The following is a 144,179-nucleotide window of genomic DNA, read 5'->3' as shown; positions in this document are numbered from 1 at the left end:
GAGGCTATTGTCTTCCTAATTATGTTTCAAATTGGAAATGGCAGCTTGTTTTCTTCCTCACATAATAGTTCTCTAAATAAATTGTCTTCTCCCTCTGTCTGCTGTTCTCTTGAGGATTTGGTTATATAGGGATAAAGAACTTCTGGTTGTGAAAAGTCTAGGTTATGAGCCAGCTAGCTTCCTATGCCAAGAGAGAAAGTGGGAATGAATGCTGAGGTTATGACATGTTGTAAACCTGACATGTTTAGCAGTTCCATTTGTTGTGATTTGGGTACTACAGAAGACTTTTGTAAATTGTATGTCTTCTCTGATGGTTAGAATATTGACATAGTGTACTGCAACGAATAGCTTTGCTTCCTGAAAATCACATATGGACTATTTGATAATACCCCTATCTTAAATTGCCTTGGTATTTCTTCAAACTAAGAATGTATCTGATGGAGATTTAAGAGAATAATGTTCATTAGTATTAGTTAATTCATACCATCAATTTGTTTTGTCTTTCTCCATCATATTTTACAAAAAAAAAATTCTTAACTTTAAAATTTGATACTAAAATATTTTTCTGTTTTGCTTAATGACTTTCTTTAATTATGAATTTCTTCCATTTTTGTGAATATTACTGGGTTTAAGCTTTGCCAGTGAAATACCATCTCAATTGTAAGGTAAAAAATTTAGATAATTGTCATCAAATATCTGGGGTTGGATTTTGCATGACTAATCTCTCCCAAGCTTGTTTGTTTATTTTTAGTATTTTATTTCTATATTCACAGAATTTGCTTTTATTCTTCAAAGTGGCAATTAACTGTTATTTTATATGATTAGGCTTATAATATTAATCATTATTTTGGTTGTAGCTAATTTCTGTCCAACTAAGCACCTTTCTAAATTGTTTCTAATTTCCTAGGAATGTAATTTTTAATATTTGTTGATGTATAGATATGTCCTTAGGAAGGTTTGTTTTTGTGGTCTAAATGGTCTTATAAATCTTTATATCAAAAACAAATGGGAGATGATCCTTGGTAGATTTTTATCTTCAAAATACCCTGTCTTTCAGTATGAATAATGACAAATGTGATGTTTTGACAAAGTGAAATTACAAAAACTAAAGACATATCATAAAATACTAAGAAGCAAAAGCTTGAGACACCTTTAAATGAAAGTTACAGAAGCTTAATTCTCAAGGAAGTTGACTCCATCAATGTCATTTTCCTGAGAGGTAACTGTAGCATGGAATATATTGTGATAAATGAAGTAACTGATCTAACATGGTACTATCAAAATGGAATACAAATAGTAAGTATGTCATTAGTTGAAACTCTTTTCTAATTATTTTGATATTTTTTAAAATCTATTTTTTTTTTTAAGTATTGCTAACTTTCACTCTCGATTGATCACAAGGACACTTGCCTGGGCTCCGTTCATGTTGAAACAGGCTTCCATGTGAAAGTGTAAATGCGCCTAATACATCTTTATGCTGGAAGATAGAAGTCTATGTGTTAGAAATACTTATTTTCTATATGTATACAATCAGAGAAGAAGACAAAACTGCACTGGTTTAGCTGTGTGATTCTGTTCAATGGCTTTGCCATTGGGGTCTGCAGAAAGGAAATAAATTGAGAATAATAATGATCATCTTCAGCAATCTTGTTATCTTTCCTCATTTAAATTTTAGCCAGATTAGAGTGAAGCCTTCCCAGGGAGACAGAGCATTAGCTATAGTTTTTGCACAAATAGACTATAGCTACAGAGAAGAAAAGAAAAGAGAGCTCATCAAATGCTAGACATGAATTTGGTTTAGTACTTTGAAGACTCTGAAGCGAAAATGATCTAATCAATAACCTCAGGGTTATTAAGAATTAGCACGATCTTTCATTTTCTTCCCCCTCTTTCCCACTTGTGGTTTTATCTTAGAATCTGGACTCGCTTCCTCAAACTTAGGCATTTCTTTTCTTGATGGACCATGTCTAACATGGTGCCCATATATCTTCAAATTCAGAGTGAAGATTTGGGTTTCTGAGCAATCTGTGACATTTTTTAAAAATTTCTTTTTAAATTATACTTTAAGTTCTGGGGTAAATGTGCAGAACGTGCAGGTTTGTTACATAGGTATACATGTGCCACGGTGGTTTGCTGCACCCATCAACCTGTCACCTACATTAGGTATTTCTCCTAATGCTATCCCTCCCCCAAACTGCCACCCCACCCCCCCACCCCCCGCCAAGAGGCCCCAGTATGTGATATTCCCCTCTGTGACACTTTTTATAAGGTAAAATTATCTAGATTCAATTAATGATTCATGAAGCACATAACTTGTTAAAGATCAATGGCAAGAATGACTATTGGTTTTGAATTTGACATGATAAAACTGCAACTGATCAGGTAGAAAGTAAAGAATAGTGTGGAGGCACACCATTTTTGCCCATAGGTGTTCCTACTGTTCTAGAACAAGCCATACTACATTCACAAATGGGGTGGAATACCTGAGAACACCTGATTGGTTAGTGATGGGCAATAGAGATGAAGTTCTCTTTCCACTCATTAAACCCCAGCTGGGATAAACAGAATATCCCATGCTCCCCCAGTAAGTATGTAAGAGTATGTAATTACTAATGTAGATGAGGCATGACATTTTCATCTGAGATTTTTTATCATCTTCGTAACTGGCTAAATCTTTTCAGATATCATGTCAGGTTCCCCTACAATAAGAACAAAACAAATGAGCACACTCTTTCCTTGTTAGATCAAGTGTAATGAAACTCATTTGCCTAAAAGTTGGAATGGGGCTGTGTTAGGAACTAGAGTAATATCTAAATTTTAATAACAATGGATAAAATATAAACAGGGCTAATATCATCTCTGTTAGTTGTTGGCAACTAATTAATGCCTCTTGAATTTTCCTGTAGCCTGATCTAATTCAGATAGGCTAATATATAAATTTTCTTCTGTCTTATACGTATAGATAAGGCCAAATACTCATGAAAACGATTAGAAAACTAATGATGGGGTTTAAATAATAATGCCCCATAAACGGAATGTGCCTTGAGGGTCTCAGTAATTAACTATTGCATTTTGTACAGTTGAAACAAGTTTTTAACCTTCATCTAAAACAGGTCCAGTGAATTAATGCTAGATTTAGCTCTAGTAGAGAATGTACAAATTCACGTAAATGGATTAGACAGTGTTCAACTCTTTATTAAAATATTCTTTCGTAGCATTTGAAAACATCAAGGTAAACTCATGTGGCACATTTTTCTGGTTTTCTTTACAATGTAGTAGTGTGATAGGTACGAGAACTTCCAATAAAAACGCAGGAATCGTAAACCTTTTTGCTCACTAACCCTGACTATCAGCTATCCAGTTATTCCGGAGTCACAAGCCTTGACTGTGCTGGAGATTTTCTTTCAGATGTACTTTGAGACGAATAATGTTTTGTGTGATGGATCTGCTGTTTGTATTTTGAAAATGGTTATCTGGGCAAAGGGTTTTTCGATAGAAAGCAGTGGTGGTGATGAATCCAGATAAACTGAAAACTGCTAAGCTTTTTTTGCAACTGACAGTCAGAGTGGTTTTTGATCTTTAGCTTTGTATAAAAGGGATCTTTTCCCAGAGATATTCCTTAATAAAATTAGCTAATTATATGTATACCTGTGTGTGGATGTGTGTGTGTGTGTGCATATGACAGAGGCAGACGTGAAGAGTGTTATACTCTCAATAGTGAGTTATGGAATAAATGTCAAATTTGCTTCATGTTCAGAATATGAAAAAACATGGGAGAGATCAGACTACGGCTTACACAGGGTCACATATGCTACATGTTAGTGATCAACTGTTAGTCACTAACTAACAGAGTTTGAAAACTGAAGCAATAGTTTGTGTACTTGATGTTATGTTGGATAGATCCTCAGATTTTCATGGATGCATTCACAAGCTTCATATTCACATTTTATTTCAGAAGAGAGCATTGCAATGTTTTTGTCTTTTTTTTTTTTTTTTTTTGGTCAAATCAACCCAGATTTGCAAGGAGTTTGTGTAGAACACAGTCTGTAGTTTAACTGGAAAATACATTCCAGTTTTTCAGATAAGTTATAAATTAATCAAGATTTGAAGAATTTCTATTAGTTTGCATTTTTATAAACTACACTGGGAAATGATATATAGTGTTTGAAGCATGTTCTGCATCAGTTGTGATATAAAACTAATAAGATGGAAAATTACTTTGAGAAGAAAGCGAGTTCTGTATTAGATAATTGGCCCTTTTTATTGAAAATTATTCAATAAGTGAATGACATTTGGGAAATTCAACATTTATGATGCTGAAATAATATCTCTTTATACAGAAATTTTTAATTTAAAGAGGTTTTTTTTGTTTTTTACTATGTAAGTGGAATATATTATATGGAAGCAAAAATCATAAACTTATCTCAGAATTTCTCAAAGTAAGCTCTATGAGGCACTGCATACTCAGAATTCACAACATTTTAACTTTTATTATCATTATTTTTCTTCCCAGGTTTATGGAAAATAAGATTTTCTTCCCTTTAATTTTCTCCAACACTAATTTTATCCTGAAATGTTAACAAGTTTCAGAAAGATAGAAGTTTCGAAATGTTTAGACAAATATGATATTATTTTAGAAAATGTGGTATTCATTGATGTGTTAATTTTGTCCCACCCTAAAACAATTAAGTTAAATTGCTAATAAATTTATGAATTCTACATATGTTATATGCATATCCATATGGAATTTTTATTCAACCCAATATCTGCACAGTAAGTTGTCAATAAATTTTCATGAAGAATGGGTTGCACTAAGATTATAGTAGAATCTAGTACCTAGAAAATTTGGTCACAAGCATGAAAAGCCCCCTCCTCTTTTTTACTGTCTTTCACCCCAATGTGGTCTTGCTGGTTAGTTGGTGACAACTTTCTGATGATGCTGCTATTAATGTCTTCTTGCTTTTGTTAGCTGAGGTTTGTTTTTCCTGACCAACCTACTTATTTTGTATTTCATTTATCTCCCCAAATATCCTTAGATCTCTGCTAATTATTTTTCTTCATTTCTCTTCTATCCCACCTCTTCTTCAGAATTGACCTCAGTTCACTTTAACCTGAAATACAAATGTGTAAACCAGTATCTTCTGCCTCATTTTCTTTCCTCTGAAATATATTTATCAGTCAATACATATTCCAGTTATCCACCTCTGAGTGTAAAGAACTTCCACTGTCCCTCCCAGATGCTGTGAGTATAGGAATTCACAAATACCAGTGGGTGCTAGAATCCTAATAATGGTAATAATAAAACAGTTAATATATATTGAGCACTTACTATGCCAAATCTGGACTAAGTGATTTATACAGATTTGCTCATATGATTCTTCCAACCATATCATAAAATAACTGCTATGTTTATCTCCAATTTATAGCCTAGGAAACTAAAACTTAACATGATCCACCCAGGTAAGAATTGGCAGAGGTAATGTTTGAATCAGGGTTACTGGTCTCTAGAAACCACATACCTCTGTAGGAAGCACCCATGTCCCACAGAGAGGCAGGATATCTGACTAGTTTAAAAAATAATAAATATGGCCTTCAGACTTATTGCCTATAGGGATCCTCACTCAATAACCACATACAAATTCATACTTTATTAAGTAAATATTTTATTATTTATTTAATAAATATGTCTTAAGTACTATTGAAAGTATTAAGGTGAGTCATAAACAAAATTGATAAAGTCATGAATATCATGCAGCTTTCATTCTAATGGACAGGACAGATGGTAACTGCAAATATAATATATGCATTATGCCTGGTAGAAGTAAGTTCTATTAATAAAAATTAAGCAGGATAAAGGGAAATAGAATTGTGCAGGGGACTAACATTCTCTCCATTTATTCTCTGATACGGTGCCATTTGAATAGAGAACAAAATAAACTGAGGGGGTGAGCCATGAAAATATCTAGGGGAAGAGACTACCAGGTAGAAAGAGTGGTAGGTATAAAGACCTTGATACATAAGCACACTCTGCCTGGTGCTTCAGATAAATAATGAGGACCTTGCGGCTGCATTAAAATGAGCCAGAGGAAGTACAGCACAAGAGGTCAGAGGAAGAGAGGGGAGCTAGATCATATAGAGTCTTGTGGGTCATAGCAAGCTCATTAGAATTTACCTGGAAAGAGCTGAGAAGCCCCGTAAATCTGAGGCTTTTGACCAGATTTATTATCTGACTGCTGTATGGAGAGTCAACTCTAAGGAGACAAGAATCTGCCGAAAACCATTGCAATAATTCAAGTGAAAGATACACGTGGCTTAGAATAAAGTAGTGATGGGCCAGGTGCGGTGGCTCACACCTGTAATCCCAGCACTTTTAGAGGCCAAGGCAGATGGATCATGAGGTCAAGAGATTGAGACCATCCTGGCCAACATGGTGAAACCCTGTCTCTACTAAAAATGCAAAAATTCGCTGGGTGTGGTGACACACACCTGTAGTCCCAGCTACTTGGGAGGCTGGGGCCAGAGAATTGCTTGAACCTGGGAGGCAGGGGTTGCAGCGAGCCAAAATCGTGCTACTGTACTCCAGCCTGGTGACAGAGCGAGACTCCATCTCAAAAAAAAAAAAAAAAAAAAAAGAATAAAGTAGTGGTGCAAGTGATTAATACATATACACAATACACACACATTTGCATACATACATAAATATAAATTTTTTGTTGAAATGAAATGCATGTATACAAAGCACACATCATAGGCATACAATTGGATGAATTTTTTTCTGTTGGGAATACTAGTGTAACTAGCTCTCACATTAAGAAACAGAACATTATAGCCCTAGAAACTCCCACACGCTAAATTGTAGTCATTACATAGGCCACCTTTGGCAAAGATAAGCAGTGTTCTTACTTATTATGACAAATTCTTTAGTAAAGGACCAGAGAGTACATTTTTAGGCTTTATGGACCACATGTGGCTTCTGTCACAGTATTCTTTTCAGTTATTTTGATAGTTTTTCTATGTGTACAATTATATGTTAGAAATCATTTATGCCATCAGAAATTTGAGAACCTTGCTCTTCACTCTTCTACCTTCCAGAAAAATAGACAATTTTGAGCCCCAAATCTTTCATTTCCAACTTGTAAGCCCTAATATGAGGCAGCTTTTGATCCAGAGACTTGAGATTTTGTTTCCAAAAAGAAAAGTTATCTGCCCCATTCTCCTTCCAAGACATATGTGGACTCTGTTACTCAGTTTTGTCTTCACTGAATTATCCTAGCTATCAATAATGAATTGATCAAAACAATGAATGATAAAGTCATTACAATCCAAATGCTATTCAAATACTGCTCTCCTTTTAGAAAATAAAGCAATAGCTTCACTCAGTTCATATTGCTCAGAGTCTGCAGCAGTCACTTGTAGAATCAGATGTTGGAAATTCCAGAAGCCTGTCCAACACCATGATAGTCTTGATCTAATCCAGAAGTACACTTTCCTCAGAATCAATATTTTAAAATATTATATTATCTGAAACTTAAATGTTAGACCTAAAACCATAAAAACCCTAGAAGAAAACCTAGGGAATACCATTCAGGACATAGGCATGGGCAAGAACTTCATGTCTAAAACACCAATAGCAACGGCAACAAAAGCCAAAATTGACAAATGGGATCTAATTAAACAGCTTCTGCACAGCAAAAGAAACTACCATCAGAGGGAACAGGCAACCTACAGAATGGGAGAAAATGTTTGCAATCTACTCATCTGACAAAGGGCTAATATCCAGAACCTACGAAGAACTCAAACAAATTTACAAGAAAAAAACAAACAGCCCCCATCAAAAAGTGGACAAAGGATATGAACAGACACTTCTCAAAAGAAGACATGCATACAGCCAACAGACACATGAAAAAATGCTGATCATCCCTCGCCATCAGAGAAATGCAACTCAAAACCACAATGAGATACCATCTCATACCAGTTAGAATGGCAATCATTAAAAAATCAGGAAATAACAGGTGCTGTAGAGGATGTGGAGAAATAGGAATACTTTTACACTGTTGGTGGCACTGTAAACTAGTTCAACCATTGTGGAAGACAGTGCGGCGATTCCTCAAGGATCTAGAACTAGAAATACCATTTGACCCAGCCATGCCATTACTGGGTATATACCCAAAGGATTATAAATCATGCTGCTATAAAGACACATGCACACATATGTTTATTGCAGTACTATTCACAATAGCAAAGACTTGGAATCAACCCAAATGTCCATCAGTGACAGACTGGATTAAGAAAATGTGGCACATATACACCATGGAATACTATGCAGCCATAAAAAAGGATGAGTTCGTGTCCTTTGTAGGGACATGGATGCAGCTGGAAACCATCATTCTGAGCAAACTATCACAAGAACAGAAAACCAAACACCACATGTTCTCACTCATAGGTGGGAATTGAACAATGAGATCACTTGGACACAGGAAGGAGAACATCACACACCAGGTCCTATTGTGGGGAGGCGGGAGGGGGAGGGATAGCATTAGGAAATACACCTAATGTAAATGATGAGTTAATGGGTGCAGCGCACCAACATGGCACATGTATACATATGTAACAAACCTGCACGTTGTGCACATGTACCCTAGAACTTAAAGTATAATAATAAAAGAAAAATAAATAAATAAAATATTACATTATCTAAGAAAAGGAATACCTGACTACCAAGACAGTTTTAGATACTTAGAAGGGTTCCCTAGGATGCTCATTACTACTTCACTAGGGATAGAGTAATCATACCTAGACAATACACTTGCTGCAATTCCCATCAAAATACCACCGTCATTCTTCACAGAGCTAGAAAAAATCCTAAAATTCATATGGAACTCAAAAAGAGCCTGCATATCCAAAGCAAGACTAAGCAAAAGGATCAAATCTGGAGGCATTATATTACCTGACTTTAAACTATACTATAAAGCCATAGTCACCAAAACAGCATAGGACTGGTATAAAAATAGGCATATAGACCAATGGAACAGAATAGAGAACCCAGAAATAACACCAAATACAGTCAATTGATCTTCAACAAAGCAACCAAAAACATAAAGCTGGGAAAGGACACCCTATTCAATAAATGGTGCTGGAATAATTGGCAAGCCACACATAAAAGAATGAACCTGGGTTATCATCTCTTACCCTATACAAAAATCAACTCAAGATAGATCCAAGACTTAAATCTCAGACCTGAAACCATAAAAATTCTAGAAGACAACATTGGAAAAACCCTTCTAGACATTGGCTGAGGCAAAGACTTCATGACCAGGAAACTAAAAGCAAATGCAATAAAAACAAAGATAAATAGATGGGACTTAATTAAACTAAAAAGCTTCTGCGCAGCAGAATTATTACTGAGTTTCAAGAATGTGTGAGGCCAATACCCTTGTCAAAAGGGATCCCTAAGTTAACCCTCAGGTTCAGTGATTTGCTAGAACTCAAAGAACTCAGAAAATCTGTTTTACTAATGGTTATGGCTGATTATAGTGAAAGAGAACAGACTAAAATCATCTAAGGTCAAAGGCTGATAGAGCAGAATCCAGGAAAGACTAAGTTCAAGCTTCTATTAATAGTTGTTCTCTCCTAGTAGAGTCCCACAGACAGCACCTAATTCTTCCAGCAACAATCTGTAACAACACAAACGGGGTGTTGTCAACAAGGTAAGCTCATCTGAGACTTGGTGTCCAGGATTTTATTGGAGCTTGGTCAAATAGGCATGGCATGCCCATGAGGCTGACCTTAGTTTCTCAGCCTTCAGCCCTTCCAGAGGTCAAACTGATATTATGTGGCCCAAGGCCCCAACCATAACTTAACATTGTTAGCATAAACTGCCTCACATGGCCGAAGGCTCCAGGTAAACAGACACTCTTATGAGGTACCATATTCTAAAGGCTTAGATGCTCCTAGTAGCCATTCCGGGTCCCATCCTTCCTTTGGAATGGGCAAGGTTTAGACACCTCAGACCTGCTGAGTCAACCTGTCCCTGCACAAGCGTATTTTATCGCTCAAATTTAGGAGATGCAGCCTTTATACAAGATCTCTTTCCATAAATTTCCCAAGCAGAATAACTCCAATTTGAGACCACAATTTTATCCCACATATGAAAGAGCTGTCTTTCCCTCTTCTGGTTGAAATTCACTTATCTCCTGTCTACCTCCACCAGATTATAGCATGTTTTATTCTATGAAATGTTTTGCTATTGCTATATTATTCAACATTTGAAGGCTCTGAAGAACTGACTCAGTCAGATATTGCTATGCAACACACAACCACAAATATCTCCGTGGCAAACAATACTAAGCATTTATGTCTCGCCCTGGCACCTGTGAAGTGGCTATAATTATTTTGCATCTGTGAGAATCAACTCTGTTCCATTTGTCTCATTTAGAGTTCCCAACTGGAAGCGTAATATCTACCTGGGGTTCATTTTTCTCATGGCTTTAACAGAAGCACAAGATGACAAGCATAAGGGCTTAACCATATTTCAAGCCTCTACTCATGTCACACCTGTTAATATCCATTGGCCAAACTAGTCATATTGCCAATGCCAAAGTCTAGGGACAGAGAATTACATGTCACCAACCGTGTAGGCCATGGCAAAGGAATGGATGAATAATAATTCCACAGGTAAGTGAAGAATTGAGAAGATTATTTTACATACCTCCGAGGACATAGTGCAATGGAAAAATTTAGGAAGTTTTTCAAATCCTGGTTTGGCTACTTGTTCACATACATAGATGCAGTTACTCAGCATTTTCATTACTTGGTTTTCTCATCTGTAAAAAAGAAATAAAATAATTATTCAGAATTTTGTTGTGATGATTACAGATGTTATATATGAAGTGCCTAGCACAGAGTCCTGATAATAGGTACACAATTAATGATAACATTTATTATTATAATGAAGATGTCTCAGAGCTTCCTCCTCAGAAGCACTAATGAGGATAATAACAGCTGATATTTATTGAGTATCTACTGTATACTCAATATTATCCTAAGAATGTAACAGGTAGAAATTCTTTCATATGATTTTTTTGTGTGTGTGTGAACAAAAGAAGGTGAGAAAAGCTAAGAAACATGCCTAAAGTTAGCTTTCATTGTATCTCAAACTATCTCAAAACTAAGTGGCTTAATATAACAATTGTTTATTTTGTTTATGACTTTATGGGCCAGCAATGAGGACTGGACTCACCTAGGTTGCTTTTCTGGACTCATCTGGATGCAGGCATGTATCTGCAGTCAGCTGCTTGGTTGGCAAAAGCTATCTATTCTAGAATGGCCTCGGCTGTTATGGCTCATTAGTGTTCCAGTGACCTCTCATCGTCCAGCACAAGAGCCTCGGCTTATTTACCTGATGGCTGGGAAGGGTTCCAAGACAGCAAGTGGGAAAGTTTGCTTGAGGCCTTGGCTTCTGATGTGTCATCACGTTTACCTCTTTCTATTAACCAGAACAAGTTACAAGACCAGTCCAGACAGAAGGCAACGGAGAACAGAATCCATCTCTTAATGAGAAAAGTGGCAAGGTCACATTACAAAGAGCATGGAGGCAAGAAGGAATAAAGGATTATGAGCCAATTTTCTAGTTTACTACAATCTGCCTCTGGCCACAATTTTCACCTTTCTACCCATGTACAACATCCTCTTCCTTCTCATAGGATCCCTAAAATTCTCATGGAACTATGACATCAGGCTTGAATTCTAGAATTCAATTATCCATTTAAAGTTGAGAGGAAGCCCATTAAATGTAAATGTTTTTGATCCAGAGAGTCATGAAATTTTAAAAAATATATGTCCCATAAACATCCAACCTGCAATATTAATACAGGGATAAGGTAACTGATAAATACTGCCATTCTGAAAGAAAAAAATGGGAGGTACATAGCAATTACTGGTCCATTGGAAATTTAAAATCTAGGTAGAAAAATGTTGTTAGGCTCCCCTACCTGGGAGGAGTAACTATTCGTTAAGGCAAGGTGCTGTTTTTTGGGGGTGGTTTCCCAGTTTTTTGTTTTTCATGACTATTGGATCTTGACTCTGCTGTCTAGAACATTCTCTCTTTTTAATTTCCTTCCTTAGCCTTTTGAAAAACGTTCTCAGTCAGCTTCTGGATCATAGAAAGTTGCACCCACAGAGACCTTTTTGCAATTTAAGTAAAATCATTCTTTCAAAATTCAGGTTGATGGCACTTTTATAAATTCAGTTTCTTCCAAATCATGGTGGACTTACTATGAGTTTAATTTATGTGCATGTCATTTGTTAGAAAGCCATACCCTGACTGTTTTCAAGACATGCCTCTCTGTATAGACTTATTTACTCTGGGATTGGGCTTCTGTGAGACCATACTCTTACAAAGTTGAGGAGCTGTATTTTTTAGTTTGAGAGCGAACTAGACAACATATAAATTCTTTCAGATTTCTTAACAAAGGATTGCGGAGCTACACCCTTGAATTGATTTTTTTTTCTTCTTGATGCCTCATTTTACTTTGAGAATTTTTACTGGATGGAAAGACAGAAGATACGAAACAATTATATTTTCCCACCCAGAAAATTCTGTCCCCTCTGTGTTCCCTCAGAATTCTCCTTGCAAGCTGGCCATGTCTTTATTTAGACCATTTCTTTCTTCTTGTACCTATATGTAGCTAGGACCAACCATCTGACATTTCAACATTCTGTGGAGGTCTCTTTAGCCAAAATCAAAAGTTCATTATATATACTGGCCATCTTTCAAGTTTCCATAGGCAACACTTTTGACAATTATTTTATTCTCAAAAATACAGATCACCATTTTTTTCCTAACCTCCAATAACAATTTGATTTTTTTTCTCCGCATTTGCTAAGAGTTTGTTTGCCATTTTTCCATCCTCTGCTCAGTGCTTACTGCCAATGGCACTTATTTTAGATTTTTGTTATGGCAGCACCTCAATTCTAGGAACCAATTATTTCTGCATCAGTTAGCTTTTGCCATGTTAAAAAAATCACACAACTTCGCAGCTTAAAACAACCATTTCTTTTATTTTTCAGCACATAATTCTGCTGGTCATTAATATGGACTGGGCTCAGCTGAGCTTGTGTTTGCAGTCAGCTGCCAGGTCAGCTAGGGACTAGAGGTCTAGAATGGCCTCAGCTGGGGCTGCTTCCCTTGGTTCTGTGTTTTCTCATCATCCTGCAGGATAGCCTGGGCTTGTTCTCATGGTGACTGGTCAGAGTTTCACGAGAATGAAGAGAGGCAAGCTAAGATTTTTGGGGCCTAGACTTAGAGCTAGCACACCATCACTTATGCTGCATTTTATTGACCAGAACAAGTTACAGGGCCAGCCAAAATATAGGAGAATGGCAAATGGACTCTAGATGTTACATTGTAAAGGATATAGATATTCAGAGTACAGAAGAATTAGGGATCCTCTTCCAATATACCATACCTCTCACTATTAGTAAATTTTGTTACCCTTACTGTTTTCTCAAAAACACTATTACATTGGTATTATTCCATGGAAAAGCATGACTGTGGCTTCACCAAAACTTTTCTGCTTCCTTGAGCACAGACACTAATTTTCTGACCACACAACCTGCCTATATATGTATTAGTATCCTACTCCCAAGCCTTCTCACTGGTCTACTTGTTTCAGTAGGCAGTTCCCAATCTGACTTTTGCCTACCTGCCTCTCTCCATCTTTGTACAATTCTAACTGGTTGAATCCAGGCCTGTAGATTTGCTTGTCTTTGGGTGGCTTCTGGTCTTCAACCACCTTATAAGCAACAGCAGCACCAATCAGTCCGTTGTTTGAAGGAAGGCCTACTTACGTAACTCCTGCATGCCCCACCTCAGTGATGATCATGTTCCATAGTCCCCTCTTCCATTATGCACCTTCTTCTGATCACCTCCACTACTGGGCTTTTCTCATGAGTTATAAATTATCTAAAAAAATTGATGTGTCAAATATGTAATTTTATTTTCTTAATCTTATTGTAATCTATAGAGGACACGTCTAATTTGATTTTCTTGTATTTTATCATAAAAATTTCTTTTTATATTTTTGCTTAGAAGGTATATGGGTAGGACTGAATAAATAGGTGATAGGGCTTATTATATAACAGAAATTAATAATTGATTTGCCTCATGGTCAATTAATTAATTTGTTAATAATTACCTAATTATTGGTCAATTTTCTCAACATTCTACAGAAAAGAGAATCATATTGATTTTGTACAGAAGTAGAAGATTTTGCCAGAATGAAAATCTGCTTCATCAATCATCCCGTGATTTAAAGGGTGCAACCATCTAAATATAAAAATATTGGAAGAGTTGCTTACAGTTCTTTAGAGAAGCACCCTGAGCTGAGTGAGTCACCCTACATTTAAGCTCTGATTGGATTGGCTTGACACCCCCAAAAGTCAGAGCTCTACTGGGCAGAGTTCATGAGTATTATCTCAGAGGGGACTTATATTCATAAATGCTTACATATGACTTTTACAGTAGCCTCTGGCCTAATCCTCTGTGGCTAGGATGGCATCTATTTTAACACCACATATATGCTCTATTGTGTAATGTGAAAGAGCTAGTAAAAGTAGGAAAAATTTGTTGAAAATATGTTCTTCAAAAACTAGCTATGCAGAGAAGAGAAATACAGCTCCTACCAGTTCAATGGTGTTAACTCCATGAGTTAGGCCCAAATCCTCTTTTCAAGTCCAGAAATTGTTATAAACGAGATGGGAGGCTTGGCTACTTCTTTGACTTTCAAGTCTCCAATCTTTATTAACTTTGATTTTCATCCTTTTATTTGTGTTTTTATGGATAGTTCTATAAAGGAAATATGAAACCTACTTAAGAACATTCAAAGAAAAAGGTGAAGATACAGAATTACACCAAAAGGCCACATGTTCATTAGGATGGAGAATAAAATCACAATGTGTCTCAAGATCTATTTAAAACTCCATTTATGAATATTTGCTTTTTCTCTGATTTTTTTCTGAGAGCATAAAATAATTTTGAGATGATTCTGAATGTTTTAAGTTAAAGAAAGTTTGCGCATTAAGGGCACAAGAATCCTTTATAGTTCACATAAGCACACACGCACACATACACACATACTAACACACATTTATTCCTCTTTCTAATCTACATTTGTTGGCCAACAGTATAGATGATGAAAAGGATATCCTCCCTCATTATATCAAATAGCACCACCAGCTTGGCTATGAATTTTACCCTGAAATAAGCAACATACACACACACATGCACACATGCATACATCTTTCTTTAAGTAGAAAATAGCCCTAACTCTGATTCAATTCAATAACATATACTGTTACAAAATTAAGACATAATTGAGCAGCATTTTTGAGAGTTGATAATGCAAAATTGATATGTTATACTTTTCTTACTGCCCTTGATGTAATATTTAGCAAACCAGTATTTATTATGGGAATAATGGTAACACAATTGACAACCCACTGGGATAAATGGATATGTTTAGTTATATAAGTTATGGGAATTGCCTGTCATACTAGTACACCCATTTTAATTTGAGCTCTAGTGGAAAAATCAATGCTTAGAAAATGCAAGAGGGAAACAATGACTACAACATTTTTTTAAATGTCTAAGATATTACATGGTTTTTTTTTGGTAAGCAAAACTGAATAAGGATAGCTTTGTTTCCTAGAAAAAGCTAGATATAGTCCTAAAATAAAGTTGCACATGATTTTAAAGTAGATTTTCATTCATCTGTATTCTCTGGCCTTTATTAACATTAAGTAAAATATGTAATAATTTGAAAGTAAAAATTGAAGAAGAGTTCAACTTCAAAATGAAAATACCTCGAAATAAACTCCTTTATCCCCATGAAACATTTATTTTGCTTCATGCATGTTAGTTCATAGGCTTTCCCCCTTGAGTCCCCAGTGTAACATTAAAGAGAATTTAAACATTTCTTTCTCAGCATGGAAGCTTACGAGCTAAATAAGATGGTAACATGAGCAGAGACTCACAAGGTAGGCCTCCCTTCCCACCTCAGACCAACTTGCAGATTGGCATTCTCCTATATCAGACCTCAGGACGATATCTAGTTAAAATCTTTACTTGTCCAAGAAATTGTGTCATCCAAGAAATAAACATACCCTCTAATCTCTTCGCTGTAAAGTAAATGAGCTTTCAGAACAATTAGGATTATACAGAGTTAAACTGAAATGCCTTAATGTGTACAACAAAGTTAGTTTAGAGATAGTGCCAAAGGTTGATATGTGAAAGTCAATATGGCTCTTGTCCTTTGGTGAAGACATGGAACACAGGGTTTCAGGAACAGAATTAAGCTTCCATTTCTGGACGTATGATGGAAGCTATGTCTTATTCATGGAGGTCATAAACAAACCCAGGAAACAAAATCAATAACTTTTGGAATTCTCTAAGCCATGAAGCAATACACTTCTGACCAAGAAGAATCACCTGCTGTGGAGATTTGGTCTGGGCCTGATACGTTTGCACTGAAGTCTTCTCTACTCAGATCAGGAAAAAATGTTTGAATGGGGGTGATTCAATTCAGAGGGAAACACAGAGAAGCAGTTTGAGAATTCTCTCATTTTGGCCTGCTATATATGATATATAAATTTTTGGGTTTTTAGGAGTCTGTTTAGGAAAGATATATAGAATGTAGCATGCTATAAAAATAACTGGATTAATTGGTACATTTTGTTACTCCACTTATTGAGAAAATGGAATCCAGATTCTAATTTTATTGACAATTACGGCATTCCAGTAAAATTTTATAGTTGATTGATATACCTATGTAGATTTATGTAACCAATATTTGCCCTAATTTTATGGTATGCAGTGGATCTCATGTGAGGAAAAAAAAAAATCTACCTTAAAACTGCTCTTTGTAGCTTACTAAGAGATCTATTTTCTCCCAAATTTACATAAGCACAGAGAAGGAAACTATTCTAGTGTGACTAATTGTAACAGTAATCTGTCCTGTTTTTGGAGCATGCTTTTGTTTGTCAGATATACCATATAATATTACAGCTAGCCATCTCCCCCGACTCTCCACTCCCTAGAACAAGCAGCAGGTTACAAATAAATTTGACCTGAATAAGAATCCAAATATAAAAAAGGAATATTAGCAATTTATTTATAAAGTACAAGTTTATTATAATAGTGATATTTTGATAAACTTCTTGTATCAAGAAGAATTATGGGCTGGGCATGGTGGCTCATGCCTATAATCCCAACACTTTGGGAGGCCAAAGAAGGTGGTTTGCTTGAGCTCATGAATTTGAGGCCAGCTTGGGCAACATGCTGAAACCCTGTTTCTACAAAAAAAATAGAAAAATTAGCTGGGCGTGCTGGTGTGTGCCTGTCATCCCAGCTACTTGCGAGATTGAGATGAGAGGATCGTTTGAGCCTGGGAGGCAGAGGTTGCAGTGAGCCCAGATTGGGCCACTGAACTGCAGCCTGGGTGACAGAGCCAGACCTTGTCTCAGAAAAAATACCAAAAACCAAAAAACAGAAGAATTATGAACTTAGTCATATTTCTACAATTATATTTAGTCTTAAACCAGGAATGTTTTATGAATAGATTTAAAACACTTGAAAATGCATTGTTTGGCATTTTAGAATGTGTCTGTACTAGTGTATTAGTGGTTGATAAAGTGCACATAGGCAAGTTTATTTTTCGTGTAGCTAAACATGATTACTACAAATGAGGAAAAAATCTCAATTCTTTCATTGGACTTCATGATTCATTGAGTAGCATGCAATGAATAGCACCAATTTTTACTGGCAATATCTTTCTAATATCTTTATATAATGAAACAAGTAGCTCCAACAAAGTGTTTTTAAAAATAATATATGTGACTATAGACATCTCTAGTTTATTTTAATAAACTTAGAGCAGATATTTACAACTGCTCTATTATGAATGTTGGTTAATATGGAGGAATTTGCATAAAATAGTATATTCTTTAGATCTGTTGAATTTTGTTTTTTAGAATAATATACCACTTTGTCTTTATAGTAATTTGATGCTGTTGAAATAAAAAGAAATCCTGTTGAAATTTTTAAAAAAAGTTTGGATCTGTCCATCCCAACATTAAGAAAATATAGAGTGAATAAATCTCATAATATGTCTAACTTTTGCATGTAAATGGCTTCCATTGAGAACATATAAATTAAAAGATTCTTAGATTTTATAGGAAAAATAATCCTAATTTCTTACTAGAAAGGATATGTAGAGAGAGGCAAGTCTGTGAACCAGAAGGAGCGCAGGGCTTGTTGTCAGTCTTGATTATTGCCTTGATTCCATGTTGAAATTTATTTAATATGGGTTATTATATTTAATTATTAATGCTTAATATGTGCTTACTATGGATCAATCACTTTATAAAAATTTACCTCTCATAATAAACCTCAAACCTATACTACCAAAAGTGTATTAAAATGAAACTTTTTACTTTCCTTTTGTCTTATTAGATAAGATTAGCACTTATCTAATATAAAAGATAAGTACCCACCATTGCAAAGTGAAAGTGAAGCACCAGATGACCTTGGGAGGACAGTCCAAAAAAGTGACTTTGCATAAGGTTCACAGTTCTCAAGCATCACCCACCTTTAGGCTATAGAAATGAAGGCTAAGGATTCAACCAGAGGGTGTAGACATTAAAGGCATGCATTATTTGAAGAGAATGTGTAGGCATTTCCTCCTGGGGCTCTCTGACTGGGTGAAGAGGATGTGAGGATGCCACATAGCAAGCAACCACCTTTCCCTGAGAGTAGGACAAAGAGACGCTTCTATGAATTCAGGTAGGCTATACGTATTAGTGTTTTATGCTGCATATGAAATTTCCACAAACACAGAGGCTTAAAACAATGTCATTTATTATCTTCAAGTTCTGTAGATCAGAAGTCCAGCTGGTTTTTGTCGCTTTTCTGCTCTGTGTCTTACATAGTCGAAGTCAAAGTATGGGCCACAGGTTCTGATCTGCAGTTTCTGGGAAAGATCCTACTCCCAAGCTCGTCTAGGTTATTGGCAAAATTCATTTCCTTGTTTTAACAGGACTGAGGTCCCCATTTTCTTGCTGGTTATCCTGGAGACCATTTTCAGCTCTTACAGGCTACTCTCAGGTCCTTGCCCTGTAGGTACCCACATCTCAGCAACAGAGAACTTTCACATGGAATTCCTCTCTTGTTTCAAATTTCTGACTACTGCTTCTCTAATCAGCCAGGATAAACTCTGTTTCTAAATGGGTCATGTGATTGGAATGAGTCTACCTGGAAAATCTCTCTAACTCGAAGTCAACTGATTAGTAATCTTAATTACATCTATAAAATCCTCTGTTCTTGTAATGTAATATACTCATGGGTATGATGTCTGATGATAGTCACAGCCCAGAGATTAGGGGAGGAAATCTTGGACCATTTCAGAATTCTGTCTACCTGTGGGAGGAAGCTGGTCAGGGATGAGGCAACCCCAGCAAAAAGAGGCTGCAGTTTTAACACTGGGTGTTCTAGATAATTAATGAATATACCTATTTGCTTGATAAAATAATATGCATATATTCTCTAGTTCCTGGAGTTGGAATAAACAGTTGCGTATATACTGATCATTTTTGTAGACTATGCTTAAGTCATTTATATGCTTTGATACACACTGTTAAATTGCTAGTAGAAGCGTGTCTTAATCAGGATAAGCTTAGTTATGCTGTGAAAACAAATAACCTCACACTCTTAGGTACTTAAAACTGGAAAGGTATATTTCTTGATTACACTGCAAGATACTTCTCAGAGCAGCAGGGGAGGTGGACTCCTTCATGTTGTTCTCATTAAATGACCAAGATCACCGAGCAGGCACTATTGGAACATTTTATTTCACTGAGGTGGGGGGTAGGCAAGTTGTAATAGAATATGTAGCATGTTATTTCTAACATTTTGTTGGTTAAAGTAAGTCACACGGCCATGCCCAATTTCAGTGAGGAAGGAAAGTGCAATCCAAACAGAACCATAGTCTTGCTAAAAACTCTAATGACTGTCTCAAAGACAATTTGGAAAACTCACTCAAAAATTAAATATATGTAGCTCTTGACCTAGTGATTTCTAAATGAAATGAAGTCACTGGTTCAAATTACATTTATATTATGGCACAAGCATGTTTCTGTGTTATCTGTAATAGCAAAAGGTAAGAAAATACTCAAGTTGTAGAAAGTTATATTAGATCCATTCAATGGGATACCTTGCAGCCTTTCAAAAGTAAGATGTATCTGGATTAACATGAAACTATTCCAAGATCATACTATTGAATAATAATCAAAGTGTATGTGTGTGAGAAGGTCGTGGTGATTATGGTGGGTGGTGGCGGGGCCAGGGATAATACATACAAAGCACTTAAAATAGCGCATGCAAAAATAATAGTAGTTAACACTCACATGCAATTTACTATGTGTAAAGTGCTCTTCTAAATGTTGTACATTCTTTAAGTCATTTGATACTCATAACAGTCATTTGAGGTGGTATTATCTCAATTTTCAAATGAGGAAATTCACAACAGAATATATTCATGAATAATTTCTAGAATAATATTTAAGAGAATGTCTGTAAAGAAAATGTATCTCTGGGGAGTGGGACTGAGAGATATAATGGGGCTATTTTATGATTTACTATGTTGCTTTCTGTTGCTCTTAGAGTTTTTATCATGATGACATGTTACTTTCATAGTAAAACTCAAACTCTGGTAGTAAAAATATGATGACAATGAGCCAATGGGAGTTGTTCCACTCCTGCTAGAGTGTATTTGTGCCTTTGCACCCTGACAAGGGAGAATTTTTTCCTATGGAGAGAGAATATATAAGACATAAACATTCAACTCCAAATCTTCCCTTTTTCCTAATGAAGGAAAGTCTGAGTTTGTCACTCTTTAGTCCAGATTGTCTCTTTGGGTGTGATGATCCATGGTAGGTTCTGTTACTGTCCAATATCTCCCCCTCTTGTGGGATGCTACATCACTTGTCTATGATAGCAGGCTTGGCTGAGTCCTGGCTTTGGAAGTGACGTGTACTGCTTTCAAACAGAGGCTTTAAGAGTCACTGTAAGACTCTACTCCTGCTCTTTTCTGTTTGCCATGGGAAGAGCAATATAGAGACGGGGGCTACTTCTTTAGCCTGGATCTTGGAGAGACAAGAACATAATTGCAGCTGTAGGAATATGTAACATGGGTGAGAAATTAGAGATAAATTTTTCTTCTAGAAAGCCACTGATACTGAGCCATTTGCTACCATAATATAAACTGGTGAAAGCTAATACAAGATCTCATAGAAATAATAGGTATGCAGAAGTAGAGAAAATATACCTTCTGGACATCTTCTGGAATGCAGGCTCTGGGACATTTCAGCATTTTGTGCTTTTTGTTATTTTTGTGTTATAGCATTTTGCTCTTGGATCTTCAATACCTGACAATCTCTATTTTGTTCTTCTGAAAGAAGAAAAATGTGTATTGTCCTACTGCTTTAATATTGGCAGGCTAGTAGTGGAAGACTTGTTACACAATTTCAATGTGATTTCTCTTTCTGATTGTAGAAGATTTACTTGTTCTACACATCCTGTTATTGAAAAAAGTGGCAATATTACGGCAGTATAAATAGTTGCAGTTGTATTTCCTTTTCAATAGCTCATTTCTCTAAGTTTCTCACTTAATTGCAAAATGTTGCAATCACTTTAACTTTATTTTTTTATTATCTAAATTAAATCATAGGTAAAATTATCAAGGTTTTTCCCTAGACATTCTATTATTTCATTTCACACAAAATATTTTATGTAAATAAGAACTTGCAACTTTGTAGTTTGATGTTAACTCTAAAGAATGTCCTGCTTTAATGATTGAATTGTAAGCTAATACCCAAGGAGTCATGCTATAAGTTAATTTTTCCACTAAGTATAATTTTCAACTAATATAAAAAATTTTCTAAGTTTTTTAGACTTTCACTCATTAATAAGAACAATTTTATTTTCTCTTAATGGAGTTTAAATAGTTGTTTATATCTTATCAAAATAAGGATAATAACCTATTTTATGTCTCTATTCCAAAGGTCCATTTAGACACCAATTTTTTAGCTTAAAGTGATACACTGATTTCTGTTGGTTTGTTTATTTCTGTAGTTACGCTATCCATTGCAGCACTATTAAAAACACTTCTGGGATGAAGAGTATTTGGAGGATTGTCCTTGTCCCTAATCGTACACAAGGCAGCACTTTAGAAGAATTGTTGACTGAGAAGGAGGAGGCAACTCTGCTCCAATATTCAAAAAAAAAAAACCACAAAAAACAAAAACAAGCTATCTAGGGAAAATATCCTTTATTACAATCAATCAGCAATTAAGTCCCGACCCCACTGCACAACCTGGTGAGAAGACTGCCCTTCTCTTCCACATTTTATACGGGCTCTAAGCCCGTCTGTGGGGCAACTGTTTAAAGACTAATCCTTTTATCCTGATTTGCAAATACAGTTTCAGTAGGAGGGCTGCCTGAGAACGCCATGTGCTCTGGTTTGAATATAGTATGTCCCTGTCAAAATACACATAGGAGCCCTAACCCTAGTATGGCAATTTTGGGAAGCAGAGTCTTTAAGAGGCGAGGCCTGTTGGGAGGTGTTTGGGTCATGGGGTGGATCCCTTGTGAATGGCTTGGTGCTGAGTGAGTTCTCACTTTGGGAGACTGGATTAGTTCTTGCTGGAATGGATTAGCTCCTTTGCGAGTGGCTTGTTTATAAAGCCAGCCTCTCAGGTTTTGCACCTTCACACATGTCTGCTTTCCATTTGACCTTCCACCTTGTTGTGAAGCAGCACCAGAAGCTGAACAGTTACTGGTGCAATATCCCTGGAATTTTCCAGCCCGAAGGACTGCAAGCTAAATAAATCTCTCTTTTTTATGAATTATCCAGTCTTAAATATTCTGTTATAGGAACAAAACAAAGATATCATGTGATTTATGCTATGCTTTACAAAGTCTAGAAGGTATTCTAATGGCCACACATCAAACTACATTGGAGGACCTAGGAGGCTTCAAGGATAATCCTATCTCCCTTCTTTTGCCTTCCAAAGCCAGTAATAAAGAATTCAATAGCATTCTAGGGAAGCTCTGTGGGCTCTCTAAAGGTAACAGGGAGTTAGATGGCCTATAGGAGTGGTTTTTGTTGTTGTTGTTGTTGTTGTTGCTGTTTTAACAAATAATTTATGGCCAGAACTTCAATTTCAATCTAAAGTATATGTGTTTTAGTTAATATCAAAAATATATTATAGAGGAAAAATAAGATCTTTGGTGGTTAATATATAACATGAGTTATTCTACTTTGCACATTTAAGAAATATTTTTAGGATATACATATGAAAACAGAAAAGAGTTTCTATGATGAAGATACACGTTGATTTAAAACATTTTTAATCTCAATGACTGGAATAATTATGTTTCAAGGAATGGGGCATTCAATTATGAATCAAATTTGTTATTGCTTAATGTGATTCTGAATGTGGTATTCCTGGATTACTTTTTGTAGATTTTATGTTAATAATAATTTTAATTTGTACAACACTTTGACATGAGAATCATTCAATGTATAGTTGTAATTCTTAAATTTATTAGTAATATATTTAATGTCAGGTAGATTTCATGCCAAAGACACAAGAACAGACTCGAATGGAAATAATATAGTATCTTGGGGGATGGCTTTTGAGTCTAAGTCCTCAGGGAAAATCTGAGTAAAAAGAGGAATGTAGTTGCTGAAAGAGCTGTAGGAATCCATTTTCTGACATAAATTTTCTATAATAATGTATAAATTCAGGAAAAATAATATAGGAAAAATAAAATATTAAAATATTCAATTTAGTTGTAACATGTTTTTAACTATTTTGGGGCCTATAGCAAGCAAACTCTCTCATGGCCTCTAATAATTTCCAACTTCTGGTATTTTTTTTTTTTTTTTTTTTTTTGAGACAGTGTCTCACTCCATCACTCAGGCTGGAGTGCAGTGGTGCGATCTCGGCTCACTACAAGCTCTGCCTCCTGGGTTCACGCCATTCTCCTGCCTCAGCCTCCCAAGTAGCTGTGACTACAGGTGCCCGCCACCACGCCCGGCTGAGTTTTTGTATTTTTAGTAGAGACGGGGTTTCACCGTCTTAGCCAGGATGGTCTCGATCTCCTGACCACATGATCCACCTGCCTCAGCCTCCCAAAGTGCTGGGATTACAGGCGTGAGCCACCTCACCCAGCCGTCCTGGTATTTTTACTCTTGTGTAATCCCCTCCCCTCAAGTGTGGGCTAGCTCAATGACTTGCTTCTAATCAATAGAAAAGAGTGAGATGGGATAGAATAGAATGGGATTTCTCTTCTGTGATTAGTTTATAAGAAACTAACTTTCATCTTAATAGCTATAGTCTATAGTTAATAGCTTGATAGTCTATAAAAGATTATTCTTTATCCTGGCTGTCATATTTACCAAAAAGGGTAAATATCTTGCCACGTGGCAAGAAAATGAGGCTTCTGGCCAGTAGCCTCCTAGGAACTGAGGCCCTTGGTCCCAGAGCCCTTGAGGAAATGAAGTTTTGCAGACTTCATTTAAGTAAGCACAAAGTGGATATTTACCCAGTTGAGCCTTCAGATAAGCCCCAGTCCTGGCTAATACTCTGATTGCAGCCTTGTGAGAGACCTTGAAACAAAGGATGCAGTGGTGCGATCCTGGCTCACTGTAATCTCCACCTCCCAGGTTCAAGCAGTTCTGCCTCAGCCTCCCAAGTGCAGGCATGTGCCACCACACCCAGCTAATTTTGTATTTTTACTAGAGATAGGGTTTCATTATGTTGGTCAGGCAGGTCTCAAACTCCTGACCTGCTGATTTTTGCACAAATGCCTGATGCACAGAAACTGTGGAATAAATGTTTTAAGCTGCTAAGTTTGCACTAATTTATTACACAAAAATAGATAACTGATACAGGTCTTTTAATTTTAATTTTATCATTCATCTTGTAATTAATTTCTTCAGTATGGCATGGTTCAAAAAATGTATATTGTGTGCTGTATATTTAAGCAAAATTCAGTGTAGAAGAGGAATTGAGATAGAGCAGTAGTTCTCAAAATGTCATGTGCATCAGAATCACTTGAAAGACTTGTTAAAATGGTTTTTTGCTCCTTTCCTCTAGGTTTTTGATTCATCAAGTCTTGAGTAGTTCCTGGGAATTCACAGTTCTAAAAAGTTCACAGGCGTATTAGTTTCCTATTGCTGCCCTGACAAATTATCTAAAATTAGGTGATTAAAACAATACAAATTTATTATTCTATGATTCTGGAGATCAGAAGTCAGAAACAGGTCTGCCTGGACTAAAATCAAGGTGTTCTCTTTCTGGGTGCTCTAGGAGAGACGTTGTCTCTGTATTAGTCCACTTTCACACTGCTGATAAAGACATACCCAAGACTGGGCAATTTACGAAAGAAAGAGGTTTAATTGGACTTACAGTTTAATTGGACTTACCACATGGCTGGAGAAGCCTCACAATCATGAGCAAAGGCAAGAAAGAGCAACTCATCTCTTATATGAATGGCAACAGGCAAAGAGAGAGCTTGTGCAAGGGAACTTCTCTTTTTAAAACCATCAGATCGTATGAGACCTATGCACCATCACAAGAACAGCATGAGAAAGACTTGCTGCTGTGATTCAATTACCTCCCACCAGGTCCCTTCCACAACACGTGGGAATTCCAGAAGAGATTTGGGTATGGACGTAGCCGAACCATATCAGTCTCCATGCCTCTTCCAGCTTCTAGACACTGTCTGCATTCTTTGGCTCATGCTTCCTTCCTTCGTCTTCAAAGTGTCTTCATCAAAGTAGCATCTTCAAATATTAATATCTTTCTGACTCTGACCCGTGACTCTCCTGCATCTGTCTTTCACTTATAACAACTCTTGTGCTTACAATGGACCCATCTGGATAATTCAAGATGCTCTTTCCCTCTCAAGACCTTTAATTTAATCACATCTGCAAAGTTCTGTTTGCCATGTAAGGTAACATATTCACAAGTTTCCAGGAATCGATTGTGGATATTTTTGTGGAGCCATTAGTCTGCCTGCCACACCAGGCAATGTTAATGCTACTGGCCCAGAGACCACCCTGTGCATATCACCAGTTATAGATCACTGTAAAGACCAAGCTCCCTCTGCCTTGGATTCTGTTTGCCTCACCATGCCATCCCCTTAGCCTTATCATCCAAAGATTCTACAGAAGTGATTCTCTGTGTGTGGACTGGAAGCCCCTTTCCTTGGTACTCATGTATATCCCACAAGCAGTTTCACTTGAATATAGGAAATTTTGTGCTGTGTCGAAGGCAGCTGAAATGCTAATCTATCAGACCACTTGTTATGGTTTTTAATTTTATCTATGTTTTACCACAGCAAAAATCTTTTCTTTGATTATATGATATTTTGCTTTTTTCTGAGTTAGACAAATTCCAAAATAGGTTTTGAAGCTCTCTAAAGTGTTTCCAGGATTAAATGAGTTTCAAAGATCACACCACTTAAAGCAGGAATGATAATATGCTAGAATTATCTACTATAAACACTTTGCTCACATTTTTATCTTTTATTTTCCTAAAAGACTTTGATTATTTTTTCTTCTAGTGTGTATATGTGAATGTGGGTATTTATTCTGGCATTTAAATATGCCTTGACTGTAAAAAAAAATCATTGCTTTCCTATTAATGATTCTAAGAGAGGTATAATTGTTGTTCATCAGTTAAGCTGATTAAAACTGAAGGTTTAAAAATAAATATATTATCTGGCCTCTTATGTCACCTTATGTAATAGCACAATTTTAGACTCTATGGTATATGTGTGTCTATGTCCATATCACAACATATCCCCTATCTGAAAGGGCAGGAAATACGTCTTTAAATTTAATGTCTACCTATTTTCCCTCCTTAGCATGCTCAGAAGCTATTGTGGTTTTAACCTTTATTATGAATTCTTTCTCAATTGACTCACACATGGTATGGTTAAAAATTTCAGGGAGTTTGCCACATTTTGTCTGGGAGAACTAGGGATGTTAAGGGTTAAAAAGGACTCTAGAATCTTAATACATGCCATAATGTATTACTGTTTTATAATCAGCTGTTACATGTAGTTATGGAGTTAAAGTTTCACACTTTGTTAAGTGAGCCCTTTGGTAATCTTCTATCAGTCTTTATATTCCAGAATATTTAGAATCCCTTTGGATATAAACACTTTATTCATTTCTTCCTCTGAGTCATGCTCCCATACCAATACAGCAGCAGATGTCCGGGACAGTGTGGTCTCATTTGCACCCCTGTGTTCAACACTGGTAGTGGTTGCTATCTGGAAAAAAAAAAAAAATTAGCCACATTTTACTCTCAACTTGTATCAGTAATTTGGGTTTTCATGAGTTTGGTGTGTTGGTTCTTTATGCATGGCATAAAAATAAAAAGTACAAGTCTTTTCTATTTTTTCCAAATGAAAGATAAATTGGATTTAGAAGCTCATGCCTGACTAAATGCTTTTGTCCACAGAGCTGTTAACAATGGAAAATACCTAACTATGGAAGGAAAATAAAAGTAAATGAACCCCATTAAAACTTCTGAGGGATACCTCTGGCTATTTGACTTCCTCCCATACAGGGGGGTAAAGTTCAAAAAGTAAGGAAAGTCCCAGGCTGTTGTCAACAAGACATTTTTGAAGGATTTTAGGTTTGTCATGTCTGAATTAACTTTTGAATGAAAAATAAATTTGTGTTAACTTTATTTAAACAGAAAATTGTTAATAAATCTGCAAAATCAATCATTCACAGTATAAGACTTCAGAGGAGAAAGCGTTATGGGTGTGTATAAAATCTCTCTTATTTTTTAACAAATATTTTTGCTAAATTTATCTATGTTGCTCTGTGAATTCATTGATTCTATTGCTATTTTTCAAATGAGTTAGTATATGTGATTTTAGATTGTTTTCAGTTGTTAAAAAAATACATTTTAGGGAAGTTTCCCATCTTGTGAAGTTGTAGATGTTACTGTGGAATAGTTGTCATTTTCTGTTGCTAAAACTAATATCATCAGTATGTTTACTTTAAAAATCAATGTTTTTATGAAATGCCAGAATTATAGATGTGCTTATATATTGAAACATTAGTAAAAGAGACTCAGTAATGTGCATTTATTACCCTCTTTCTATTACATTCAAAGCAGATATTTTCTGAATATTTTTTAGATTTAAAGACACTTGCTCCTCCTGAATTATTTTAGTCCATCTCCAGGGAGTTCTTCTGTTGCCGACTTATCGGATGTGAGACAATTTACATGCTATAAAAATAAGTGAAAGTAATGTGATGTGTCAGATTTCTAGTGGCGTATGAGTCATCATCCTGTTGGCATGGCATGAAGTTTCATAGAAAAACAATCTTATATTATTGCTGAAAATTAATTAAAATTAAAGCCTTTTTTATAAAAGAAAAAACATGATAGATTTAATTCCTAACTAAAAATGAAAAGCTTCTTTTGTCTCTTAGTATGCTTCTATATGAAAATTGTTCTTCCTCTCTCTATTACTTATTAGTTAATATATATTTATTAAGCACTTGCTATGGATAAGATTGGGCACTCGGTAATGAAATCGCAAGGAGTAATAGATAACCAAGAATCTATAGATTGTAATTTATCATTGACAGAAGAATGATATGCATACAAAGAGTGCTAAGAAAGTTGAAGGAAAAAGGAGTTAATATCCAACTAGGGTTTAGAAGGAAAGCTTAAAAAGATTCCAGCAAAGAAACCACCACTTGAATGTAATATAATAATACAAAAACAGGCAGAGAACAAAAAAATTGCACAGCTAATATTTACCCTACTTCTACTATGGGCATTAAGCCACATTAGGAGACTAAAGAAAATGTTATCTATTTATATTGATACATTTTCTTCCAAAAAGTTAAAATTATCAATAAGTCCACTTAAATTATGGATTCATATTTAATATTGTTAATGATAACCCTTTCTTTTAACTGTAAATTATGCCTTTTGCTTTGAATTAATGATAATATCCAGATATCAGTAAGACAAATTTTTAAATTTAATCTTATCTCAATTTTCCAAATGTATATTGTAGTGTGTTATTTGAAATATTTATGTATAAATTATATTTAGATTATGATGAGTATAAATACTTAGAAATAAGTAAATATGCATATATTAGCATGTGTGTGCTAAAAAATACTTTGCTGATAAATGGAGAATGATCACTATAATTTGGTTCTTTTTCCAAAGCAAAAGATGTGCTTCTTTTCCTAACATCAGTCAAACCTCTCTTATCATTCAGCTCTTTCAGAAAGCTCGAACTTCTTAATCCCTTGCTAGATTACAAGTGAACAGAATTGATTGCTGTCTATCACCATTTCCTAGGACATATGAGGTGTTCTTTAAGCCATGGCTCCTAAAGCCCTTCTCCCTAAAATGTTCGTGACCTTAATCGGCCTACAGATAACTGATATATTATGTTAATTATTTATTCGTGCTGTCTTATATCCTCGAAAGGTCTGTCCTCATACCTACCAATTCAGTCTGTAAAATGTTAGAGATGAAGAGCTGAGTCACTGGAGCTTTGTGGACAGTTATAGTTAATGAGAATTCAGCAACACATGCACATTTTAATACCCATGGAGCTCTATAGAGTTTGTTTCCTGCACAAGTCATTGCTTTCTCCTGTACAAATGCACAACTTTTCAGTTAGGGGGCATTTTACAGAGGGAAGGGATCAACATGTGATGCGTGTGGTAGAAACCACAGTGCTATCATTTCCTGATGATCTATTTTATGTAACATAGTTAATAATGACAGCAAAATCCAAAATATCCCTTTTTACTATGTGCAAGGATGGATCTTCGTATCCATGTATTTTGTGTGTTTAAAAGGACATGTGAACAGTGTTTCCAGGAGAATGAGGCAGAAGCTGCACCAGGGTAGTAGATCCCTCAGCTTGACGTGGAAAATGTAAAAATATCAGGCACCACACCATATCTCCTGAACCAGAACCTCAAGAAGTAGGGCCCAGGAATCTGCATTTCAACAAGCTCTCAGATGATTCTTATGTAAAAGAAATAGTGATTTAGGTTGCCTCTTCAGAATAGATGTGAAATTTTTCCAAATTCTCCGGGAAAGTATGTCAAAGGGTTCCTATGAGCCTCCATGACTCACTGATGCATTTTAAAGCTGAAAATGAGTTATTCACATAATATTTCACAGCAGTGAAGAATGACATTGTGATTTCTCAAATTGGTGGCAAATAAATCCAAATCAAACTGTATTTTGTGGAAATATATTTGATGAACAAATAAAATACAAAAATGGTTAATGTGACCCATGAAGAAAAGCAGATTAGTCTGTACTAATTACCACAACTATGATAAAATAATGGACTGGACAGTGATGCTTAACTAAAGTCACTTACGCTTTTGTTTTTCTCTCAAAGAAGAAAACCGTACCTCTTCTGAGAAAGGTGAGTCTAGATACCAGATATAGGAGGGACAAGAGGGCCTTAGTAATGAGACGTCTAAAAGTTAAATCAATAGGAGTTAAATATTTTCAAAACTAATTTTGTCAGTACTGTTCATAAAACTACAGGCCCAAGCTTGTTTACATGTGAATCAGGTTTAGCTTGTTAATTGGTATTTGGCATTTGTTTCTTCTTGAAACAGTAAGATGCCTAGACAAGGCTGTATGAGAGAGAGCAAGAGACAGAGGAGAGAAACAGCAGTGCTTAACCGCTTACTAACACTGATCCTATTTACTATGTGTCAGTTTGTCATCCTTGGTTGAACAGGGAAAATATGCCATATAGAAACTGATAGCCTCTTTCCCTGAATTAAGCATGTTTGTGTACAACCATTTATATTTTCAGCAGGGAATGGCAAAATTTATGCCACTTATTATGTATTGTATCTAATTCAGACTCTAGCAATCTAAGGGCTGTTTATAGTTTTATGAAAATAAATATTGCCCAATGTGAGAAATAAGATTAGCTATCCTCTCATAGCACAGCTGCCCTAGTTGACCATGCAGCTTAATGTAGTAGATGGAAATCAGGAAACTGGTTCTACCCCCAGCTGTACCTTTAACTTCTCACTTAACCTCTCAGAGTTTTATTTTTTCCGATACTTAAAACTAAGGTATTAAATGATTGCTAAAAATGCTATAATTCTATAAACACTGACAGTGATCACTTTTGGGGCACAATGACAGGGAGGCCTGGCCAGGAAGGATCTAATTTAGATCTAAGTGCAAGAGAAATTCAAAATCCAAAATTTAATCATTTATCAGATGAAAATTATTCAGGAACATAATGCTAAATTCTGATTTAGAATTTCTTCTAAATCATACTCAACAGTGGAAAATTGAAAGTTTTCCCTCTTAGATCTGGTAAGAAAAGGATGCCCACTCTTGCCCTGCTATTCAACATAGTACTGAAAGTCGAAGACACAGCAATGAGGTAAGAGAAAGAAATCATAGTCATCCAAATTGGAAAGTAAGAAGTTAAATTTTCCCTGTTTGCAGTTAGCATAATCTTATAGGTAGAAAACTCCAAAGATTCCACTAAAATACTGTTAGAACTGATAAATTCAATAAAAGTACAGAATACAAAATCAACATACAAAAATCAGTAGCCTTTCTACAAATTAACAACAAACTATCCAAAAAGGAAATTAAGAAAACAATTCCATTTACAATAGCTACAAAACTATTAGGAATAAATCTAACCAAGGAGGTAAAACACTTATACAGTGAAAACTGTAAAATATTGAAGAAGGAAAATTAAAAAGACATAAATGAATAGAATAATATCCTGTGTTCATTGATTAGAAAAGTTAATATTGTCAAAATATCCATATTACCCAAAGCACTCTACAGATTCAATGCAATCCTTGTCAGAATTTTAAAGACATTTATTACAGAAATAGAAAAAACAATCCCAAAATTAATATGGAGCCAAAAAAAGACCCCAAATAACCAAAGCAATCTTGAGCAAAAAGAACAAAGCTGGAGTTGTCACATTATCTGACTTTAAAATATACTACAAAGCTATTCAATTAATTTTTTACAAAGGTGCCCCAAACACAAAGCAGGAGGAACAGTCTCTTCAATAAATGATGTTGGAAAAACTGGCTATTCATATGGAAAAGAACAGCATTAAAACCTTGTCTCACGATGTATACAAAAAATCAACTTAAAATGGATTCAAAACTTAAATGTAAGACCTAAAGCTATAAAATTACTAGAAGAAAACATAGTAGAAAGGCTCCATGACATTGACCTAGGCAATAACTTTTTTAATATGGCCCCCAAAGCCCAAAATAGACACAATTGTTGCCCAAAAGGCAACAAAAGCAAAAATAGACAAATGGGATTACATCAAACTAAAAACACTTCTACACAGCAAAGAAAACAACACAGCAAAGAGAAAACTTATAGAATGGGAGAATATATTTGCAAACCATACGTCTGATCAGGGGTAAGTTAATATCCAAAATATGTAAGGAATTCAAGCAACTTAATAGCAAGAAAACAACCCAATTTAAAAATTAACAAAGGAGCTGAATAGACATTTTCCAAGAGAAGACTTACAAATGGGCAGCAGATATATTTTTAAAATGCTTGTTACTAGTCATCAAAGAAATGCAAACCAAAACCACAATGAGATATCATCTCACACCTCTCAGAATGGCTAGCATCAAAAAGATAAAAGATAAGTTTTGGCAAGGATGTGGGGAAAAGGAAATCTTTGTATACATCAGGTGAGTATGTAAATTAGTACAGCCATCATGAAAAAGAGTATAGAGACTCTTCAAAAAATTAGAACTACCATATGATCCAGAAATCTCACTATTGAGTATATACCCAAAGGATATAAAATCAGTATATCAAAGAGATATCTGCACTCACTTGTTCATTCCAGCGTTATTCACATTAGCCAAGATATGAAATCAACCTAAATGTTTATCAATAAATGAATAGATAACAATATTTGGTATATATCCAGCCATTAAGAAGAAAATCCTGTCATTTGAGACGACACGGATGAACATCAGGATCAATACACTAAGTAAAGTAAGCCAAGCACAGAAAGATAAATACCCCAGGTCTCACTTATACATGAGATCTAAAAAAGTTGAACTCATAGTAGAGAGTAGAATGGTGGTTACCAGAGGCTGGTGGCAGAGATAGAAGGTTGAGGAGATGTTGGTCAAAGGATACAAAATTTTAGTTAGATAGGAGGAATAAATTCAAACCTATTGTACAACACAGTGACTCACCTTTTACTTATTTCTTAGCTATTCCTCCTCCAGGTTATCAGACTCGGTCACAGAATTCTGGTGTTTGAGTTCCCAAGCCAAGTGCGTCCACTGTCCGTCCTGCACACTGACTGGGGAATACCAGATTTTAGATGGGGGTGGGGGTGGAGTAGAAAAGAGCAGCAGTCTTCATGATTTTCCTGAATTTCTTTCTTTTGCCACCTAAGCTCAGCTATTTCCTTTCAAGGCAGTTTTTCTATTAATATAATAGTATACTTTCATTTTAATTCCATTTGTAAACTTATCTAAATCTTACCCAGTAATACTAAAAAAAATTTTTTTAACATAACTGGTATATTATTGAAAGTCAATTAACCCTGTATATGTGGGTTTATTTTTGGACTACATTCAGTGATTCCTGTTTTATAAACCTCCTATTTTTATTTATTTATTTATTTATTCTAAAAACAAACAAAAAACAAATGGGATACATGTGAGAACGTGCAGGTTTGTTACATAGGTATACGTGTGCCATGGTGGTTTGCTGCACCTATTGACCCATCCTCTAAGTTCCCTCCCCTCACTCCCACCACCCAACAGGCCCTGTCATGTTGCTCCCCTCTCTGTGTCCATGTGTTCTCAATGTTTGACTCCCACTTATGAGTGAGAACATGTGGTGTCTGGTTTGCTGTTCCTGTGTTAGTTTGCTGAGGATAATGGCTTCCAGCTTCATCTATGTCCCTGCAAAGGACATGATCTCATTCCTTTGTATGACTGCATAGTATTCTATGGTGTGTATGTACCACATTTTCTTTATCCAGTCTATCATTGATGGGGATTTGGGTTGGTTCCATGTTTTTGCTATTGTAAATAGTGCTGTAATAAACATACATGTGCATGTGTCTTCATAGTACAATGATTTATATTCTTTGGGTATATACCCAGTAATGGAATTGCTGGGTCTATTTCTGGCTCTAGATCCTTGAGGAATTGCCATACTGTCTTCCACTGTGGTTGAACTAATTTACATTCCCACCAACAATGTAAAAGTGTTCCTATTTATCCACAGCCTCCCCAGCATCTATTGTTTCCTGACTTTTTAATAATCACCATTCTGACTGGTGTGAGATGGTATCTCATTGTGGTTTTGATTTGCTTTTCTCTGATGATCAGTGATGTTCAGCTTTTTTTCATATGTTCCTTGGCTGTGTGAATGTCTTCCTTTTGTAGTAGGACAAACCACAAACAAAACCCTCAGACACTGAGTTAAAGAAGGAAGGGCTTTATTCGGCCGGGAGCATTGGCAAGACACCTGTCTCAAGAGCCGAGCTCTCTGAGTGAGCAATTCCTGTCCTTTTTAAGGGCTCACAACTCTAAGAGGGTCTGCTTGAGAGGATTATGATTGATTGAGCAAGTAGGGGGTACGTAACTGGGGACTGCATGCACCGGTAATTAGAACGGAACAGAATAGGACAGGGATTTTTCAAAGTGCTTTTCCATACAATGTCTGTAATCTATAGATAACATAACCGATTAGGTCAGGGGTTGATCTTTAACTACCAGGTCCAGGGTGTGGCACTGGGCTGTCTGCTTGTGGATTTCATTTCTGCCTTTTAGTTTTTACTTCTTCTTTCTTTGGAGGCAGAAATTGGGCTAAGACAATATGAGGGGTGGTCTCTTCCCTTACTTTGAGAAATGTCTGTTCATATCCTTTGCCCACTTTTTGATGGAGTTGTTTTTTTCTTGTAAAAATGGTTAAGTACCTTGTAAATTCTGAATATTAGACCTTTGTCAGATGGGTAGATTGCAAAAATTTTCTCCCATTCCATAGGCTGCTTGTTCACTCTGATACTTTCTTTTGCTGTGCAGATGCTCTTTAGTTTAATTAGATCCCATTTGTTGATTTTGGCCTTTTTTTTTGAAACAGTCTCACTCTGTCACCCAGGCTGGAGTGCAGTGGCATGATCACTGCAGCCTCTGCCTCCCAGGTTCAAGCAATTCTCCTATCTCAGCCTCCCTAGTAGCTGAGACTACAGGTGCACACAACCACACCTACCTAATTTTTGTATTTTTAGTAGAGACAGGGTTTTACTGTATTGGTCAGGCTGATCTCAAACTCCTGACCTCAAATGATCCACCCACCTCGGGCTCCCAAAGTGCTGGGATTGCAGGTATGAGTCACCGTGCCCAACCCAATTTTGTCTTTTGTTGCAATTGCTTTTGGTGTTTTTGTCATTAAATCTTTGCCCATGCTTATACCCTGAATGGTATTGCCTAGGATTTCTTATAGGGTTTTTATGGTTTGAGGTTTCACATTTAAGTCTTTAATCCATCTCGAGTTAATTTTTGTATAACGTGTAAGGAAGGGGTCCAGTTTCAGTTTTCTTCATATGGCTAACCAGTTTTCCCAGCACCGCTTACTGAATAGGGGATGCTTTCTTCATTGCTTGTTTCTGTCAGATTTGTCGAAGATCAGATGGTTGTAGATGTGTGGTCTTATTTCTGAGGTCCATGTTCTGCTCTATTGATCTATATGTTTATTTTGGTAATAATACCATGCTGTTTTGGTTACCGTAGCCCTGTAGTATAGTTTGAAGTTAGGTAGCATAATGACTCCAGTTTTGTTCTTTTGGCTTAGGATTTTCTTGGCTATATGGGGTCTTCTTTGATTCCGTATTAAATTTAAAATAGTTTTTATTTTTAATTCTGTGAAGAATCTCAATGGTAGTTTGATGGGAATAGCATTGAATCTATAAATTACTTTGGACAGTTTGGGCATTTTCATGATACTGATTCTTCCTATCCATGAAGATAGAATGTTTCTTCATTTATTTGTGTCCTCTCTTATTTCCTTGAGCAGTGGTTTGTAGTTCTGCTTGAAGAGGTCATTCATATCCCTTGTTAGCTGTATTCCTAGGTGTTTTATTCTCTTTGTAGTGATTGTGAATAGGGGTTCATTCATGATTTGGCTTTCTGCTTGCCTGTTGTTGGTGTAATGGAATGCTTGTGATTTTTGCACATTGATTTTGTATCCTGAGACTTTGCTGAAGTTGCTTATCAGTTCAAGACGTTTTGGGGCTGAGATGATGGGTTTTTTTAATATAAAATCATGTCATCTGCATACAATAACAACTTGGCTTCCTCTCTTCCTATTTGAATACCCTTTATTTCTTTCTCTTGCCCAATTGCCCTGGCCAGAACTTCCAATACTATGTTGAATAGGAGTGGTGAAAGAGGACATCCTTGTCTTCTACTGGTTTGCAAAGGGAATGCTTCCAGCTCTTGCCCATTCAATAGGATATTGGCTGTGGGTTTGTCATAAAGAGCTCTTATTATTTTTAGGTATGTTCCATCAATATATAGTTTATTGAGAGTTTTTAGCATGAAGGGGTGTTGAATTTTATCAAAGACCTTTTCTGCATCTATTGAGATAATCATGTGGTTTTTGTCTTTGGTTCTGTTTATGTGATGGATTACATTGATTGATTTACATATGTTTAACCAGCCTTGCATCCCAGAGATGAAACCAACTTGATCATGGTGGATAAGTTTTTTGATGTGCTGCTGGATTCAGTTTGCCAGTATTTTATTGAGGATTTTTGCATCAATGTTCACTGGGGATATTGACCTGAAGTTTTCGTTTTTTTGTTGTATCTCTACCTAGTTTTGGTATTGGGATGATGCTGGCTTCATAAAATGAATTAGGGAGGAGTCCCTCATTTTCAATTGTTTGAAATAGTTTCACAAAGAGTGGTATCAGCTTCTCCTTTTGTTTCTGGTAGAATTCAGCCGTGAATCTGTCTGTTTCTGGGCTTTTTTTGGTTGGTAGGCTATTAATTACTGCCTGAATTTCAGAGCTTGTTATTGGTTTATTCAGGGATTCAAATTCTTCCTGGTTTAGTGTTGGTAGGGTGTATGCATCCAGGAATTTATCCATTTCTTCTAGATTTTCTAGTTTATTTGCATAGAGGTGTTTATAGTATTAACTGATGGTAGTTTGTATTTTCATGTGGTCACAGTGGTGATATCCCCTTTATCATTTTTTATTGTGTCTATTTGATTCTTCTTTCTCTTCTTTTTTATTAGTCTAGCTGGTAGTCTATCTATTTTGTTAATTTTTTCAAAAAAGCAGTTCCTGGATTCATTGATTTTTCTTTTTCTTTTCTTTTCTTTTTTTTTTTTTGGAGGGGTTTTTGTGTATCTCCTTCAATTCTTCTCTGATCTTAGTTATTTCTTGTCTTCTGCTAGCTTTTGGATTAGTTTGCTCTTGCCTCTCTAGCTCTTCTAATTGTGATGTTAGGGTATCAATTTGAGATATTTCTAGCTTTCTAATGTAGGCATTTAGCGCTGTAAATTTCCCTCTTAACACTGCTTTAGCTGTGTCCTAGAGATTCTGGTACATTGTCTCTTTGTTCTCATTGGTTTCAAAGAACTTCTTGATTTCTGCCTTAATTTCATTATTTACCTGGGAGTCATTCAGGAGCAGGTTGTTCAATTTCCATGAAATTATGTGGTTTTGAGTGAGCTTCTTAATCTTGAGTTCTAATTTCATTTCACTGTAGTCTGAGAGACTGTTCGTTATGATTTCAGTTATTTTGCATTCTCTGAGGAGTGTTTTACTTCCAATGATGTGGTTGATTTTAGAATAAGTGTCATGTGGCACTGAGAAGAATGTATATTCTGTTGATTTGTGGTAGAAAGTTCTATAGATGTCTACTAGGTCCACTTGATCCAGAGCAGAGTTCAAGTCCTGAATATCCTTGTTAATTTTCTGCCTTGTTGATCTAATGCTGACAGTGAGAAGTCTCCCACTATTATTATGTGGGAGGCTAAGTCTCTTTGTAGGTCTGTAAGAACTTGTTTTATGAATCTAGGTACTCCTGTATTAGAGGTATATATATTTAGAATAGTTTGCTCTTCTTATTCAATTGTTCCCTTAACCATTATGTAATGCCTTTCTTTGTCTTTTTTTTATTTTTGTTGGTTTAAAATGTGTTTTTTCAGAGACCAGTATTGCAACCCCTGCTTTTTTTTCTTCTTCTTCTTTACATTTGCTTGGGAAATTTCCTCCATCCCTTTATTTTGAGCCTATGTGTGTCTTTGCATGTGAGATGGGTCTCCTGAATACAGCACACTGATGGGTCTTGACTCCTTATCCAATTTGCCAGTCTGTATCTTCTGATTGGAGCATTTAGCTGTTTTACATTTAAGGTTAGTATTGTTAAGTGTGAATTTGATCTTGTCATCATGATGCTATTTGGTTATTTTGCACACTAATTGATGCAGTTTATTTGTAGTGTCATTGGTCTTTACGTTTTGGTGTGTTTTTGCAGTAGCTGGTACTGGTTTTTCCTTTCCATATTTAGTGCTTCTTTCAGGATCTCTTGCAGGGCAGGCCTGGTGGTAACGGAATCTCTTAGTATTTGCTTGTCTGGAAAGGATTTTATTTCTCCACTTATGAAGCTTAGTTTGGCTGGATATGAAATTCTGAGTTGAAAATTCTTTAAGAATGTCAAATACTGGCCCCCAATTTCTTCTAGCTTGTAGAGTTTCTCTTGAGAGTTCTGCTGTTAGTCTAATGGGCTTCACTTCCTAGGTGACCTGGCCTTTCTCTCTGACTGCCCTTAACAGTTTTTCCTTTATTTTGACCTTGGAAAAACTGATGATTATGTGTCTTGGGGTTGATCTTCTTGTGGAGTATCTTAATGGTGTTCTCTGTATTTCCTGAATTTGCATGTTGGCCTGTCTTGCTAGGTTGGGGAAGTTCTCCTGGATAATATCCTGAAGCATGTTTTCCAGCTTTGTTTCCATTCTCTGCATCTCCTTCTGGTACTCCAGTCAATCATAGGTTCAGTTTTTTTATGAAGTCTCATATTTCTTGGAGACTTTGTTCATTCCTTTTCATTATTTTTTTCTCTATTCTCGTCTGCATATCTTATTTCAGCAAGGTGGTCTTCAAATTCTGATATCCTTTCTTCACTTGGTGGATTCAGCTGTTGATACTTGTGTATGTTTCATGAAGTTCTCATGCTGTGTTTTTCAGCTCCATCAGGTCGTTTATGTTCCTCTCGAAACTGGTTATTCTAGTTAGCAATTCCTCTAACCTTTTATCAAGGTTCTTAGCTTCTTTGCATTGGGTTAGAACATGATCCTTTTGCTTATCATAGTATTTTATTACCCATCTTCTTAAGCCTACTTCTATTAATTGTCCATCTGATCCTCCATCCAATTCTGTACCCTTGATGGAGAGACGTTGTGATCATTTGGAGAAGAGACACTCTGGTCTTTTGAATTATTGGCATTTTTTCATTGATTCTTTCTCCTCTTCATGAGTTTCTCTAGTTTTGGTCTTCGAGGCTGCTGACCCTTGGATGGGGTTTTTGTGGGGACCTCATTGTTGTTGTTGATGATGTTTTTGTTGTCGCTTTCTGCTTGTTTGTTTTTCTTTCAATAGTCAGGTCCCTCTTCTGTAGGGCTGCTGCAGTTTGCTGGGGATTTACTCAGGCCCTATTCATCTGATTTGCTCCCATGCCTGGAGACTGGAGAGCGCAAAGATGGATGCCTGCTCCTTCTTCTGGGATTTCTGACCTCAAAGGGGCTAGAAACTGATGCCAGTAGGATCACTCCTGTATAGGGTATCTGACAACGCTTGTTGAAGTGTCTCACCCATTTGGGTGGCGCAGGGAGCAGGACCCATTTAAGGAAGCACTTTATCCCTTGGTAGAGGGGGTGTGTTTCACTGGGGGGAAACCATCTCATCTGGGCTGCCTGGATTCCTTAGAACTACCAGGAGGAGAGGCTAAGTCTGCTGATCCTCAGAGACTGTGGCCACCCCTCCTGCTAGGGGCTCAGGCCCAGGGAGATCCAAAATCTGTCCCTGAGCCTCTGGCTGAAGCTATTGGACTTCCTGCAGGGAAGCACCCCCCTACCCCTACCCCAACGAGGAAGGATGGGTCAGGGTCATGCCTGAAGAGACACTGGCTGCAAACTACTACAGCTGGTGTGTTGGACTGTGGAGATGAGTCTTGGGACCAAGCCGTCCAGCCTCCCTGGCTTCAGCAGGGGAAAAGCACAGCCTGGAGCTATAGAAATGGGTGCCACCCTTCCCCCGCCCAGGGAGCTCAACGTGCCCCCGCCCAGGGAGCTCAACGTGTTAGGCAGTTGCCAGTCCCATTGCTGGCTGCTGTCCCTCCCTCAAGAAACTCGAAGAGCTTAGACAGCAGACAACTGCAGCTGTGGTGCTCACGGTCTCCCTTCCCCACCAGGAGTTTGGTGGGCTTAAGCAGATTCCAGAGCTGAGCGTTGGGACGGTAGGCCCTGGTGGTGTGGGTTCGTGAGTGGGATCTTCCAATCCGTGGGTCCCGCAGTTCCATGGAAAAAGCACAATTTCCCCAGCTGGGTTACATCCTCACTCACCACCTCCCTTGGCTGGGGTAGGGTGTTCCCCTGCCCTGTGTGGCTCTCAGCTGGGCCACAGCACCACACTGCTCTTCCTTCTCTCCGTGGGTCATACCAGCTTTCTAGTCAATTTTGATGAGAGAACCTGGCTACCTTGGTTGCTGGTGAAGGATTCATACACTTATTTATTTATTTTCTTTTTCCATAGGAAGCTCCAAATGCCGCTGTTTTTAGTCTGCTGTTTTAGTCCTACCCCCCTCCATTTGTTTTTTTTTTTTTTTTAAACTTTGTAATAACGTAGTTTAGGACAAAAGGCAACGTCTCTGATGTCAGACATACTTAAGTTTTAATTACTAATTGAGGTTATTTGGGCAAGTTTCACAATCTCTCTGAGACTCAATTTGCTCATCTATAAATTGGGGATTATTATTATTGGGTTGCTAAATATATGGTAGACTATGACTTGGGGAAAAACATGCAAGTATTTAGCTGTGGCACCACCAACATTTCCTTGACAGAGATATGTAGATCCTTGACCATCTATGGCCTGTGCTATGAACTGAATGTTTGTGTCTTCTCAAAATGAATATGTTGAAGCCCTAACCCACAATGTGACTGTGTTTAGGGACTGGGTCTGCGAGAAGGTGATGAAGGCTAAATGAGATCATAAGGGTGAGGTCCTAATTTGATAGGACTGGTGTTCTTACAAGAAAAGGATGAAACACCAGAGCGCTCTCGCCATCATGTAAGCACCTAGTGAAAAGGCAACCATCTGCAAGCCAAGAAAAAGGCCCTCACTGGGAGTTGAACCATACCTTGATCTTTGGCTCCTTAGCCTCCAGAACTGGGAGAAAACAAAGTTGTGTTGTTTAAGCCACCTAGTCTACGATATGTTGTTATAGCAGCCCGAGGTGACTAAGTTAGCCTCACCACCAATTTATGGTATAAAAGGCAGTGCAGCCAAGTCTCTGAGCTGGTAAACTTCTCACTATGCATTGGTTGCAGCAGCTACTGAATTTTGACCGTACTCCAGGAGAAGGAGGAGTCACTGAGAACAGTATCCACTTCCTTTATCTTGTATATTTTTGTTTTTTTGCACTAATTTTTAGTTTGATAGTGGAAACACTTTAAGCCAAGTCCCCATCATCATTCTTCCAATTTTTTGAACATAAATCAGCCCTTTGTGGACTAGCCTAGTCAAATGTCTTAAAGGAGGTAATTTTTTTAAATTCAAATTTAGGTGCAGAAAAATATCACATGACCTCTTTTTACCTAAAATCAAATGAAATATGATTCTGGGCTTCCATCACACCAGGTGTTTAGGTAGTTTAGTCACTGGAATTATTGCTTCTCCCCCTCTTTCTGCCCTGGAACAGTTTCCAGGATCTTAAACAGAACATTACACTAAAGTGAGGCCTCCCAATTTCCATATGCACTAGTCACTACTAAAATTTTCATTATCTGAACCTGCAGGGTCCTTCAAGTTGATGATTCTGCTTTGACATTAAATGTAGTGAATGGAATCTTTGATGATTCCTGGTAGCACAGACCACCCTTGTAACTTGCTGTAAGTCCTGATACTCTCTTAGGGTATCCAAAGGGTATGAGGTTCAGAGTCATAATTTTCATTCCCTTTCAGCTCCCAAGAGGACTTTCCTCTCTTCCCCTGAACTCAAGGACCTCCTTGGGGTACCCAACTCTTTCCCTACTCCTTTGGATATGATTTAGTGGGACCCCCCATAATGTAGACCTTGAAAAGCAAAATCCAGAAAAAGAATGCAGTTGACTTTCCATATCCTTGGGTTCTGTATCCATGGATTCAACCACCCGAGGATCAAAAATATTTGGAAAAATAATTATATCTGTACTGGACATGTATAGACCTTTTCTTGTCCCTAAATAGTATAATACAGCTATTTATGTAGTATTTACATTGTCATAGGACCTATAAGTAATCTAGAGATGATTTTAAGTACAAGGAAGGATATGCAAATATGCCATTTTATAGCAAGGACTTGAGCATCCTTGGATTTTGCTATCTGCAAGAGGTCCAGAACCAATCCCCCATGGATACAGAAATTTCCAGACAATTCTGCTTTGGAACTTTCTTCACAAATCCTTCCCTTGACAAAGTCTTGGCTGTTACTTAGTGGAGAAAGAAGAACAGAAAAATTAATTTAGAACAAAACACAAATATCTCCATAAACTTCCATGTATATAGAGAGAGTAGCAATTGGAATATATTACAAGCTAAGGAAGTGTTATTTTCTTTCTTCCTATTCTTTATTTTTTTCCCATTTTTCCCCAAAATGGTACATTGATTAGCTTGAAGGCAAAAAAAAAAAAAAGGGGGAGGTAGGGGGGGGGGAGAGGGTTAAATAACAAAAGAAAAAAAAAAAAAGGAAAAAAAAAAGGAGGGGGTAGGCCTAATCTTAGTTTAGTTAATCTTAATAGTGACCAGGTCAAATAACACTTTAATATATTAAGGTAATATTAAAAGATAGCTCTTGTCTGTCTTCATCGACTCTTTTCCCAACAGATTTCCAGACCTTGCTACATGCAAAACCCAGTGCAATGAGGAGTCTGAAGCCTCGTTTTTGATGTTCACTGCTGTCAGCTTTTAATTTTCACTTTTCACTCTTCCCTTTGCCACTTTTCCCTCTTCCCTTTTCCACATCTAGGTAAGCTGGTAAGAAAGTCTGGGTGCTTCCTCCTTTGGCATCTGTGAGAGAACCAAACTACATAAACCTCTGTTCACCCACAGGAACTCTCACCCGAGCCCCATCCCCTAACCACAAAAACAAAACCAAAAACAAATAAAACACAGTTCATTCTCTTTCCTTTCCCTCTTAAGCCATTTTGAACATGTTTAAAAGATTTGCCCTAATCTCCCCCAGAGACCTCAAAAATGTAAGTAATACAACTTTTCATACCCTCTTGGTGTATGTGGTATCATCAGTCTTGATGTTGGAACCACATTTTGGGTGGCAGTATATCTGCCTCTGTAGGTAACCATAACACTCACAAAGAAGATGCAACTAAGAGAGGGGGTGGGAGGAGAAAGAAAGAGAACGCCAAATTATGTAATTTAAATTACAAAATAAGTTACTGAAATTTAAAGCACACAATAGTTTTGAATCCAAAACAAGTTTGATATGCATGTCCTATGCTATTTGATTGTAAGAATCCAGAACCTGGCAACTTAGAAATTAAAATTTATACCTTGGCCTCTAGACTATGAAAAAGCACTAGATACTATAAAAACCTTTTTTCTACCCCAATCAAAATTCCAATCGGCAGATGGAATGAAGAATTTTAGGAATGAAAGGCACTCTACTTGTTCAGCCCTGGGGGATTTAATCCCAGGGAGTTGTGATAGAATCACCCGTTGAGATTAAGGGGCTTCTGCCTCAGTGTTCAGGGTGTAGTCCAAGGAACGTGCCTCTAAGCGAAGTCTCACCTAACGTGGCACTAGAAAAATATGCACCTGCCACTGCCACCCTTGTGTAGCATGGACATAGCAGCTGGCAGAGAAGCAAAGATGAAAGGTCAGTAGCCAAGGAAGAGCTGGGAAATTTGTAGGTTCAGAGAGATCTGGGATGAGGCCAATTAACATGCACTGTAGCATTAACCCCTAAATACCAGTGACTTACAACAATAAATACTTTTTTCTCACTCAAGGATCTTCAGGTCAGCTGTGGTGGGTCTGTTCTAGGCGCTTAGTCAAGTTCAGGTTTACTTGGCATGTTTTCTCCATGCAAGGGCTAGTGACATAGTTTGGATATTTGTCCCTGCCCAAATCTCATGTTGAAATGTAATCCTCAATGTTGGATGTGGAGCCCGGTGGGAGGTGTTTGGATCATGGGTGTGGATGCCTCATGCCTTGATGCTGTCTTCATGGTAGTGAGTTCTCACAAGATCTGGTCATTTAAAAGTGTGTGGCACCTTTCCCCCCAAATCCCCCTGCCCCCACCAATTTTCTGTCTCTTGCTCCTACTTTTACCATTTGATACGAGCTCCTGCTTCACCTTCTACCATGAGTAAAAGCTCCCTGAGGCCCCCAGAAGCCAAGCAGTGTTGGTGCTATGATTCCTATACAGCCTGCAGAACTGTGAACCAATTTAACCTCTTTTCTTTTTGAATTACCCACCCAGTCTCAGGTATTTATTTATAGCAATGCAAGAACGGCCTAACATAGGCTGAAGGGACAGCTGCTAACTTGGACATGCTGTCCTTCTGATGAAGGGTGAGTGCAAGCAAGATAGAAGAAACTCACAAATCTCCCATGTAGATCTGACATATGGTCACTTCTCTCCATGTTCCATCGGACAAAAATATAATCAAAAGGTTTCAAAAAAATCCAATCATATAATAATTAGAAAATTGGGCACATTCCAGAAAAAAAATCACATAAATAATCCACTGATGATACTTAGATATATTTCCTGAGAAATTTTCTGTGGATTTGTATAGTAGTTGAGATTATATTATGCATGTAGTTTTGCTTTTTTCCTTTTGTCCATACTAAATATGAACTATACTTTTCCTAATTACTTGTCCATGGGGACAAGCAATCGCTTCTAATTGTTTCTAATTTTTAAATTATATCTTGCTGCATAAACATCTTTTTTTTTTTTTTTTTTTTTGAGACAGGGTCTCACTCTGTCACCCAGGTCACCCAGGCTGGAGTTCAGTGGTGTGATCTTGGCTCACTGCAGCTTCAACCTCCTGGATTCAAGCCATCCTCCCACCTCAACCTCCCAAGTAGCTGGGACTACATGTGTGTGCCATCACACCTGACTAATTTTTGTATTTTTAGTAGAAACAGGATTTCACCACATTGCCCAGGCTGGTCTGGAACTCCTGAGCTCAAGTGATCTGCCTGCCTTAGCCTCCCAAAGTGCTAGGAATACAGGCGTGAGCCACTATGTTCAGCCTTGCATAAACATCTTTATGCGTGAAACTACAAATCATGAATCTGAAGTAAAATTAAATAATCAGTTTCAACTTCCAAGACATTTGAAAGTCCATCTATTAGGTTGAGCTGTATGAAATTACTGATACTTGACAATTGACCTTCAAAAACAGCAATTTCATATATTTCAAACAAAATAAATGTACATTCTTGTGCTACATAATGACATTTCAGTCAACAATGGATTGCATATGCAACAATGGTCCCATCAGATTATAATGGAGTGAAACATTCCTGTTGAAATCATCCCTATACATTTTATTAAATTAATCAGGGAAGAAAGGAAGGGTAGAAATGAAAATAAACCAAGCTGCAGTACATTCAGCATTAACCATCAGGTCAGACTGCACTCTGACCCACTTCCTCACAGTTGTTTGCTTCCTATTGCCCCAGAGTTATGTGGACCCCATCTCAAGGTTATTGTCCCCCTTAACTGCTCTAAAGATAACAACTTAAGCATTGTGAAGCATTAAGTTTTCCATTCAAGGTATTCTTTCAGATCCTGCCTACTGGCAAAACAAATGTTAAAGAATGCAATTTCCACATTCTATTGATTTCATTCTCCTTGCCCCAGTTAATCAATGACCCCAAATTTTCCGGCCCCATGCTCTCCATGACCACCTTAAAAACTCCAGCCCAAAACTCCTTGAGAAGACAGGTTTGTGGGTTCCTCCCATCTCCTTGCTCAGCTCCTGCAACTATTAAACTTTCTCTGCTGCAAATCCTGCTGACTCAATGTATTGGGATGTTACTGTGCAGTAGGCATGCAAACCTGTGGTCCTGTAACACTATTACCTAGTACCCTGTAAACATCATAACGTGCAATGTGTTACTCACATGTTTGTGGTGATGCTGGTGTGAAGAAACTTCCTGCACTGCCAGTCATATAAAAGTATAGCACAATTCTGTGCAGTACATAACACTTGACAATTATAATAAATTGCTCTGTTACTGGTGAATGTATTTATTATAGTTTTATTGTTATTTTAGAGTGTACCCTTTCTACTTATTAAAAACAATTTTCTGTATAATAGTATGCTGTGTTACCCTATCAACAGCCTCATTCATCTCAGTGTTTACCTGGTCTCTTGATTGCATCATTTTCTCTTACGTTTGGTTTCAGTATTATTATAAAACAGTCAAAATATTTTTAAAAATTAAAGAGTTTATAAAGTAAAAATATTACAGTAAGCTAAGGTTAATTTATTATTGAAGAAAGAATTTTTTTGTAAATTCAGGGTAGCCTATGTGTAGTGTTTATGAAATCTACAGAAGTGTAAAGTAATATACTAGGCCTTCCCATTCACTCACCACTCATTCATTGACTCACCAAGAGCAACTTCCAGTCCTGCAAGCTCCATTCATGGTGAGTTCTCTATACCATTGTATCATTTTTTATATCTTTCATATAATATTTTTAGTCTTTCTATGTTTACATATATTTAGATACACAAATATTTACCATTGTGCTACCATATTCAGTATAGTAATAGGCTGTACAGATTTGTAGCCTATGAACAAAAGGCTATATTATATTGCCTAGGTGTGCAGTGGGCTATACCATCTAGGTTTGTGTAAGTACACCCTGTGATGTTCAGACAACAATGAAATCACCAATGACACATTTATTAGAACATATCCCAATCATTAAGGGATTTGTGACTGTATTTTAGAATTTTCTTATGCCTTAATTTCATCTCATGATTATCTCTCTTTAATTAAATCTGTTTTCTTAAGCATGAATATTATAAATTAAAGTCAACAAATTTGTTTGCTTTTCTGTTTCCTTTGACTTGTATTTAACCACAGATTTTGTTTAATCAAGTTTTACAATACATAAACTTAATAAATATAATCTACAGTGTTTTGCCACGGGTTGGCAGGAGTGAGTGACCTTTGAGATATAACCAATTCGTTATATGGAGGAAAATTGACACTTAAAATGTTGATAAAATGAGGCTATTTTTTGAACATTAAGATATGGGATCGATTTTCTTAAAAAAGATTTTATGACCAGAATAGATAAGAAATGCTAGTGTGTCTTCTAACTCTGTTTAATTTAAATGCCCTATTTTGACAAAGGCAGCTATCCTGAATTGTCACTGTACCATATGAAAACACATACATATAAATATTTTGTTTTGTCTACCTAAATGTTATTGTTGTAATATTTTTGCCTCATTACATTTATATATATTAGTAATGCAGTAGAAAGATTGGAAAACGTGCAATTTATAATTTACTCATACTACCAAAATAAGTTTTAATATAAATAAATTGAGAAAAAATAATTATATTTAAATATTTTTATTTAAGAAATAGCTAAAATATATAGTCAGCAAAATTTTATGATCTATTAGAATACACCTCTGGGTATATTCTAAGTATTAATATGTATTGTTCATTATACTTGTTTATATATATATATTATGTTTTTAGTTATTCCTTAAAAACAGTTTTATAAGAAGCAAATTTGCCAACACATATTTTACTTATGAATTATTACTAGGTTTGTTGGTAACAGATAAATGTAGCCTACTCTACTGAACTAAAAGGGAATCTAAAGTAGGAAAAGTTCTCAAGGCCTTGTAAATGTCTACAGCTGGAAAAGTAGGATAAATACAAATATTGCTTACATTGACTTCTGTGGCAATATTTTTAAGGGAGACTCTTTAACAAAGGGTAAATATATAAAGAGGCTTTGAATAGTTTTTTAGTCAGACATATAATGCTTTTGGTGTTCTGGCATCACCATTACCAATATTTGTGTAGTACTTTTAGCTTTAAAATAGTGTATCATTCAATTTTTTATATGATCCCAGAAATGGTGTGTTTTCCACACTCACAGAATCAAAGTTATAGGGATAAGAAGAGGCCTCAGATATTCTTTAATCCAATAGCCTAATTTCACACCTGAGGAAACTGAGTCTCAAAACATTGACACCATTTGTCCTTATCATTGTTGAAAGATTAAATTTATTGATAAATCTCAGCTGATTTCTACAGTTTATCTCAACAATGAGACCGTGCAATATAAAAACAGAAGTGCTAGCAGAGTTGCAAGACAACATACAGGACACCAGATAAATTTGAATTTCAGATAAACAATAGTTTCTATACAATATTTCATATATACTAAAAAATTATTCTTTGCTTATCTAATTCAAAATTAACTGGGTATACTGAGCTTTTATCTGCTGAATCTGGTGACCCTACAACAAGGGTTGTTGTAAATAGCCTATATTAAATCAAAACATTAAAATGCTTTTGTTTCAAAGCTTCAGACAAAAGTCTGTTGAAATCCAGTATTTCATCCATTAGATGAATCAGCTTCTTTTTTCTAAGCTCATTTTCAGAAAAATAACCTGTTAATTTTGAGGTTATAAAGCACCTTTATACAGCACCATTGCTGTATAAAGGAATAATAAAAAGATACAATTTGATATATTTTTGATAACACATACAAACTGGCTAATTAGAAATGAAATTAAAAAAGCACAAAAGTGTTAATATTGCCCATTGGTAGCTCTGATGCAATTTTGAAGGGGAAATTACATTTTATTCAGTGCTTACTATGTACCAGTCACAAAATCTCTTTGAGAAAACCATTATTATTCTAATTTCAGAGATGAGAAAGCAGAGCTGCCTGGAAATGAAATAACTTGCCATTTATTCTACCGAGGGGTGGAATTAAGTCTCCAAAATCAATCCATTTGGAGTCGAAAGCTTATGGTCTTTCTCCTGAATTAGACCATTTGATGAAAAAGGAATTTGGAAACATTATTTGTTGCCTTCTCGACATTTATCCACTTACTCCTCCATATTCTCTTTGTCCAATATCTTCTTTGCCAACTGAATACTGATTTTTCTTTTTCGATTCCTCAGGAAAGGCCCTTATCCTCAACTCTGGCTGTATATTCTGACAGTTTAAATCATCATAGTAATTTTTCCTTTGTTAGTGATTAGACTAGGGTAGTTAGTCATTTGAAAACTTCAGTGTATGTCAAAATTACTTGGAGGGCTTGTTAAATTACAGATTGTTGGATCCCAACCTGACCTTCTAATTCAGGAAGTGTCACATGAGGTGGGAGATTTTGCATTCCTAACAAGTTCCCAGTGAAGGTGATGATGCTGATAGGGACCATGATTTGAGAATCACTATTTTAGGGGTAGCTCTATGACCAGTTGTGGCCAACGCGATGAGAGAAGTCTTCTGGGAATTGTTTCCTCATGATTCAAAGACAATACATTTTCTTATTACTTGAAATTATTTGTACCGTGCTCTTCTAAAGTAATCCTACTTGATGCAAGAGAATTAGAAGTTATTATCCAAGTTATTACTTGAAAGTCTTAGCTGCTCATGAGATGATTGATTTGCTAATCTATAATGAAATATATTTCATTATAGATTAGCAAATCCTGTGGCATGTATGTTTACAAAATATTTAGCTTCTTTGTTAGAGGTAGCTATCACATTAAAAGGCTATTATAAACATGTCTATCATAGGTAGCCAAAATAAATAGAATATATTACTTCATCACAAAAATCCTATTGTTAGGCTGTGCAGTATATTGAACACATGCTCTGAAATGTGCATCTCTAGACATCTAGTTTGTTTTGTGGGCGGTTAAAGGGTTTCGGCACTAGACGGTGAACATATTTTATTTAGTAGCTAAGTATTGCCGACCAAGGATTTCCAGGCATTCTGCAGGCATTTGAAAACATATATACTCAATATAGTTACTTTGAGGTTATTTTAATGAAAATATTGTAATCACATGGTTTACATGATCTATTCTTAAAATACATTAAGTATAGTAGTTGTATTTGAAACAAGAATCAAGGCAAACCTAAACTCATCCAGGAATGCTCATCATTTTAGCTGAATGAATATGTGGCTTCACATGCTGTTTAGTTTCTGTGCAAGAAATGCTGACCACTGCTGCTCTTTCTGACTCTGCTAACACCAATGTCAAGGTTTGCTTTGTACGTAACTAAAAAGTCACAATTTTTATTTTTAATAACTAGCTATTTCATTTTAGAGTGTCTGTTCTTCACCTGTACTGAGTTGATGCAATGGAACATTTTTGTGTTACACCATTCAACCTCTAAAACAAACACTAGTCAAACTAAACTCAAAGGAGAAGTGCATAGCATCCTTTTAGGCTACTTGTACCATGATTATTTCTGCTCAATTAAATTTACCTCTGTTACCTTGGTAACCAAACTATTAGCTCGCTGCCAACATATTTTTATTTCTCCTTGTATTATTTTGGATATCTGCATTTTGTAGCTTCCCCATAAGGTTCTCAAGCCAAGTTTTTTATAAACTCAGGTCCTTCCTTGCCTATTGAACTTACATTATGTATCTCCTATCTTCCACTTAGAAAAGGAAATGGTAAATCGATTTTGAATAATTTAAGCAACGCTTTATTTAAAAAAATACTTTTCATGTTATTAAAATGGTCTCACTTTCCTCGTTTGTTTCCTTCATAACTATCATTTCACAATTAGTATTTGCCAGACACTATTTAAACACTTTTCAAATATTAACTAATTTAATTATCATAACAAGCCTATGAAGTAATACTAGAATCCTTAATTTATCAATGAGGGAAATCAGAAACAAACATTATTTGAGTTGCCCAGTTCAAACATTTAGCAAGTGATAGAGGCAAAATTTGAACCCAAACATTAGTTTTAAACATCTGAGTTTATCAGTCTTACATAAATAACAATTGGAAGTCCTCAAATAAATCAGTATTGTTAAGATAACAATTTACTGCTTACATTTAGGTAAGTCTTTTGACTAATGCTAATCCTAAAGGCCAATAATCTGCTCCTGAAAAATCATTGAATCTTCTATTTTTTAAATGTGAAAATGTGAAAGTAATTTATTCCCAGTCCACCACATAATCTTAAGCAGTTCTCCAAATATCACTAAGATATACTTAGACACATTTATAACATCTACCAAGGATTTCTGCAGAATATAAAGCATGAAAAACACCAATTACCTAACTATGTGACATTTAATGAACTCATATTTGGGCTTTGCAATATGCAACAATACTGAACAATAATAGATGTGAATTCTTTTTCTTCTACATGGAAATGAATGAAGTGTGATGTAAAACATGAATATGTTAGAGCTACATAATGAAGGCAAATAACTCTTAGCAATAAAAAATAAGTAATAATGTAATTAACATTGGAACTTCCTAGCAGAAGAATTGCCTCAGTGGCATTTGGCAGCAAGAGAAAAGGCATATTTATCATTAATACGGAGTAAAGATGATAACACATCCTAATATATAGTGTATTTAGACAAGATAAGCACACGATGTGATTCTATCAGAATACCTGAGACATGACTATTTGCTACTAAACATCTTCTCCCTTGGTCTCGTGTGTGACTTAAAGGTTTCCCTGGTGCATGCATAAACATTCACGGTAATAGGCTTTCAATTAGAGTAGTAAATTTTGGAGATTACTGTTTTTGCAAGCCATCAAAATACGTATTTGGATGATGGAATTTCAGATAACTTCAGATTCTTTTATTAGCTTCAACTTGTTGGAACATGAGTTATAAGCGCATTCCCTGGTTTAGAAAAGAAGACACTAATTCTTGACATAAAGTTTTTGATTAATAGAGCAAATTGTTGGCACATTGGCTTTTGAGTGATTTTCCTAGATTTTCAAAGGGAGAATGCCAATTTTTTTTGTATTTAAAAGACAAATACTTTTGAATAAAGTTAATTTATAAATTGAAAGATAATGTGTTATTCCAGTCATCAAACTGATGTGAAATCAAGTGGAGGAATAGGGGTTTTGTGGTAGGTTGGATTGATTGCATTACAAGTCCAAAATTTTTATTGGTAATGAGTAATACTTCTCAGTTTGGCTTAGATTTGTATATAGTTTCTATAAAATGTAATAGAAGTACAATGTCATAGACTCTACTTTATTTAAAGGAAATCTCTCATGACCTACCTCTGTCTTAATGTCCAGTATGAGGAATGGAGTTTGCTGACTCTCCCCTACTGCCTTAGTTGAACTCTCATTTAACCATTCATGGAATTATTCCCTAAAAACAGTGAAGCTATTAGGCAGTCTTAGGAATGGGCTATAACTTCAATTATTATAAACTTAGGCTCTTTAATGTTATTGTTTAGATGAAATGTAGACATTTGTTATAGGTTTAGGATTAATAAATTCCTAGTATATTTTAAAATTTTATTTAAATTTAGATATATTTTTAAAAATTACCTAATAGAAATTTAGAAATTCTATAAAGTAGATATATTATTTCAATTTCACAAATAATAAAACTAGATCTGAAAGGGTTTTAAGCCCAATGTCACATATCCAATATGTGGGTGAATCAGATTGATTCAATTATCTGACTCCAAGGGATTTCAGGTGCATTTTCAAACCCTGAAATAGGTAGGGTGAAGCCAATTTTACAGTAAAATGTTTCCATAAGAATCTAATGACTTTCCTGTAGTTCAGTTATATGTCTTAGAGAAGTAAGAACAAGTCTAGTCTTAGAGGATATGTCCTAATCCACTCTTATTACACAGGTGCAATCACAAAATAAACATAGAATAAAAATAAATCATTTAAATAGCAATGATGATGCATGTTAGAGTTCTCTAAAGAAGTAGAACACATAGAATATAGTTGAATAGATAGATATACATAGATCTCTATATAAGAGGATATTTGTTTGGGGAATTGGTTCACCCAATTATGGAAGCCAAGATGTCCCATGGTATGCTGTCTGTAAAACGGAGAATCAAGAAAGCTAGTGAGGTAATTCAGTCTGGGTCAGAAGGTCTGAGAAACACGTGGGCTAATGATGTAACTTCCAGTTCAAGACCAAAGACCTGAGAACCAAGGATATTTTATTAAAGTCATGGATTTAAATGTGATTTTAAACTTTAACTGGAAGAGATTCAACACAACCCTCTCAATTTCTATATGAAGACTAAAGCTCAGAATGGTGACATGATTTAATTTAGGTCACACTTATAAGTAGCTGCAAAGTAGGACTAGACTCCCAGCCTGTTAACTCTCAATCAAGTCACCTTTCCCACTGAAGAGGGACTTTTTAGTCTTTTTATTCAATATACATACACTTTACTAAGGGTTCATAGAAACCTGTCACAACAGAGTCTGTACGTTTTCCTTTCAAACCACCTTTCCTCAAATGAGCCTTGGCCCTTAATCCAATAAAAATCCCTTTTTACTGCTAGGTGAACATACCTACTATGCATAGACTACCACCCTTTACGATTATGTCAGTTTTGTTTGTTTGTTTTAATTATTCTGCATTTGATTTATCCTGCAGGTTATCCTAAATCTCTATGAAGGGCACTTCATTGAATTCCTTAGATTTTTTTGGTACTTATTTAAAAAATTTCTATATTTAAAATAAGTGACAAAAGTATATTTGGACAAAAGAGGAAAAATTTTGTCAAATTTTTCTGCAAAAATAGGCTTATGCCTGCAATGAATGCCCATGTGCAGGCAGCTCTTTGAGGGAATCACTCTTTGTGGAAGCTGAGGAGACTCACAGATGTCGTGTGCCTTGTGAGGGCTGGTGCTCACTTAGTTTATTGATGGCATTTTATTGTATTGATCAGAGAACATGATCTAGCTCCTTTGCCCTGTGGTACTTTCCAGATTGGTATAAACTTTTTATTTTTCTTCTGATTTCTCTTGCCATCATCCATCATTTCTCACTTTTGAGGCAGGCACAGCATTTCTGTGGTTTGATCTCTTGCCCATGCTTTTTAGTTTAGACATATTACCCTGGGGTAGGAATGTTTCATCTTTTTAATGATCTTCCTTATCTTTATTAGAGTGAAAGAACATACTCTTAAACACTTTTTTTTTTTGGTTTGTTTTTTAACTAAGACACCAGAACAACAATGTGTTCTGGTGAAGAGCCTGGGAGAGTCACAGCAAAAAGGTTCTGTCTATTGCCATCAGTGGTTACAATAAGTTGATTTCATGCAGTTTGTTTTGAGTGGTGGTAGAAATTTAATTTGTCGTGCTTTTCAATTAAGGAGGTTCCAGAGACTTGCCATACTTTTCCTTATAATTTATCACAAGAAGTTTTTTGCCTGCAAAAACATCAAAGAGTGTTTTGATTAAAAAAAAAAATTCCTGTGGGGTTTATATGTCCATTGCACAGGGCAATAACTATCCACTTTATTGCCATATCTATCATTGCTTCATATCTATCAGTGCTGGAAATAGAAGATTTAGAGATTCCGATGCCTTAGATATGATTCTCTCCTTCCCTTGTCACTTTTTCTTTTTTTAAATGTTTCTTTTTTTTTTTCCCTTCCTTACTTCCTCTACTTTTATTATTACCTCATGCCCATCCCCTCTCAGCTTTAAAGTTTGAGGCTCAGCAGGTGTTAGTGAAGTTTCTTTTAAACATGTTATCCTCTGAAAGTCATAATAAGCTTACACAGTAGAAAAGATTTTTAAGAGGCAGTTCAGTGACTGCTTCTAAGACAACCATTATAGACACCTGGGATGCCATTTGTCTAAAGAGCTCTGACAAGGATTTTCTGCAAACCCTGGTAGTATCATCTGCACACCTTGGACAACTCTCAGTGCCATTCACTTGCTAATTACTTATAGAACAGAGATGATGCCCTTTGTCAAACAGAAGTCTTCTCTGACTAATTTAAACACATTTTTTTTTCCAGTTTAGTTTTCAAGGAAGATGGAGTACAGGTGATCAAGGACCTTGTGATAGATAATACTTCAAATATTTGTAAGAGTTAGCAAACTTTCATAGGACTTTGCTCTATTCTAAATAGTCTTCAATTTCTTTCATATTTTCCTCCCGGGTTTGCTCTTTTTCATTTATGTTATGTCTTCCCTGTCTTATTCTGGCTATTTCCCCAGATTTCTGTGGTTTGATGATTTTCAGAGCTTCTACAATAAAGATTGAGATGGATTAGAACAACGGCAAGTTTGCTATCTTAGTTGAGAAAGAACTTAGGTTTTAAGGAGAGAAGGACAAAGTTATTCAATCACATGTGGGAGTGAAAAGGAAAAGGATTCGTTAGGATCAGATTCTCAGCACTAGCTTATGATTTATCAGGAGGTGTCAGTGTGAATTTTAGCACTTTGGCCTACTGTTCTCTCACAGAAAGTAAAATGATGTATTTCCCAAAGATCATGGTTTCTTAATGGCAATAAAAAAACTATAACTCAGGAGCTAATAATCAATGAGTAGCCAGTGACTTAATAGTGAAATGGCTAGCTTTTGGTTTTTCTCCCAAAAGAAAAATATAGGTTTCAACTATGCCTTTTCATATCCCACTTAAAGTAGAGAATCTATTGGAAGTTTCCTAGCAAAGAAAAGGGCAGCTCTCCCCAATAAGCTAGTCTGGGAGAAGGATATTGGCAACAATAGCATAATATATTTCTGAACATTTATGACTTAAGCACCAAAATTTATTGAGTTAGTTGACACATTCTTTGCTTAAGAAGAACATTATTGGCCGGGCGCGGTGGCTCAAGCCTGTAATCCCAGCACTTTGGGAGGCTGAGACGGGCGGATCACGAGGTCAGGAGATCGAGACCATCCTGGCTAACACGGTGAAACCCCTTCTCTACTAAAAAATAGAAAAAACTAGCCGGGCGAGGTGGCGGGCGCCTGTAGTCCCAGCTACTGGGGAGGCTGAGGCAGGAGAATGGCGGGAACCCGGGAGGCGGAGCTTGCAGTGAGCCAAGATCGCACCACTGCACTCCAGCCTGGGCGACAGAGCGAGACTCCGTCTCAGAAAAAAAAAAAAAAAAAAAAGAAGAACATTATTGCCTTTAATTCATATGATTTTTTTTTCCCCTAAGAGGTGAAGAGAGGGAGAGAAAATACTATAAACTTGGTAGAAATAAAAATTGTATCTCTAGTCTGAACCAAAACACTTTGTTTTGTAACCACAAATTACCAGGTCATTATGACTGGAAACTTTTATATTCAACCCTAGGCTCATTACAACTATAAAATAAATAGAAAATTATGAATAAATTCATAAAGCTGATATAAAGCTACTAAATATTTTATTATGACTTGAATATTGAAACAGTTTTTGAGGTAACGAGCACAGGGATTCCTTAGCATTCTAGTCTCTCATTTCCAAGAACCCTGAAACTCCATATAGTTAAAAGAATTCTAAAAAATATATTTTCCAATCAGAACTCTGGAATAGCCTTTATATCAGAGGCAGCATGTGCAAAAGTAGAAGTGAGCAATGGGAAAGACTGAGGGAGAATTGAAGTGATGCAGGAAGGCTATGCCAGTTTCCCTTCTTAGGTATAGCTGTGGTGATTACCATGAGTCCAGCTCAATAAATAAGGGGAATGAGATTCTGTGGAAATTGCCATCCATGCATTATAGCTGGAGAAAAGGAGTGGATACTGTTGCAAGACATTTCTCAGGACTAGGAGCCACTAAAACTTTTACAAGCAAACTTGTTTCTAAGGTCTGGACAAGAGGGATTTCCATTTGGATTAAAGCAATCCAGGCCAGCTGTCAGTAATAGTCAGCCTAGACCACTGGTTCTCGGCTCTCTATGCACATTCGGATCACTTGGAAAGAATTTAAAAATACGAATGCCTGGACCTCACTTGCAGATATTCTGATTTAATTGGTTTGGAGTGAAGCCCAAGCATTGGTATTTTTAAAAAGCTTTCCAAATAACAGAGAGGACTGGTTGTTGTCATGGCAGAGTAACAGACTAAACCTCCTGCCAATAACAATTATTAAAGCTGGACAAAATATAAAAGACAAGCATTTGAAGGCAACTAAAATAGGGAGGTATAAATTGGAAAGATGTGATCCTTAAAAGAAGGGAAACATATTAGGTGAGTTCAATATATACCAAGACTTTTCCCTGAGGACAACCCTTAGATCCTCAAGATGCAGGTAAATCCTTCAATAAGCAGCAATCTTTCTGGACTGAGAAAACAGAGATCAGAGTGGTAGTTTGAAAGGGAAGCTGAAAATTGAGAAGAAAAACATCAGAGGAAGTCGCCGAGAGTACAGTCCCAACATCTGCATAAAATTCCTTTTCAATAGTTAGCTGGCTCCCAAACTCTACATACCCAGGGCTGTACTCTACAGAACTCAGCATAAAGAAATAGTTTGGCGGGTGAAGAGCTGTGCAAAGACTAGAAGCTACCAGGAGTAGGGAGATGCAGTTTGGAGTTTTTGTCCTGACAAATCAGAGGGGCTTGGTAAAAAATGTTCAACTTTCCTTTGAAATCTCAGAAGTACTATGACTTAAGGTAATGGGAACGAATAAAGTAGGCCAACCCTAATGAAGCTTAAATCTCAAACTCCATATTGTCAAAGTGATATGCTGCTACTCTTTCTTCCTGCTAAAGGAGAGTTTATATTTGGAGGAATAAAACTTCATATAGAGGTTCTACATATTTTCACCTACAATGTCCAGCACCCAGTGAAAAAAGCAAGGATAAATTTTGGCTCTGGTCAAAATTGGAGTAAAATCGAATTGGAGTAAAGTTGGAATAAAACGAAATGAGATTTACCTTGTCAACTGAAACAATACAAACATCTGGAAAATATATAAGAAGCAACAATATTTAGGATATTGCACATCAGTCAAAGGAGGAGACCATTGCCTGAGAAAGAGGAAGCAAAAGAGGTAAACCCTTTGATGGAATCAGTTTACCATCTTAAGAATGTTTCTAAGCCACGGCACAGAAAAGAAAGACCTCAGCAAAGTGAAAGGGACTTCTTAAGTTGAGGAGCCTTTGCTACGATTCCAAAAAAGGCAAAGCAGCAAGAGTTTATAGAGAAAAATACCAGACAGAAGAGAGCTGCAAATAGAAAACTCCAGAGATTTTTTTGATGGTTTCATATAATACATAATGAGTGCTGATCAGTGCATGGTCTAGGGGTACTATCTGTGGCCAGGAAAAATACCCTAAAGAATTAGAAGGAGCAATGACTGAAAACAGTGGGTCAGAAAGAGTGGCTGTTTCCAATAGATACATTGGGAAATTTCATAATGCACAAAGAACTGGTTATAGCACTCAGTCCCGGGGAAAATTAACCCAAAATTAAATGCCAGCCTGGTCCTGCCTAAGTAAGTTTAAAAACAACACACATATATATCAAACAGTTTCTAAGTAACTTCATTATTTCCCAAAACAAACTCCAAAAATATTTATGACAATTAAAAAACCCAGCACCTATAATGTAAAAATGCACAATTTCTGATATCCAATCAAAATCATTAGCATGCAAAGAAATAAAATATAAGCCATAGTGGAAGGACACCCTGTTCAACAAATGGTGCTGGGAAAATTGTAGAGCCACATGTAGAAGAATAAAACTGGATCCTCATCTCTCACCTTGTACAAAAATCAACTCAAAACGGATCAAGGACTTAAATCTACGACCTGAAACTGTAAAAACTCTAGAAGATAACATTGGAGAAACACTTGTAGACATTGGTTTAGGTAAAGACTTCATGACAAAGAACCCAAAAGCAAATGCAACAAAAACAAAGATAAATAGACTGGATTTAATTAAACTAAAAAGCTTCTACACAGCAAAAGAAATAATCAGCAAACTGAAAACCCACAGAGTAGGAGAAAATATTCACAATCTATACATCTGACATAGGACTAACATCCAGAATCTACAAGAAACCCAGACAAATCAGTAAGAAAAAAATGAACAATTCCATCAAAAAGTGAGCTAAGGAAATGAATAAACAATTCTCAAAAGAAAATATACAAATGGCCAACTAATATATGAAATAATGTTCAACATCACTAATAATCAGGGAAATGTAAATCAAAACCTATAGTGAGAATAAAAATAGTCAATTGAAACTAACCCAGAAATTATGCAAAGACTGTACTAATAGACAAGTGCATTGGAAGAGTTACTATGACTGGGTTCCACATGTTTAAGAAGGTAGAGGAAAGGTTAAATATATAAAGTATGCAGGATATTTAAGAAAAGACCCAATCTTAACGTCTACAGATGAAAACTGCAGCGTCTGAGATGAGAAATGCAGTGGATGAAATTAATAGCAGATTTTGCATCAGAAAAGAAAAGATTATTGAACTTGGGAGATATAAAAATTATACAAAATAAACATGGAGAGAAAATAACTGAAATAAATAGGGCATTAGGAAACTTTGGGGAATCTTGTGTGACTAAGCACATATTATTAAGTCCTCGAAGGAGAAGAATGAGAAAATAAATATATTTAAGGAAATAATGGCAGAAATTTTTCCAAACTTGATTATACCCTAGAAACCTATTACTATTAGGTTTCTACAGCTGCCATAACAAATTATTGAAATCTTAATGGCTTAGAAACAACAGAAATGTATTCTGTCACATTTCTGGGAGCCAGAAGTCCTAAATCAAAGAGTTAGGCCTGGAAGTTCTTAGGGTGGATCCTTCCCTGCCCCTTCCAATTTCTAGTGGCTCCAGGCACTGCTTTGCTTATGATACATAACTTCAATCTCTGCCACTGTCTTTACGTGTCCTTCTCTGTGTGTCTTCAATCTCCCTCTGCATTTCTCTTACAAGGACACTTGCCGTCAGATGTAGGGCCCACCCAAATAATCCAGGGTCATCTTGCCCTGAGATCCTTGTCTTAATTGATCTGCAAAGATCCTTTATCCAGATAAAGTCACATTCACAGGTTCTGGGCGGTTTTCATAACTTTTGGAGAGCCAGCATTCAACTCACTAACACCCACAGAGCCAAAAAGCTCAACAAATTCCCCTGCACAAAACAGGAGGAAAACTACACCAAGGAACATCATAGATTTATTTAAATTAGTGATAAAAAGAAAATGTTATAAATATCCAGATTTAAAAAAATAAAGCACATGATATACACAGAAACAAAGATAAAGTTGACAGCAGATTTCTTGTTTAAAAAAAAAAAAGATAAAAAATACAAGCCAGGAAATAGTGGAGCAACCTCTTTAAACTATAGAGGGGGAAAAAACCTGTTTACCTATAATTATTTACCAGTGAAAAGATTTTTCAAAAGGGAAGATAAAGACTTTTTTAGACTTAAAAAAAATGAAAGAACTAATCACTAGCAAGCCTGAATTACAAAAAATGTCAAGAAAATTTTCAAGAGGACTATAATACCCAATGAAAACTTGAACTTTAAAGAAATAATGAACATGGGAAATGTTAACTACATGGATTTATACACACACACACACACACACACACTCACACACCGCTTCATAATATGTATAATAGAGATACACATATATATATAAATACATTTATTTATTTAAGAAACTGATCTTTGTATGTTTCCCAGGCTGGTCTCAAACTCCCAGCCATAAGCGATCATCCCACCTTAGCCTCCCAAATGGCAAGGATTACAAGAATGAGCCATTGTACCCAGACACATTATATATTTTAAACTTTTTTTTTTTTAAACTGCAAAGCAATATGTGGTGTGAGTCATTCCAGTGTGAATGCCATGAGTACAGGGGTGTACTGGTCAGCGTTCTCTAGAGGACCATAACTAATAGGATAGATGTATGTGTGAAGAGGAGTTTATTAAGGAGTATTGACTCTCAGGATCACAAGATGAAGTCCCACATTAGGCCTCCCACAATAGGCCATGTGCAAGCTGAGGATCAAGGAAGCCAGTCCCAGTCCCAAAACCTCAGAGGTAGGTAAGCCGACAGTGCAGCCTTCAGTCTGTGGTCAAAGGCCTGAGAGCCCCTGACAAATCACTGGTGTAAGTCCAAGAGTCCAAAAACTGAAGAACTTGGAATCTGATGTTGGAGGGCAGCAGGCATCCAGCTTGGGAGAAAGATGAAGACCAGAAGTCTCAGTGAGTCTGCTCATTACACTTTCTACTGCCTGCTGTATTCTAGCCACCCTGGCAGCTGATTAGATGGTGCCCACCCAGAATGAGGGTGGGTCTGCCTCTCCCACTCCACTGACTCAAATGTTAATCTCCTTTGGCAACACCCTCACAGACACACCTAGGAACAATACTTTGCATTCTTTAATTCAATCAAGTTGACAATATTAACCATCGCAAGTCCACCCCTCATCAACTTACATCCATACACATCTCCTGAAGTTATACATAACCTACAAATAAAAACAACAATGTCATAATTACAGCTAATGTAATACAGCTATCCTTCATACAACCAGAAGCACACTAAGCGGTAACTTAAATGTTATTACAAAAATTTAACAACACTTAAATGCTGATACGAAGTTAATAGATCTTACGTTACATGATAAAGGAAAAGTGAAGATACTTTCTTGTACAAGTGTATACAGGCACAAACATATTCTTAACAAAATAAGGTGGAAACATTTGCGACAATTACAGTCCTTGTTTCTGCACCCAGTCACATGGTCGTAGCTAGTATTGATGACTACCTTCTATTCATTCTGTATTCCCTTTGCCTTCATCAAGCACCTCAGTGGGTTGTGTTTTTTACCTGGTAGAGTGACTCAAACCTTCATTCCTGAAGGGTCTGGGCCATTTGTAGTCCTGCCTGGATTGGGTTGTTGTAGTTTGCCATTGACCTTAATCACTAGGCATACTAAGGTAGGTAATACTAATCACGAGGTAATACTAAGAGACACCCTAAGGGATCTTCTGCATTTCACACATACTTTTCCTTACCTCCATTGTGGAGTAGTAGTCTGATTTCATCTTGATAGTCCAGGTCAATCACCCCAGACAACACTATAACCCCCTTCTTAGCCTGTTGACTCAGAGGTAGGAGAAGCTCAAAGTGGACAGGTGGCCATCTTAACTTCCAATTTAATGCAATCATTGTCTGTATACTTGTGGCAGCATTCCTCCCTCTTAAACTAAGACATCTAGGCCAACAGAACATAATGTCATGGGAACAGGAAGCAAAAATTTTGCTTGTGTGTCACCAGGGGTGATGGTGAGTGGTGCCACTTCCACTTCCACCCCTGGATTCCTGGACCCATCAATCCTGGATATGGGGGAAACAGTGCCATATACTGGATTCTGATTCAGAGCATACATGGCCTTCTGGAGAATTTTGCCCCAGTCTTGCGAAGTATTGTCACCTAGTTGGCATTGGGATTGTAACTTCAAAAGGCCATTCCACCATTCTGCCAATCTAGTTGCTTCGGGATAATGGGGAACATGGTAAGACCAGTGGATGCCATGAGCATGAACCTACTGCTGCACTTCTTTGGCCATAAAGTGAGTGCCTTGGTCAGAGGCAATGCTATGTGGAACACCATGAGGGTGGATAAGGCATTCAGTGAGTCCATGAATGGTAGTCTTGGCAGCAGCATTGCGTGTGGGATAGACAAACCTATATCCGGAGTAAGTGTCTATTCCAGTGAGGACAAACCACTTCCCTTTCCATGATGGGAGAGTTCCAATATAATCAACCTGCCACAAAGTAGCTGGCTGATTACCTTGGGGAATGGTACCATATCTAGGGCACAGTGTTGGTCTCTGCTGTTGGCAAACTGGGCTCTCAGTGGTGGCCATAGACAGGTCAGCCTTGGTGAGTAGAAGTCCATGTTGCAGAGCCCATGCATAACCTCCATCCCTGCCACCATGACCACATTGTTCTTGGACCAGTTGGGTGATAATGGTGGGCTAGGGAAAGAGGCTGAGTGGTGTCCACAGAATGAGTCGTTCTATCCATTTGATTTAAAAATCATTCTCTGCTGAGGTCACTCTTGGGTTAGCATTCACATATGATACAAATATCTTCATGGTTTTTGACCACTCAGAGAGCTCTGTCCACATACATTTTCCCCAGATTTCTCTATCACCAATTTTTCAATTATGCTGCTTCCAAGTCCCTGACCATCCAGCCAAACCATTGTCTGCTGCCCATGAATCAGTATTTAATCACACAGCTAGCCATTTCTCCTTCTATGCAAAGTGTACAACCAGGTGCACTGCTCAAAGTTCTGCCCACTGGGAAGATTTCCCTTCACCACTGTCCTTCAGGAATGTTCTAGAAAAGGGCTGTAGTGCTGCAGCTGTCCACTTTCAGGTGGTGCCTGCATATTGTGCAGAACTATCTGTAAATCAGACCTTAGGCTTCTCTTCCTTTGTCAACTGATCATAGGGAACTCCCCATGAGGCCATTGGTACAGGCTGGGGGACAGAAGGTAGGGTGGCAGGAGTGCAGAGCATGGGCATTTGAGCCACTTCCTCATGTAACTTACTTGTGCCTTCAGGACCTGCTTTGGCCTGATCACGTACATACCACTACCATTTGATGATGGAATGCTGCCATGCACCCTCAACTTTATAGCTAGATGGATCAGAAGGCACCCAGCTCGTGACAGGCAGTTCAGGACACATGGTGACTTGATGAGACATAGTCAGATGTTCAATTTCTACCAAAGCTCAGTAATAGGCTGAGAGCTGTCTCTCAAAAGGAGAGTAGTTATCTGCAGAAGATGGCAGGGCCTTGCTCCAAAATTCTAGAGGCCTCTGCTGTGATTCACCTATGGGTGCCTACCAAAGGCTCCAAACAAAATCCCTATCTGCCACTGACACATCAAGCACCATTGGATCTGCTGGGTCATATGGCCCAAGTGGCAGAGCAGCTTGCACAGCAGCCTGAACCTGCTGCAGAGCCTCCTACTGTTCTGGACCCCACTCAAAACTGGCAACCTCTGGGTCACTTGAGAAATTGGCCAGAGTAACACACCTAAATTAGGAATGTGTTGCTTCCAAAATCCAGATAGGCCCACTTTCTTGTGCCTCTTTCTTGGTTGTAGGAAGGGCCAAACACAGCAACTTATCCTGCACCTTAGAAGGGATATCTCGACAGGCCCCACACCACTGGACCTCTAGAAATTGTATTCAGGTAAAAGCTCCCTGAATTTTAGCTGGATTTACTTCCCATCCCATGGCATGGAAATGAATAAGTTCGCTGTATTTCTGCTGCTTGCTCACTGGATCCAATCAGCATAATGTTATCAATGTAATGGGCCATTGTGATATCTTGTAGAAGAGAAAAGTGATCAAGATATCTGCAAACTAGATTATAACACACAGTTGGAGAGTTGATATACCTCTGAGGTAGGACAGTGAAGGTACATTACTGACCTTGCCAGCTGAAGGCAAATTTTGGGGCCCTGGGAATGGATAAAAACGTATGCTCAATGACTACATACTCCGTAGCAGATGTATTAATTTGCTCAAGCAATGAAACCACATCTGGTACAACAACTGCAATTGGAGTCACCACTTGGTTAAGCTTACAATAATCCACTGTCATTTTCTAAGATCCACCTGTCTTCTTCACAGGCCAAACAGGAGCGTTGAATGGGGATGTGGTGGGAATCACCACCCCTGCATCGTTCAAGTCCTTGATGGTGGCGCTAATCTCTGCAATCGCTCCAGGGATATGATACTGTTTTTCCTTTACTATTTTTCTAGGTAAGACAGCTCTAATGGCTTCCATTTGGCCTTTCCCACCATAATAACCCTCACCCTATGAGTCAGGGACCAGCTACTAAGTATCTTTATGTCAATTATGCACTCTGGCACTGGGGAAATGAACACAGGGAGAGTCCGGGGATCCACTGGACCCACTGTAAGTCAGACATGAGCTAAAACTCCATTAATTACCTGACCTCCATAAGCCCCTACTTTAACTAGAGGACCACAGTGATATTTTGGGTGCTCTGGAATCAACGTCAGCTCAGAGCCAGTAGTCCCTGAAAAGTCTGGCCTTTTACCAGAGTTAAAGGCCAGACATCTTGGGGAAAGATGGGAAAAGGATTAACAGCATAAATTGTTGGTAGTGTAGTGGGGTTCTTCCTCAAAGGGACTCAGCCTCCCCTTCATTCAAGGGACTTGGGGTCTGTAAACTGGTTCAAGTCTGGCAATTGAGGGGCAATGATTTTCTATTTTTGTAATTCAAATTATTCCTTCATCCACAAAACCTGGAAGTTTTCTGCTTATACAAATTAAGAATGCAATACGCTTCCTATCAGTTTCACTTCTAGGAACACTGTGATTAATTAGCCAATGCCTCAGCTCTACACAAGTCGACTATTCTGATTGCTGCTCTGCCTCTGCTGTCCACTGTGGTAACTACACCCACCTCAACTTTGATGGTGGAGTGTCACCACTTGCCCCCTGCCACCTCTGAATCCAGTTATTCCCATTACACTTAAATTTTTTAATTAATTGAGTAACTGTTGTTCCGACTTGTAATATCTGGCATACAGAGAAGTGCAACCACAGAGCTCTTCAGGGTTGCAGGTGCTCCCCTCACAAATCTATTTTGCAAAGTATTGGTGAAGGGTATGTCTTCTGGACCTTCTCAGCTGGGATGAGTACATCTATAGTGACTAACCTAATCTAGCATTCTCATATCCCTTAGCCTTGGAGCCCTTCTTCTACATTAAACGAAAGGAGATCAGGCATTTCTAGCTCACTCACAGTGGGCCATCTTTTGATCCATAGTTCAGCTAATCAAGCAAGTAAACTATTAGAATCTTTTTTTTTTTTTAAACTCCCCAAGCTACAGCATTAGATGCAGGATCCCTGCTTATTTGGCCCATATCAATAAATTCAGCCTGATCCAACTTAATATCCCTTCCACCATTATCCCACACCCTTGATATTCCCATGCCTGTTCTCCAGATTTCTGCTTATATAAATTAGAAAACTCAAGCAGTTATTTTGGAGTGTAGCACACCTCCTTGTGCATCACACTCTGAACCTCACCTCTAGGGGCCTGCTGGGACTTGAGTCTAGTTATAGGTATAGAAGCAAACAGGGGTGTTGCAGGTGGGTCCTGAGGAGAGCCAGCATTGTCTTGCCTGGCAACTCCCTCAGGGGAGACCATCACTGTTGCCTCAGGCAGTGCATGGGTAATCTCCTTAGACAAATATGGAAAGGCTAATGGCAGCATGGTTGGTGGAGGGGATGTTTCTACCACTGGGGGTGGGCAGGCGGTTTCCTCTGGCCAAAAAGGCTCATCAGAGTTTACAAGCTCAGTATCCCCAGCTTCATCAGGTTCCTCCCACCGATCCCCATTCCAAGTTGCAGGGACCTATTCTTCTCCAGTCAATGCCCTCACTTTAACACTAGACACCTGGCGAGACTGAGTGTGCACCTCTCTTCGCAGGTCAGCCACTCTCATGATAAGAGCTTCTGTCTGATTTTCTGCAATTTCAGCCCTTTGTCTACAGGAGATAAGATTCTCACTCAGGACAATCTTAGAAGACTTGAGACTCAGTTTGTGCTTCTGAAGCTGGGAGTTAGAATCTCTGTGCTCATCCTTTTCTTTTGTCACTTTGTCCAGTGAACTTAAAAGCAACCAGCCAACTTTATTTTCCTTGGCTTTCCACAAATGGTCAAAGGTATTATGTATAGAGTCACTAAACTCCTTGCTGCTCACAAGTGGTGAATCAGGAGTATCAAATGCATTTATTTTACATAACTCTCTAAGCAATTATTGCCAAGGACTATCAATGTTTTCCATACTATTAGAAGTAGAGTCCTTAGCATTTTGAGGTCTAATCATATTAAGCAGCCAACTCCAGAAACTCCAAAACCAACTAAAGAAATCCATTCTTAAAATTCTGCTCCTCTAGAATCAGTCTTGGTACCAAAATCTGTATTAGGGTTCTCTAGAGGGACAGAACTAATAGGATAGATGTATATATGAAGAGGAGTTTATTAAGGAGAATTGACTCACACAATCACAAGGTGATGTCTCACAATAGGCCTCCTATAGTAAGCCGTGTGCAAGCTGAGGATCAAGGAAACCAGTCCCAGTCCTAAAACCTCAAAGGTAGGGAAGCGGACAGTGTAGCCTGTCTGGCCCCAGATCCCTGATAAATCCCTGGTGTAAGTCTAGGAGTTCAAAAGCTGAAGAACTTGGAGTCTGATGTCAGAGGGCAGCAACCATCCAGCACAGAAAGAAAGATGAAGGCCAGAAGACTCAGTGACTCTGCTCATTCCACTTTCTTCTGCCTGCTTTATTCTAGCCACACTGGCAGCTGATTAGATGGTGCCCATCCAGAATGAGGGTGGGTCTGCCTTTTCTAGTCCACTGGCTCAAATGTTAATCTCTTTGGGCAACATCCTCACAGACACACGCAGGAAAAATATTTTGCATCCTTCAATCAAGTTGATGGTCAATATTAACCATCACAAGGGACATTCTCTCTCTGTGTTCACCACTGAATATCCAATTTTTAGAACAGTGACCAACAAAATATTCTCTCAATAACCATGTATTAACTGCATGTTTGTGAAAACAAGAACAAAGTGCAAAAACAATTCTAATTCTTCTCAAGTTCCCTATCCTCTGTTGAATTTGAAAAGGGGTGGAGTTCATTGCCTCTAATTTCTAAATTAGATTTTTTAGCAAGATGTCCCAACATACATGTCTCACCATAAAAACAGACATTATGGATGCAAATGTAGAAAAATGTCTTCAGAAAATAAACGTGTGTTTTCCTCTACTCAAAAGACAGAGGGCTTACAGAAAATTCTGCTGCTCCAACCTTTAGGAAAGGGCCTCTGTTGAAGACATGCTTGGCATTTTACTATCAAGAAAAAGTAAGTAAGTTGCAGTTGTTCTGAAGTTCTAGGGTCTGTTGGCAGCAATCTCTGTTTTCTAGAAAAAGTGGAAATAAACAGCCACTGGTGTTTAAGGGTTAAAAATTTAGAAGTTGCCCAAAGAGTGCAAGCTACTAAGGAGAAAAGATATAATTAAGTCATTTATTCTTTAAATGTATGACCCTGTTATTCACAACGAAGCTTCACTGTCCAAGAAATATGAAAAGAAGAGATCTTTGGTACCAAAGCTTATAAAGTAATGATAGTGCAAGTTGGTGGAACAAAGTAAAGGAAAGAGTCCTGGCTCTTGCTTTTAGAAAAACTGACATTCTAGGATATGTCTGAGGTCTGCGAGGCTCTGAAGAACAGGGAGATAGCAAAGCAGTAACCAAACAGAACTCATCAAAGCACCTGGCTCTGGTCAGGACCATGGCACGGGGAATTCAGTTGTGCTGAAAATATGCCACCCACCAAACTATTGGTCATTGCAGACTTCTGAGGCTTTAACCCTCTAGCCCAGAAAACAATTCCACATGATAGTACCCACCATTCCTCATGGATTATGCAAAAATCACACCTCTGCAATCTCCCTGGTTGCTGTGTTTGCTTGTTGAGTATTCTTTAAAATACTTGAGGTTGGACTGTGTGATGTAGTTAGTAGCATGTGAAATATCCCAATTCAGAATCCATATTCTAGAAGTAGCTAAGGCAGAAGCTGCAAATATCAATATCTGAGTCTGTGCTGGAGATATCCATAGTTAACAAAAGGAATATTAGATATGACTTTTTGAATTGTAGGATTAGTGTTGTTCAGAGTAAGGTGAGTTGACTAGATATGGTGTACCAGCATCTAATTCTTTCTTATACAAATCTGGTTAAGTAGGGATCTTCAGACAAGTGTCCAAGGTCAAAAATGTGTTCTGTCCTGCTCTGCACACTTAATAGAGGATTCTGTCTCCTAGCACAATTTGAAGGTTAGCTTATCCTGTCTCTAGTATGTTATTAAATCATAATTGCTTTTGGGCAATTATTTTAGAAGTGTTGCTTACCGGAAACCTTAAAGAGATAGGAGGTGGGGACTACATTAAGCTTCTATGCAAATTGCATATTTTTTGTTCCTGTAGAACACACAAAAAAATGTGTACATGTATGCAAAAATTGGAACTGAGACTTGCTTTCATTCTAATATTCTGGCTTGTGGAGAAGGGGCATCTACTCTCAGCTACCTGCAACCACTGGGGACTGCCTGCCCCCTCTAAAAGGAACCTAACCAGCCAAGAAAAGCTAAATTTCACAGGCGGTTTTTAACAGTAGATGTGAGCTCCTGATTCTGGAGAGAAGCTTGACATATTGGTTTAACCTGAACAGGTGAGAAAATAGAGAAAATAACTCTACTTCTGGGCTTTAAAAAAATGTTTAAAAATAGCCCACATTCTGATTATTCATGGGGGATGAAGGGAAGAAGAAGCAGGCTAGGTTTCACTTTAGATACTTAAATATTTTTTAATACAGCAAATATATTTATTTCATAATATTTGTGTATGTGAGTGTGTGTATGTGAGAGAAAGTGATATATATATAGAGAGAGAAATGTGTATGTATATTTATATGCATGTAAATCTATAGACAAATTCACAGCATATTAATTTTAGTTTAGTGTGATTTTTTTTCTTTTAGTTGGGATTGGAGTGAACACCTGATTTACTTACTTGATTTATTACTTGTCTTCAGGTGTGAATTATTGCTAAAAAAGAAAGAAGTCAGCTTTCCTCTGTCAACTACTATGCCAGTGAATTCTTTTTCAAATTTAAATCTAAATCAAACAATTCCTTTAAAGAAATGGTGTTACAAAGCCATGCATTGTACAATATCTGCCTGCTTATTTGACACTGAATACATAGGCAATATTTTGATTTAGTTTTTCTTCTTATTAAGACCTGTGTAAAGACAATTTGCAATAACAATTTAGAAGTCATCTGTAGTTATAGAGAAAGTGACATTAAAATTCTGTTTCCTAAATCAGAAAATATTTTCTGCATGTCTACTATATGCCACATACTGTGTGCTAAGAAATGACTTGATGCTTTGCAGTACAAGTTTAACAAACAGCCTTTCCTTGTGACAAAATCTGAAGATGGCCACAAAAATTTATTTTCCCCGAATAAAAGGGCACACTTAGTTTAATTTATGTTGATCTTTATCTTCCCTATTAGTGCCTTCCTTTTAGATAGGAAGACCCACAATTTTCTGGTGCTTCAGGTTATCTTTATCCATCTTATATTCATGACCAGGGAAGAGTTGTATTGCAATAAAGGTGATGTCATTTCCCTATGTGGCCTTGCGCAAATTACCTAATTTCTTTAAGACTCTGTTATGGTTTGGCTGTGTCCCCGCCCAACTCTCATCTTGAATTGTAGCTCCCATAATTCCCATGTGTAGTGGGAGGAACCAGGTGACAGGTAATTTAATCATGAGGGCGGGTCTTTCTTGTGCTGCTCTCATGACAGTGAATCAGTCTCACAAGATCTGATGATTTTTTAAATGGGAGTTCTCCTGCACAAGCTCTCTTGCCTGTTGCCACATAAAACATGACTTTGCTACTTCTTGCCTTCCGCCATAATTGTGAGGCCTCCTCAGCCATGTGGAACTGTGAGTCCATTAAACTTCTTTCCTTTATAAATTACCCAGTCTTGGATGTGTCTCTATTAGCATTGTAAGAGCAAACTAATACAGATCCATTGGTCTCTGTTGGAAATAGATAATAATATCTACTTCTTATTTTTATTTGAACATATTTGAGGAAACCATGCATATAAACCTCTTAGTATAGAACATCTTAGCTCTCAATAAATATTAAGTGCTTTTCCTGTTGAGGTGTGTGTGTGTGTGTGTGTGTTCATTGTCACTACCAGTATCATCTTCATCATACATCTTAACTTAAAAGAAGACACTTCATTTTTAAGGTTATTGTTGTTACTTGGACATCGCATTGAAATAATACTAGTATAAAATTGTTTGTTTCCCTATAATTGCTTTAGTTTTAAAATAGAGCCACTACATGTACACAATAAAAAACTTTTGCAAATCAATAGGAAAATGACAAATATTCCAGAAGAAAAGCATTTAGGACTTAACTAATAAGCATTTCACAAGACAGAGTATCCAAATGTCTGACAAACATAGGAAATTGGACTCAAACTCATTAGAAATTAGGAAAATACGAAATGAAATTACAATTAGATTTCAATTCATATCCTCCCTAAGGACTGAAATAAAAATTACTAGCAATTCCAAGTGTTGTCAAAAGTGTGGGAAAACTGAAATTTTCGTACATAGCCTTGGGAATGTAAGTTGGTAAACTTACATTGGAAAACTTTGGGTGTTTTCTATTCAACCTGACCATTTACCTATCTTAGGACCCTCAGTTATGTACCTAACAGAAATACATGCACTTATATCCTAAAAAATATGTGTAAGAATGTTCACAGGAGCACCATTTATAATTGTCAAAACTTGGAAACTACCCAAATGTTTATCAATAAGTAGAATGAGGAAATAATTTGTGGTGTTTTCATACAATTGAACAGTATACAGCAGTGAAAATAAACATTTTGCTACAAGTAACATCATGGGTTAATGTCTCAGTCATAATCACAATAATATGATGAGTAAAAGAAGCCAGATACAAAAAGAGTATATGGAATGTGAATGTATTCTATAAATTACAAACCCAACAAAACTAATCAATGGTGATGGGAATCAGAACAGTACTTCTTTTGGGAAAAGAAGTAGGAAATAGGAGGGAGCATACTGGGTACTTATGGAATGCTGACAATATTATATTTCTTGTTCTGAGCAAAAGTTATATGTGTATGTTCACATTCAGAAAATTTGTAGAGTTGTATGATTATTTTGGTGTATAATAAAATGTTATTATATATTAGGTACTTTTCTCTATTTGTTATATTTTTATTTTAAAAGTATAGAAACAATGAAATAATGGATCTACCCACAAGCAGTGATGTAATTCACTTCAGCTGTGGAAAGAAATCTGTTTGTTTATGATTTTTTTTTTTTTTTTTGCAGATATGGGGAGGAGAGTTTGAGAGGGTGATAGACTGGAGGTGTTAGCATTAACTTGGTAAAAAGAAAATGGAGGAAATGGTAGCTATTATACAAAATATTTTTCAAGTTTCTAGACTCAATATGCATAGACTTTTCTGATGTTAACAGTCATTTGTCAGATGAAGGCTTGCCTTATGCTTGTAGGTATAACTTAAAAATTCGCTTAGGGATTTTAGAAGATCAGAAGAGATCAACTCTGCCATAATCCTTATTTCTGCACACTGGCTCCTGATCTCTGAGGAGGCAGACTCCAAAGCTGAGCTGTCTTCTGAGTGCTGTGTAATAAAGAGCTACCTCCCGAGGCAGATTCCGAACTGTGGAACTCTGGCCTGTGATACTCAGGTGCCCCTCTACTCCCGCATTTTCTGGATTGAATATTCTTGTGTAAAGGAGGTTAGAAAAAAGCTACCTATTATCTTCTATGAATAAAATATGCGATGAATAATTTGTATTCCGCTCTTACCATATATCAGGTCTTAAGATGATCCTGTTTCTCTTGACTCTTGTTTTACTTAATGTGTTCTTTCTCTGTTTTGAATCATTAGCAATTCTGTGGAGTCTATCTCCAAAACATGGCCTGAGTCAGTTACCCCTCACTGCTGCTAGCACCCTGGTCCAAGGCATCTTTGTCTTGTAGCTGAGCTGCTGCACTAACTTTAGTGCTGGTTTCTCTGTCTCTAATCAATCCCTTATACAAAGTTCAAGTTCTCAGAGCTCACCCTTGTGGCACACATAACCCAGGGTGGGAAGCTCCTGCTTTATGCATGGAATCCAGGGCCACCTCTGTGCCATCCACGGACCCGCAGGTCCTTCTGTGGACCATATTGTATCAAGTCTGACATACCGCTGAGTCTTTGGGTGTACTCTTTATTTCTAGCATTTTCAGATTCCTCTTAATTAGCTTGTCTGTGTATATATTTAAATCATATTTTCTTCCTTGTTTCTAAATTTAAAATAGGAAGGGGAATATCTCTATTCCTCAGTGTGACATCTTGACTGAAAGTCTCTACATATTTACATTGACAAAGTCACAAGACTAAGTCACAATTCACTGAAAACATTTGAGGTACCACTGCATTTTCTCATGTATTCTTATTTCTCATATATTCACATTTAATATTATAGACCATCTTAGATAATATGATTCCTAATTTTTCCTGTAGATAAAAAAGATGTTTTTAAGATAAAAAGATGAGCCTGAATAGTTCGACTTACTTAAGATTGAATGCTTTTAAAAAAATAGTGATTTTATTTATGCTAACATGCCCTTCACAGGAAAACCATAGCAATAGAGAAGGTAAAAGAAGATGGTAAAGAAAATCACCCAGGGCTGGGTGCAGTGACTTACGCCTGTAATCCCAGCATTTTGGGAGACTGAGGCAGGAGGATCACTTGAGTCCAGAGTTGGAGGCCAGCCTGGGTAATGTAGGGAGACCCTGTCTCTACAAAAACAAACTAACAAAAAAAGGCTAGCTGGTCATGGTGGCACACACATGTAGTCCTGACTACTCAGGAGGTTGAGGTGGGAGGATCACTTGAAGCCTGGGAGTTTGAGGCTGTAGTGAGCTATGATTCCGCTACTGGACTCCTGCCTGGGCAACTCAGTAAGACCCTGTCCAAAAAAAAAAAAAGAAATAAAAAAAGAAAGAAAAAAAAATTACCCTAAATTCCAACCTTTAGAAGTAAATATTATCAATTTTAGATGGACGTCATTTCAGGCCTCACTCATAGATTCATAGATATTCACTTATACTTCACACATAGAAAACAAAATAGAGGAATAATCAAAAGACTGAGATTCTGACATTTTATTCTGCATTTTATTTTCTAAAAATAGCATTAAAGTTATTTTAACATATATAATAATTAGATATTAAAATTTAAGCATTACTTAATACAAAATACCTAAATTTTTCCCTAAATTAAAAAGATAAACACAGAAATTAGTTTTTAAGGTAAAACACAGTTTACCTTGAATGGTATATTTAAACTCTCATTATTGATAAAATGAAGGCATTTTCATTTACACATATTTCTATTTTCATTATACCATTTATTGATTTTTAAGTTATTTAACACCAGTCAAGATTAAAAATATTAACATTGCAAGACGTTATTTTTATCTTTACAGCCCTAATTTTTTACAACACCTTCTCTCATTTTAAACTTTGATTCTTCTCTAAGTTGTTTGTTGTTATTTTAGAGAGTTTTTTACTTAAAGTATTCATTAATAAATATATGACAAGGCTTTTGTTGCAATGTCTGTTGTTTTATATTTAATGAATAGTTTAGCATATTAGTCAATGTAGGTAGAATTTACCACAGTAATAAAATGTTTTCTATTTGTCTCATCTATGATTTATTTTCTTTGTCTTATTTTTCTGCATCTTTTGCATTATTTTGTCATGATTCCATTTTACAGCAACTTTTGGCTTTTAGGCTAATTTTTGTTGTGATATTTAAGTGGCTATTTTAGGTTTTATAGTATAGTAGTCCTCCCTTATCCAGGGAATGTGTTTCAATACCCCCAGTGGATGCTTGAAATCACAGATAGTATCACACCCTATACACTCACTGTTTTTTCGATCTGCTAACCAACATGGCCACTAAGTTACCAGTGGATGGGTAGCGTCTACCACATGGATATACTGGACAAAGAGAAGATTCACATCCTAGGGGAGGTGAGGAAGGAGCAGGATAGGGTGAGACTTTATCACACTACTTAGAATGGCATGTAATTTAAAACTTATAAATTGTTAATTTCCAAAATTTTCCATGTAATATTTTTGGTTGACAATGAGTAACCAAAATACACATGGAAAGAGAAACAGCAAATAAAGGAAAGCTACTGTATACACATTTAAATGATCATAGCTTACTTCAAGTGACAGTATAGTATTAGACTTCAGGTATAATATTAGACCTTAATGGCAGCGTGTTTCAATTCCTCCACTCCAGCTTTTTCTAATGCAATTTAAAAACATTTTACCCTGAAATGTCTAAAAATGCATCTGAAATAGGTCTCATTAAACTAAAATCATTCTATCAGGAGAATTGTGTTCCTTCTGGAAGGCCTAGGAGTGAAACTCTTTTGCCTTTTCCAGCTTATACAGGTGACCTGCATTCCTTGGCTCATGGCGTCCTGCCGTCTTCAAAGCTAGCAATGACCGGTCAATGTTTTTTATACTGTCTCACGCTGACATTGCCTATCTTCCACCTCTCTCTTTCACTTACAACCATTCTAATAATCACAATGTGTCCACCTGTGTAATCAAGGATAATCACCCCATTGCAAGGTCAACTGATTAAGAACCTTAATTCCATCTGCCATCTTAATTCTCCTTTCCAGTATAACCTAACATATCCACAGGTTCCAGGGATTAGAATGGGCACATCTCTGTGATGAGGGTATCTTACACTGTGTACAACATGATTTTTGTGTTAGATAATCAATTATCACTTAAAGATATTTAAATAATAAGAAAAATGTATTATTTAATTACCTAATTTTCTTCATTCTTTTGTTTAAATCCAGATTTGTACATGTATCATCTTCCTTCTGCCTGATGTCCTTTACTTTTTCTTCTAGTACATTTTGCTGGTGATGAATTCTTTCAGCTTTTGCATTTCTAATAATGCCTTTATTTCACTTTTGGTATTGGAAGATTTTTTTTTTGCTCAGTAAAGATTTCTAGATTGACTGTTGTTTAATTCTGTATTTTAAAGATGGTTCTCTTCTGACTTCCAGGTTAGATTGTTTTTGATGAGATGTCAGCTTTCATTCTTATCTTCATTTTGCTGCACTTATGTGTCTTCTTTTCTTTGGTCTGACTGTTGTTATAATTTTTTCAAAATCATTGATTTAAAGGTATTTGATTATGGTGTACTTTTTAAAAAAATTTAGATTCAGAGAGTACATGTGCAGATTTGTTACATGGATATATTGTGTGATGATGAAGTTTGGACTTCATTGAATTCCTCACCCAAATAGTAAACATAGTACCCAATAGGTTATTTTTCAACCCTCGCTCTCCTCCCTCCCTTCCCCAATTTGAAGTCCCCAGTGTCTGTTTTTCCCATCTTTATGTCGTGTGTGCCCAGTGTTTATTTCCCACTTATAAGCAAGAGCATGCAGTATTTGGTTTTCTGTTTCTGTGATAATTCATTTAGAATAAAGGCCTCCAGTTCCATCCATGTTGCTGCAAAAGACATGCTTTTGTTCTTTTTTATGGCTGCATAGTATTCCATGGTATGTATGTACCACATTTTCTTTATCCAATCCACCATTGATGGAAATCTACATTGATTCCATGTCTTTACTATTGTGAATAGCACTGCAATAAACATAGAAATGCAGGTGTCTTTTTGGTAGAATAATTTTTCTTTTTTTTTTGAGACAGAGTCAGACTCTGTTACCCAAAGTGGAGTGCAGTGGTGCAATCTTGGCTCACTGCAACCTCCACCTCCTGGGCTCAAGCCTTCCTCCCACCTCAGTCTCCTGAGTAGCTGGGACTACAGGTGCATACCACCATGCCCAGCTTTTTTTTTTTTTTTTGTATTTGTTGTAGAGACAGGGTTTCTCCATGTTTCCTAGACTGGTCTTGAACTCCTGAGCTCAAGCTATCTGCCCACCTTGGCCTCCCAAAGTGCTGCAATTACAGGTGTGGGCCACTGTGCCCAGCCTGCTATTTTTCTTTTATTGTATGTCCAGTGATGGGATTGCTGGGCCAAATGGTAATTCTATTTTTAGTTCTCTGAGAAATAAAATGAACGTCCCTTTGTGTAATTTTCTTCTAGTTTATTTAGCTTGAGGTCTGTTGAACTTTCTTTTTCTTTTCTTTTTTAAGATGGAGTCTCGCTCTGTTTTCCAGGCTGGAGTGCAGTGGCGCAGTCTCGGCTCACTGCAACTTCCACCTTCCGGATTCAAGCAATTCTCCCTGCCTCAGCCTCCCGAGTAGTTGGTATTGCAAGGGCCCACTACCACGCCTGGCTAATTTTTATATTCTTTTAGTAGAGATGTGATCTCGCCATGTTGGCCAGGCTGGTCTTAAACTCCTGACTTCAGGTGATCCATCCCCCTCGGCCTCCCAAAGTGCTGGGATTGCAGGTGTGAGCCACTGTGCCTGGCCAGTTGTATTTATTATTTTCATCAAGTTTGAGACATATTTGACCATTTTTTTCCCTGAAATATGTTCATATCTCTCTTCATTCTCCTGTCTTTAAGAGTCTCTTATCACATGCATATTATTAGGCCACCTGATGGTGTCCAACAGAACTGATTTTTTTCATTTTTTTCTGTTTTATTTTGTATATATTTCATGAATATGTTTTCAAGTTCACAAATCTTTCTTCTGCAATATATAATTGGCTCTCATTCTAGTGTCTTTTTCATCTCAGAAATGATAGCTTTCTAAAATTTTGATATGGTTCATTTTTTACCATCCACATCTATATTTATCATGACATGTGATAAATCCTTCTTCTAACTTCTTGAATATAGCAAATATATGTATAATGACTGCTTTAATGTCTTTGTATACTAATTCTGTCATCTGTGCCATTTCATTATTTTAATTGATACTATTTTCTTCATTTTTGATCATAGATAACTGGTTCTTTGGTTATCTAATCATTGCTGTTAGATAATAGACAGCATCAATTTTACATTACTGAGTTCTATGGTTGCAATCCTAGAAATATTCTTGAGTTTTTTTGGGACATAGTTAAACTATTTGGAATCAGTTTGAATCCTAAAGTATCGTTTTTAAGTTGGTGGCAGAATATTACTTAGTGCTAATAGTATTTAGTGTTAATTTTATCTTTCTACTAAGGCAAAGGTCTTCTGAGCATGAATTATGATATTTTACTCAGCCTGGGTTACCATTTGAAGGCTTGATTAAGCTAAAATATTTACTTTCATACTCACGTTGCTGTGGGCAGGCGGCTTCCGTTCCTTACTGACTTTTGGCCAGGGGCCTCAGTCTCTCGGTATATAGGAACTCTCACAAGGTTGACAGAGTGTCCTCACTTCATGGCAGACAAGTTTCCTTAAGTGAAAATCTGAGAGAGAGCATTGTGAAAGCCACATTTCGCTTTAGGTCTCTATTTGGTCTACACTGGGAATTCATACTCCATCTTTTCTGCCAGAGTCAATTTATTAAAAGCAAGCCACTAAGTATAATCCACACTCAAGAGGCTGGAAATTAGGCCCTAACAGAAGAAGATAGTTCATGTACCTAATTTAGAACCACCATAGTCAACTTTCTGGCCTCCAGTTATAAACATTCTTATCACGTGCATTTTAAATGCATTTACCTACTCCAAGACCCCCACATTTTCATCCTTTACATGCTCACCTCAAAATTCAGGATCCTGGCTTCTAAACTAGGTGCAGGCATGGATGGGGCCTCTTGGATATAATTGCTTAAATAAAGCATTTCAAGTATAGCTTCTTTTAGATCTGTGAATTAACAAGACCAATTACATGCCTCCAACACACATAACAGTTAATAATGGGATAGGCAAAGGACAACTGTTCAAGGAGAAGGGAATGATGCTCCACCAAAGTCAGAAATATCCAAAACTTTGTGGACATATTTTTAAACTACCAGACCCCTGAAAATAATTAACTTTTGACATTTATGATCATTTTATGTTCACTGTCTTATTTTTCTTGCAGTTATTAATGATATAAAAATTATAAGCCCTTTGGATCTCCCCCTTCATCTAATGAAATGTTGTGTTTATAAGTAGAGAATTTCACTCTTGAGATTATTCTTCAGGTTCCAGAGATAATTTCCTGAGGCTCCTTTCTTACTCCTATTTTATCTCAAAATTGGGGTAAGAATACTCAAGATTTCGGCAATTCATCTTCTTTGCCATCACTGTTACTGTGAGTGGGAATGAGCATAGTTAATTCTGCCTCACTCCACAAGCATTTCTATGTTTTTTTCCTTTTGGGCACCATCAAAGAATATGTCAGGGGGTTGTGCTTTCTTCTTTCACAGGGCTGTCAGTGAGTTTTGTCTAGATCTAACTTGATTTTTCTATTTTGTTTCATTTTGGAGGAGGGAGAGTCTGTGACATGATGTGATTTGACTTGTTGTCTTTCCTAAGGAAGGATCTCATGAATTTTAAGTGAGAGGACATGGGCCTGGATCAGGATCTGCACTTTTTTGTGTGACCCTATTTTAGTGCTCTCTCTCCTGCTGACAGCATGCTCCTGAAAAATGCAATTCTTTTATTCAAGAACGTATTCATAAAATGGAAATATCATAGTTTCCAAAGCTGTAAAGTGCCGTATGAAACTTCACTCACTTATGTATTGATTTCAGTATACGGTATCCCAAGCTTTCTGATTCAATGTTTATTTTAGTTGTAGTTGAATGAGAATAAATTGCAGTTGCTACTTACATCATTTACTTCAAAATACTTCTAACTTTAGCTTACCTAGGAAGCATTAGGCATGTTTGGGCAGAAGTCAAAGACACACCTGAATTTTTCTCATATTTTCAACACTCAAAGCTGTTAATACAGTGCTACCTTCAGATTCTACTTTTTTGAAGTACGTAGCATTCAAGCCTTTTTATTCTGAAATATAACATATTTTAATTTCTCTTTTCTAAAGATTATATAATTTGTATGTTATTCTCACATCCATGATACAGATATGATACAGAGTGGATAAAAATTAGAATTACAATTTGAACTTCAAATTGTAGTCAACAGTGTTAAGAATCTATGTTGACTTTGTTTTTCTTTATAATATTTATAGTAGTTTTTTTAAATTCAATCTCTTATTTGACAAAAACAAATTTTTTTCTTTTTTATAAATGGAGTCACTAAGGTTTATAAAGGTTTTAATGTATTCAATGACAAGCTGCTCAAGATAGTGTTAGGTCAGGATCTGAGATTTTATCACTTTTAGGATAGTTCTACTCCCCAAATCTCATCACATCCTTGATTCATATACTTTAGTCTATATAGCTGTAGATAGCTATAGATATAGGTGTAGATTATAATTAGCCATTTTAATATATGCATGTTTTTCTAAGAAGCCAGTGACGTTAACTGAGAGCAGAGAGGTCTGTACTTCTTACTATTTACTGACTTTAAAGATGTTTTGATGAGGGCTTCTTATCTGCTTTTACTGATATAAGATAGAAATAGAATACAAGACTAAAGGGGAAATATTTTTCATTCAGTGACATATCAATGACATGAATGATGGAATAATAACTTTTCCCTTATTTCAGTCAATTACCCAGAAACAATGAAAAAGCTTATATTTTTAGATAGCTTTTACCTACACTGATGCCTGAAATGAGAGGATAATACGGCTTGGAAACGGAATATGAATACTAGATTTAAACACATACAAGACATAAAAAATTACATTTCTTTTGCATCAGGCTACCACCTGGTAATATCATGGAACCATTCTTATAGTAAAGAGTAAAAAATTATACAATGATAGATGGGAATATGGCACTTTATATGAATTTGGTTTTAAAACAAAATATTTTTTAAATACTTAAAAAAATCAGATTAAAGTTTGGCTTTGGAAGAGAGATAAAATGAAGATACTATCCTTTTTTTTTTTTTTTTTTTTTTTTTTTTTGTGTGTGTGTGTGTGTGAGATGGAGTCTTGCTTTGTTGCCCAGGCTGGAGTGTAGTGGTTCAGTCTTGGCTCATGCAACCTCCACCTCCTGGGTACAAGTGATTCTCCTGCTTCAGCCTCCTGAATGAGTAGCTGGGATTACAGACGTGCACCACCTTCCACAGCTACTTTTTGTATTTTCAGTAGAGACAGGGTTTCACCATGTTGATCAAGCTGGTCTCGAACTCCTGACCTCAGGCGATCTGCCCCCCTCAGCCTCCCAAAGTGCTGGGATTACAGGGGTGAGCCACTGCACCCATCTGGAAATATCTTTTTTAATAGAAGACATTAAAATTATGTAATGAGAGTAATTGACACTTCTACTTTGTTTCAAGATGAGGTAAGAAAGATTGGAGTTATAATGGCTTTCACTGAACATTAGGCAACATGGAACTGTGAATCCCAAGAGAAGGGACATAAGATACATAAGTTCTGACTGGAGGCAGTTTCCATGTCTGATTGAAGGGAGTCAGGGCTCAGTCAGAAACAGCAGTCTCAAGGACTTGAGGAGAAAGTTATGGTCTCTGCAGAAGCAGAAGTTCCTAAACAGATATAACAACAACACATATTTCAGAGCTTAAAACAATACCCTACCAAAGATTCTAAGCCTAGATGGGGCCGGGGTTGGGGGGGAGCGGGAACTAAAAGTACAACTGTCTTATTTGCAGTTTATACAATTATCTAAAATTTTAAGGAATCTATACAAATAATCTCAGAAGATCATAAATGAATTTAAGGTCAATATGTAAGAATCTATTGTACTTCTATAAACTAGCAATAAACAAATTGCTATTAGAAAATAGTTTGGTAGTTTCTTAAATGTTTTAAATGTTAACCTACTATATCATCCAGAAATTAAACCATTAGTTATTTACCCAAGAGAAAATAAACATTTTACACAAAGATTTGCTTGTAGATATTCATGTAGTTTTATTTCTAATAGTCCAAACCAGAAGAAATTCTCATGTGCTAGATAAACAAATTATGGTACAGTATACAATGGTATATTACTTAGCACTTGAAAGGAATGAGCTATTGGTGCATGCTGTAAAATTGATGAATCTCAAAATAATTCTGCTGAGAGGAAGAAAGCAAGATGAAAAAGGAGAAGAAGGAGAAGAAAAAATATTGTATTCTTATGTTAATATAAAATTCTAGGAAATGCAAACTAATATGACAGAAAGCATGGAAATAGTGTAGGGAAAAAAGCAAGAAGGGGCAATAGTGAGGAATTACAAAAAGGCACAAAGAAATGTTTGGGGGTGATGACTAAGTTAATTTTTATTGTAATGCAGCAGGCCAACAAAGTAAACATTAAAGAAAGAATTATTAGTAGAAGAAAGGGGACATTTCATAATGAATAAGACATTCCAATGGAATGATAATAGACCAATGAAGTCATAAATGTGTATGCATTCAATAACATAGCTTTACAATCTATAAAGCAGAACTATATAACTAAAAGGAGAAATTGACAAATGCATAATCATAGTGAGAAACATTAACTCATCTCTCTCAAAAGCTAATATAACAAGCAGACAAAACCTAAGAAGGTGTTCGGTTTAGAATATCAGAAGACTACATGAGGAAAACATGTCATATGCAATTGACAATGATAGAATATTGCATCTAATAATATAAGAATTTACAATCCCTTCAAATGTCCATTTAACAAAACTGACCATATGCTGTTCCAAAAAGGTAGCTTCAGCATACTTCCAAAGATACATATTATTTAATGAATATTCTCTGATCTAAAGGAATTACACTAGAAATCAATACTGAACTGTTAAACAGAAAAAATGGAATGAACTAGAAATCAAACAATATACTTAAAAATAAAGTCAAAAATATAACTTAGATACATTTATAACTTGGTAACTTGTGGACTACATCAAAAACACTACTTATACTAAAATATGTAGCCTTAAATGCACATGTGGGAAAAACAGGCTGAAAAATCAGTGATATAAGCTTCTATCTTAGGAACCAAAAAGAAATGAACAGGAACAATAACAAACAGCAAAGCAAACCTAAGAAAAGTAGAAGAAAACAAATAATACAAAGATAAGAATGCTAATTTAAAAAGTGGAAAATATTCAAGAGTTTGTTATATAAAAATATTGATAAAAAGCATGAACTTCAACAATAATTATCTAGAAAAAAAGAAATCATAAATAACCAATATCAAGAACTTTAAAAAAGAGAGATACCTACAGATCCTATTGATATCAAAAAGATAAGAGGGGATTACCAGAAAAAAAAAAAAAGTCAATTTGAAAGGAATTTAGAAGAAGTGGGCAAATTTCTTGGAGAGGGACTTAGCAAAACTGACACAAGAAGAAATTAAATATCCAGATGGTCTGTTATGTGTTTAAAGAAATTCAGTCCCTTCTTTAATTCCATTTCATAAAGAAAAGGCAGCTACTGAAGCCTTTACCAGTGTCTTATTTCAAAAATTTAATGAAAAAACATTCCTTGAAAATAAAGAACACTTTCTGACCCTGTATAAGGTCAGCAAAATCTGCTTCAAAAGTCTGCCAAAGAAATTACAAAATAAAATCGAATAATTTGAAATAATATATTTCATAAATATTGATATAAAAATCCTTATCAGCATAATCTCAAATCATCATCAAGTAGGGTTTATTTAAAGTACATAAAGATAGACTTTTGATATTTAATAAATGGAATTTATTACTAATTAAGAAAAATAATTATTTCAACAGAATCAGAAAAACTACGAAATTCAACACCAACTTGAGATACAATTTAGCAAATTAGGAATAAAAAGTAAGTTCATTAAATTGATAAATTGTAGCTACAAAAAAAAAAACCACAATCAAACTCCATAGTGAAAACTGGAACCTTTCCTTCTGCTAATGAGAATGATACAAAAAAGAAAGAAAAGCAAGCTGTAATTATTAACAAATAATATGGTTGTGTCTGTTGAAAATGAAAAAATACGTTATATATGAATAACTTTAAAATGTAAATTTAGCAGTTTTGCTGGACACATGTCAGTAGTAAATTTAATTATATTTCTATCTGCTGTCAATAATGAATAAAATTGTATTTTTAAAAATATAATACTACATATAAAACATAAAATATCTATGGATAAATTTAATATAAAATTTACACAGAGAACCAGAAAATAATTTTGAAAGATATATAACATGCTGGGGCATGCCACTTTTTATTATGTACATTTTATGGATCAAAAGACTCAATATTGGAACAATGTCAATTTCCACAAATTCAGTGTCATACCAATCACAATTGTCGAAGTATTTTGTGAAAAATTAACAAGCTGATTATAAAATTTTTATGGAAATAAAAATTGCAAAACATATTTAAAGATATTGAAGAAGAAGGCAAAATTGGAAGATTTTATTAGACATCAGAGTATTTTATAAATTAGATAGTGGGATATTGGCCAAGGAATAGACCAATAGCATTGGACTAGGAAATAAAGTTCTAGAAATGGATTCACACATATAAAGTCATTAGATTGATGATAATGATTTCATTGCAGAACAATGGGGAAAGGATTGTGTTTTTAATGAATGATGCCAGATCAATTGGATGGCCATATGGAAAAAGAAAATCTTTATCTCTACCTTGTATTACACAGAGAAATAAATTCCAAATGAATTGCAGAGCTAATTATGGGAGGTAAAACAATAAAGTTCATTAGATATTGAATCTGTTGAAAACAGTACAAGATCTTACTTTTTAAAAAAATCACCTTCTCCTGTTCTTTTTATTCCTCTACCTAACACCCATAATTTATTAGCTCTTACTATGTTCCACGTACTGTTCTGAGAGCTTTACACAGATTAACTATTTAATTATAATAACCCTATGAAATAAATATACAGTCCTCATTATATATCCAGATGGGGAAATGGAGACAAAGATTGATTAATGAAATTAACTAATTCATTCACTTATTTCTACTTGCTCCTCAAATGTTTTAAAATAGAATTTTAGCAAAGGAAGCAGAAATCCTGAATCCCAAGCCTGGGCTGACTTGTTTTTTCTCTGGGAGACCAGGTTTAAGTTGTACAATCTGTTTAAGTCATACAATCTGTTTAAGCCTCAGTGTCTTCACACACACACAAAAGTGTAATACGCAGGGCTGTTATTATCTCTTGAAATTGTGAAGATCAAATGAGACAAACTTACATGAGAGCTCTATGAACTATAAATTACCATTTAAAATGTGTTCACGATGAAAGATACCCAAGAAAGAAAGGCAATGCAGTTTAGGAAGCACCAAGGTTTAGGAGTGAAACAGATTAGCATTTGAATCTCATCTTCTCTAATGATATGATATTTTCCAATTACCTGATGTTTCTCAACCATTTCCTCATATATATTGGAGGTAATAGCATGCTGTTAATACATGCTGGCTATTATTATGTGCCAGGTACTCTTCTAAGTGCTTTACACGTATTAACTCATTTAATCCTCACAATAGTCCCATTGAGTAGGTACATGATTCTGATTTTCAGATGACAAACTTGAAGCACAGAGAGGTAACTTGTCCAAGGTTACACAGTTAAGAAGTGGTAGAATCATTATTTGACCCGAGTTAGTTTGTTATTGTTGCATAAGTTGATTGTGAAAATTGAACAAGGTGATATATAGAAAAATAAGTAGTGTATACAACACAGTATAAAGACTCAAAATGGTAATTATTGTTTTAATAAACTAAGAATTTATACCTTGAGGCTAAAAAGAAGAGAGCTATTGGAATAATAGAAAACAGAAACTAGAACTGAGGAAAATACATGGAGTTGCTTAAGTGTTTGGCAAGGAAAAGGGGATACTTTGGATGATGGAGGAAGAAGACAGAGATGTGAAAAACTGAATAAATAGCAGCAAGGATGATGTAACTCACAAATAGGAACTATCTGCCCTAGTGACAACGAAGGCATAGTGGGTGTCTAGTGGGTTGCATAAATATCACTGAGGTTGTTATAAGTTGGTAACTTGTTGCCATGGTATCTTTAAACTCTCTTAGAGTATGTCCTGATAAAAGTCCTTAAATTAGCTTATCTTTTCAGCTTTGTGCACCACATAAAAGTTATGTGATTCTAAAGAGTGCTTATAAATAAGAATCTGTACATCATCAACCAACACAATCCTAAAATCCTCATGTGTAGCTTCATAGATTGACTCTTTTGAATGAAACAGAGCAATCTGTCACTTGACTTTTCTATGACATTCAAGATACTGAAGTTTATAAGTAAAGATTGATTTAGACACAAGTTTAATGAAATTAAAAATGTGTGATTAATGACATCTGTTTTTTAGGCATGATATCTGAAGTAAAATTAATGCCTTAACACATTACACTGTAATTTGCCTAGAAAGAAGGGTAAATTTGTTAAATTTTTCTTAACATACTTGATTTTAATGCCTAGTACATAGTCATTCATATAATTGAATTGGTCTTTATTTTTATCTCACTATTCCCTCCTGAATTTCAGCATTGTTTAAATATTGTGATTCCATTTTTCATCACCATGAGTTATCTGAGAAGCCAGATAATATCCAATTTTATTAGTTAGCTTATTTTAAAAAGTCTAATATGAGCTTTAGCTGGTTTGGTGTCTAAGGCATTGTACTATGCAATAAACAAGGGTAAATATTTTTCTTCTTTATCTTTTTCATATGTTAGAATAAAAAAGAAGAAAGGAAATATATATTTCCCTGGTAAATAAATGTTGTTATGCCATGTACACAAAATGTATACACTTACACACTCCAGAAAACTTTAAGAATCTTTTAAAACAAGCTTCATTGCAAATCTACATAAAAATTAAACCTAAAAATATAGATATGTAACCTGAATCAATAGAAAGTTATAGCCTCATTTTATTACTGCAGTAATAAATTTCCAATTCCTGTGGATATACATAGTTTTATGTTGTTAAGTACAATAGTATTCAGATATATTGAGAACACCTGGTACATTATAGAATTGTGTCTTTCTTGAATTCAGACTGAGTAGTTTAAGTGTTAATATCCATGGTCCTTTACACCAAGGACTGTAATTTGGTCATATCCCTGTAGCAAACAGTAAGAAATGTCAGCAAATCCTCTTGGTGCTGTTTACTGTTCTAAACAGTATTTAGTAAGCCTAGGGATATCTATGAGAGCTTACACGTATAATCTGGCATGATCATTCAGAAAGGATATCTGAATTGTAGACATGCACTTTCAATAAGATTAAAAATAATATCAGGTCCTTTTCTATCTCAATGCACTGTACTTACATGTAGTGAATAGGCAGAATTTTGTGGGTTTTTTTTTTTAACAGTAGCCACTAAATTATACCAACTTTGGAATTTCTCTGTAGTAGCCAATTTAATTGAACAAATTACTTTTTTGTGAAATTAGAGATTAAAATGAGTGAACTAAATGGTTGATTAACAATATGCTGTGGATATTACCTTAACCAGGAATTCTTCATCTTTATGCTACACTCACCAATATCATTTATTATTTATGAATCACATAGAACTAAGCTATTGCCTCTGAGTTTTCTAATAACTAAATCAAGTAGTTTGAATTAAACACATACCCTGAGAATCTTGGCCCACAATAGAAAGTAAAATGAAGGAAAAGATTGTTTATTTCTATCAGTTTCCAAATAGAAGGTCAAATAAATAGAAAGTAATGACATGACAAGGAATATCTAAAAAAAAAAAAAAAAATCTCACAACAGGAAAATCTTGAAAGTTATGACATCCATTAGTTCTCTTTTTCCCAAATGCTGGACTCAAGCTCCTATGGCTTGTGGTGAATGAAGGCATCATGGATAGAAAAGGTTTTGGTTTGATTATTTTTAAAGATAGTCTTTCAACATCTTTCTGTAACTTTGAGGCTTGTATACTCATCATCAGGATATTCTCTCAACTAGAGAGCACTTACTATATGCTATGATTTAAGATTATCCCCTTCTTATCAAAGTCAGACATCATTATGTTGTCCCTCCCACCCTTAACCCCCCAAAAATAAAAAACTACATCACTATGCTGAAATTACATATGACCTCTTTTCCAGAATGTGCATTATTTGTGATGGAGGGAGACTTCACTGCTCAAAAATATTTGCTGACTTCTCACTATTAAAAGATAAATTTGGGTTGGGCGCAGTGGCTAATGCCTATAATCCCAGCACTTTGGGAGGCTGAGGCAGGTGGATCACTTGAGGCCAGGAGTTCAAGACCAACCTGGCCAACATGGAGAAACCCTGTCTCTACTAAAATTACAAAAATGAGCCAGACATGGTAGTGGATGCCTGTAATCCCAGTTACTTGGGAGACTGAGGCACTAGAATTGGTTGAACCCAGGAGGCAGAAGTTGCAGTGAGCTAAGATCACACTACTGCACTCCAGCCTGGGTGGTGACAGGGCAAGACTCTGTCTCAAAAACAAACAAACAAAAAAGATAAATTTGAAATCCTTAGATTGGCATTTGCCAACTTCTATCATTTGAAATTTTTTTCTCCCACTACTTCTCTATGCAACCTCCAGATGTCAGTCAAATTCCCCATCCTTTCAGGATCCCCTTGAGGAGTATCATAAAAATAGTTTCAATGAATCATGCCTTCCTGCATCTATACCACTTTGAAATATGGCCTTGCCTCTCCTTCCTCCAAAAGATGGAACTTCTGGAACCAGGACTGGCCTGGGAATTGACTTGGTCATTCAGATGTGACAGAGGTGATCTGAAGCCTATATTTCAAGAGACCTTGAAGTGTCCACCTTTGCCCTCTTGGAATCCTAAGAACAGCATGCTATGAAGAAGTTGGCTTATCCTATTGGAATGTGAGGGCCACATGGAGGAGAGCCAAAGTGTCCCAGAAAACAACCAACACTAATTTCTTCATCCTTCTGGGACAATCAGTCCTCCATCAGAAATCAGTCTCATCTACAAGCTCAGGTAAAACCAGCAGAGGAACTGCACAGTCAATGCACAGAATCATGAGAATGAGTAAATCATTGTTTCAAGCTTCTAAGTTTTGGGACGGTGTATTAGACAACAATAAATAACAATAATATAAAGCAATAGATGATTGACGTATAGTCCACTCTACAATAATTTCCTTGAATATCCATCATCATTACAATTTCCCCTTACGAAATGTGTAGCACTGTGTATCAGCTAATGCTATCCTGTACTTTTCATATTTTAAGAAACTTCTATGTTCCAGTCATAATGTAAATTCTTTTATTATAGAATGGCATATTTTAAACAGAGATGGCTCCTTATTCTTTAAATGGTATTTAGTGTCCTTGAAGCCCTTTAGTCATCTGTTCAGATTAAATAAACCCGATTGGTTTTACATTTTATACACAAATTGTTCTTAAACTTTTAGAGATAAAACACAGGAAAAGGGAAGTAGGAAATACATGAGAATATTTAAGTGTAATAGGTTTTATTCAATGTACACTTATTGATAATATGAATATGGAAGACAATACAAAGTTCTGCAATATACATAAAAAATCAAAATTTAACATCTATATTCAAAAATTTTTTCATTTAGACAGAATTTGGTAAACTATGGTCAGCTGGCCAGCTGTCTGCATCTGTAAATAAAGTTTTACTGGCTGGGTGCAGTGGCTAACACCTGTAATTGCAGCACTTTGGGAGGCCGAGGCGGGCGGATCACAAGGTCAGGAGATCGAGACTATCCTGGCTAACACGATGAAACCCCATCTCTACTAAAACTACACAAATTAGCTGGGTGTGGTGGCACAGGCCTGTAGTCCCAGCTACTCAGGAGGCTGAGGCAAGAGAATCGCTTGAACCCGGGAGGCAGAGATTGCAGTGAGCCGAGATTACGCCACTGCACTCCAGCCTGAGTGACAGAGCGAGACTCAGTCTCAAATAATAATAATAATAATGTTTTAAAGACACATACGCATGCCCTTTCATCTGTGTATTGCCTATGGCTGCTTTTGTGTTACAATAGCAGAGCTAGTAGTTGGCTAAACTACTGTGTGAGTTTCAAAGCCCAAAATACTTACTGTCTGTCCCTTTAGGAAAAAGTATGCTGACCCCTGTTTTAGTATGAGTAATAAATATAAGTATAATCAGAGAAAAAAATAAAATTCAAATGGTGGCAGAGAGACAAAAAAGTAAAATATTTTACAAGTATGAAAGAGAATATGACCGTTTTTGGCTAGAATATTTAGGAAAGGCTACATAAGTAAGAAGTAATTTGATATGGGTAGTGAAATAAGGGTAATATTCTAGAAAGTAATTTAAGCGGGAGAAGTTTGAGATGAGGAAAAATAAAGAGAAGACATCTCGGGAGTGAAGAGGAAGAGAATAAAAGAAACAGTTGAGAGTTAGGGAGAGAATTGAGATGTTATTATGACTTTGGAAACCAACGGAGAAGAGAGTTATAAAGCAAGATGGTCCCCAGTGTAGACAGCTGCAGAGGGTATTATTTTAGTTCCCTAGAGCTGCTGTAACAAAGTACCAAGCACTGAATGGCACAAAACAACAGAAATGTATTGCTTCACAGATCTGGAGGCCCGAGGTCCAAAATCAAGTTTTCTACAGGCACATATTCTCTCTGACAACTCCAGGGAAGGATTCTTCCAAAAAATGCCAGCAATTTTTGGCATTTCTTGGCTTGTAGATGCACCACTCTAGCTATGTGGCAGTCTTTTCCCTGTATGTCTTTACATCTTCCCTCTGTGAAAGTCTGTCTCTGTATCCAAGTTTCTCCTTTTTATAAGGACACTTGTCTTATTAGGACTCACCCTAGTGGCCTCATTTTAACTTGATCACTTCCATCAATAATTGATTTGCAATCATGTCACATTCTGAGGTACTGAAGATTATGACTTCAACATATCTTCCTTGTGGGACACAATTCAACTCCAAAAATGTATAGACCAGAAAAGCTGGAGGGGCCACGGGATGCACAGATTAAGTTATCACTGGTGAATTCTGAAAAACTAACTTAAATTAGATTGGTGAGTTTTGGAACCACCTGGTTACTAGAAGCTGTTGTGGTAGAATAATTTGTGAATAAATTCAAAACAATGAAAATAAAGATAAAGAGCAGAGTAGTTTTAGAAAATCATAGCATTAACATTCGTTTTAGGAGAGTCAATACCTTCACATAGAAAAAAAGAAATGGAAGAAATACAAGAGAATAAAACAACAGATTGAGCAAGTTTTAGATTTAAAGAAAGGAGAAAAACAATCATTATGACAGGCAGAGAAGAAAACTTGGTAAGAAAGAAGGGTATATTTTTCCTCAAAGATTGAATAAAGAAAAGAGATGTCTCAAAAAGTCATGGAGATAGTTCCCATTAGATTCAAAAATTTCTTTTCTTTTCTTTTTTTCTCTTCTCTTCTTTTTTCTTTTTCTTTTTCTTTTGAGATGGAGTTTCGCTCTTGTTGCCCAGGCTGGAGTGCAATGGCACAATCTTGGCTCACTGCAACCTCTGCCTCCCGGGTTCAAGTGATTCTCCTGCATTAGCCTCCCAAGTAGCTGGGATTACAGGTGCAAACCATCAAGCCCAGCTAATTTTTTTTTTGTATTTTTAGAAGAGACAGGGTTTCATTATGTTGGCCAGGCTGGTCTTGAACTCCTGACCTCAGGCGATCCACCCACCTTAGCCTCGCAAAGTGCTGGGATTACAGGCGTGAGCCACCACACCCAGCCAGATTCAAAATTTCTAAGGAAAGTAGGATATGACATCATGTGCTTACAATAAAACAATAAAGAGTGTGTATTGGGCCTAAGGTCAGTGAAAAAGTGTAGGAAAAAAGCCAGTATTATAAATTTCCTTTGGTACCACCAGAAGATGAAATATATATATGTATATATATGCTGTTTAGCAGAGCACTCCAAACTGAAGTTAGGGAGCATGGATTTGTAGTAAATCTTAGCATAGTTATGTGATTTTTCTGCTAATGCTCAGCAGCCCCAGAGATAAAACAGAGGATGCAGACTGTAGGGATGTTTGAGACCTGGGGACCAGTAAGGAGTATTGCAAAAAGCAGTACTCTGCAGTAGAAGTGAATGCACAACATTTTTTACTTGGATGCCAGGGTTTGTTAAAAAGTCAGGGAAGATGATAAATACAGGACGAAATTGCGGATGAGAAAAAGGGAAACATCTATAGTCTGTGATGAGAACCGAGCCCAAATTTAGTAGAAGTGATTGAAAGAGGTGAGAAGGAGATTTTAAACTTTGGTGTCTTAGAGAAAGAGAATTGTTGAGTACTGATGAGGACAAATGTGTGACTAGGCCGGCGTGTTGTTGCCGTCAAGAGACTTTTGGGAAAAACAGGATTTAAAAACCCACCTTGATCTAAATCGTGAACACAACTTCAAAACACGGACAAAATGAACAAGTGGACAAAATGGACAAAAACCTAAAAGCCAAACTCCTTTTATATGTTTTTTTGAATGTGAGAATCTGAATGAAGTGAATGAAACATTTTCACCAGAAAAAGATAATTTTTCATATGACTATGATAGCTGATGATAGATTTTAAGTCAACGAAAATGTACATGCATGTTAATATAAGACTTTTTTCTTTTCTTTTCTTTTTTGCTTTGCAAAACTGGAGGGTGGGTGGAGGAATTATTACAGAATGTTTAATTGTTAATGGGAAATTGTGTGGGCAGCTTGTTTTATTGCTAGGCAAATGTTAATGAATAAATGCCTGAGATTAATGGGTTTAAGTTGAAGTCATCTTTTCTCTTACTTTTCATATCATAAACTGTGAAGAATTGTATAGGGAGGATACGTTATCCTTGGCCTTGGAGACATGAGTTATATAACGTTTCTACATGGTAAGTTGGTCAGAATGAACTCAAAGCAAGTACAAGCAGGAAAACATCTTCATTTTTCTCTTCACCACACTTTTAATCAAGATCTTTCAAATCTCTCCTGTTTTAGACAGAATCTCAAATAGGTCTCATAACTTTCTTGTCTCATTTGACTATAAAAATAGCTTTATGTCCAATTGTTAAAATGTTCAGTCTATTTTTGTTTTTGTTTTTGTTTTCATTTTGAGATGGAGTTTAACTCTTGTCACTCAGGCTGGAGTGCAGTGGTGCGATCTCAGTTCATTGCAACCTCCACCTCCTGGGTTCAAGTGATTCTCCTGCCTCAGCTTCCCAAGTAACTGAGACTACAGGCACTCACCACCATGCCCAGATAATTTTTGTACTTTTAGTAGAGACGGGGTTTTACCATGTTGTCCAAGTTGGTCTAGAACTCCTGACCTCAGGTGATCCACCTGCCTCGGCCTCCCAAAGTGCTGGGATTACACACATGAGCCACAATGCCTAGCCTAGTTCTTAAATTAAAATTTCCATCCCATGTACAATTAAAACATTTTCCCTCTTATTAGCTTAGGCATGATGTGTCTGACTTTTTAAAACCACCAGTAAGCAACATGGTAGGGAGTGGGTGGTCCCTTTGTTCATCACTTTTTTTTAACCTACTCTTCCCTTCCCACCTGCATCCTCTCTCCTCTAGGATTAGGGCAAGAGGTGATGAGGAAAGATTAGAAAAAGAGGCACAATAGTTTGTACTTCACTGATGCCACCTGTGGTTTTCTGTTGGTTGACATTTTCTGTCTTTAATCACTGTGATGTGGCAGGCATTTGAAAACTGAAATAAGTTTGCAGAATTTGGGGAGACTCCCCTGAGGTCTTGTTATACCCCTGGTGGAACACTCTTCCCCCTGGCAGATCTCTCTGTTTGACAGAGTTCCTTAAAACACCTCATGTCTGCTACTTCCTGCATATACTTACTTTGCCCAAAGGATACTCATGTATCCTTGTCTCACCAAACTGAAGAAGACAGTTTTCCTAACTTCTGATTCCTTCTTTCTCTTCCTGCCATGCGGGCAGTCCAAGCCAGCTCCTGCTTTTAGACCTGTCTATATAAATAGCAGGCACCTCTCTCTATGTTTTTGTTTTCCCCTAAAGTCAGGTTTTCTCTGGAACTTTCTCATCTTACCTCATCTAAATGATAGGAAAAATATGGGCTGTAACAAATCTGTTGTGGAATGAGATGCCTCTCCCCTTCTTATAAGCACCCTAATCCTATAAGTAGTTCCTTTGGGGTGTCCATCACTTAACTTCAATGGGGAAGGAGGACTACATATCCCCTTCTCTCAACAAGAAGACAAGAGTTAAATCATTCTGTGTTTCTAGGAATTTTCTTTATAAATTAATCAGCCTTGAGCAGTTCTTTAACAGCAGTGTGAAAACGGACTAATACAGAGGATATCTAAGTTTGTCATCACTTTCTCCTAAGATTACTGCTGAAAATGAGAATAACTCACAACATTTACAAAAAAATTTTTGGTAATGTTTTTATGGCTATAGATTGAGATTTCTATTGGTTGGTACTGACTACTACTTTCATTTGAGTGGGTATGTGGTCATATTTATATATTTAATATTCATTAAAAACTTCAGAGCAAATGAGTGCTTACATAGGTGGCACTTAATTCATGATGAAGAAATATGTGTGATTTTCATAATTTTACAAGAAGAATTTAAGTCCTCCCTTTGTAGTTTATAGAATATTTAATAAATAGCATTTACTATGTGTCAGACACTGTTCTAAATGCTTTATTATGCATTTAATTCTCATAACAACTCTATGAGGTGGTTACTCTTATCATTTTTATTTTACCAGAATAAACTGAAGCACAGGAATCTTGAGTTTGTGCAAGGTCATACCACACAAAGTGGTGAAGCCTGGGTTTGTGCAGAGGCAGTCTGACTTCAAAATGTGTGTTCTCACCATTATGCAGTGTGGCCGGTTACTTCTAAAGAGATTTAAATTAGATTATAATAAAAGACATGCAAAAATACCACTAAAATAAAAATTGGAAAATTCAAAGTCGTGAAGTGAATGAAGGGAGAAATTACCATACTGAAGAGCTAAGTCCTAAATTTAGCTCAGAGTTTTCTAACAGGTAAATCATAAAGGAAAATAAGATAAATTACATAGCTCTTATATCCTCATTCTCATATCAAAGAACTTTAGAATTTATTTGGATGAAGAAACTGTCTCTAGCTTTCAATAAGAAGAGGTTTATACAAGGAAGATCTTTTCATAAAAGATATCTCACATAAACTTTTTGCAGATTATATAGAAATTCTATTTCTATTGCATCTTATAACAAGAAATAAGCTGAAGATAATAATGAAAACATTAAAAATTTGTGAAGGAAGTTCTAAAATAAACTAATGTTTATTAACACACCTGGCAAGCCTCTATTCACTTTTCATTTAATGATATACTATAGATAGTATAGAGGAGCTCTTTTTATAAATTTTGCTTATCTACTTTCTGAAAGAATTCTCAAAAATAATTTATCCCCTTGTACATTTTAACTTGGCATCTTATTTATCTTATACTAAGTTTAAATAGTTGTAATGAATGTAATTTCTGAAATATAATTATTAATATTTAAAATAAAACAGTCAAATCATTATTTTAGTGTGCCCAATAAAATCTTATTACTCTAGTAATTTGATATCTACCAAAACCAATTTTAAGATTTATGAACCAGACAAAAATTTCACATTCTGCTTCAGATGTCCATTCTATTATACATATAGAATATTTACATTTTATTGTTGACAGTGTTTTCTTGATCAAGTTTTCTTATGTCTCTGCAACAGCAACCTGTCTATAGATATATTTATGTACTTTTTTATTTAAATTTAAATTCTAAACATTTAAATTAAGCAATTTTAAAATTTTCTGTACCACTGGAATCTAAGTTTTAAGAATTCTTTTTGGATCAACTACAATTGTGAGCATTATTTATGTTATCAGAACAAATATATAACAGATTGTGATAAATACTAAATACAGAAAACAAAATTATATTGGCAATGGCTCAATGACCTTTTTCAATTAATTTATAAACTTTTGGATTAATGTTAGTTATTGATAGAATGTTACAAGGTTCGGTAGAAAGTAATTGCAAGAACAGTTTATGTGCCACTAAGTGCAAGACTTATAAAAATACATTAATGATTTTTGTGAGTCTACTTTTAGAGTAGGTCCTGTGAAATACTTCTCTAAGGATATTTTCTTGTAAGTACAGGGATGTAGGGATGAAAAAATTTTCAAAATTCCATCTAAGTAAAAATAAATACAGGTTTTCAGATTTCAATAAGAAGTCTATAAAAAATCATAAAAATGATTTTTATGAGCCTGAATAAGTGTTTGAGGAAATATGCAACACTATCTTGCCTTCAGTATATGGTCATTTAATTCAAAGATGTAATGTTGGTCTGTTGTAAATAAATGCAGAATATATATTATTCTGTTTGAAATCATGGCAAAAACACGTCACTGATACAGAGACTGGTCAATGAGAATCCCCTCCCCAAACTCTTTCTCATTATTGAGAATGATAAAATTGTAGAGAGTGTATACTGTGTAGCAGATTGACATTTGTATTAGTCCGTTTTCACACTGCTGATCAAGACATCCCTAGACTGGGAAGAAAAGGAGGTTTAATTGAACTTACAGTTCCACATGGCTGGGGAGGCTTCAGAATCATGGCAGGAGGTGAAAGGCACTTTTTACATAGTGCTGGCAAGAAAAAATACGGAAGAAACAAAAGCAAAAACCCTAATAAACCCATCAGATCTCGTGAGACTTATTCACTATCATGGGAATAGCACAGGAGAGACCAGCCCCGCCATGATTCAATTACCTTCTCCTGGGTCCCTCCCACAACACGTGGGAATTCTAGAAGATACTATTCAAGTTGAGATTTGATGGGGACACAGTCAAACCATATCAATATTTAAGACATAATTTTCAAATTTTAAATTTCTAAATATTTAGGTTGTTAAATAGATAAGCCTTACATTAGTGTGTCACTTGGATGAAATACATTTCCACTAACCTCAATGTTTTTGTTTTTAACCTCATGTGATACTCCGTCAAAGCAAAGATTCCTTAATGATAGTCAAGGGATAGAACAGATGAAATTATTAAACAGAAGTTATCAGTTCTACTATATCACTATAAAATATATCTAATTCACAGCACCCAAACTACATTTGTGAGATTCAACCACGTTCATTTTTTTGGTATAGTATTCCATTCTCATGTCATTTTTCATCCTTAACAAAAATGCATAAAAGTCATAATTGCATGGTGACATAATTAAAGAAATATTCTCTGATAGCAATATTTGAATTCCCCTCTACCCCCACTTATTGGTACCTTATAGATTTTTAGCATTGTAAGGCATTGTGTAATTCTGAGATTTGAAATGATCGGGGTGTGTGATTCTCTTTGGTAAGGTATGAGATGGGAGAGTGTGGATGAAGAGCTGAAAGCAGAAAACCTGCATGATGTTTTTATTGCTCCTACTTTCTCAGTCAGGTTAGGGTAGTTTTCCGGAGGAGAGTGTATTTCTATTGAAGATCTAGAAATTCACTATATGAGACTTTGAGCCCCATGGAAAGTTTCTCTGTACCATTAGGGATATATACAGACCCATAGATACCTATATCATACTAGACCATAGGTCAGATTGTTTAATATAGTATGTCAGCTTAACTTTGGAAAGCTCCAGATGTTGAAGCAGAATTTCTCTGATGAATATTTAACTGTACAAATTTTGTACATTGGTTATATACCCCTCTCTTAACCGCTATCTTGACTTTAACATCACAGATTAGTTTTGTCTATTTTTTAAACTTTATATACAGCATATAGCATTTTTGTGAGTGAGGGTCTGACTCCTTTTTGTGAAATTAATTCTTGGGAAGTTCATTCATAGTGTATGTGACTATAGTTTATTTTAGTTTGTATTGCATTTCATTTTATGAATTTACCACAATTGTGCATTTTATAGTGGATGACAACTTCAGGATGCTTTGCATTTCAAACTTTTGTGAATGAGGCTGCTATAAATTTTCTGAAGTTCCTTGGTCTAGTGATGATCATTATCATTACCAGCCGATGTAGAGCACTTTGGTTCCTCCTCTTATCCCTCCTAGTGGTAGAGCTGGGTAAATTCCTTGTTATGGGAATAAATGCTCATAAAGAATGCTAAGTAGACTAGAAAACACGAAGCTACTGCATCCAATTATGACTGAAGAAAACAAATTTTATTTTACCAAAGCATGCTTACCAGTTAAAGCTGTTTCTCTACAAAATTCACATTTCAAAAATGTGATCAAAATTTGCAGCCATTTATTTACCTCATTTTAGCTACGAGAATCTAGATATTTTATTGAAAAGGCAAATCATATGAAAAATTCCTAGAAATAGAATTATTGGATGAAAAAGCAGATATATTTTAAGACTTCTGATAAAGGAACAGTGACAATTTACACCCTATCACCAGTGTACTGGAATGCCAATCTCCCCTTGCTAATGCCACATGTTATTGATCATTGCCAATTTAATTGGCTGAGAATGGGATCTCTGTGTTGTTTTTATTTGCATTGCTTTGATTGCTAGTGATGTTGAACAGTATATCTAATAGTGAGACAGAACTTGAGTAAAAAAGAGAAGGAGGGGGAAGACATAATTAAGCTTGTGTGTGGTTGCTGTTTTTAATGTTCACATTCTAATTTCTGTTATTCAAGTGTGTGAAAATGATTTTGGATAAAGCTCCCCCCTTCATCAGCTGCTTATCGCTTCTTCAACTCTTTTTCTATTGAATTATCTCCCTATTTTTCTAAATTTCAGGTTTCTAGATGAAGCTGGAGGCAAGAGACATGGAGAGACATCTAGGACATGTGATTAGATGGGAACACATCACATTTGTGTTTCCTCATCGTCGTTCCTCTCTGAACTTCAATTATAATTCAGGGAAACATATACTGTGGTAACTATTCCATGATGCTGGAAAAATTACAACATCCCTAAATATTAAAATACATTTTGTTCTGTTGCCTTGGAAGTAATAAAACATAAAGGAACCACCCTTGGACAACAAAAAATTAATTGAAATCATTTTTTGTCATGTTTCATCTCCTTGTATACAGTAGAACTTTTTTTTAAAGTGTTGAAAGAATTAATAAATATAAATAAATGAATGAGCAAGTGAATGTAGTTTCTAAGTAACATTTACTTGAGATATATGAATGCCAGCAGAAAAAAAAACCATTTGTAATCGAGTAGGAAAATCTAAGCTGATTTAAATTTATTCTGTGTCCACTGTTTACTGAAAGTCTTTTAAATTTGATTTATTAGGTAATCAGTCAGTAAAAAATTAATCTAAAAAGGAAATAATGAATTTCATTGGGTCAATTATGTGTCAGTTTATGTGCCAATACGGTATGTCAAAAGTAAATCCAAGAATTTGGTGAGAAATTGCTGTTGAATATACAATTACTCTGACTTAGCTGGTAATTAAATTAAACATTCTATGGTAAGAAAAAAGCTATTCAAAATATTATCAATGAAAAATCCACTTTGATAAATATGCATGATTTCAGAGATAACCAGTGTTGTTACAACTAAACAACCAATCCTGAAATTTATAATAATAAATGTAGATGAAATATTAGAAGCACAATCATAACAGTAATAATGGAGTATCCATTGCAAAGAAGTCAGTTCACAAAATAGTAAGCATTTTGTTTCCATAAAGGATTGAGAAATGTGGAATTGGAGGGGAAATTCAAAAAGGATAGATAGGGACAAAGAATAGAGACCCACTCAAGTTAGCTTAAGTGATTGAAGATGTTTATAAAATAGATGCAGAATATAAAAAAAATGAAAGTAACCTCTCTTAGCAGGCCTATGAAATATTGGCACACAATTTTAAACAAATTTTATGTGAGAAGTAAAATACCGAAATGCAAAGCAACTCAGGGAACTACTTCCATTGAGCGCAGAAATGAAAGTAGTTCTCTTCTCTAATGCTCTGCGTTATGAAGACGCAAATTATTTCCAGCTTCAACTTCAACAGCTCTTGCCCTTACAAACTGATTGATTCCTCCCTTCTTTTTTCACCTGAGCCATAACATGTCTTTATGATTTCTGATTACTTATGGCTTATGTAGGCTTTGGTTGCCCTATAGGGTCTGCTTTTTGGCTTCTCTTTTTTTATGTATCCAAATTTGCTCAACATATCACCTGATTTCTCTTTTGTGTGTCACGGATTCCACACTCAGTGAGAGTATCTGATTAGATGAAAAGAGTCACAAAATGTTATGTATCTCTGGTGGGACTCATGTCAGGAAAACTCAGGAGCCATTTCAAAAGAATCACCAATAGTACTTATTTGGTATTAGGTGTTTTGGAGTTTATCTTGAGAGTCAAAATATAGGTCAAAAAAAGTGCTGTCCTGGGGTCAAAATCCTTTACTAGTCCAATCATTTTGGTGGAGTTCTGAGATTATGCATCTATAATGACACCTTTAGAGAAAGGTTGTAGGTAAGACTGGTGCACTGGAATTTTCCTGAAGGAGATTGTGGAACTGGTAGATACTTTCCATGCTGTTCCCTTCAACCTATGTTAATGGTGACACTAAACATTTTGAAGACTCTGCAAAGATTAAGGAGCTGAAACTTCAGTATAGTTATTTTAACAGAAAATCATTTAATAAATTGCAATGCTATTTATCATCAATTATTTTGCCAAGAAGTTGTGGTTATAATGAATAACACCTGAATCAATGGCATATGGTATTAATATGTTGATACTTTAATAGCTTTTACGTAGTCAGTCTATCTGAGTAACGTGCAGTGCTAAAACAAATGTTGACTCAACCCTCAATTTCCTTAGTACAATTGCACTTAAACTGCATTAAAATAATAAATCAAGCAAAAGACCACAGACATCAAAAAAAGGCTACTTTGTATAAAAGTTGAAATGACATGTTTAGAGGGGTACTTGCCTTTTATAGTAGAGACCCTTAGTGTAAAATAAACTTTAAATTTGGAAAGCAAAAAAGTTGGTGATTTAGGGGAGGTTCGACAGTAGTAATTATTTTTAAAAGTAAACATAATAGTTTACCTTGAAAATATTTTGTCACCAAAGCCATAGTATTATTCTGTTTCTAGAACTTGAGACTCTTCCTTTCTTAGTAATCAGGAAGATAAGTTTTCAGAGAAGGAGAAATGTGAGTTTCTCTGTGAGTTTTTCTGTGAGTTTTATTGTGTGCTCTTATGTACTGGTGAAATGTTTTCCTATTTAAGGTGATGTATTAAGTAGAGTGACATGTGACTGCACCATTCTTACACCTCCTTGTTAAATGACATACACTTCCATATACTATTTGAAATAATAAGTGAGCAATTTGAATTAAGTGTGGGTGTTAGTAGCATTTGCAGAATTTTCTACACTTTGCTCTTGGCTCCTGCAGTTAGACTTTTAACCATTGAAAAACTGAAGCTGTGGACATTTAAATTATGCCATTCCTGATTTCTTCACAATGCCAATATACAGCCAGCTTTTGCCATAAAATGAATGTACAATTCAGTTTTGAGAGGAATGTCTGGATGGCCACACTAAATCTAGGATAGGGGATTATGCCCATTATTGCAAGTAAATCCCATTAATTTGATTAAGGAACAAGTGAAATACACAACCTCTTGGCTTGTGTGTGATATGTGTGCTACATCATTTTGTTCTTATCGATATGCTTCTTGATGCTTTCTTATGGGATTCTCTCTCAAAATCTCAAACTCCTAGAGGTTGGAGACCACTTTTTATATTTCTCAACACTCCTCCCTAGTGCCTGGTTCAGTGCCATGAACATAGTTGCTTAATGAATAATTGTTTTCTAGGTAATTATGGGATTATGCTTTAGAGGGTTCATGCATGAGGTGAGTTATTAAGCAGGTGAAGTCATATATGCCTTTAGTTTACTTTTAACTCTTTCTCTGTCCATTTAAATTTGTTTGCTAATAATGTTCTTTAAAAATACCTACAAGTTCTCAGGTATTTTCGCCTTGTGCATTGTGAAAAAAAAATAACTATCATTTTTCTGGGAAGAAACCAAAATTGAATTGTGAGGTGACCCTAGAACTTGGAGATAAAGAAATTGCAAGCTTCAAACTGTCACGACTACTGACTCCCTGGGCTTTAGTAGGTGTTAGAGAAATTTTTCAGCATTGACAACTTTTACACCTTTTTACATTTTATTGAGTATTTTGAACAGTTTGTACATGATACTAACCAGAAATTGTTGTTAAGTGATAAAGTAGAAGCCTTCTGAAATAAAGCCGTGATGCTGTAGAGAATCTTGGATTAGCTAATCCTATTAGTAGCAGTGTCAAGAAAACCTGGAAAGGAGCACATGGTCACAGTGGGCACATACACCCACACTGTACCTGTTAGGGCAGTATAAAGGTAGCTTAAGCAATGTATCACAAACAGGCAAATTCTAGACATGTCTTACTTGACATGTGCAATACTTACTAATATTGGCAATTGTTATTGACACTTAAACGATGGGAGATTTTACTTAAAAATTAGAAGGTCTGGCAATTTTGGTTTTGCATCTTAGCATGACTACAACTGGCAGGATTGGCTGGCCCTTTTTGATGAGGTAGGTACCTTTACAGAATGGTTATATATAAGTCTAGTCCCCACGGTACCCACTGATCTTCTTTACTCATTTATGTGATCTGTCTAGGACCTTTAGCTGCTGGCTTTGTAGATCATGTCTCAAGCTCACAAAGATTCCCTGTCCTTAGAAATTTCCAGAACTGACCTATGGGATATATCAAACTACATTCACAGCTAGAATAAAATAGTTAAAATTCATGCTGTTCAGTGTGGTAGCCACTAGATGGGCTACTTAAATTCATTAAAATTAAACAAAAATTTAATTCTGGAGTTGCATTAGTTGCATATCTAGTTGCATGTCATGTGCACATGGAGAACATTTTCATAATTGCAAAAGGTTGTACTGAACAAACTGGTATGGTTAGTAAAATCTTTACAAGTGACAACTACAAAAGAAAAGCCCTAAAATGATAGACTTCAAATGGAAAATTCTAAAGCACAAACAAATAAACAACTGGAACTCACTGGCTGAAGCACAGAGAGGATGAAGTATTTAAACAGAACATTTAAATCTTCCTAAATCAATTTAGGAGCACTGGCCCAAACAAATTGCATTCCAAAGAAAGGGACGTATTTATACATGGAAGAGGAAAAACTACCACTGACAACAGTTGAGATGAGTTTCCAGAAGGAAAAACTAAAATAAAAAAGAAAAATTTAGCTGGGTGTTGTGGCTCATGCCTGTATTCCCAGAACTTTGGGAGGCTGAGGCAGGAGCTTGAGACCAGCCTGGCCAACATGGTGAAACCCTGTCTCTACTAAAAATACAAAAAGTAGTTGGGCATGGTGGCGTGCACCTGTAATCCCAGCTACTCGGGAGACTGAGGCAGGAGAATAGCTTGAACTTTGGAGGCAGAGGTTACAGTGAGCTGAGATTGCGCTGCTGCACTCTAGTCCGGGAGACAGAGGAGACTCCAGGTCACAAATATATATATATATATATATATGATTTTAGATTCAGAGGGTGCAGGTACAGGTTTGTTGCTTGGGTAAAATAAAAGGTGAAATTATAAGAATAAAATAAAATTAATAATGTGCAAAAATAAAAGAAAAATTATAATAACTAGAGATGAGGACACTTACTAATCTCTGGGTAGGCATAATTATATGATGGCTCCAAAAACTGATAACTTAGGAACACTTCAGAAAACAATTGCATAATGGGCCAGCTTATGAGAAAACAAATAATGGCAAAGTATCTATTAGACCACTATATCAAAAAATGTGATAGAGACCTTCAGGGTATGTTATTGTCTATTATCTTCTCTGATGGAGATTTGGCTCAGTGATCTTCAAGGCCTCTTTTCTTTTTCTCTCTCTGTCTCTCTTTTTTTTTTTTTTTTTTTGACGAGGAGTCTTGCTCTGGTCACCAGGCTGGAGTGCGGTGGCGCGATCTCGGCTCACTGCAACCTCTGCCTCCTTGGCTCAAGTGATTTCCTGCCTCAGCCTCCCAAGTAGCTGGGACTACAGGCACATGCCACCATACCCAGCTAATTTTTGTATTTTTAGTAGAGACAAGGTTTCACCATGTTGGCAAGGATGGTCTTGATCTCTTGCCCTTATGATCCACCTGGCTTGGCCTCCCCAAGTGCTGGGATTACAGGCTTGAGCCACCTTGCCTGGCTATTCAAGGCCTCTTAAAGCTAAAAAATTGGCATTAGACTTTTACTACTGAAAGAGGAATAGCCTTGAATGCAAGATTTAGAACAATTAGGTGGATGTATAGCTAAGTAAATAACTTTACTTAAAATATAATCACTAAATAGATGGTAAGTTACAGCACTCTATAAAATCAGATTATATGTTAGCTGTGTCATGTTTTCTATTTTTCTCAATGACTTGGATGAATGAATTCATAGAAGGCAAGCTTATCAAATTATCAGGTAACACAAAGCTGGGAGAAAAAGTTAATATATGCACTGTCGAATTTAAAATTTGAACAGATTTGATGTAAAAAAAAACTAACAAGATATGAGTTAAGAGGATTTTTTTAATTTTAAAGATGATGCTTAATGGAGAATTTTCTTAAAAAAGAGAACACGAACTTGTATTCCTTGAAAAGTTGTGAATTGCAGACTCAAGATTCAAACTAACTTGACAGCCTAGAATTCTGGGTAGAATGGAACAAGATGATTAACAGTAATCCGTGCTATTCAGCCTGAAATGAAACCAGCTGTGATGGTACACCTCCTCCTTGAAATGTGTTCTTCACTGCTTTCAGGAAATGGCACTCTCCGGGTTTTCCTCCTGCTCTACAGACCATTTCTCAGCCTCTTTTACTAGTTAGTTCACCCGCAACTCCTGGACCTCTGAAAACTGGAGAACCTCAGTTTCTGTACCTCTGTTTTCATCTCCACTGCTTCCTTTTGTGAGTGAGTTCTGATTCATAGCATTGGTTCCTTTATGTATGGGAACGTCTCCATTTTTAAACCTCAAGCCTACACCTGTCTCTGAACTCCGGGTTAATATATTCAGCAGCCTACTGGGATATGAATTCTCCACTTGAATTTCCACTAGATTTCTCATACTTAACCTAACTGAATTCCTAATTTTGTCTTCAAAACTTAACTAACTTTAGTTTTCTCACCTCAGTTAATGGTACTTCCATTCTTCCTGCAGTTCAGGACAAAAAAAAAAAAATGGAGTCATCCTTGATTCCTCACATTTTCTAACACCTCAGATCTAATTAGTCAGAAAATTACCCAAAGATTTCTGATTCCTAGGTTTTCAACATCCCCAGTACTGGCACTCTGATCAGCTCTACCCTCATCTCTCCCCTGGATATTGCAGTAGCCTTGCAGCTGTTTCCTATGTCCACCCTTGCAGCATTCAATGTACTTCGAATGCTATAGTTCAATAATCCATCTTATATTTAAATAGATATTACTTCTCAGCCCACAGTCTTCTAATGGTGTTCCTTCTCGCTCAGGATATGCTCCTATTGTCTCTTTACAATGCTCTTCAAGTTGCTACTACTGCATTCCATTTCTGACCTAATGTAATTTTTTTACCACCACAGTGGCCCGCTTCTATTCCAGGCCTGTTCCAGACCTGATCTTGCCTCAGCCATCTGCATCTTGCCTATAATGCTTTTCTCTGAGATCTCGTTGTGCCTCACTCCGTTATATCCTTCAATTTTTTATTCAGATATGTCTCTCTCAGTGAAACGGTCTCAATTCCTTTATTTAAAATTTCTGTTCCACCTAATGAAAACTTGCTTCCATACTTAAATTTTCTCTATGACATATAATACCTTCTGAACTAAAATATAATTTGTATCTTTTATTATCTTTATTTCCCCTGACATAAATTCCATAATGACAGGGACTTCTTCCTGTTTTGTTCACTGCTCTGTCCCTCACTCTGAGAATAGTGTTGACATATAGTAGGTGTGCAGTAATTATTTCTGAATAAATGTATCTTTATGGGAACAAATTAAAAACTGAGTAAATAAAGGTACTGTGAAACAGATGTAGGGTATTACATAACCATGTAAAATGTTCATCATCGTGAGGTCTCTAAAAAAGAAAAACATCCAAGTTTATGGGAATGGGATCCAGAATAAGAAATATAAAAACCCTCTGTTTTCCGCACCAGCACAAACTTTTTATTTTGCCTTCAAACCTTTGAAGAGGACACTTGAAAAACATCTGTGTATCAAGAAGATTCTGAAGAGAATGTTTAAATATTTTCAAAAATAATTTAGAGATCATAGATATAATAGAGTAGGAAATTGGAAAAGTTGAATTAAATTAATATACTTTATATGTTTGAGGTGTTAAAAGAAAAATAAATTAATCTTATAATGAGTAGATTCAGAAAGAATAGTAATAGTAGGTGGAAGATGCTGATGCGAGTTCAACATTTGAAAAGTTGTCTTCAATATTCTATACAATTAATATTTTTAATTGTATGGTCTATAATAGTAGGAAGCTTCCTTTTCCAGGGAGAGCTGAAGTATATGAAGTATATGGCAGATGGTTAACTGTGTAGAAAATTATCGAATGAGATGTGCATTGAATGGGAGGTGAGGCTTGAAGTCTTATATTGTATATTTGTTTTCTATTAATAGACATATATCCATGTACAAATAAGGCTATATGAACAGCTATATGTGTAAGTATATTATCATATGTATCTATATATATGATTAGATGTATGTATATCTACATATATATGCATGTATATGCCAGTTTTATTGATATGGACATTAATTGTACCCTGGCGACCACCTCATTGCATACAAAACTCATCTTGTAATATCAACCTTTGCCTAAGCTCAGAGTTAGCTACTATAACCTGTTCTCTTACATTATTTTCTCTTCTGTAGGGAAATACAATTTCATCCACAAAAGTCTTTGGATAATAAGCATAACTTTGGGCTTTTAAGATCAAATCTAGGTATGCTGTTAAGTATTTTTACCAGACATTACTTACTGCTAAACCTAAGTTTTAAATTATCTCTAGTATAAATCGTTTTCTACAGAATACACAATTATAATTACAGTTATATTTTACAGGACATATTTCTATTGTATAAGTTAGTTCTTAAACTTTTCCAAATTCATGCAATTTTCTGGAAATGACAAACATCAATTAATCTTATGAATGTGAAGGTTGCTTGTTGAAACATGGGGTTATCTTTTGTTTACTGAACTGGGTCAAAGGGAACGTGATGACAAAAAGCCAATGAGCTGGCAAGATGAGTAAAATTCTGTTGTCTCAGAGAGCAGATGTTAAATTTATTATCTCTGCAAAACATGTAAGAATGTTAGGTGAGAATTTTCACTTGTACTTTAGAACAGATTCCCTTATGATTGAACTGCTTGCAAAAGTTGATGACATGATGGTCAAAGAATCACCTAGTTTATTGGGTTTAAACATTCACATGGGTCAATGTTTACAAGAATAACAATTTTAAAATGACTCCGTACCAATGCTTCTTAGATGTTAAAACACATGAGAATTATCTGAGGAGCAACATAAAAATGAAGATTTCTGGGAGTGACCTGTAGAGGTTCTGATTTTATAGGTCAGAGTAAGGCCCAGAGATATGCTTATTTAATGAGCATGAACCTCTAAGGTCTCTCTATTACTATAGTATAGGTTGTCCACGGACCACGCTTTGCTTAACACTATAAACCTTCATGTAGATCCATATTTTTAAATCAAAGGTATCTTTTGTATGCCGGATGCACAATATATAGTTATGGAGAGAGTATTAGTTCTTTGGTGTTAAGGCTGAGACTTTTATTTTTTTCCTACAGAATGTGTTTATTCTAATGAATCGTTTCTTGTCTTCTAAAATGTATACGGAAAAAAAACAGCAAAACAGTCTTTCCTAGCGGTGGTTGGCTCACTTTACAGATAACATTTTTGGGGAGATAGCACCCTCATGTGGTAACATGATGCTACAAATATTCTGCTATTTTATTGTATGTGTTGAGCAACCACAAGCTAACAGTTGCTGGTAACTTGTACCACCAACCCATTGCATCATATTTCTAAAGAGCTGTTAGAGCAACTTTTTATTAAACCTAAAGAAGATATTCATGTGCAAAAATTAATACATTCCCACTGTATATTTTCATATTCCAGTAACTGTGGCTTCCTTTATTGAGTCAAGTAACCTGTATCAGTGTTTCTGTTAAGTTATAATAAATGACTATACCAAATTAAGCTTCTGGGGACACAGCTCATCAGCACACAAACACAGCATTCTATTATTAGTCTAGTGGTTTTCCTGGACCATGGGAATAATTTCATTCTGCTCCAAAGTCACAAGTATCAAGAATATTCTAAGATTAGGGAAAATTTTGAATAAACACTAATTCAAAACAACAATAAATATACTTTTTCACATGAATACAACTGCCCTGAACTTGACCATGAAGTCCTATGGATGAAAAACCTTTCTGCAGAAGGCAGATATCCTGCTCACTTTACTGCTGTTTGGGGAATACCAGAACTTCTAAAAAACAGAAGCAATAACTCCAGTCGAAAGAATAACAGTAACCCTACTAAAAAAAAGGATATTGGAGTCAAATATACACTCTTGATTAACATGTACAATAATGTAAGGGAATTCAGTGAAATTGATAAATCATTTAAAATAAAACAGTCACCATTTCAGTGTCATAATTGGCCATGACTGCTATATAAGGAGGGGAGTTCATTTAACATATACCTCCCTTCTCCCAGTGTACCCAGAAGTTAATCTGATTACACAGTGACTTCTCCAAAATCGTATCTTTCTTGGAAAAGTGTTATTTTTCTGTGTTTTTAAAAGCATTACTTTTTTTTTCTATTGGGTATTTTCTTTGACAAATGTCACTTACCCCATAGTTAAAGGTTTTCTTTTAATTAGTTATAATATAGATTTGCTGTTTCTTAATACCACTTCAATATAAGCAAGAAGCATGTGCTCATTATAAATAATATAGTAACAATTTAAAAAAGAGAGAAAAGTACGTCATCTGTTAGAATCTCTCCATTCCACACGTCCTTGGGATAATGGACAAGTGTGTGTGTTTGGTGTGTTTGAATTCAGTATTTTCATTTGTGCAAAGAATATCTTTACAAATAATTACAATGTATATAGAGAAAATATATATGAATATATATACACCTTTATACTTGTGATCATGTTTTTTTTTTTTGTGTGTGTGTGTGTGTGTGTATATGTATTTATATCTTTTGACATTGTACCAGGAAAATTTTTCTGTTAATCAAATGTTCAAAACTCTAGTATATGAATATATATAACAGTTGCTGGTATCTTGTACCACCAACCCATTGGATCGAATTTCTAAAAAGCTTATATATACTCTAGAGAGTACACTATATATGTCTATATATACTATATCTATATGTCTATATATACTATACATATCTACTATATATCTATATATACTATATATCTATATACTATATATACTATATATCTATATATTATACATCTATATACTATATATCTATATATCTATATATACTCTCTAGCGAATATATATAATCATGTACATATATACTCATGTAAACATATAATATATATGAAACTCATAATATATATACCCTATTGATAGTATATATTTATATGCTCATGTAAGGATTAACATTTCTTTAGCCATGTTTTTAAAATTTGGAGGTGCTTTGAATGTTTTAATAGTAATAAATAGTTTAATAGTATTTATCACATGGATTATAATCTTGATTATCATCATTATATCATGATTATCATAATCAGTGCTATAAATAACAAATCAAGAAAATAAGAAAGCTTAAGAAAACTATAATAATGAAGGTAGTCATAGAGAGGATTCATTAAGAATTTGAATAAAAGTTTATTAAGGATTTGAATCTAACAATACAAATGATTGACATCACCATGTATGAGGAAAAAAACATTCATAATGACCAAAAACAAGAAAATCTGTAGTTGATGGTGTAAACTGACAATTCTTTAGCTACACAGCATGTAATTGACCTAAGGCAAGGGAGTGATAATTTCAAATATATGAGGCTTGGGAGTTATACAATCCAGACATTCTTCTAAAAATTTTACTTGACATAGCTCAGCAAAAGCAAAAAAAAAAAAAAAAAGAATTATTGAATTAATCAGTTTCATATGTGAGTTGATTTTATTTATTATCTTTCCATTCAGCTTGCATTTTCCTGATGGCCTACAATTAGCATTCACAGAATTCTAAAATTAACTTATGATTTAAATAATTTTCTAAAAGTTTATTTTGTAAATATCAGAACACATATTAGAAACAGAAAATGAAAGTTATATGACATAATGTACTAGAAGGAACACCAAATTTTAGCAATCAGAAGGCTGTAGCCTTAGTTTATAAGAAACTTAATTTATTCAAGTCTATAAACATTCCTAAATGCTGGTCTTTTAGACATGAACTGGTTTTTAAGATAACCTCTATTCTGCTGATTTTGCTGCTCTTTAAAATAGTTCCTTGATTACTTATTCATAACATGAGTTAATGTTATTAATCATATGTATCACTGAAGGATAATACTTCAAAGATGAATGAAGTAGCACTTTTTAACATAGGCATTAGCATCTGCCTAGCTTATTACCTTTCTAATAAGAACGAGAACCCTATATTACAAGCAACAATATTATCGGTGTAGCCCAAGACTGTCTGTGGTCTTGCAGGAAGCAGGGATCCAGCCCCCTTATTCACCTATCTACTGCCAATATCCCACCCAAATGCTTACTCCACACTTGCTATTTTGTAAACTGTTGTGGAATTCATCAATTGATTAGCTAGTTAGTTAAAAAGGAAACTTAAACAACTTTTCTAATAGTGGAAAGGTCTTAGGATTTGCTAAAGGAAAGAGGATTTGTTGAGAAAAGCCAAGTCTACTCATTAAAATTAATTATGTTAATATTAAACATTAACTTAGATATAAGTATATTTGAAAAATTAAAAGTAATCAGATATAGCTACAATGTGGGTCTGTAGTTAGCAACTCAACTTTTTTCACAAAACAATGACAGTCTGGCCAGCTGTTCACCAATTTCCCTTCCTTCTCACATAAACAGGCTGTAATATTCTATACCACACAGCACAATAGTTCATACTAGTATGGCTCTATCTTTGCATCTGAATTTATTTATAAATTTCAAAGTTTTGAATCATTGTGCGTGCAACTACTGAAAGAACAGCATTTAAACTATGATCTTAATCAATGGCATTTCTATGGCTCTTGCTTTTACTTTCCATTTGTGATTTATATACACTGTAAGCAAATAGAGGACAGTCACACTCACGGCATTTGCAAAACTTCTTCTTTAGCATCCTATAACATGCACATTATGTTTTTGTTCAATTTCTTTTTCCCTACCTTTGAGCACTGAATCTGAGTCAGACCGTTAACTACATTCATGAAAATTTGTAGAAAAGTAATGGGTTTTGTAAGTTATGGCAATTCTGTTATATTTGATTTTTTTAATCTGAATCTAAGTCTTCCTTTATATTACCGATAACTAAAGAGAGGGGTCCCTTAATTGAATTTGTGCACAATATATGTTTTCTACTTTCTCTGATTCACTAGCTTTTTTTACTTGGACAACACTTCCCGTGCCCCCCCTCCCCACCCCACACACACACAGTTTCATGATCTGTGAAAGAAGAGAATTAAATAAATACCCTCAAATATCTGTTTTGTCTCTAACATACAGATCTGAAAAAAATGTGAAATTAAAACATTTGAAAATGCCATTTTCTAGGTCAAATTGTTGAGTATTGACATTGTATATGATTTGATCTGGTAACTGAATATTTTGTAGGCCTAAAAGTATCTTTTAACTTTGTTTTAAACAAAAACAAAGAATATTCGTCTTTGTTTCATGAGGTGGCATTGCTAGTAGACACCTTTGAGATTATGCCCTCTTTTTATTTCTTTGTTAACCTGGAATTCTGAGCTCTATTACAGCGGGGCCTCTGTTTCTGTTTAATGCCCCAGTGCCTGGAACAGTGCCTGACAAATACTAGACTCGGAGTAAATGTTTGGTGAAGGAATAGTGTTGTGACTTAAAATGATCAAATTTTACAGAATTGTAATTATTAATAATGATGATAATCAGACATGTTAAAATACTAGAGTAGATAATACCAAAGGTGAAATTTTTGACAGCTCTGTTAATGGGAAGGTGACAAGTTAATGTTAGCTAAAATAATCAAAGGTGTGGCACATCAGACAAAGATGTAAAAGCTGTGTCAGGTTAGTTCAGGGCTTACACCTGGTTTTATGAATATTTATTTTACAATTATATGGATTTTTATAATTACAAATATTTTTTCATATTAGAAAATATAAACATATAGACATGTTTAAAGGAAAAAAAATTATTTATAGTGTTCCTACTCAGAGAAAATTATAAAATCAGACCCACATATGTAGCTGCTCACGCCATGGTCATTTTCCCATGTGATTAAATATTCTTTGAAACATTTTTTCATATTTTACTTGGATGTTTTCACACATAAATAAAAGTAGATAAACAAACATATACTCATCATCCAGATTCAGCATGTATCAAGGTTTGCCTGATCCCTTGCTGCATCTATCATTTTTGCCTTTTCATTTTCATATTTTAAAACCAAACCTAAAATTAAGTCATTGAATCTCTATATACGTTAGTATGTGTTTCTAAAAGTAATATGGCCATTTAACACAGCCACGATGCCAACAAGATTTTTAAATAAATATTTAAGGTCACCTAATACTCACCACATGATTGAATTGCTCCAGTTATCTCAAAAACATATTTTTACAGCCAGTTTCTTTGAGTCACAAATCAAAGAAGATCTATACATTACATTTGGTTGTTAGTTCTCCTTAATCTGTTAATCTTCAACAATCACCCTTTCCTTTTTTATTTTTTCCTGCTATTGACTGTTGCAGAGAAGGAGTTGATTCTTCTGTGAAATATTTTACATTCTGGATTTGTATGTTTATTTCCTTGGTGTCATTTAACTTTTTTGTTGTTGTTATATTGGTATACTCTGGAAATGAAAGTTAGCTCCAGAGACTGGATGAGCTTCAGTTCAACTACTTAAGGCCCATTTTCCTATTGTAAAATTCTCCATCAACTTTTTATCTAATGTTTCAACTGCTGATAATAATTGCCTGAATTCTGTTATTATACTTGCAAAATAATGATTTCGTAATACTATAATTTCTCCCACATAAATTAGTTACAATTCTTTGGTTAAAAACTTTCCCCTTTCAGCTGGATGCTGTGGCTCATGGTAGTAATCCCAGTACTTTGGGAGGCAAAGGCAGGTGGATCACTTGAGGTTAGGAATTAGAGATTAGCCTGGCCAACATGGCAAAACCCCATCTCTACTAAAGATACAAAAAAATTAGCTGCACTTGGTGCCATGCATCTGTAATCCCAGCTACTTGGGAGGCTGAGGTATGAGAATCACTTGAACCCTGTAGGCGAAGGTTGCAGTGAGCTGAGATCTCGCCATTGCACTCCAGCCTGGGCAACAGAGGGAGACTCAGTCTCAAACAAACAAACAAACAAAAAAACCTTTCCCTTTTCAACAAAGTGTTGTCACATTGAAATAGAGTGTGTAAGAGAAGAGTTAAATGCTTAATTCTGGTTTTTTTGCCATTTTCAGTCAGGTGTTGATACTTTAGATACCTCCAATTCTTATTTCCACTATTTTACAGTACTATAAATTATTATACATCATCATTTATAAGTTAATAAATAATAATAATAGTTATAGATAGACTATCATAGATAGTTATAGGGGACAGATTAAGTTATAGGGGGCAAATTAAGATTTTTTTTTATAGCCTTATTTTTGCTTAGGACCCATGTTCTTCTAAGCATGTATAGTCAAAATTCTGTGCTATAAGGTCACTTGAAATAATTCCTTTTTCTGATGCAATGAAATACATTTATTTACATTTGTTTCTAATTTTTAGGATTTTTTTTCCTTCACTATATATGTTTAATATAATTCTTGAGTTAGGATTAACTCTGCCATCTTTGTATTTATTTTCTTTTTTTCCATTTATTTTTCTTTATCTGTTCTCTTTGGATTAATCAACTACTTTTTATAGTATTTTTCTCCTATAATTGTTTATGGCATTTTTATTATTTTTTAGTTGTTACATTGGAGATTTTAAAAAGAGATATTTCTAACTTGTCTACTTTAATACAGGACATTTGCCACTTCCCAAACAATGTAAAGCCTCATAACAGTTAAACTCTTTTAACCACCTCTGATACATTGTGTTATTGATATTTACTTAGTTTTATATATGTTATAACTTCCACAGGGCTTTATTTTTACTTTTATTTTAAACAGTATTTACTTTGATTTCAAAACAGCATTTCTTATACTCTTCATTCCTTTCTACAGTTTCATGCTTCCATGCGAGATAATTGTCTATAGCTTGAAGAACTCTTATCAGTATATCTTAGAGTTCAAGCCTACTGGTGACGTGTGTGTGTGTGTGTGTGTGTGTGTGAGAGAGAGAGAGAGAGAGAGAAAACATCTTTTTTGACTTTCCTTTGTAAAGAATATTTTTATTCCATGTCAACCTCTAAGTTGGCAGAATATATTCATTTCTTAATCTTTAAAAATAGTCTGTTGCATTCTGACTTCTGTAGCCACTGTTGAAAAGTCATCCAACTTCTGATTGATGTTTATATTTTGATAATAACTTTATATTCTCTGGTGGCTTTAACATTTTCCTTCTATTTTGAATGTTTAGCAGATTAACCCTAATGGGACCAAGTGAGTTTTTTGCGTTTATCTTGCTTGGAGTTTTCTGAATTTATCTAATTGTTGGGTAGATAACTCACCAGATTTGGAAAATCATTGACCACAAATTCTCCAAATATTGCTGTTATTCTTTTTCTCTCTTTGCTTTTCTTCCAGGACTTAAATTACATATATGTGAGAACTTTTGACTGCATCACATATCTCTCCTAATGACCTTTCCCTGAGTTCCCAAGTCCTATCCTCAGCTATTTTCAGTCTCCCGTTCAACCCATTCAGTGAGTCCTTACATTTCAGATGTTTTTAAGTTCTAAAATGTCCTTTGATTTTACCATAGATTCTACATCTATGTTAAATTATTCTATTCATTCATTTTTCTATCTTTTCTTTCTTCCTTAAGATACTAATTACAGCTGTTTGTCTACTTGCCAAAGATAATATGTAAATCTTATCTGTGTCTGATTCTATTAATTATTATTTGAAGATTAGTTGCATTTTCCTATTTCTTTATATATCTGATTTTATTTCACTGTAAGTAGAATATGGTATTTCCAGTATTTAGGCTCTTGTTCTTACAATATTCCTCAAAAGTATTGGGTTACTTTACAATGCAGTTAAATTACCCCAAATCACCATCATTTTTAAAAATTAATAGAATTCATTTTTAGAGAAGTTTTAGGTTTACCGAAAATTGAACAAATAGTACAGAGAGTTCCCATATTACTCCCTAGCCTCCAGAAAGAGATTCAGTTTTCCCTATTAACATATTTACTTAGTGTGGTAGTTTGTTAAAATTGATGAACCAATGTTGATAAATTATTATTAACTAAAGTCCATACATTAGGTTTCACTCTTTACGTTGTTACAGTTCTGACAAATACCTCATGACAAGCATCCATCATTACACTATCATACAGAATAATTTCACTGCCCTAAAAAAAACCCTGTTATCCACTTTTTCATTCCTCCCTCACTCCCCCTGTTTAACCCTTGACAACCACTACAATCACTGATCATTTTACTGTTGTTGTTTTTTTTTGCCTTTTCCAGAATGTTATACAGCTAATATCATGTAGTAGTTAGCCCTATCCAACTGACTTCTTTGTTTAGTAATATTCTTTTGCTTAAGTTTCCTCCACATAATCTTATGGCTGGACAGTTTCTTTTTATCACTGAATAGTGTTCTCTTGTATGACATACTACAGTTTGCTTATCTATTCACCTTTTGAAGGACATATTGGTTGCTTTTAGTTTTTGGCAATTATGAATACAGCTGCTGTAAACATTGAATGGAAGTTTCTTTTGTGTGGAAATACATGTTTTTTTCCATTTGGGTGAATACTTAGGGTCATGATTACCAGATTGTTTGGTAGGACCATTTAGCTTTGTAAGAAATTATCACTCTGTCTTCCAAAGTGACTGTACCATTTTTCATTCCCACCATAAATTCATGAGAGTTCCTATTGCTTCACATCTTTACTAGTGTTTGGTTTTGTCAACATTTTGAATTAAGCATGTAAGGGCATCTCATTATGTTTTAATTGGCAATTCCCTAATGATCATGACATTGACCATCTTTTCATATGCTATTTTTTTTTTTTTTTTTACCATTTGTATGTCTTGGTTGAGATATCTGTAGAGATTTATTGTCCATTGTTTAATTAGGTTGTTTATTTTCTATTGTTTCATTTTAAGGGTTTTTTTATTTTAGAAAAAAAGCACTTTATCAGGTATATGTTTTGCAAAGATTTTCTCCCAGTCTGTAGCTTGTCTTTTTTAGAGCAGTGTCTTCATAGTGTCTTTCATAGAGCCGAACTTTTTAATTTTAACAAAGTCCAATTTATCAATGTTTTCTTTCATCGTTAATGCTTTTGGTGCTGTATCTAAAATGCTGTTACAAAATTGAAGGTCACCTAGATTTTCTCCTGTTATCTTACAGAAGTTTTATAGTTTTGCATTTTACATTTACAACTGCTATCCAGTTAACTTTGTGAAAGATGTATGGTATGTACTTAGATCTTTTTTTTTTTTTCATGTAGATGCCCAATTGTTCTAGTAGCACTGTTGACAAACATTATCCCGGCCCAGGCACGGTGGCTCACGCTTTGTAATCGCAGCACTTTGGGAGGCGGAGGCAGGCGGATCACAAGGTCAGGAGATTGAGACCATCCTGGCTAACACGGTGAAACCCTGTCTCTACTAAAAATACAAAAAAATTAGCCGGGCGTGGTGGCGGGCGCCTGTAGACCCAGCTACTCGGGAGGCTGAGGCAAGAGAATGGCGTGAACCCGGGAGGCGGAGCTTGCAGTGAGCCGTAATCGCGCCACTGCACTCCAGCCTGGGCGACAGAGCGAGACTCTGTCTCAAAAAAAAAAAAAAAAAAAAACAAAAAGAAAAAAAAGAAAAACATTATCCCTTCACTGTTAAATTACACTTGCTACTTTCTGAAAGGTCAGTTAATTATGTTTGTGTGAGTCTGTTTCTGGGCTCTCTTTTCTATTACACTGATGTTTTATATTTGTCTATTCTTTCACAAATACCATTCTTCCTTGATTACTATAGTTCTATATACGGCTTGAAGTTTAGTATTTTCAGTTATAGTATTTCAGTAGTTGAAGTTGTGTATTAAACTTGAATATTGATTATCCTGGGCCTTTGCTTTTCTATGTGGAATTTTGAATCAATTTGTGGTTTTAACTGGGATTACAGTGAATTTATAAATCAAGTTGGAAAGAACTGGTATCTTGACAACAATCAATCTTCCCATTTAAGTGTATGGAATATCTCTCAATTTATTTAGATCTCCTTTTATTTCTTTCATCACAGCTTTATAGTTTTCTTCATACTGAACTTCATGTTTTGTGGACTTATTATGAAGTATTTCACTATTTTTATGTGCTGCTAATGTATATGATATTGTGTTTTTAATTTCAAATTATAATCGTTCATTCAGTATATAGGAAAACAATTGACTACTGTATATTAACCTGTTATTGTGCAACCTGGCTATAATCACTGATTAGTTCCAGGAGGATTTTTGTTGACTCTCTAGGATTTTCTATGTAAATAATCCTGTGATTTTCAAACAAATATGGTTTTATTCCTTATCTTTACATCTTTTATTTCCTTTGCCTGTATTATTCCTTTACCTAGGACCTTTGATATGAGGTTGAGGAGGAGTGGTGAGAGGCAACCTTCTTCCCTTGTACAAGATTTTAGGGAGGAGCTATCTAGTTTCTGAACATTAAATAGGATATTAACTGTAGGTTTTCTTGTAAACTTTAAAAATCAAATTCAGAAGGTTATTTCTTTCCTATTTGCTAAGAGTTTTTTTCATTAAATAGTAGTGGTTACTTTTTCTGAATCTAGCAATACAGTCATGTGATTTTTCTTCTTTAGCCTATTGATGTGATGAATTAAATTAATTGATTTTTGAATGTTTAACCAGCCTTGTATACCTGTATAATCCATCTTGTGTAGGGTATAACTCGTTTCCTACATTTTTGGATTTGATTTACTAATATTTTGTTGATTGTTGTACCTTTGTTAATGGCACATATATGTCTGTAGTTTTCTTTTCTTGTAATGTCTTTATCGTATTTTGGTATTAGGGAAATGTTGGCCTCATGCTGGTCTCACAGAATGAGCTAGGAAGCATTTTCTCTGCTTCTATTTTCTGGAAGAGATACTAAAAAAATGGTATCTTTCTTTCTTAAATGTTTGATAGAATTCACTAAAATTCAGTAAAACCATCTGGACTAGTTCTTTTTTGGAAGGTTATTAATTATTGATTCAATTCACTTTATTTAATAGATATTGGCTTATTTAGATGATCCTTTTCTCCTTTTCTGAATTTTGGTAGATTGTGTCTTTCAATAAATTAGTCCATTTCAATTAAATTATCAAATTTATAGGCATAAAGTGTTACTATTTCTTTACTGTGATTTTATTGTTCATGTATCAGTAGTCTTGGGCCCTCTTTTAATTCTGCTATTAGCAATTTGTGTCTTCTCTGTTTTCTTTGGTTATTCTAGTCAGAATTTTATAATTATATAGAAGTTTTTTAAAGAATCAGCTTTTGGTTTCACTTATTTTCTCAATTGTTTTCCTCTTTTCAATTTTATTAATTTCTGCACTATTTATTATTTCTTTTTTTCTACTAGCTTCAGGATTATATTGTTCTTTTTTCTTTAGTTTCCTGTGGTGGAAGCTTAGACGATTAATTTTAAATCTTTCTTCTTTTCTAAGATAGTCATTCAATGCTATTTGTTCCCTCTAATCATTGCTTTTGCTGCATCTCACAAACTGATATACTTTCATTTTTCTCAAAATATTTTTTAGATTATCTTCAGATTTTCTTGACCAGTGTGTTATTTGGAAATGTCTGGTGTAATCCTATTTCTCCAGTGACTTATGCTCTTGGTCATCTGTGACTCTGTATCTGCTTATTTCTTGAGTTTCCCCCTCCACCCCCCAGGGCAACAGCTTGGCCTGTGACCTTAGTTTCCTGATGGACCTAGGGAGAATTGTTGGCTTTTACCTTATTTGTCCCTTTCCCTTTCCCTTTCCCTTTCCCTTTCCCTTTCCCTTTCCCTTTCCCTTTCCCTTTCCCTTTTCCTTTCCTTTCCTTTCCTTTCCTTTCCTTTCCTTTCCTTTCCTTCTTTCTTTTCTTTTCTTTTTTTTTTTTTTAATGGGTCTTGCTCTGTTGCCCAGGCTGGAGTGCGGTGGCATGAACTCAGCTCACTGCAACCTCCACCTCCCAGGTTCAAGCGATCCTCCTGTCTCAGCCCCCCTAGTAGCTGGGATTACAGGCATATGCCACCATGCCCAGCTAATATTTTGTATTTTTAGAAGAGACTGGGTTTTGCCATGTTGTCCAGGCTGGTCTCAAACTTCTGACCTCAGGTGATCCACCCGCCTTGGCCTCCAAAAGTGCTAGAATTACAGATGTGAGCCACTATGCCTGGCCTTGGCTGTTTTCTTATTGTGAGGATGGGAGTGATAGTTTCCAAGCTCTTTGCATGTCAGGGATTAGGTATGACTTTCATAATTTTCAGGTTTGACTTTAGCCTTAGTATAGCTGTTCTTCAAATTTGCCAGTATTCTTAGGATGTGGTCTTCCTTCAAGGTCTTCACCTTTGTGAGATTTCAACTGAAAACCTGAGGTATTCAAAAACTTTCTACTCTGGCAGGAATCGAATTCCGATTTCTCCTTGGCACTGTATGTATCTGAAATCTGCTCATCTCTTCAGCCTGTTATCATTAATCTGTATAACAGACTCCATTAATAATACCCTGTGAAGTGGAATTGTTACACGGATAGCCATTTTGCTACCTTGGATGCTGATTTTTGCTCCCACACCCAGTGAAACTGTTACTGAAATACCAGGGGTTTGGTCTAGGTCCTGCTGCTCACCACACAGAAAACCAATCACTAAGATGGTGAGTATTGCCAAGGAAGAAGGCTTTAATTGGGTGCTGCAGCTGAGAAGATGGGAGATCAGTCTCAAATGCACCTTCCTGACTGACTAAAACCAGGGGTTTATATAACAGGCAAGAAATGTAGCAAGGTGTTAGAAAGCAAGAACTTGGGAGGGGCAAGGAAGCAATCATGGTGAATGAGGGGTCTGGTATCTGGTGCAGTGATCTGGTTTCAATTCTTTGACACTTTTTGTGAGAGGCCTAAAGATTGTTGCCTGAAGAAGGAACTCAGATAAAACAAAAGTTCCAAGCTTTTTAAGACAAGAAGGACCAATTATTATGTTTATCCAAAAAAAACTGTCGGTGGGACTCTTGGGCTGGTTTCAAAACTATGACTTTCTGCATGGGCTCATCTTTCTTGCAAGATAGTGTCACAAGGTCCTTAGTGTTGCTTCGCCAGCTGGAAACCTCTGTGGCCCATGTCACCTTCTGCTTTAGTATTGCTTGTGCCTGCTGGACTCATTCCACCCACCTGGCCTGGCAGGCTGCACTCGGCTCACATTACCAGCCCAAATCTCATGCCTGCCAAGGGCGAGCCAGGTGAGGAGCAGTGACAGGCATGTGAGCAAGCAAGCATTGGGTGTGGCCACTGCACACAGCCAGGCACACCAGCTGCTATGGTGGTGCAGGCAACTACAGGTGCTGGCACAGATGCCAGCTCCATTCAAAGTTACAGCTGGACCAGATATACCTGAAGCAGCTTTTGCTGCGGGCACCAGCACCTGGATGAGGGGAATGCAGTGGCTTCTGAAAACTCCGAGACACCAGGAACTACAGAGGCCCAAAGACGGTGTTACAGCATGTCACAGCCCTGGCTTGGGGAGACCCGAGGTCTGCACTCCCAGAAAGGCTGCAGCTCTTCTCTCCTTGCAGCCTGCAGCATGGTGAGTGATGGGGCAAGTTTCTAGGGGGTGTGTTTCAGTCCATTTGTGTTATACCTCTTTCAGTCCTGCTGCCCCACTCTGGGCCACAGATCCTGGGCTGACTTGGTTCCGCTGCTGCTTTCCCTCACATGGGATGGCCACCCAGTGCCAGCAGAGGACTGTAGTGTTACAGCAGCTCTGGCTCAAGGAATCCCAAGGTCTGGGCCCCCATAATGTCAGCACTCTTCACTCCTGCAGTCTGGGAGTGTGTCACTGCCCACAGCTCAGTGAGCCAGACAGAAATGTATTACAGCTCCTTGTGCTCCTGGGTCCTGAGTTCTTGTCCCATGTCAGGGAAAAATGAGGTTATGTGGACAACTGGAGGGTGAGCAAGGCAGAGATAAACTTTATTGGGTAACAGAACAGCTCTTAGGTGACCCAAAGTGGATTGTTCCTTTCTGGAGGCAGGTAGTCCCAATGAGTGTCTGAGTCTGGCTGAATCTGAGGGTTTAATGTGCTCAGAATAGAAGAAGTGTGTGCTGATTGGTCCATGGGTGGCCAGGCAGACCTGGAAAAGCACCATCTGATTGGCTGAAAGGCATCAATGAAGTTTTTATTCCAGGTGGCAGACTCCAGGCTTCTGGCTGTCCTTGGCTTGATGGTGGGGTTTCACCAGGGACTCAACCCGTCCCACCTAGGAACGTGTCTGCCTCCTGCCACCATCAACATGCCATCCATGGCACCCAGGCTGTCTGTGCTAAGGGGTGCCTGGAGGCCCACGCTAAGCCACTCTCAGCCTCCTGTCCTCCCTCCCATGCTCGTCAGCACCCAAAATCTGGAAGGGGCCAAGGTGGCAGGGGCCTGATGTGTCAATGCTGCCCCAAGCACATGCATACCTAGCCAGGTAGCAACAGTTTCTAGGCTTGGCTACAACTTTGCTCCACACTGGAGCAGACATTGAGAGTAGGGAGAGGCCAGGGAGTGGGAGCAGGCACTTCAGAGCCTGGGGGGAAAGGGGGCTTCCCAGGTCCCTGAGAGCACAGGGATGCCCAAGTCCAGAGACATGGCTGGGCAGCTGCAGCTGCACCCAGGAGTGCAGGCTGTCACCCCACCACCTCAGTAGGGCGAGGGGCTGCTGCTGGGATCACTTGTTCCTGATTCCTGCTGGCTCCAGGGAGCACACAGCCCTGACCATGCCTCCCCACCTCCAGCTGTCATCCTCACAGTGGCCACTCCAGATGGGCCGACACTTCCATCATAGTTTCTAAACAATTTTCAGAGAGAAAACCAAGATGTCACCTCTTGTGCATTTTTTTGTCCAAATAATGTAGCACTGTGTTAGTTGCTTTCTGATGCATGAAATCAGTTGTTTTATATATCTGGTAAAGCTTTTATTTATTTTTAATGGTGATGGTAGGCAAACGGGGGTTAAGTCCAATATTATGTATTCTGTCATGGCTAGCATTCTTACTCTTCATAGTTTGCCTAAATATAGAATCTAGAAGTGATAGTTTATTCTTTTTCCACTTTGAAGCTATTACTCCAAGTACATTAAGATTATGAAGACTAAACTAACCATAGTTAGATTATTTATGAAACTAATGAACTAAGAATTACCATTTTAGTAACTTTTACAGGTTTTTTTTGTTTTTTTTTTTTACTTTTTAATCTACACCATGGATATAGAAACACTCGACTTTTTCACCTTCTGGGATTATTGTAAAGAAGCAATATTGGATAAATTACTTGAAAATACATCAAAACCATTAATATCTCTACTGATATATAATATCATAATTCAAAATATTCATTTTCCTCTCTTTAAAAGCTTTCCTTTAACTTCATATTTTTGGAAATTTAAGTTAACATGATTTCATATGCCTTGTTTGGAGTTTTCAAAATTCAAAGTCATAGCAAAGGTCTTTATCTTAGCAATAGCAGTTATTAATGAAGGCTTGCTCTGTATAAATTCAAGCAGTAATGTAACTAATTTATAAAAGTTCGGATGTATCTGTGCTATAAGTTTAATTGTGTTTCCCCCAAATTTATATGCTGAAGTCCTTAATTACAGTATCTCAGAGTGTGACTGTTGTTGGAGATAGGGTCTTGAAAGAGGTCAGTCAGTTAAAATGAAGTATTTGGGTGGACCCTAATATGATAAGACTGATGTCCTTATAAGAAAAGGAAATTTGGATACAGACAAGTACAGAGGAAAAACAATGTGAAGAGACAGGGAGAAGGCAGCCGTCCACAAGCTACAGAGAGAGGTTTGGAATAGATCCTTCCCTCCTGGTCTTCTGAAGGAACCCACTCTGCCAGCACCTTGGTCTGGGACTTCCATCTTCCAGAATTATAAATTTCTGTTGTTTAATCACCCTGATGATGGCACTTTGTTACAGCAACCCTAGCAAACTAATGCAACCTGCTTAGTGATAACTAAAAAATTAAAATTAAAAAAATAAGAGATGTAATTTTACATAGTGGGAATGTGATAAAATCACATTTTGTGTTTTAATATACAGGGTTATATATGCAAAAGTATGTATATTGTGATTATAAAAGTTTTTCTCTTTCAGAGGCAATGTTTACTATATATTATTTTTGTCCCTACAATCTGACTTATGGTTATAGGTGCCAAATAAAATACAAGTTCATTTTATCATCATAATAAGCATGTAGAGTGCATATCATCATTCCCGTTTTATAAAGGAGAAAACTGAGATCCAGCAAAGTTAATTTATTGTCCACAGTCACAGAATGAGTAATTGGAAAAAACTAAAATTTGACCCAAATCTTTTCTACTCCAAGTCTAAAGCTCTTAACTGCTGCACTTCACTGAGTTCTGGCTCCTTTTTATTGCTTTCACAGCCAAATTCTTTAGAAATTACCTCTTACTTTTACCTCCGTCCCCACCACTATTCTCTTTAAAATCTATAATCTAAAATTTGTTCTTCCATCTGTTTATGCTTTTTTTTTTCATCAGGATGTTCCATCCTGCTTTTTGCTACAGTGTCTTCGCCTGCTCTGCCATTCACCACTGTCAGTTTAAATCCATATTGCTTTCAAATTCAGGACTTATTCTCTACAAAGAAATGTAACCCTCCAGCAGATGTTTTTTTTCTTTTTTTCGCTTCGTTAAGATTTCAGTCAATATCAGGAATTATTTTCCTAAATCAACACCACTGTTCGCCTTAATTTTCTCAAGTGATATGAAATACATGCATCGCAGTTTTCTCATTTCAAAATAGAGGAGATCATCTTAATATTTTCACATTTTAAGCCACCAGTAATCTTGCTGAAAATAGTTACTGTTAGGCCTTAAAAGCTGCCTAACCCACTTAATGTTTAATGTTGGCCCAAGCGAGTGTCTGAAACCTCTTAAACAGTAGAGAATTAGTTCCTTTAATCCTAGTTATAAAAATGATGATTCTCAGTCAAATGGAGAGGGTGAAAAGGTAGGGAGTATTTAATCATGAAGATGTTATGATGACTCTCTTTATTTTTAAACCCCATCTTCATGTTTCTGTTCTGTGACTTTTAAAGCTTCCTACAAAATCATATTCCTCCACCTACATTCATAAGTATAACTATATATCCTCATACAGGAATGGGAATCAAGGCCAGTTAAACACCCATGGTGTTGCAAGTGTGAAGTGAAGCTCAAGTAAGTAGCTATCTAACACCAGTCTCTGGCTTCCTCATTACGTGGCATTCTCCTGTGTGCCTAAGTGTGTTCACCTGCTGACTTCTTGTGAGAACATCAGCCATATCTGATTAGGGCTCAGCCTACTCCAGTATGACCTCATCTTAACTCTGTCTTCAACAACTCTATTTTCGAATAAGATCACTTTCTGAGATACTTACTGAGGGGTTAGGACTTCAGTGTTTTTTTGGTTTGTTTGCTTTTTTGCAGGGGAGGAACATAATTCAGCAATAACAATACTTTGTTTGTTTTAGAATGATGGTTATTAATGTCTGTTTACAAAAGATTATAGTATTTTGATTTTACTTTTTTCTGTTTCTCCAAGAAACTATTCAACAAGAATTAAAAATGAGTTATGAGTTGGCATAACATTTATGGGTAGAAAACATTAGTTTTAAAAATCCATGCAAGAAAGATAGTAAGATATAAAATGCTGATTCAGCTTTTGGAGTTACAAGAAACCAAATCAAAAGCAGTTTAAAATACAATACAACAAATCAAAAGCAGTTTAAAGTACGACAGTGGAGAAATAGGCAAATAGTATATAATATATTTGAGCTTTCTTACTTTTATTTAAATATTGATAAGAGAATACGATATTCAAATTTTTGGACACTTTCTCAATGTACCTTATTTGTTTGTTTGCTTATTGGTGGATAAAGCAATGCTGCTTCCTTTAACATGAAAAATAAACTGCACTTATTCATTTAGAAAATAAACATTCTAGAAACCACTTTTATAGATGATTTTTGTTGCAAAAAAGTTTATTTCACTAATATAACTTCCTATTGAAAACCTATGTAATAATAGAAAAATTAATAAAGTATTTGTAATACAGGATATAAATTAATTTATGTGGATTAATCTGACATTCCCAGATACTATAACCTTCCTAAAAAAAGAGACCTTGTCATTTACATATTTGGAAAGCTACATGATACTTAGAACAACATTAAAATTGAAATATGGGCTCAGGAAAACAATTTGTTGTTAGTTTTTTAAATTGCCATTATAATCTCATTTAAAATATATTTGATTGGGAAAAAAGTGAAACATCTCATTTAAATGTTTATTGGTACTTAAAACATATAACATGAGAAATGAGCTGACCACCCAGTCATGGTCTCAGTCCCATATTATAATTTCTCTCTTCATCAGTTGAGAATAGAGCTGAAAACAAATAATTATGTTCATTAATGCTACTTAACTGAGTCAACACACTGTTTCTAGGTTGGCTCCATTTTAGCTTTTAGCCTTTGAAATGAATACAATGTCTTTGTGTAACCGTTTCTAAGAGGACAGTCTATCAATATTTAATTTGACCAGCCAGAGAAAGCATTAACATAGCATAAAACAATTTATGAGATTGGCTTAGTCTTGAATTTTCTCATTAAATGTAGTTAAAATTTATCAACAAAAGCATTCTGTGTACATGTTTGTTATCTTAATAATTCCAATTAACTTTTGGTAATTGCTGAGAATCTGCAGCTATCTATTTTTCATTGTTACAGTTCTCAACAACCAGCAGAGAAATGAGTAAAATAAGCCAATAACGAGTAAAATTTAGTGTAGGTCAACTAAGTTTTTATTCTCAGTGGAGAATATAAAATTTATCAAGAAATCAAATCTGTATTTTTACAAATATTTGAAAAGAACCCAAAATATCAGTAAAGCTCTACAAAAAGCATGAAAATCCTTTAGAATATTACATACACACACATCTATGCAGACACAGGTATGTGGGGGTTTTTTTTTTCAGACATATTCCTTATTATTACACCCTGATATGTATAACTCCAAGAACAGTATTTCTACTGATAACAGGTCTACTCTTTCTGGTGCTTACTTTATATCACTTTCACAATGGACATAAATTGTGAGGATGAATACACTGAACTGAGCTACATACATACCTCAGGTTAATTTCAACTTCAGTCAGTCTCATAGCACAATATGGTGCTACTCAGTTACCAATTGTTTATGTCATGAAACAATTAGCTTATAATAATAGTTGTAATGACAGGTTTTAAAACTAGATATTTTCTGCAGACAAAAATCTATGATCTGTTTGCCACATGTAATCATATGAAATATAAATAGTGAAGAAAAGAAAACTAATGAAAAAAACAGCAAGGTATAACCTGTGTGATTCAACCAAAAAATCAAATATGTGGCTGACCCTAGAAAAATGAGTGATTACAAATTGTTAATTTAAATTAGAAACACACTAAGTATTTACATATTATGTTATTTATAGATAAGGGATAACTTACCAGTTTGTTAAACAAAATAAATAATATATTTTGAAGAGCTACTGCCCTACATTATTCTGTAATGTAGAGAAGTAGTTTAAATTGACCAACTCTATAGCTAAAAATTGGTTCAAATTTCAAGCCTGTTATTTATTAATCAAATTCATTAACATCTCTGAGACTTTCCAAATCTGAAAATTGATTTTAATAAATTTTACCTTAAAAGATTGTTATCATGATTAAATAGGACATACTATGGAAGAATTTGGGACAGGGAGTGACTAATAGATCATGGTAATATTGGTTAGCTGTGTTTTTCTTCCATCCTCAAGGTTCACAACTACTAAGATATGTTTTATCATGCTTAAAGGAGGAGAGAAAACAAAATCTTGGGCCTTTGAAAAATAGGAAGATTGAATACAAACTGCTTTATAAATCTGAGGTGTTCAAAGGAAAGTATCAAATTATAAATATTCTGGTTTCTAGGTAGAAAAAAATTTAATTTTATCCTGAAAATATGTAAATATGTAACCAATAACCTGCACAATATGTAGATTCTATTTATCAGACATTTACTGTATGTATTTGGAGCATGAGTTTTCCAAGATAAGGTAATAACATAAAAAGTGATCTCATGCTGGTGATATCTTTGGGTCATTTGACATAATTAAACACAAAACAAATATAAAAAATAACATTGCAAATATTTGTAGCGTTTCAAGAGATAAACAACCCATATAAGAAAGATTTTTTTAAAACTTTTAACTTCAGGGGTACAGATGCAGTTTTATTATATAGGTAAACTTGTGCCATGGGTGTTTGTTGTACAGATTATTTTGTCACCCAGGTATTAAGCCTAGTACCCATTAGTTATATTTACTGATCCTCTCCCTCCTCTCACCGTCCACCCCAAAGTTTGTGTGTCCATATATTTGCATCGTTTTGCTTCCACTTACAAGTGAGAACATGTGGTATTTGATTTCCTATTTCTGTTTTAGTTTGCTAAGAATAATGGCCTTCACCTCCATCCATGTTTCTGCAAAGGATGTGATCTTTTTATTTTTTATGGCTGCGTATTATGCCATGATGTATGTATACCACATTTTCTTTATTGATAGGCATTTAAATTGATTTAGCGTCTTTGCTATTGTAATGGTGCTGCAACGAACATATGTGTTCATGTGTCTTTACAATAGAATGATGAATGATTTATATTCCTTTGGGCATATGCTCAGTAATGAGATTGCTAGGTTGAATGGTAGTTTTGTTTTTAGGTCTTTGAGGAAACACCACACTGATTTCCAAAATGTTGAACTAATTTACACTCCAGCCAACAGTGAATAAGTGTTCCCTTTTTTCCACAACCTCACCAGCATCTGTTATTTTTTGACTTTGTAGTAATAGCCATTCTGACTGTTGTAAGATGGTATCTCATTGCAGTTTTGATTTACATTTATGTAATGATTAGTGATGTTGAGCTTTTTTTCATATGCTCATTGGCTGTGTGTATGTCTTCTTTTCAAAACAGAAAAATGTCCCAGCACTTTGGGAGGCCGAGACGGGCAGATCACGAGGTCAGGAGATCGAGACCATCCTGGCCAACACGGTGAAACCCCGTCTCTACTAAAAAGTACAAAAAAACTACCCAGGCAAGGTGGCAGGCGCCTGTAATCCCAGCTACTCGGGAGGCTGAGGCAGGAGAATGGTGTAAACCCGGGAGGCGGAGCTTGCAGTGAGCTGAGATCCGGCCACTGCACTCCAGCCTGGGCAACAGAGCGAGACTCCATCTCAAAAATAAAAAAAAAATTAAAAAAATTTAAAAAAAAAAACAGAAAAATGAACAAGGAAAAGTTTGGAATGTAGAAAATATGAAAAACAGAGTTGTAAATAAATCTATAGTACAAGTAATCATAATAAATATAGATGTATTAAAATCTTTTGTTTCAGATTCACAGAATTTCTAGTTAAATAACCAAAATTTAAGCACATGTTTAAAAAAATAAAATTTAAAATATCTAACATACAAAAACATAAATAGTCAAATATTGGATGAAATAAGGTATCACAGGCAAATGCTACTCTGGTAGCTAAATTAATCAAAGTATATTTTAAAGTAAAAATCATTATTAGGATTATAGTACACATTAAAAACAGTGTTCAGTGTATAATAATGATTCATTGGTTACATGCACATAACAGCTTCTAAGTACATAAAGTGAATATTGACATGTGAAACAAAATAAGAAGTTTAACCAGTAGAACACAAAACAAATACAAATAAATATCCAATTTTATTTATTGTGTAGATGTCATTTTTCCAACCACAATTCAAAAAAACTTGAAATAAAACACACCAAAAATATAAACACTTGCATGTCGAAAAAATGTTAAATCGTACTTTTCAATAATTTATTAATCAAAGAATATATTAAAATTAATATCAAATATTTAGAACTGAATGGTTAAAAAATCAAAAGTTTAGTTTTCATAAAGCAGTATCTTAGTTGTTATAGTATGATTCAAATACATTTCATGAGAAATAATTGAAAATCTTAGAATCCTATCCATAAAAAAAAAAAAAAAAAAAGCATTACACTTTTGTTTCTAATACTATTCTCCAGTAAAAGAAGCCAGAATACCTTGGAAAATGGCTGAATTGGGGGCTAAGACAGGGAATATACAGTATGAGCCTGTAACATCTTGTAATGACAGAAAATAAGAACGTGCTTAAAACCAAAATATCTCTTGTACTCCATAAATTTATACACCTACTATATACCCACAGAAATTAAAAGTAAAAAAAAAAAAAAAAAAAGATACAAAAGAATGAAAACCAAAATAATAAGTACATGTTAAACAGACACATGACCCAACTGAAAAAGCTCTCAATGGTCAAAGTTGTAACAGTTTAAGCACAAAATAAAGTATTATTAAATTACAGCCTAAAATGTAAAATAAATATCCATGTGCATGTACAGATATAAATAAATGATTAAATAAATAATGGGGGAAATAATAGATTAGTTTCCCATATTGAAAGAGTCCACGTAGCTTTGTTGATGCTTCTCCTTTAGGAAAGTGGAGCATGATTTTCCAACCCCTGAATATGGAATGCACACAGTGACTTTCATCCATTCAGTACAATATGAACAGGGAGAATAAAGGAGAACTTTTCAGTGGAGAAACCTGACAAACACTACCTCAGTCAGGTAATCGAGATTAATGTCATCAATAATAAGTCATACTGATATTATGTATCCCTCATATGACATAATGAGAGTGACACCCTAGCCTAACCATGAAAAAATGTGGGATAAACTCAAATATAGTAACATTCTATCTTTATTTGATACCTCATATATATTCATATTTGGTGAATACCTCATAAGTACTCAAAAAATGCCAGCACCATAAAGTCAAGGAGTTACGGACAGAATGGTGTTCCCCAGAGTTCATATGTTGGTGCCCTAATCCCAATGTGATGGTATTTGAAGATGAAGGCTTTGGGAGGTAATTAGGTTTAGATAAGGTCAAGAGGAAAGGGCCTTTATGATGGGATTAGATTAATTATTTATATAAAAAGACCAGAGAACTTCTTTCTTTCTGTGCCATGTGATGAACACAGCAAGAAGATGATTATCTGCAAACTAGGAAGAAGGATCTCACCAGAAACCAAATTGGCTTAGTTTCATCTTGGACTTCCCAGCTTTCAGAAATGTGAAAAATAAATGTCTGTTGTTTAAGCTGCCTGGTTTATGGCATTTTCTTGTAGCAGATAAACCAAACTAAGACATACAAATTGAGTAGCGGTCACAGAATAGAAGAGCCTAAGACATGATGACTAAATGCAACCTGATATCCTGAATGGGATCCTGCAACAACAATAACAAAAGAACATTAGGTAAAAACTAAGGACATCTAAAGTATGAATTTTAGCTTATTATAATGCAGCAAAATTTTTTAGTTGTGACAAATGTACCACTGTAATGTAATATATTAACAAGAGGGGAATAGAGTATTATATTTTCTGTACTATATTTAAAACTTTTCAAACATTTTAAAACTAAATTCTGAAACCTTTCTAAAGGTTTATTAAACACAAAGACATTGTAAACCCAAATAAGTCTATCAGGAAATAATAAAAATTAAAAACATAAATATGTCATTTTTATCATATAACAATGAAAGATATGGCATATTGAAATTTGTTTGAAAAAGTCAATAAAACAGAAATACATCTCCCAAAATGGGTCTTGAAAAAAGAGAGAAAGCATAAATAAATACAGAAGGAATTAAATGGAAGACATAAATATAATTATGGCATTTTTTGTAATCACAATAAAATATCACACATAATATTATATTATTTGAATATCTACATATTTAGGCCAAATATATTTTTTAATTTTTTAACTCAAAAATTTAGATCAAAGAAAAATTTTCAAGAAAAACTATAATTTAGTAAAACATTACTGTGAAGAAACTGAAAGTGTGAATATATATTTATCAGTTAAAGAATAAAAATTATTAGATTGTAATCTATAATCCACCACTCTCAGGCACACATTAAAACACCGGGTCTAGATAATTTAAAAGTTAAATATCATTAAGACTGCAGGAAATTGTTTTTTTTCTATGTCAACTTTCATGACAAGAGAAAAAAAGGAAATTACTCAAAATAATTACAAGAGGCTATAGTCTTAATATTATTATAGTAAATAAAGTTACAGGCCATAATGATTTCTGAATATGAAGACAAAAATATTTAATAAAATACTAGAAAACCAAATCCAACAATGATGTAAAAGTACACTATGACAAAGTATACTTTTTTCCTCAGAGGATGAAAGATGTTTTAGCATAAGAAATATCTCTGAATATTACAACAATTAAAAATTAATGGAGAAATATATATTATTCTAGAAATAAAAAACAATGCAATTCAACATTTATGCATTTAAAAAACTTCTTAATATTTCAGGAATAAGCAGAAAATTCCTTTCCCTGATAAAGTTGTATGCTAATAATCTATATTTTCTTTGACTAAAATGAAGCAATTATGATACAATGAAGAATAAAAATGCTTAAAATCATAGTTATGTAGTTAATATATTGGAGACTTAAGAGCTATCTGAGTAAGAGAAGAAGAAAATAACAGAATGTATGAGACTTCAAAAGGAAGAAACTGCCTGAAGAGAAAATCTGCAAAACTGCTGGAAAACATTCATATATATGAGAAAGTAGCATTCCTATATATCAGAAAAATGATTAGGATAAATCTTTACAAAAATAATGATTTATATAGTTAGCCAAAATTATATAATACCAAATAATATCCCTAACAAAAAGTGTAAGGTATTTGTAAATTGTAGTGTTGTGTTTAAATATATGAAAATGACAAAAATAAATGGAAAGATTAGCAATTATGGTTGGAAAGATTCACTATCATGAAAATAGCACTATCTATAAAGCAATGAGATGATGATTGTATCCTAATAAAGTTTGTGTTTACAGAATTTGGCAAAAATCTTAAAATTGATATGAAAGGGAATAAGGCATAAAAAGTAAGAAATATTCTTGAAAACAGGGTGTTACTTGGTCTTACTTTTTATTGATCCTGGTATTGATGCCTTTTAAGTGAAGTATTTTGTACATTAGCATTTAATACAACTTGAAATATTGCTGGTATTAGGTCTTGCTTTTATTATTTGTTTCTATTTATTTCCTCTGTTTTGTTTCTCTGTTTTTCTCTTCTTAATTTTCTGCCTTCTTAAGACTAAAAAAGGTCTAAAATGTTACCCCATTTGCAAGCAAGCTAACAAATTAGCTTGCTGTAATTTCATAGATTCTGGCAGAAGACATGAGACTCCTAAGTTAGAGATAGGGGTCTATTATTTACTGACAGCAATAATAGTAGCCATTGTACCAGCAATAACTTTCCTGGTTTCCTGAGACTCGATTTTCGCAGGGAAACATGAAGAATGCCAGGTGACACCTGCAAACATAGTAAATTTCATTATAGAAGAAACGTCCTAAGCACAGGGGACCTGATTATTTTATAATACGCTGTAAATTTACCTGACCTTTGCTTTGGAGCCTAGACTGTGAATATGTCTGCCCATTGCTCAGAAGGAGAACACAATATCTCTATCTCAATTTTTTAAGGAAATTGGTCCTCTGCTCCAAAGGAAGACACTATCTCTGTCTTCAGAGCTTACTTGCTCTACTAACATCCTTGCAAAGATAGTCTAGAATAAAGACAGTAGCACCTCTGCGTAAAAGATGTGCAGAAATGCCAGGTACTTACTGCAAGAGAATTGTCCTTCAACAATATAAACTCCTTGTGCCTACACATGGAAATATTTTATCTTGAATACATCACAACATTGGCTACTCTGATGAATCCTACAGAGTCTGGAACTCATTTTGACTCATGTAGCATTTAATTCTACTGACTGTCAAGTTGTAGGATGAGTCCTATTTGCAACATTGACCTTGATCATGCCCACAGAAAGCTGGACAAATCTCTTAAACTATCCAGGTCTACACTAGAAAGCTAGATGGCTTTATTCTTCAGTTTCTGTATTGACTTTTTCACTTAACTGAGGGCATTAATCCAGCAGATATATTACTGATTGCATAGACTAGACCTTAGCCCATAAAGAAGAGCTCCAGTGCTATTCTAGTGCATAACAACCTTGGCCAATATATTGAGTCTCACCTGAAATACTTCCAAAACCAAGGTGGTGCCCTTGGTTCCTTAATGTCAGTGACACATTCTGCACCACCTCTTTAAGTTGGATGACTTCCATTATAAGAATAGTTGTCCTCGCAATGTACACCAATAATGAGTTAGTTACTCCTATGGAAATCTTTCCTGGAAGGGTAGCCTCATTCTAGAAACATCTCTACAGTCATTTGAAGACCACAAGATATACTAGGCATATTTTCTTAAACACTTGAAAATCTCTTATGACCTCTTCTACAATGCAAATGATTATATATATATATATATATATATATATATATATATATAAAATCAACTTTATGCCTAGCTCCCCTAGAAGTAATACTGTCCTAGGTTTGCACATGTTGTTATAATGTTTGAAACCCCACAATGTATAAGCTACATGTTTTCACTCTGTAAGGGGGCACAGGATGATGTTGACTCCAATATGGCTTCCCAGTCAGCTAGTAGAACTTATGGGTTCACGGTTTCTTTTCAGTGACCATGACTAATGCTTTTTTCGTGGTGGGGAGGCGGACCAGGTTGGGGTACTGAGTGATACTCTGACTTGCATATTTGTTTAGAAATGATCTAGAAAACAGCAGAATATGTGACCAAATTTAGTTTCAAATTTAGCCAGAATCAACTGATGGGACTGGAACAGCAGCATCATAATCTAAGAAAATGTCAACAATGGTAAGGCAACAATAACACTGAGAAAGTGTTAAAAATTTGATGTAGTTAGTCTATCAGAAGCAGGCAGGGGCAAAACTTCATGAAGGATGAACATGCAATATGACTTCCCTCATTAAAACATAAAATCTCAGCTTTTGGTAGGAGTGACAAATTTTGCATGTAATGATAGCCTCTGTAATCCTTTTTAATGTGTACCCTATGATAGTGAGTGCGCTGCCATGTCTGATACCATAATGGATTCTGGCAGCAAAGGTAGCAATCTAGGTGAAGCAGAATCAATCAACAGTTTGATTCTGGTTTGTCTTTTTGGAGAATGAGCATCTATACAAGTGGCCCAGAGAGGCTGATCAGCAAATGTAATTTGTTTTCAGAGTTGGTGGCCTCAGTTTCTTTCTTTTTACTTTTTTTTCTAAATTTTTTAGTTTTTTAAAATTTTTATGGGTACATGGTGTACATATTTATGGGGTACATGATATGTTTTGATACAGGCATGCAATGTGAAATAAATACATTGTGGAGAATGGGGTATCCATCCCCTCAAGCATTTATCCCTTGAGTTACAAACAATCCAATTACATTCTCTTTTTTTTTTTTTTTTTTTTTTTGAGACGGAGTCTCGCTTTGTCACCCAGGCTGGAGTGCAGTGGCCGGATGTCAGCTCACTGCAAGCTCCACCTCCTGGGTTTACGCCATTCTCCTGCCTCAGCCTCCCGAGTACCTGGGACTACAGGTGCCTGCCACCTCGCCTGGCTAGTTTTTTGTATTTTTTAGTACAGATGGGGTTTCACCGTGTAAGCCAGGATGGTCTCGATCTCCTGACCTCGTGATCCGCCTGTCTCTGCCTCCCAAAGTGCTGGGATTACAGGCTTGAGCCACCGCGGCCAGCCCCAATTACTTTATTTATTTTAAAGTATACAATTAAGTTGTATACTTAGTAATAGGGTTACTATTAGGTAGGTATTACTAATAGTAGGTCTTATTTATTCTATTTTTTTTTTTTTTTTTTTTAGCTCATTAACCATCACCACCTTCCCCCAAACCTCAACTACCCTTCCCAATCTCTGTTGGGAGCTACCCTTCCCAACCATCCTTCTACCCTTTATGTCCGTGAGTTCAATTGGTTTGATTTTTATATCCCACAAATAAGTGAGAACATGTGAAGTTTGTCTTTCTATGCCTGGCTTATTTCACCTAACATAATGATATCCAGTTTCATTCTTGTTGCAAGTGACTGATCTCTTTTTTTTTATGGCTGAATAGTCTCCACTGTATACAGGTACCACATTTTCTTTATCCATTTATATGTTGATGGAGACTTAGGTTGCTTCCAAATCCTAGGTATTGTAAGCAGTGCTGCAACACGCATAGGAATTCAGATATATTTAAAATATACTGATTTCCTTGCTTTTGGGTATATACCCAGCTGTAGGATTGCTGGATCATATGATAGCTCTTGTTTTAGTTTTCTGAGGAAGCTCTAAACTGTTCTCCATGGTGATTGTGCTAATTTACATTCACATCCACGGTATACAAGGGTTCCCTTTTCTCTGCATCCTCAGTAGCATTTTTTTATTGCCTGTCTTTTGGATATAAGCTATTTTAACTGGGATAAAATGATATTGTAGTTTTGATTTGCATTTCTCTGATGATCTATGATGTTAGAACTTTTTTATATGTTTGCCATCTGTATGTCTTCTTTTGAGAAATTTTTTTTCAAATTTTTTTTCCTTTTTTTTTTTTTTTTTTTTTTTTTTTGAGACGGAGTCTTGCTCTGTCGCCCAGGCTGGAGTGCAGTGGCCGGATCTCAGCTCACTGCAAGCTCCGCCTCCCGGGTTCACGCCATTCTCCTGCCTCAGCCTCCCGAGTAGCTGGGACTACAGGTGCCCGCCACCTCGCCCGGCTAGTTTTTTGTATTTTTTTAGTAGAGACGGGGTTTCACCGTGTTAGTCAGGATGGTCTCGATCTCCTGACCTTGTGATCCGCCCGTCTCGGCCTCCCAAAGTGCTGGGATTACAGGCTTGAGCCACTGCACCCGGCCTCTTGTCCTTTTTTATTGGATTATTGAATTTTTTTCCTATAGAGTTGTTTGAGCTCCTTATACATTCAGGTTTTTAATCTCTTGTCAGGGGGTAGTTTGTAAATACTTTCTTCCATTCTATGGGTTGTCTCTTCACTTTGTTGATTGTATCCTTTGCTATACAGAAGCTTTTTAACTTGATGTGATCGCGTTTGCCTTAGTTGCCTGTGCTTTTTGGGTATTGCTCAAGAAATCTTTGCCCAGAAATGTCCTAAAGATTTTCTCCAACGTTTTCTTGTAGTAGTTTTTTAGTTCGAGGTCTTAGAGTTAAGTCTTTAATCCACTTTGATTTGATTTTTGTATATAGTGAGAGTATAGGGGTCTAGTTTTATTCTTTTCCATGTGGATATCCAGTTTTCCCAGTACCATTTGTTGAAGAGACAGTGCATGTTCTTGGAACTTTTGTCAAAAAGCAGTTCACTCTAGGTGTGTAGATTTGTTTCTGGGTTCTCTATTCTGTTCCATCACTCTATGTGTCTGTTTTTGTGCCAGTACCTTGATATTTTGGTTACTACAGCTCTATATATAATTTCAAGTCACATAATGTGAATCATCCAGTTTTGTTCTTTTTGCTTAGGGTCTGGATCTTTTGTGGTCCTGGGTATTTTGTGGTTCCATATAAATTTTATGACTTTTTTTTCTATTTCTGTGAAGAATATCATTGGTATTTTGATAGGGACTGCATTGAATTTGTAAATTGCTTTGGATAATATAGACATGTTAATAATATTGATTCTTCCAATCAATGAACATGGAATATTTTGCCATTTTGTGGTGTCCTCTTCAAATTCTTTCATCAATGTTTTAAAGTCTTCATTATAGAAATCTGTCACTTCTTTGATTAATTCCTAGATTTCTAATTTTATGTGTGGCTATTGTAAATACGATTACTTTTTTTTTTTTTCACATTGTTCACTGTTGGCATATATAAATGCTACTGATTTTTGTCTGTTGATTTTGTATCCTGTAACTTTACTAAATTTGTTTATCGTTTCTAATAGTTTTCTTGTAGGGTCTTTAGAGTTTTTCTAAATATAAGATTATGTCATCAGAAAACAAGGATAATCTGACTTCTTCCTTTCCAATTTGGATGCCCTTTATATCTTTCTCTTGTCTAATTGCTCTAGCTAGGACTTCCAATACCATGTTGAATAATAGTGGTGACAGTGGGCATCCTTTTCATGTTCCAGATCTTACTTGAAAGACTTTCAGTTTTTCCTGTTCAGTATGATATCAGCTGTGCGTCTGTCATATGTGGCACTTACTATGTTGAGATATGCTCCTTCTATATGCAGTTTTTTAAGGCTTTTTATTATGAAGGAGTGTTGAATTTTATCAAATGCTTTTTTCAGCATTAATTGAAATAATCATATGGTTTTTATCCTTCATTCTGTTGATATGATGTATCATGTTCATTGATTTGCATATGTTGAACCATCCTTGCATCCCAGGGATAAATCCTTCTTGGTAATGATGAATGATCTTTTTCATATACTGTTGAATTCAGTTTGCTAGTGTTTTGTTGAAGATTCTTGCATCAATATTTGTCAGAGGTATTGGCCTGTAGTTTTCTTATTTTGATGTGTCTTTGTCTGGTTTTCATATCAGGGTAATTCTGGCTTCATAGAATACATTTGAAAGTATTCCTTCCTCCTTTATTCTTCATAACAGTTTGAGTAGGATTAGTACTTTTTTGTTTTTTAAGTTCGGTAGAATTCAGCAGTGAAGCCGTCAGGTCTGGGATTTTCTTTACTGGAAGACTTTTTTTTTTTTTTTTTTGAGATCAAGTCTCGCTCTGTCACCCAGGCTGGAGTGCAGTGGCGCAATCTCAGCTTACTGCAGCCTCCGTCTCTTGGGTTCAAGCAATTCTCCTGCCTCAGTCTCCTGAGTAACTGGGATTACAGGAGTTCACCACCACACCTGGCTACTTTTTGTGTGTTTAGTAGAGACAGGGTTTCACCATGTTGGCCAGGCTCATCTTGAACTCTTGGCCTCAAGTGATCCTCCTGTCTCAGCCTCCCGAGGTGTTGGGATTAGATTACAGGCATGAGCCACTGTGCCCAGCCAACTGGAAGACTTTTTATTATGGCTTTTGTCTCATCACTTGTGACAGGTCTGTTCAGGTTTTGGATTTCTTCCTAGTTCAATCTTGGAAGGTGTATATGTATAGGAATTTGTTCATTTCTTCTAGATTTTCCAATTTATTGGCATATAATTGCTCATAGTAGCCACTAATGATCTTTTGAATTTCTGCCATATCAGTTGTAATGTCTCCTTTTTCATTTCTGATTTTTATTTGGATCTTTTTTTCTCAGTATGGTTAAAGGTTTGTCAATTTTTTTTTTAACTTTTCAAAAAACCAACTTTGTGTTTCATTGATCTTTTATATTTTTTTATTTATATTTCATTTATTTCTGTTCTAATCTTTATTATTTATTTTGTTCTACTAATTTTGGGTTTGGTTTGCTTTTGCTTTTCTAGTTCTTTAAGGTACATTGTTAGATTGTTTATTTGAAGTTACTAACTCTTTTTTGATGTTGGTGCTTATAGCTATACACTTCCCTTTTAATACTGCTTTTGCTGTATCCCAGAGGTTTTGGTATGTAGTGTTTCCATTATTATTTATTTCAAGAAATTTCTCAATTTTTTTCTTAATTTCTTCATTGCCCCACTGGTCATTCAGGAGTACATTGTTTAATTTCCACGTATTTGTATAGTTTTCAAAATTCTTGTTATTAATTTCTAGTTTTATTCCATTGTAGTCAGAGGATATGTTTGATATTATTTCCATTTTTTGAATGTTTTAATATTTGTTTCATGACATAACATATGATCTATCCTTGAGAATGATACATGTGCTGAGGAAAATAACTTGTGTTCTGTAGCTCTTGCATAAAATGTTCTATAAATATCTGTCAGGTCTATTTGGTCTATGGCGCAGATTAACTGATGTTTCTTTGCTGATGTTCTGTCTGGAAGATCTGTTCAGTGCTGAAAGTGGGGTGTTTAAGTCTCCAACTATTATTTGACTGGGGCCTATCTTTCTCGTTCTGGTAAATTTGCTTTATATATCTGGGTGCTCTTACGTTGGGTACGTATTTATTTAAAATTGTTATATCCTCTTTCTGAATTGACCCCTTAATCATTACATAGTGACTTTTATCTCTTGTTGCCATTTTTGTCTTGAAATTTGTTTTGTCTGATATAAGTATAGTGACTCTTGCTTTATTTTTTTTTCCCCCATTGGCATGGGATATCTTTTTCCATACTTTTATTTTAGCCTATGTATATATTTATAGACGAAGTGTGTTTCTTGTAGGCAACAGATAAATGGGTGTGTTTCTTGTATTCAACAGACATTCAGCCAGTCTATATCTTTTGATTAAAGAGTTTAGTTCATTTACATTTAATGTTATTATCTATAAGTAAGAACTTACCCCTGCCATTTCATTATTTGTTTTCTGGTTGTTTTTAGTTTTCTCTTTTTTCTTTCTTTAATTCCTGTCTTCCTGTAGTGAAGATGATTTTCTCTGATGATATGATTTTGTTTCTTGCTTTGTATTTTTTTGTGTATCCATTGTATGTTTCTTGGTTTGAGGTTACCATGAGGCTTGTAAATCCTATCTTATAACCCATTACTTTAACCTGATAACAACTTAACATTATTTGCATAAACAAGCAAAAAGAAGACTAATATTTACATTGACTTCCCCCCACTCTTACACTTTTTGTTGTTTCTACTTATATCTTATTGTACTATGTCATGAAAAGTTGTTGTAGTTATTTTTGATTGATTTTTTGTTTAGTCTTTCTACTTAGGATAAGAGTAGTTTACACGCCACAGTTACAGTGTTATAATATTCTGTGTTTTTCTGTGTACTTACTATTACCAGTAAGTTTTATAACTTCAGGTAATTATTTATTGCTTATTAATGTCCATTTCTTTCTGATTGAAGTACTCTCTTTAGCATTTCTTATAGGACAGATCTGATATTGATGAAATCTTACAGCTTCTGTTAGTCTGGGAAAGTCTTTATTTCTCCTTCATCTTTGAAGGCTATTTTCACCAGATATACTATTCTAGGGTAAAAGTTTTGTTCCTTCAGTACTTTAAATATGTCATGCCACTCTCTCCTAGCTTGTAATATTTCCACTGAGTAGCCTTCTGCCAGGTGTATTGGAGCTCCATTGTTTGTTATTTGCTTCTTTTCTCTTGCTGCTTTTAGGATCCTTTCTTTGTCCTTAACATTTGGAAGTTTGTTTATTAAATGCTTTGAGATAGTCTTCTCTGGGTTAAATCTGCTTGTTATTCTATTACCTTCTTGTACTTGGATATAGATATCTTTCTATAGGTTTGAGAAGTTCTCTGTTATTATCCCTTTCCATAAACTTTCTACTCCTTTCTCTTTCTCTTAGATTTGCCCTTCTGAGGCTATTTTCTAGATCCCATAGTCATGCTTTTTGTTTTTTATTATTTTTTTCTTTTGTCTCCCTGACTACATTTGCAAATAGCCTGTCTTCAAACTATTTTTTTTCTGCTTGATGAATTCTGCTATTAAAGGACTCTGATGCATTCTTCAGTATGCCAATTTTAATTTTCAGCTCCAGAATTTCTTCTTGATTCTTCTTAATTATTTCAATCTCTTTGTTAAATTTATCTAATAGAATTCTGAATTCCTTCTCTGTGCTATCTTCAATTTATCTGAGTTCTCTCAACACAGCTATTTTGAATTCTTTGTCTGAAAGATCATGTATCTCTCTTTCTCTAGAATTAGTCCCTGGTGCCTTATTTAGTTCATTTGTTGAGGTCATGTCTTCCTGGATGGTGTTGATGCTAGTAGATGTTTTTCAGTGTCTGAACATTGAAGAGTTAGGTATTTAGTGTAGTCTTTACTGTCTGGGCTTATTTGTAGCTGTTCTTGGGAAGCCTTCCCAGATATTTGAAAGGACTTCAGTATTGTGATCTTAGCTGTTTCTCCTGTAGGGGGCACCCCAAGTCCGGTAAGTCTGTGGTTACTTGCAGACTCATAGAGGTACCTACCTGCTTGATGGTCTTGGACAAGATCTGAGAGAATTCTCTGGATTAACAGCCAGAGACTCCTGTTCTTTTTCCTTACTTTCTCCCAAGCATACGGAGTTCTCTTTCTGTTTTGAGCCACCTGAATCTAGGGGTGGAATGACACAAGCACCCAGTGGCCACCACTACTATGACTGCTCCAGGTCAGAACTGAAGCCAGCTTAGCACTGGGTCTTGCCCAAGGCCTGCAGTAACCACTCCTTGGCTACTGCCTATGTTTGTTCAAGGCCATGGGGCTCTACAATCATCAGTTGGCAAAGCTAGCCATGCCTGTGTCCTTCCTTTCAAGGCAATGAGGCCCCCAGGCCTCAGGTGGGTCCACAGTGCCATCCAGGAGTCAAAGACTATAGTCAAAAACCATAGAAGTCTACCTGGTATTTTATTGTATTGTGGCTGAGCTGGCACTCAGACCACAAGATGCTGTTCTTCCCACTTTGCCTTCCCCTTTCCGAAGGCAGAGGAACGTCATCCTGTAGCCACTGCCACCTCTGACCATGAGGAGTAGTCAGACTACCACCAATGTTCCCTTAAGGCCCAAGGTTTCTTAAGTTAGCTTGTGGTGAATGTTGCCTAATCTGGGACTCACCATTCAGGGCAGTGTGCTCCCCTCTGACCCAGGACAAGTTCAGAACTGCCACCCAAGAATTAACCTGAAATAAGGGATCCCAAGAGCCTGCTTGGTGCTCTACTCCCCTGTGGCAGTGTTGGTACCTAAGGTGCAAGACAAAGTCCCCTTTACTTTTCCCTTTGCTTTCTCAAACAGAAGGAGTTTTGCCCTGTAGCCACCCCAGCTGGTAATGTGCCAAGTCTCTCCTGAAGCCAGCAAGTCTCAGTGGCTCATCAAGGTCCTTGACAGAGTACCTGGGTATCATTGCTGGTTATTCAGGGACCAAGGGCTCTTCAGTTAGCAGGTGATGAACGCTGGCAGGACTAGACCCTTTCCTTCAAGGTATCTGGTTCCCTTCTGGGAGCTAGGGCCTGGAATGGGGGCCTCATGCCTCTGACTTGTGCCCTACACTGCTGTAGCTGAGCTGGCATCTAAGATGCAAGACAAAGACCTCCACACTCGTCCTTCTCCTCTTCTCAAGTAGAAGGAAGGGGTCTCTTTTGGAGCTATGAGCTATGCAGCCTGGGGTTAGGGAAGGGGTGATGCCAGTACTTTCTTGGCTTCCTCAGCTGGTGTCTCATTAGGTCAGGTGTCCCCTGGTCCACTCTCTCTGGGTCTAGTTTAGCCCTAGGACATGCCTGTGAGTTGCAGTCCTTATTGCCTAGACTGCCTTTCAAGTTTACTTAGAGATCCAAGAGCACTGTAGCTCTCAGTGATGAGGTTTGTGAGAGCACTGAAGTTTAGCTCTCTGGGATGAGTGAGTCCCCTCTGGCTAGGGCTGGTTTAAAGGCCCACGCTGTGGGTGGGTGTCAGCTGAGTTTGGTTTGCTTTTCATTTCTGCTATAATAGAACAGCACTGAGTTCAGTGCCTCACAACTGCTGTGTTCTGTGTTCTCCCGCCTCCAGTGCCTAGAGATGCTTTCTGTGCCCATACCACACAGCTGCTGCCAGGGGTGGGTGAAGGGTGGCATCAGCAATTCAGGACTGTTTTTTCTATCTCTTCAGTGCCTCTTTCAGCGATATGAAGTTAAAACCAGGTACTATGAGTGCTCACCTGAATTTTGGTTCTTGTGAAGGTGTTTTCTCTATGTAGATGGTAACTTGGTGTCTTTGAGGAGGCATTGAAGGAGTTTTCTATTCACCATTTTGCTTTGCTTCCTTGAGGAGTTTCTTTAATCTCGCAGTTTATTATTTCCCAAGTGGCTGACCAAAAAGCTAAGGCATTGGCAGCATCCCCAGAGTCAGTAAAAATGTGACTTTTTCATCAAGTGGACAGTGATATGAGAGCAGCCTTGAGTTCTGACCACTGAAAGCAGTCACACCTGCTTTCTATTCTGTATAGCTCATGATGAGGAGGTTGAATAGCTGCAGTTGCTCAGTTGACATCATAGGGTTTCAACTTAACTAAATCACTAATGCAAATTAGTACTTAGCATTTAGGAGAACCTCTTCAAATGAAGGATACTATTGAATCAGCAACTTTGTTTCAGGTAGAATAGAGAGTAGAGCATAAAACTTCTTCCAAAGGATAGTGGCCACTTTTTCATGTAAAGCCAAGATGATGTTGGTAGCCAGGTTGGTTCTGTTCTTTTTTGTTTGTTTGTTTGTTTGTTTTGACATGGAGTCTCACTCTGTCCCCCAGGCTGGAGTGCAGTGATGCAATCTCGGCTCACTGCAACCTTTACCTCCCAGTTCAAGCGATTATCC

Source organism: Theropithecus gelada, chromosome 12 (assembly GCF_003255815.1).
Source record: "Theropithecus gelada isolate Dixy chromosome 12, Tgel_1.0, whole genome shotgun sequence".
Classification (NCBI taxonomy): Eukaryota; Metazoa; Chordata; class Mammalia; order Primates; family Cercopithecidae; genus Theropithecus; species Theropithecus gelada.
The sequence above is the reverse complement of the archived record's forward strand: the minus strand, read 5'-3'. Positions refer to the sequence as shown.